General features: G+C 57.7%; 6 protein-coding genes and 1 long non-coding RNA gene across 65 annotated transcripts; 6 read left to right on the plus strand and 1 right to left on the minus strand.

Moving 5' to 3' along the window:
• The first annotated feature begins 18529 nt into the window (after positions 1-18529).
• Positions 18530-83539, plus strand: ACSF3 (acyl-CoA synthetase family member 3). Of its 3 annotated transcripts, XM_050773719.1 has the most exons (10): positions 18530-18658; positions 26965-27669; positions 29039-29194; positions 40032-40186; positions 42379-42527; positions 48534-48646; positions 61507-61633; positions 74056-74190; positions 74714-74825; positions 82684-83539. In XM_050773719.1, exons 2-10 carry the CDS (start codon positions 26989-26991, stop codon positions 82799-82801), a joined length of 1746 nt encoding a protein of 581 aa, XP_050629676.1. In that variant the 5' UTR covers positions 18530-18658; positions 26965-26988; the 3' UTR covers positions 82802-83539. The 3 variants fall into 3 exon arrangements, 1 of the variants encoding a protein (XP_050629676.1); XR_007722007.1 differs by lacking the exons at positions 74056-74190; positions 74714-74825; positions 82684-83539 and adding exons at positions 67108-67273; positions 67408-68346 and having other exon boundaries at positions 18530-18662; XR_007722006.1 differs by lacking the exons at positions 74056-74190; positions 74714-74825; positions 82684-83539 and adding exons at positions 67108-67273; positions 67408-68346.
• On the plus strand, positions 37420-40023 carry LOC126944369 (uncharacterized). The gene is made up of 3 exons (XR_007722033.1): positions 37420-39335; positions 39486-39535; positions 39886-40023. It is a non-coding gene; the product is annotated as an uncharacterized LOC126944369 (long non-coding RNA).
• Positions 68392-71043, plus strand: LOC126944305 (uncharacterized). Of its 50 annotated transcripts, XM_050773691.1 has the most exons (7): positions 68392-68961; positions 69038-69072; positions 69335-69408; positions 69483-69631; positions 69705-69741; positions 69778-69925; positions 69963-71043. In XM_050773691.1, exons 1-7 carry the CDS (start codon positions 68597-68599, stop codon positions 70568-70570), a joined length of 1416 nt encoding a protein of 471 aa, XP_050629648.1. In that variant the 5' UTR covers positions 68392-68596; the 3' UTR covers positions 70571-71043. The 50 variants fall into 50 exon arrangements, with proteins under 50 accessions (XP_050629648.1, XP_050629638.1, XP_050629630.1 ...); XM_050773681.1 differs by having other exon boundaries at positions 69038-69110; positions 69372-69444; positions 69558-69631; positions 69667-69925; XM_050773673.1 differs by having other exon boundaries at positions 69038-69110; positions 69372-69408; positions 69483-69666; positions 69705-69925.
• On the plus strand, positions 71063-73936 carry LOC126944319 (prestalk protein-like). Of its 2 annotated transcripts, none has more exons than XM_050773736.1 (2): positions 71063-72388; positions 72533-73936. In XM_050773736.1, the coding sequence occupies exons 1-2, from the start codon at positions 71943-71945 to the stop codon at positions 73146-73148; spliced, it is 1062 nt and encodes a 353-aa protein (XP_050629693.1). In that variant the 5' UTR covers positions 71063-71942; the 3' UTR covers positions 73149-73936. The 2 variants fall into 2 exon arrangements, with proteins under 2 accessions (XP_050629693.1, XP_050629692.1); XM_050773735.1 differs by having other exon boundaries at positions 71065-72478.
• LOC126944294 (uncharacterized) lies at positions 83022-92396 on the plus strand. 6 transcript variants are annotated; one of them, XR_007722001.1, is made up of 4 exons: positions 83022-83095; positions 83188-84381; positions 84419-88672; positions 90970-92396. XR_007722001.1 is itself a non-coding variant. In XM_050773651.1 (4 exons), exons 1-4 carry the CDS (start codon positions 83022-83024, stop codon positions 84887-84889), a joined length of 1569 nt encoding a protein of 522 aa, XP_050629608.1. In that variant the 3' UTR covers positions 84890-90350. The 6 variants fall into 6 exon arrangements, 4 of the variants coding, with proteins under 4 accessions (XP_050629608.1, XP_050629607.1, XP_050629609.1 ...); XR_007722002.1 differs by lacking the exon at positions 90970-92396 and having other exon boundaries at positions 84419-86502; positions 87052-90350; XM_050773651.1 differs by lacking the exon at positions 90970-92396 and having other exon boundaries at positions 84419-84714; positions 84885-90350.
• An 8680-nt stretch (positions 92397-101076) lies between these two features.
• CDH15 (cadherin 15) lies at positions 101077-124111 on the plus strand. Of its 2 annotated transcripts, XM_050773181.1 has the most exons (14): positions 101077-101200; positions 109156-109314; positions 109939-110094; positions 114303-114447; positions 115817-115977; positions 116780-116908; positions 117388-117573; positions 119506-119759; positions 120596-120738; positions 120926-121165; positions 121460-121699; positions 122128-122264; positions 122413-122571; positions 123503-124111. In XM_050773181.1, the coding sequence occupies exons 1-14, from the start codon at positions 101159-101161 to the stop codon at positions 123701-123703; spliced, it is 2352 nt and encodes a 783-aa protein (XP_050629138.1). In that variant the 5' UTR covers positions 101077-101158; the 3' UTR covers positions 123704-124111. The 2 variants fall into 2 exon arrangements, with proteins under 2 accessions (XP_050629138.1, XP_050629139.1); XM_050773182.1 differs by lacking the exons at positions 122413-122571; positions 123503-124111 and having other exon boundaries at positions 122069-122150.
• Positions 124112-124396: 285 nt separating this feature from the next.
• SLC22A31 (solute carrier family 22 member 31) lies at positions 124397-130135 on the minus strand. The gene is made up of 9 exons (XM_050773183.1): positions 129720-130135; positions 128151-128254; positions 127851-128005; positions 127458-127626; positions 127102-127247; positions 126892-127000; positions 126571-126785; positions 125747-125858; positions 124397-124942 (listed from the first exon to the last, which is right to left on the minus strand). The coding sequence occupies exons 1-9, from the start codon at positions 130119-130121 to the stop codon at positions 124636-124638; spliced, it is 1719 nt and encodes a 572-aa protein (XP_050629140.1). The 5' UTR covers positions 130122-130135; the 3' UTR covers positions 124397-124635.
• Positions 130136-136355: the final 6220 nt, after the last annotated feature.

Below are 136355 nucleotides of genomic sequence, written 5' to 3' on the forward strand. Positions count from 1 at the left end.
GGGTCTGTCTTTGGGGCTCAGCGGCACCCCAGGCCGTGAGAGCAGAGGCGCTGTCCCCAGCCATCCCCCGATGCCAGAAGCTGGGCCCTCGCCAGGCTCCTTGGACTCTGAGGGGCTCAGGCTCCCAGAGGCCGCCCTGCCCAGCTGCCCCGAACGGAAGTGTGCAGTGTGTGGGCGTTGGAACATTCCACCCACCATGCCTGCTGCCACCCACCCTGGGGACTGGGAAGTGAAATTGCTTGGTCTGTGCCGGGCGTGGCAGGTGAGGGCCGTGTGGGCACACCAGGCAAATTTCTCAAGGGTGGCATGGGAACCCGTCTTCTTCCAGGCGGTGGTGTCCAAGGTGGTGGTGGTGTCCAGGCACCTGGGGTGGGTGCTGACTGTCCACAGCAGAGGAGAGATGGGCTAGACCCCAGGGGGTGAGGGAGACCACCACCCTGTCCACAGGCTGCCTGCCCACAGGGAGGAAGCGACTCTGCGGCCAATCAGAGGGAGCGTTGGGCCGGCCCAAGGGATGGGTTTCCACGTGGGCTTCTGCGTCTTTCCTCCCCCGAGGCCTCTCGGGGACGTGGCTGCTCTAGGTGGGGTCTGGTGACCAGGGCCCCTGTTCTCAGCCCTCAGCGAGTCTTCCCTCAGCACCCTGAGAGGCAGCTGTCCTTTTTACTAACCCCTCCCCTTTTCAGGAGAGGAAACTGAGGCCCAGAGGCAGGGCCAGCTGTGTCATCTGTAGGGCCCATAGAAAATGAAAATGTGCGGGCACGTGGTGGAGCGTCTGTCATCCCAGCACCTCGGGAGGCCGAGGCGGGAGGATCACGAGGTCAGAAGTTCAAGACCAGTCTGGGCAACATAGTGAAACCCCATCTCTAATAAAAATACAAAAATAAAAAATAAAAATAGCCAGGCGTGGTGGAGCCTCTGTAATCCCAGCTACTCGGGAGGCGGAGGTGGGAGAATCGCTTGAGCCTGGGGGTCGGAGGTTGCAGTGAGCCAAGATCATGCCATTGCACTCCAGCCTGAGTGACACAGTGAGATCCTGTCTCAAACAAACAAAAAAAAGAAGACAATGAGAATGTGTGCCCTTCTTTAAGAAGTATTAAGCATTTCAGGATGGTGGCAGCAGAGCATTGGCTCAGCAGGGGCCCCGCACGCAGTTTCGGGAGGGTAGTGAGCACGCGTGGCTTGCAGGGAGAGGGAGAGCCGGGTCCAGAGGGGCCACAGTGGAGGCAAGAAGGGGACAGAGTGAGGGGGGCCCTGGATCCAAGAGCTTGGTGGCCTCCACTGCCTCGGTCTGTGGTCTGCACAAAGGGCTCAAGTCAGACGCGCCCAGGAATCTGGGTCAAACACAGTGACGGGTTTCCGTCCACGGGACTCGTCCAAACACATGACAGACCCCCAAGGGGATGGGAGGGGAGGTTACAGCGTTCAGTGTTCCCCAAACCTCCCGACATGGAACGCTGTTTTTCTTGGGACTTCTCCCAGGGCTGGCGGTCTGTGAAACGCACGTTGGGAAGGAGAGTTAAGGCCTCGGCCCCAGTGCAGCTGAGGGACTAAGCGCCATGGTGTCCTGACTGAGCAGCCGGGCAGGCCCTCTGGACACGGGTGCAAAGCAGCAGCCCCCGCCCTGTTCTCTCCGAGTGCTCCGGTCAGCCGCATTCAGCGTTTGGTGGTCCCTCCTGGTCCCTCTGATCCTGGCTGGACGGGCTGTGAGCCGTGTCCCTCCTGGTCCCTCTGATCCTGGCTGGACGGGCTGTGAGCCGTGTCCCTCCTGGTCCCTCTGATCCTGGCTGGACAGGCTGTGAGCTGTGTCCCTCCTGGTCCCTCTGATCCTGGCTGGACGGGCTGTGAGCCGTGTCCCTCCTGGTCCCTCTGATCCTGGCTGGAGGCTGTGAGCCACATCCCTCCTGGTCCCTCTGATCCTGGCTGGACGGGCCATGAGCCGTGTCCCTCCTGGTCCCCCGACCCTGGCTGGACAGGCCGAGAGCCAGTTTCCCCGTCAGCTGGAAGTTCCTCCAGAATTGCCTCTCCAGGCCTGCCTTTCGGGGAGCCACTTGCATCTGGCTTCTGCCTCTGCAGGCGACTGTGGATTGCTGTCCCCGCCCACCTAAGCCCCTGTGTCGTTTTCTCTCGAGGTACTTGTCACTCAGGTGAGCAGGAAATGTTTGTGGAACTCACCATGAATCCGGGAGGGGAGGTGGTGGGGAGGCCAGGAGCGGGTGCAGCCTGGCCTGGCCCCAAGACCTGTGGCCCTTCTCCCACTACATGCAGTGTGGACACAGACCTGCTGCCTCATCGCCACCTTCCAGAAACATTTGCAGAGCCATGTTATGTGGCTGCCCGAGTTCTGGACGGACACACCAGGAGCAGAGGCTGGCCCTTTCCCGATGAGTGCTTGCTGTGTGGCCCTGGGCAAGCTGCTAGACCTCTCTGAGCCTCAGTGTCCCCTTCTGTAGAGTGGAGGTAACACAGCCAGCGAGGACACGGAGAAATAGTGGCCCAGGGAGGCTCATTTACTGAGAATTGTTTCTAGTTTTTTGCAGCGGGGTCACCTGGTGAGTGTTGTGGCTAAAACAAGATGTCGGGAAGGGAAGAGCCACTTTTCCCAGGGGCTGGCTGGGCCAGACCTGTGACACCACAGCAGTGCCACACCCTGCAACCTCGCTGCCCAGTGGTACCCATCCCCGTGTGCGTCACGTCTGTGCACCAACTCACATGTCCTGTTCCCAGACTCTTGCTTGCAAAATGTATTGCCCAGAGCAGTCGGGCCCGGTGCCAGCAGCCCTGCCCCTAATCTACCTGCCTGGGGGGCCTGAGGGAGCCACCTCCTCCCCAGGGCTGGAGGCTGGACTTCAGCAGGGTGCACTGCAGCCCTTACCCCCTTTTCCCTGCTGTGCTGTCAGGACCCCTTCCCACAGGAGCCACTGGCCCAGGCTTTGGCTAGTCATGACAGTTCCCCAGTGCCAGGCACCACAGGAGGCCCTGAGAAGGGTCAGTGGCCCCTGTCTCAACTCAGCTCACTCAGGGGCCCTGGGAAGCTGGGGGAGGTTCTGGAGCCAAGCTCCAGCCAGACCCATCCCAACAGCACGCATGTGGCTCCCCAGGGGCTCTGCCTCATGCGTGGAAGTGAAAATTGCTGATGGGGGACGCAAGTGGGTCCCACAAGAAGAGAGTCAGGAAGAGACACGGAGTCTGGCCACAGGTGGTTCTGGGCATTCTCCAAGCTCCTCCACTGACTGCTGTGAGGCCTTGGCAGAATCCTGCATTACCCAAGCCTGTTTCCCCGTCTGTAAAATAGGGATAAGAATACTTCCACCCCCCAGGTCCTTGAGGAGACAAAATGAGGTGACACTCTGTGCATGTTCCTGGCACAAAGAAGTGACTACCCACGTGCACTGTCATATCAGGGGCACAGGTTAGCCACGTTCATCCTCAAAGGTATCTGGGAGTGGAAGCATTGTTACCTCCACTCACAGAGGAGGCGAGTGAAAGGTTCACTAGCCCACCTGAAGCCATGCAGCTAGTAGAGAAGGAGCTGGAAGTTCAACCGCAATGGTGATGGTGATGATGGTGGTGGTGAAGATGATGGTGATGGCGATGATGGTGATGGTGATGGTGACAGTGATTATGATGATGGCAATGATTATGGTGGTGATGGTGATAATGGTGATGATGATGGTGATAATGGTGATGATGGTGGTGATGATGATGATGGTGGTGGTGATGATGCTGATGATGGTGGTGATGGTGGTGATGGTGGTGATGGTGATGATGGTGGTGATGGGGATGATGGGGATCATGGGGATGATGGTGGGGATGGTGATGATGGTGGTGATGGTGATGATGGTGGTGATGATGATGATGGTGGTGATGATGGTGGTGATGATGATGATGATGGTGGTGGTGATGATGGTGATGATGGTGATGATGGTGGTGATGGTGGTGATGGTGATGATGGTGGTGATGGGGATGATGGGGATGATGGGGATGATGGTGATGATGGTGGTGATGGTGATGATGGTGGTAATGGTGATGATGATGATGATGGTGATGATGATGATGATGGTGATAATGGTGGTGATGATGGTGAGGATGGTGATAGTGATTATGATGATGGCAATAATTATGGTGGTGATGGTGGTGGTGGTGATAATGATGGCAATGATATGGTGATGATGATGGTGGTGATAGTGATGGTGATGATTGTGGTGGCATTGTTCTTGGCAGTTTATACATATGAACTCATTTAATTCTCACAATAAGCCAATGACCATGTCTATTTTGCGTGTGAGGACAGTGAAGCAGAGAGAGTAACTCGCTTAAGACCCCACAGCCAGTAAGTGGCAGAGCAGGGACTTGGGGCTACACATTCTGGTTGGAGCCCGTGTCCAGAGCCCATGTCCAGATCCCATGTCCACAGCCCATGTCCAGAGCCCATGTCCAGAGCCCATGTCCAGAGCTGCTTCACTGTCCTGTCCCATGAAGCCATGCTGCTTCACAAAGTATCTCATGAAATTGGGGGAAGAGGCTGAGTTCAGAGCACAGGGTGTGACCCCACTGGGAGGAGCTGGAATTGTGCAGGAGGTGCAGTGGACTGAATGTTTCTGTCCTCCCCAAATTCATATATTGAAATCTTTATCCCGGCTGGGTGCAGTGGCTCATGCCTGTAATCCCAGCACTTTGGGAGGCCGAGACGGGCGGATCACGAGGTCAGGAGATAGAGACCATCCTGGCTAACACGGTGAAACCCCGTCTCTACTAAAAATACAAAAAATTAGCCAGGCATGGTGGTGGGTGCCTGTAGTCCCAGCTACTTGGGAGACTGAGGCAGGAGAATGGCGTGAACCCAGAAGGCGGAGCTTCCAGTGAGCGGAGATCGCACCACTGTACTCCAGCCTGGGCGACAGAGCAAGACTGTGCCTCAAAAAAAAAAAAAAAGAAAGAAAGAGCCGGGCGCGGTGGCTCAAGCCTGTAATCCCAGCACTTTGGGAGGCCGAGACGGGCGGATCACGAGGTCAGGAGATCGAGACCATCCTGGCTGACACGGTGAAACCCCGTCTCTACTTTAAAAATACAAAAAACTAGCCGGGCGAGGTGGCGGGCGCCTGTAGTCCCAGCTACTCGGGAGGCTGAGGCAGGAGAATGGCGTGAACCCGGGAGGCGGAGCTTGCAGTGAGCTGAGATCCGGCCACTGCACTCCAGCCTGGGCGGCAGAGCGAGACTCCGTCTCAAAAAAAAAAAAAAAAAAAAAAAAAAAAAAAAAGAAAGAAAGAAAGAAAGAAAGAAAAAAAGAAATCGTTATTCCTAGAGTGATGGTATTAGGTGGGGCCTTTGGTGATTAAGTCATGAGGGTGGACCCTCATGAATCAGACTGCTCCCCTCATGAATGGGAACCCAGAGAGCTACCAGCCCTCTTTTTGTCATGTGAGGACACAGTGAGAAGCCGGCCATCTGCAGCTTGGAAATGGGTCCTCACCAGAATCCAACCACGCCAGCACCTTGATCTTGGACTCCAGCCTCCAGAACTGTGAGAGAGAAAGGTCTGTTGTGTATAAGCCCTCAAGCCCGTGGTCCTTTCTTATAGCAGCCCGAGCTGTCTGATGCAGGAGGTGAGATTTAAGCTGTACCTTGAAGGACATCTATAAGTGGGCCAGGGTGGGAGGGTCTGCCCGGGAATGGAGCAAGGTCTCAGGGGGTGACTCTCACCAACTGGAATCTGGCTCTGGGGAGTGTGAACTACAGCTGCAGCAGTGGGTCCTGCCTGTAGCCTATGTCTGCCAGCCACACATCCCACCCACCAGCCACACATCCCACCCACCAGCCACACATCCCACCCACCAGATAGGCTGTCTCCCCATGAGGGCAGTTTGGGGGCGTCTTTGCCCGGACCCCTCCCTGTCTATCATGAGTTCGTCCCCCAGGCTGAGCAGAGCCACATGTGGCCCCAATGGGCCAAAGTCTGCAGGATTCAAGCAGGGACAGCCGGGCACCCTAGGGGTGCTGCTGGCTGGTGAGAGGGAAGCCCTCCAAGGTATGCCAGGGACCCTCAGTGCAGCAAGGGGCACGGCCCTCACCCCCACCCCTGACCGCCCCCCAACTGCCACCCTTACCCCCCGCTGCCACCCTCACCCCTGCTGCCCTCACCCCCTGCCACTGCCCTCACTCCCCATTGCTCTCACTCACCGCCGCCCTCACCCCCTACTGCCATCACTCCTCACTGCCACCCTCACCCCCCACCGCCACCCTCACTCCCCGCTGCCACCCTCACCCCTCAACGCCACCCTCACACCCCCACCACCGCCCTCACCCCCTGCTGCCCTCGCCCCCCACCAGCACCCTTGCCTCGCCTGCTCCCTCTGCCTCAAAGCAGAAAAATTTTGCCTTGGGGTAAAAAGCCTGGATTTGAGCTATGTTGCCCACCACTCTGCCTCAGTTTGCTTTTCTGGATAACATGCTGCTTGCCTGCTGTGGCACCAGTGGCTGCCCACCTAACATCACATCTCTTCTCCTCCACCACTGGAGTCCAGTCTGCCCTACTGGGGTACCAGCCCAGCTCAGAGGCAAACCTACCTGGTCTCGGGGGCTGTGACTGAGGGGTATGGCCGAGGCTTCGGGTGTCCACTGGGAGCTTCTGCAGGGGAACTGGCCTGGTAGGAACGGCTGCTCTGGGGAAGGCAGAACCATCGGGAACCAGCCTCGGGGCTGCAGGCTTCCAGGCCAGCGCTCACTCTGGGCAGAGCCACCACCACATTGGTTAGTTGTCCCCACAAATGGGCAAATGGGACAGGAATCAGGTCACCTGTTGTCCTCCAGGAAATGCTCCTGGAAGTCAGGTGAGCCAGGCGAGCACTGGGTCCTCCGGGAAATGCTCCTGGAGGTCAGGTGAGCCGGGCGAGCAGTGGGTCCTCCGGGAAATGCTCCTGGAGGTCAGGTGAGCCGGGCGAGCACTGGGTCCTCCGGGAAATGCTCCTGGAGGTCAGGTGAGCCGGGTGAGCACTGGGTCCAGCTGCTCTCCCCAGCTTCTCTTCTCCTGTTGGCGAACCCAGCATCCGAGAGAAACAGAGGAAAGACAGACACGGCGTTGGCCACGTAGGGCTTGCATCTCCCGACCTTCTCATTTGATCCTCCCACCCTAATCGGTTGGTGCCAGCATTCATCCCATCTTACAGATGAGTAAACTCAGCTTCAGGGAGGCCAGGGGCCTTCCTGGAGATCACAGAGCAGGTGGTGGAACCCAGGCCTCAATACCTGTCTCCCCTCCACACCTCTGCCACTCCCTCCCGATTCCTTTCCCAACTCTGGACCCCACGGGTGTCCTGGGCTCTGCTGCGTGGTTCCTGGCTCCGCTCCCTTCCCGCCTCCGAGGCCAGCGGGGGAAAGTGCTCCCAGCTGGGGTCCCCAAACCCTGACCTGCCCATTCCACTTTCCTCAGCTGTAAAGCAGGGAAGTCAGGGTCCCTCTTTATGGGCTTGTGGAGTTGAATGGGATTATGTTGTGTAAATCCCTAAGCCCAGCGCTGGCTCAGAATAAGACCTCAGTTCCGGGTTTTTTTTTTTTTTTTTTTTTTTGAAACGGAGTCTCGCTCTGTTGCCCAGGCTGGAGTGCAATGGCGTAATCTCAGCTCACTGCAAACTCCGCCTCCCGGGTTCACGCCATTCTCCTGCCTCAGCCTCCCGAGTAGCTGGGACTACAGGCGCCGCCACCACGCCCGGCTAATTTTTTTTTTTTGTATGTTTAGTAGAGACGGGGTTTCACCATGTTAGCCAGGATGGTCTCGATCTCCTGACCTCGTGATCCACCTGCCTCGGCCTCCCAAAGTGCTGGGATTACAGGCTTGAGCCACCGCGCGCGGCCTGAAATAGTTTTTAAAGGAGGAAGAGGAAAGGAAACACTGCAGGTGACCACGTGAGCTTGGCTCCTCTCAGCTGGACTCTTGTCCCTGTTCCCTAAACAAACCAAGAGGAAGTCGCCTTCCAGCAGATGCTTGTCATGGAGAAGAACAAGATGACTCTCCATGGGCCAAGCCTAATCATCGTGCCACCAGCTGCTACTGTCTAATACCAGGCACAGGGCACCCCCACGGCCTCTCCTGGCCTCCTGCCTTTCAGGAGACTCGCTGGCAGGAGTGTCTGTGCAGGTGGGAATGTGCCTTCAGGCACGTTCCCAGCACCAGGGTACAGGTGGGAGGAGAAACATGTGCCATGTGGCGATAAGCACGAGACTGCTGCAGAGCGCACGGCCAGGACTTCAGACACGAGCGCTTCTTCCCTCGTACTCTGTGGTCTGCAAAGGCGGGAGGTGCTGGGGGCTGGCTGGCTCCTCGGGGACATTGGGGAGCCGTGTAGGAAGGGACACCGAGGCACCGAGGGCCCAGCAGTACCTGGGGAGGTGACACAAGGACGGCGTGCTGCACACAGACTGGCTGGCTCCACGCCCACTCTGGAATGGCCGGGGCGAGACGCCCGGCTGTCGTTTTGATTGAATCCAGAGGCCCCTCGTACTCGAGACAAATATGCTCTAGGGAGCATTTAAATAAAAACACAAGGATCAGAGGTGTTCCCAGGGCCTGGTTTCGTGGGGAGCCAGGGAGACGGAGGAGCGGCCCCTGTCCCCGCACCAATGGCAGGTGGCCCAGTCCCGGGCCAGGCCCAGCTCCCCTCCACCCACCAGCCACCTGGCCATCTGCTGGGGCCCCCCACGAGGCCATGAATCTCCCTGAATCTGTTTCCCCACCATGTCACTGGGCACCCAGGAGAGCTGCACCTGCAAGTGACCAGGTGCTTGGCCCAGGGGTGGGTGCTGGTGGGTAAGAGTGGTCCCCGTCACTATCATAGATGATAATTGACGTCTGTCACGCCGGGAGCCTGGGCCGGGCGACCTGGCACCAGATCTTCATTTCCTCTCCTGGAAGTGGAGGCCCTGAGGCTTCTGAGCTCACAGGACTGCTGGGAGGACGAGTAAGAAAAGCAGGTGAAGCACAGAGCCCAAGGCTCTGTGTGGCGCCCCCAGTCAGCTGAAGTTGTGGCCCTCACTGCAGCCTCCACCCCACACCAGGTCTGCCCATGGTGGCTTTCGACAGGTGTCCTTCCGGCCTCAGGGGTTCCTGCAGCAGGAGGTGAGGTGCAGGACAATGCTGGCACAGGCTGGCTCAGAGGCACAGCAGAGCCGGGTCCTGCAGGGCCAGGGGCATCGGGAGTGGCCTCCCCTGGCTGTCAAGATGTCAGGCAGCTGCCTTTGTGCAGGACACTTTTTTTTTTTTTTTTGAGACGGAGTCTCGCTCTGTTGCCCGGGCTGGAGTGCAGTGGCGGGATCTCGGCTCACTGCAAGCTCCGCCTCCCAGGTTCACACCATTCTCCTGCCTCAGCCTCCCGAGTAGCTGGGACTACAGGCACCCACCACCGCACCCGGCTAGTTTTTTTGTATTTTTAGTAGAGACGGGGTTTCACCGTGTTAGCCAGGATGGTCTCGATCTCCTGACCTTGTGATCCGCCCGCCTCAGCCTCCCAAAGTGCTGGGAATACAGGCGTGAGCCACCACGCCCGGCCTGTGCAGGACACTTATCTGAAGTGCTGTGGCCCGGAGGAATCTCTTGCATAGTTCCATTTTCTTTTTTGAGACAGTCTCACTCTGTCGCCCTGGCTTCAGTGCAGTGGCACAATCTCAGCTCACTACAGCCTCTGTCTCCTGGGCTTAAGCAATCCTCCCACCTCAGCCTTCTGAGTAGCTGGTACTACAGGTGGGCACCACCACGCCCACCTAATTTTTAAATTTTTTTATAGGGATGGGGTCTTGACCGGGACCAACCCAGGCTGGTCTCGAACTCCTGGGCTCAAGCAATCCTCTTGCCTCAGCCTCCCGAAGTGCCGGGATAACAGGCGTGAGCCGCTGTACCCAGCCTCTCGCGTGGTTCTTCTCACGGGCACACCCCGCGCGTGCGGGCCCCTCCTTCATGGCCTCCAGCTCCTGTTTAGTGAGGGTGTGACACACTGAGAACTTTCACTTGGGTGGTGACGGGACTGAATCGAGTTGCAGGATGCCAGCGGGTGTGAGAGTTGCTGCTGTGGAGAACGGCGGCACCATTTCCACGCCCACGTGTGGCGCTTGGTCATGGCGCATGCGGGAAACAACTACACCCGCCAATTTCCCTCCCAGAAAACCTACATTTTTCTTCCCAAGACAGACCCTGTATGCTCACAGCACCCTGTTGCTGCCTTTCCTGAGTGGTGTGTGTGCAGGAATCCGCACTGCAGCCACGTCGCAGAGAGCAGGGGCCACAGCCTTGGAAGTCAGCACAGTCAGCGAAATTCTGCAGGGAGCTGGAACTGACACGGCCCAGTCATGTCATGGATGTGCCATGTAATGAACAACTCAAGCATGCACCAGTCATGTGTGGACCTGTCACATGTGAACCTGTCACATGTGAACCTGTCACATGTGGACCTGTCACTTGTGGGCCAGTCATGTGTGGACCTGTCATGCATGCCCCAGTCAAGTGTGGACCTGTCACATGTGAACCTGTCATGTGTGGACCTGTCATGTGTGGACCAGGCTGAAGGCAGGATGCCTCAGCCAATCCCATGCCTGGGCAGGGCGGGGGATGCCTCTGCATTTTCTGAGCCCCAGGTACCTGCAGTGCTGCTGAGTGGCCCTCACAGACCCAGGCCAGCCCCTCCTCCCAGGCAGGCAGCTGGAGCTGCAGGGGAGGGTGTCACGGCCAGCGCAAGAGGCCTCATTCCTGCTACTGGGCACCTGCCCTCGCTGTGTCTAGCCCAGGTCACTGAGTGCGTAAACGCACCTCACGTCTGCGTTGAGAAGGCGTGACCAGTGCCTGCTGAACAAAGAAGGTCTGGCCCAGTGTGGCTGCAGCCAGGAGACCAAGGAGACCAGTGAGAGCACTGCCCTTGCACTGACGCTCTTGCTAGGCTCATTGTTGTGCTGGGCCCAGATGAGCAAAAGACAGGCCTCCAACCTGGGCACCTTGCAACAACTCTGCACCCTTGATCGAAATGCAATGTCTGCGGCTGACGGCCACGTGACTGCAGCCGTCCTCCCGGCTGCCGATTAATTTTACCTTTTGTGCTGCCAGCTGCACGGGCTCACAGTGAGAGCTGAGTTCATGCACGCGAGTGCGAGGGTGTGTGTTCATGTGTGCACATGTGTGACTGTGTGAGGGTGTATATGTGTGTGTGCATACCTTGTGTATGTGCATGCATGTGAGTGTGTGCACTGTGAGCACATCTGCGAATGTATGTTGGTGTGTCTACATGAGCGTGTGTATACATGTGTGTACATGTGGCATGTGTGACTGTCAGCAGATGCGTGAGTGCATGTGAGTGCCTACATGTGTTAGTGTGTGGCTTTGCCCATTGTGAGCATGTGTACTCATGTGTACACAGGTGTGTGAACACAGGCATACAAGTGTATATGGTGTGCGTTCACTGTGCCTGCGAATGTGTGTGTGTGTACGTGTGTGTGGGCATGTGGCTGTGCGCACACGTGTCTGTCCACTGTGTCTGCGTGTGCTTATGCATGTCTGTGTGTGGGCATGTGGTGTCATATGTGGATGTGTGAGTGTGTGCACGTGTGGAATATGGGTGTCTGGCTATATCCGTGTGTGAGTGTTTGCATGCGTCTGTGTGTGAGCCTTTGATTGTGTGGACATGTGCACACTCACACAAGCACAGGTGTGGACCGTGGCCCCGGGGCCTCTGCTTGTGCTACCTGTGAGCAGGGGGAGACATCCTGAGGAGCCTCCACTCCCAGCCCAGCCCCTGGAGGGACACCCACGGCCCAGGTCTCCAAGGTCCCGACAAGCTGTCGGCCAACTCAGTCCCCAAAGCAAAGCTCCAGTTGGCAATTGAGGAGCCCAGAGTGACTTGTCTGGGGTCTGGCGGCCCGGAGAGGAAGGCCCAGGAAACCCGGGAGACCCCACGGGGAGCCCAGCCTCCTGTCGGCCAAGGAACAGCAGAAACAGGATGGAGCCCACAGGGGCTCCCACCTACTATCCCCAAGTCACTTGTCACCAATAATAACGTCCATGCTTGCCAATAAACTACGTTTAAAAATTACAAAATTCAACATTGCCCTTGTGTGGCATCACTTGGCTTCCCTGGGGTTCTCCAGGAGGAGAGAGGCCCCAGGACTCGGTGACGTTGAGATGGGCGCCCCCAGTGTGTCTGCACATCCCGCAGGACGTCCTGGAGCCTCCATCAGCACCACTCATTCACGGAGTCAGGCCCCGGACCCCAGGCAAGGCAGCCAGAAATGACTCTGTAGGTGGCCCCCGTGCAGCCAGCCCAGCTCCTGCCTTGAGGACGCATCGCAGGGCTGGGCCCAGGTGGTTGCTGGGCTGCAATCCCAGGCCCCACCTTCATCACTGTGACCACAGCACCTCTTGGATCCTCATCTGGAAATTGAAAGAGGGTGCAGCCATTGGCAAGACCACTGTGGGGGTGGGAGCTCTATAAGCTACACTCATTGGCGGGGGGCCTCTATAAGCTACACCCAGCAAACTCCATTGTCGGGGGGCCTCCATAAACTGCCCCCGGCAAACTCCAGGGCTCGCCTCAGGTCGGATCGAGCCCCCTCTGGGCCTTCACTGAAATCTCCAGCATTTTCAGAGATCCCAGGAGCCCTGGATGAAAAGAAGACTGGCACGCTTGGTAGGAAGGACCCTCCCCTGATTCTGGAACAGAAAAGGCACAACCCCTCCTGAAGGCTGGCACCTGCCCCTTTCTGGCTACCCCGCAGCAGGGTGAGCCCAGAAGGTGAGCCTTCAGCAGGGTGAGCTCAGAAGGTGAGCGCTGAGGCCAAGGTTGTCAGGAAGGGAGGGGCAACTTGGTCAACACTGCCAGGAAGCTCCAACGGCATCTCCAAGGGCATGAAGGTCTGAAAAACAAACAGGAAAATGCAGACATCCCTGCTTAGCCAGGGTTTCCTTTTTTCTTTTCTTTTTTTTTTTTGAGATGGAGTCTTGCTCTGTTGCCCAGGTTGGAGTGTAATGGTGCAGTCTCAGCCTCCTGGGTTCAAGTCATTCTCCTGCCTCAGCCTCCCGAGCAGCTGGGATCACAGGCGTACACCACCATGCCCAGCTAATTTTTTTTTTACTTTTAGTAGAGATGGCGTTTCTCCACGTTGGCCAGGCTGGTTTTGAACTCCTGACCTCAGGTGATCCACCTGCCTTGGCCTCCCACAGTGCTGGGATGATAGGCGTGAGCCACTGTGCCCGGCCCAGGGTTTCCCTTTTCCTGCAGTTTCAGTTATCCATGGTCAACAGAGCTCCAAAATTATTAAATGGAAAATTCTAAAACTAAACAATTCGTAAGTTTTAAATTGTACACGGCTTGACGAACTCTGACGCCCCCGCCCTGTCCACCAGGGACGGGATCCTCCGTTTGTCCAGTAGATTCACACAGTGGACGCTCTGCACCCGTGAGTCCCCCAGGAGCTGCCTCTGCTGTCAGATCAAAAACACATAGGACCTGTGGGGTTTAGGCATCCCCAGGGGTCTGGGAACGTGACCCCCTTGTATAAGAGATGGCTGTGTGGTTTTTCTCCTCCCTAGTGTCATTTTTATGTTATTTTTATGTTATGTTTATTTTTTATGTTATTTTGTGTTATTTTATTTATTTATTTATTTATTTTTTGAGACAGAGTCTCGCTCTGTCGCCCAGGCTGGAGTGCAGTGGCCGGATCTCAGCTCACTGCAAGCTCCGCCTCCCGGGTTTAGCCATTCTCCTGCCTCAGCCTCCCAAGTAGCTGGGACTACAGGCACCCGCCACTTCGCCCGGCTAGTTTTTTGTATTTTTTAGTAGAGACGGGGTTTCACCGTGTTAGCCAGGATGGTCTCGATCTCCTGACCTCGTGATTCACCCGTCTCGGCCTCCCAAAGTGCTGGGATTACAGGCTTGAGCCACCACGCCCGGCCTATTTTGTGTTATTTTTAAAAAGCCACCTGGTTTTATTTCCAGGGCTTCACGTCACTCCACCAAATGGATTCTGTCCCCCTCAGTGGCTCAGTCCTGTCGTCTGGGCTCCCAGCCCTGGGAACCTAGGACCTGTGGAAACCCAGCCTCCCCTGGGGGTGGCTCCTCCTGGACCCGTGGCTGGGGCACCCCGAGAATGTTCTGTGGTGAGATGGTTTCAAGGCCTGCCCGCTTGTGGGCCCACCCCACCCCCCATTTTCACCCTGTTTTCATCTTCATCCTCACCACCTTGCTCCCCCAAAACCCTAAATCTGTCCCATCCGGGCCCTGGACTCTGGCTCCTAAAATGCCACCACTGCAGCCAGATAGGCCAGGTGCTCCCCGGCGCCCCTCCTCCACCCTTCCGCGGAGCCCGGCAATGCCCGTGTGGGAGATTCAGGCAATGACGGTGCGGGAGATCTGTGCCAGCTACAGGACGTCTGGGAGGTGGTGCAAAAACCCAACAGGGCCAAGCGCAGAGGGACGTGCGTGTGACTTCCTCAGGCCAGCGGGCCCGTCTGCTGGAATACAGCGCGACTTCGCAGGAACTCCATTAGCTGGGGGCGTCTGTGTTTTCTGCTGTTCAAGGCCAGGCGTTCCCTGGCTCACGTGGGGCCTCACCGTGTCCCAGGGTTCTCTCCCGTGGGAGCTGTTGCAGCTCGGACACGGGCGTCCAGCCTCTGGGTTTCTCAGAATCTCTGGGTCCCTCCTGCTGGTGGCACCAGCTGGCTCACTCTCTGGGGTAAAAACAGAGGCTTGGAGACCCGCAAACTATGCGGCCAACAGGACCTCGGCCCACACACCCACAGACAACGCTGGGTCTGCCCTGATTTGGCACAAACCGTGGGGACAGGCCACTGCTCTGATGGTGCAGGTGGTGCCTCGGGCCTGGCGCTGAGTGATGAGAGGACCCTGCGGGGCTCAGGGCTGCTGGAGAAGGCAGAGGGAGGAGGGAGGCCTGAGGAGGAGGAGTGTGGCAGGAGGAGGGAGGATCTGGAAAGGTTTCCAGGCTCCAGGAAAAGCGTCCCCGCCACAGGTCCCAGAAGGCGGCAGCCAGGCCTCCCCTCGCAGCCGCTGTGCAGAGCTGGCAGCTGTGCCCACCGCTCCACATGTAGAAGCCAGACCCTGGGAGCCGGGCCTGTGCCAAGCCAGGGTCAGCTGCCGGCACACGTGTTTGGCACTTGGACAGCTTCGCCCGGTGAGGCCTGTGTGTCTCTTCCTTGTGGGGAAAGCGTGTCATGTCCAGGGCTGAGGTCACTACGTGCCCGTGCCTGGCGTTCCTTCCACCTGGGCCTGCCCCCATCGTGCCCATGTCCAACGCGTGGCCCCAGCAGTCAGCTTTGGTGACATCACCTTCTGGGAGGGAGGTCGGCCTCAGGGCCAATGGCCCAGGGCTTGTGTGTATGACTCTGGGTGTGTGTGCAATGGACTCAGCATCTAAGCTATGTTTAGGTCCTCTGGAGGCTCCTGCAAACTTTAAGGGCCTGCCCAGAACTCTTTCCAAGCCCAGGTGGGGCAAATGCTTCCAGGTCAAATGCCAAAATTCCCATCCCCGTGACATGGGCCTTAGGCAGTAAAGGAAGAAGCAGGGGTGGAAGGGAGTGCAAAGATGCACACGAACATCGTGACCTGCACAAATACACGCCATGCTCACGGACATGCACACACGTGTCAGGGAGCACGACTGGGGCAAGGCAAGCGTTCTGGGTGGTTTGGGGGCTTGACTGTTTATGTTTATCTGGGGTTTTCCATCTGTCTTCTTTACGGTGAGTATATTACTTGTAATAATTTAAAGTTTTAAAAATGCAATTGTCCAAAATGAGGACTGTGGAGGAGCAGGTGGGAGGGCAGCCTCCTGCCCATGAAGCACTGGCTGGGATCCAGCCTCCTAGGGACGAGGGAAAATGAAGCCACAAGGAACTTCTCTGGGCTTTGGGGGATCAGCAGCTGTTTTCTGGCCCCATGGGGCACAGATGTGGTCAGAGGAGCACACGGGCGAGGCACAGATGTGGTCAGAGGGGCCACATGGTGAGGTGTGGACATGGCCAGTGGATGGGGGCCTTGGCGTGAGCTCCTGGAGTTAGGGGGCTTCAGTTGGACCCCACTTACTTTCACAGCAAGCCCCTGGGCACTGGAAGGTGTGCTCCCTACCCATGACTTTGAGTGGCCCAATGTGCAGAGCCTGGTCTCCTCCAGAGGGTGCCCTCTGACCTCCTGCCGGCCCTTCGCTATCTCTGCCACTGACCCTTCTTTTCTTTTTTGAGACGGAGTCTTGCTCTGTCACCCAGGCTGGAGTACAGTGGCGCTATCTCGGCTCACTACAAGCTCCGCCTCCCGGGTTCATGCCATTCTCCTGGCCCAGCCTCCCATTTAGCTGGGACTACAGGCACCTGCCACCTCACCCGGCTAATTTTTGGTACTTTCAGTAGAGACGGGGTTTCACTGTGTTAGCCAGGATGGTCTCGATCTCCTGACCTCGTGATCCGCCTGTCTTGGCCTCCCAAAGTGCTGGGACTACAGGCTTGAGCCACCGTGCCTCCGGTGGAAAGTTCTTTCTCAGGGTATCTCGCCCCCCGCCCCCCTTTATGTTACTGGAACGTTCTTTCTCAGGGTATCTCGACCCCCGCCCCCATTTATGTTACTGGAATGTTCTTTTTCGGGACATCTTGCCCCCCCGGTCCCCCCTTTATGTTACCGGAACGCTCTTTCTTGGGACATCTCGCTCTGGACTCACAGGGGCTGTCGCTTCTCTTGTTTCTCTGAGGGTATTAACAGGGGGTGGTTTGGGGATCTCTTCACTCTGCACAGCCTGGCTGCCTGCAGTTGTTCTACGGGTTTTCAGCCCCATCTCTCTGGCTAGAAGCTGTCCTCCAATGTCTGCTAATTCCTGACTGCTCCTGCTTCCCACCTGCCACTATGATGCTGACCAGAGCCGAGGCACGGCTGGGACCCCGCTCATAGGATGACTGGGCCATTTCTCGGAGACTGCACCCTCCCCCACTGCCACCCTCACAGAGCCACGGCCAAGGACCACGGGAGGTGTCACCCTGACCCAAGTCCTGTCCCCAGGTGGGCGACCCGGCCTGAGCTCTGCAACTTCCCAGGGATAGAAATTTGCACACACACAGCCTGGGGCTGAATCCCGATGTTAGACGCCCTCCTTACTCTTCCTACTGCCCTCGTTGGAAACACCATTCAGCCTGCTGAGTCCTGGAAGCAGACAGAATTCTGACACCAGATCAAGTCTGTCCCAGTGGCAGAGGATTGGACTTGCTTTTTCTGTATGATACCTAGCAGGGTGGCAACCAGAGGCACTAGAAGTTTGGGTTTGTTCTCCCACACTCTGTATTACAAACTTCCCCCAGATCCAGCTCCTTCCTCCCAGGAAAACCACCCTCGGGCTTCTGAAATGCCCTTTCCTGAGCTTTCCAAGGACACAGCTGCTGCCCCAACAATCATCACCAGAGAGGAAGATGGACAGAGAAAATAATATACTTACAGAAAAACAGTGTGCAAGGTTCTGCAGATAATTTTTTATTTTTATTTATTTTTTGAGACAGTCTCACTCTGTTGCCCAGGCTGGAATGCAGTGGTGTAATCTCAGCTTACTGCAATCTCCACCTCCTCCCAGGCTCAAGAGATTCTCCTGCCTCGGCCTTCCAAGTAACTGGGATTCCAGGCGCCCATCACCAAGCCCAGCTAATTTCTGTAGTTTTAGGAGAGACAGGGTTTCACCATGTTGGTCAGGCTGGTCTTGAACTCCTGACCTCGTGATCTGCCCACCTCAGCCTCCCAAAGTGCTGGGATTACAGGCGTGAGCCACCACACCCGGACGGTTCTGCAGATAATTTGTACTACTGTTTGCCAGTACATGTCTTTGTGTTATTTGTATTTATTTTAGGGGAAAAAAAACCCTCACATTTCAGCCAACTGGACTTTGTGTCTGGCTTTAAATGTTTCCCGCCACTGCCCTCCAACAGTCTAGCTTCATATCCGTGTCCTGATTCCCAAGTCCCTTCGAGGAGAGATTCTCAAATGCGGTCCGTTTAAAATCACCCAAGAAATACAAAAATTAGGCAGGCATGATGGCGGGCGCCTGTTATCCCAGCGACTCGGGAGGCTGAGGCAGGAGAATCACTTGAACCTGGGAGGCGGAGGTTGCGGTGAGCCGAGATCGCACCACTGCACTCCAGCCTTGGGTGACAGAGCGAGACTCCATCTCAAAATAATAATAATAATAATAATAATAATAATAATAATAATAAATAAGGCAGGAGCTCGGCGCGCAGACCCCCAGCCCGAGAGCCCAGGGACCCCCTTTTGGGAGGACGGGGCGAGGCCCAGCAATCCGCGTTCGGAGCGGTCCCGCCCGGCGTTCTGATCGGGGCAGCCTGGGGCTGGCGGAGACCACGGCGCCTGCCTCGGCCACGGTTCACGAAAAGCCCGCGGCCCCGACCCGGCCACAACGGGACAGGCGGGAGAGGGGAACGCGCGCGCCCGGAACCCGCCGCCACGGGGACGCGCCGGGGGGACGCGCTTGGGCGACGGACGCGCCGCGCCGGGGACGCTGTTGGGCGCCGGAAGCGGTTCCGGCCCGACTCACGACCGGGGAGGACCCGGCCCGACTCCGGCGCGCGCGCGGCGGAGGACGAGGAAGAGCTGGGGCGAGGCCGGTCTTGCCCCGCGACCGCGGCCGTCTTGTAGGTGCGGGCGGCGGGGCCCACGGGACCGAGGCGGGGTCGGCCGGGCGCAGAGCTCTCGGGGGCGCGGGTTCCGGCGCCCGCACCTGGGCCGCAAGCTGGGCTTGAGCCGTGGCCCGTGGCGCGGCCGCTTCCCCGCGAGCCGCCTGGGGCCGGGCGTCGGCCTTCCCGGGCCGCCGAGCCTCTAGTGTCCGGTGGGGAGCGGGGCCCCCCGCGCGGGGTCGGGGGAGAGAATCCGTGCTGACGCCGGGCCCGGTGAGACGGTCGAGCCGGCGGGGTCCGTGTGCAGGCATCCTCAGAGTACCGTGTTCGGTTGTGTCTGGAATACGTTCACTTCCATTTCTCATTGGGCCTCAGAAGTCACCCTTGAAGTACTCCCCGTTTGAGTTGTTTGCTGCGTGCACCTTGCTGGGCGCGTGGGGCACAGCTTCATAGCCGGCCTGGCTCCTGAGGGCAGGTAGATCCGTGAGCAAACGATGGCGACGTGCGGCCGTGAAGTATTTGGAAGGCCCTGCAGGGGAGCCCATTCCCTGGAGAGAGGGAAGGTTTACAGGGCTGAGGCCGGTGCGGTCAGGAGTTGATGTTGCCGTCCTAAGTCTAAATTCCAGCAGGCAGGCCAGGTGCAGTGGCTTCTGGCTGCAATCCCAGCCCTCGGGGCAGCAAAGTCAGGAGGATCACTTCTGGCCGGGAGTTCAAGAGCAGCCTGGGCAACATGGTGAGAACCCTGTCTCTACAAAAAATGTAAAAATTAGCCGGGTGTGGTGGTGTACACCTGCAGTTCCAGCTACTCAGGAGGCTGAGGCAGGAGGATCACTCGAGCCCAGGAATCGGAGGCTGCAGTGACCCACGACAGTACCATTGCACTCCAGCGTGGGCGGTAGAGCAAGACACCATCTCAATAAATAATAAAACTAAAAAAGACGAGGTGATATTTGAACTGGGCTTGGAAGAATGTTTAGGAATTTGCCAGAAAGGGAACGCGTTTAGAGATGGGAACACGAATTGTTGTTGCTTTCCCAGCCTGCGAGGACAGACATTCGTGATAGGGCCCAGGGCTGAGACCTTGTTGAGGAGGGGGTTCACATGGTGGGCCCAGGAGCACAGGTGTTCAGGCGTTACTACCGCTGGACCCTGGGAGCTTCGTGGCGTGAAGCCTGGCTCAGGCCAGTGTTCTTTCCGCAGGTGTTTGGGGACATAAGATGAGGCTTCCCTTGCTCTCACTCCTTTGGCTCTGAACCGTCCTCTCAAGGCAGACACAAATGGTGGATTAAACTGTGGGCTTGGGATTGTTGCGTCACCTTTCCAGATGGCATTTTTTAAATAATATTTTTCTTCCTAAAATCGATATGAGTTTCAAGTGTATTTTTCCCTTTTGGTTTTTTTGATTTGAATGTCCTGTTCATGAATGCAATGTGAATGTCTGCTACTTAAAAATGTAATTTTGAAAACAACCCCCCAAACCACAGGCGTGATGCTGAAATGCATCCTGCCCTGCAGGCCAAGCACAGCCCTCCCCTGCCCCACACCCTCCCCTGCCCCACACCCTCCCCTGCCCCACACCGTCATCGGGGCAGCCACAGGAGGAAGTGCTGGCATCCACTTCAAACACAAGGTCTGGGGTGGGGGGCCAGGTGTGGTGGTGAACAGGTCAGGTGCCACTTTATTCATGTTGAAACCAGCCCCTTCATTTGAATGCCAGTGTCGTTCTGATCTAGTAATTTTTGTTGTGAGGCTCCATGGGGAGCACCCTGCTGAGCATGGCGCTGCCACTTGTCTTCTGCCTGGCCTGTGCCGGACCATTCGTACATTCTCACGTGGAGCCTGTGAGGCAGATCTTGTTACTGTCCCATCTTAGTGGTGGGAAGTGAAGGGCTAGGCCAGTGAGGAAATGAGGACAAAGAGAACGGCCATTCAAGTCGAAGCGTGTGGCAACTCTAAACTCTGCTGTTAACCAGCACTCTGGTGAAGACGGAAACGATGCCTCCCGCTGGCGCTGCATGTGTGTTCCCGAAAAGCCCCAGTGCCTGAGTGGTCTGATCTCAGAACCTGATGGCTAGAATACCGAGAGGGCCTGCCTCCCTCCGCGAGGGCTGGAGAGCAGCTGTGTTCAGTGGCTCAGTGGTTCCAGCACGCCTTCACCAAGGAGGTTGTCCTGGCTCATGCACCTTTCAGCTTCTGACTAGAGTCCTCTCCCAGCCACGTGGTGACGCCGCTGACCTTGGGTTATCAGGGTGCCACGTAGCAGGGGTGTGAAGCTGGCTGATGAGGGTGGAGATCCCTGGCTGAGCTCCCTTCGTTTGGTGGGCAGTGTCCCTCCAACACTTCGGTCCTGGTGGTGATGGGGAGCCCCACGGTAGAAGGGGTCCCGGTGGTTGAAAGGTGGGGTTCTCTCTGAGGGAGCTGCGGTGCCTCTGGACCGGGAGGTGTGCAGGAACACCGCTCATGGCCATCTGCCCTGAGTAGACTCTGCTTGTTCAAGGCAGGACTCTGATCCGATGACTGAGGATTTGACCTCTGTGCTGAAAAGAATTGATGATTGAGTGCTTGTTGGTGTCAAGCCTGAGGGACTTAAACGCTGGTTTGATGGGGCTGGTTCCGTTTTCCACATGCTTGGTGGGAGAATAAATCAGCACCTTGTTGGAGGGGACTTTGTCAGTATTTCTCAAAATTAAAGATGACCCAGCAATGTCACTTCCTGGCATCTGTGCCCTAGACACCCCGAGTGAACGCGGCCGTAGGTGCCAGGACTCTCCCCTTCCCCCGGCAGACGCTGGCTGGGCCGGGCCCTTCTCAGCCTCCGTAGGAAGCTTCCCCACCAGGCCCTCCTCTGTCCCTCCTGCCCGTGGCCTCTCCTCATAGCACATGGGCTCTGTGGGAGCTGGGACCATCTCACATGGGGCCAGTCACGTCTGTCACCTCCCAGGGGTTGGTGGCAGGAGTGCCCAGCCACAGGCAGGGCTCTGGATTCCGCCCAGGAGAACAGCAGTTTCTTCTCAGCCAGCACTTTGAGTTTGCCCAGCCCAGCTGTGCACATCTGCATCGCCAGCTCTGCTGACCTCTGGGTTTTGTGGGGAATCCACTCTGACTCTTGCATGGCTTCACGCTGCAGGGTGACCCAGGAATTTGTAAAAATGCCAAAGTGGGGGCTGTGCTCTGGTGGTGTGTGCTCAGCGTGTGGTTAGCGTGCTCTGGTGGTGTGTGCTGTGTGTGCCCAGCGTGTGGTTAGCGTGCTCTGGTGGTGTGTGCTGTGTGTGCCCAGCGTGTGGTTAGTGTGCTCTGGTGGTGTGTGCTGTGTGTGCCCAGCGTGTGGTTAGCGTGCTCTGGTGGTGTGTGCTGTGTGTGCCCAGCGTGTGGTTAGCGTGCTCTGGTGGTGTGTGCTGTGTGTGCGCAGCGTGTGGTTAGCGTGCTCTGGTGGTGTGTGCTGTGTGTGCCCAGCGTGTGGTGGTTAGCGTGCTCTGGTGGTGTGTGCTGTGTGTGCCCAGCGTGTGGTTAGCGTGCTCTGGTGGTGTGTGCTGTGTGTGCCCAGCGTGTGGTTAGCGTGCTCTGGTGGTGTGTGCTGTGTGTGCCCAGCGTGTGGTTAGCGTGCTCTGGTGGTGTGTGCTGTGTGTGCCCAGCGTGTGGTTAGCGTGCTCTGGTGGTGTGTGCTGTGTGTGCCCAGCGTGTGGTTAGCGTGCTCTGGTGGTGTGTGCTGTGTGTGCTCAGCGTGTGGTTAGCGTGCTCTGGTGGTGTGTGCTGTGTGTGCTCAGCGTGTGGTTAGCGTGTGCACAGCACAAGCATGAACTCGCTTTGTCGGAACTCGGTTCTTTGTGGTCTGCAGAAACCTTTTCTGAGCAGCAGCTTTAGTTAGAGGAAAGCTGTCATCCCCCTTTCACGTGCTTCTGTCATATTGAGAAACAGCTACAGACAATGACAGGCACCTTCTATATCCACTCGTGAGTATCGCCGGCCGCCCTAGTGCTCCACTCCTTGGCACCCCAGAAAGCACCGTCCCCTGCACCACGCACCCCAGACACTCCCTGTGGCTCTCGGCAGCGGAATTCTGGCCTCGGGGCTGTGACCCAGAACACCCAGTGCCTGGTTGGTTTTCTGTGTGTGGATTCTCCTTGTTTCCGTGCCCTCACACCTGTAAAGCAGTGCAGGATTGGTTGGAAGTGAGGAAGGAAGCGTGGTGAGGCCGCCCTGGTTTGCTGCTTTCTGAAGCTGGCACAGCCCACGTGCTGATCTTGTGTCTTGTGTCTGGTCAAGCCCAGTTGTTTCCTTGACATTCTCTGGGTTTCTCTATGGTAGCAGAGTGCGGGTGTGTGGGCGGACCAGCCATGGCCCTGCCTCTGAACAGATGTGGAGGGCAGAACATGGGTGCCTCACGTCAGGAGATGATGTGGCCTACAGGGCTGACCGTTTGGTAGAATTCAGAGAAGACTCACACAGGACGTCCAGGCAGCCCAAGGAGCCGTGCTGCCCTGCATGGCTCGTTTTCTTCTGGCCTGGGCCAGAGGCAGGAGATCCCTCTGCTGGCTGGGACAGGGGCTTCATTAAGAGCCCCAGGCTAGCAGAGGAGGCAGACACCCAAATCAAACAAGCAGAAACCAAGGGCAGTAGTTGAGGGTCTCAAGCACAAAACATACTTTGGTTCTGACAGTTTTCACTGTCATGAGATTTGTTTTGTTAGGTGACGATGAAGTGTTGTATACGGTTTCAGACTAAGAGCAGAGAATAAAACTGTTTAGTCCAAACCGCAGGCAGTGACACGGTAGCTTTCCCCTCGCTAGTTAACGAAAGAGCTGTGCTGGAGAGAAGCGAGCCTGCGGAAGGTGGGCGCAGATCCCGCAGAGGGGACGTGGTGTGCGGGAGGAGACGCGACAGGGTCGTGGGGTCACTGCTGCCCCTTGGTTTTATTTTATAATGTCGTCTTTAGCTCGGAAATGAACATGCTTCCCTTCCCCCATTGAGTGTTGAGTGTTGTGCCTGTGAGAAGCGTTAGACGCACAGCCTGGGTCCTCAGCACAGATGCCCGTTGGCAGGTGTCCTCGCCGGCCTTCCGGGTTACAGCGCCAGTCCTGGTGCCCGCCCCAGGAGGATGAGCATGGGCAGGCCTTCGCCTTGTTGTGCCCCTCCACCTGCTGAAGCAGCTGTGCCCGCTGCTCCTGTGAACTGCCAGCTTTCCCTTACCTCTCTCTGGCTCGGGAGCTGGGTGACTTTGAACTTGGCCTCCTTTGCTTTTCTGTGTGTGAACAAGTGGTTGCCTTGTTTGTTTACTGAACAGAGTGTGGTTGAGGCAAAATGCTGAGATGAAACCTAATCTAATATGTGTGTGTTAGATGGTAGCATCATTGTCAAAATAATACTCATTCAGAGTCCCTGAGAACCACATGGACAACTTGACTACGCGTGGGCCACAGGCCTGGGACGCTGTCAGAGGCCCCTGAGTGCCCAGTGGGTGCTTCCCCCAGGAAGGGAGGCAGACCAGCCTATTCTTACTTCAGAGGCTGAGGTAGGGACAGCGCAGTACCTGAAGGAGCTATGAAGCTGGGGGCTTGAAACCAGAGTGAGTGACTGTTGTTCACCCCAGCAGGCCGCATCAGCGCAGGGAAGGAAACATAGTCAGTTCTGCTGGTCATAAAGAGTCTGAGAAAGCAGATTGTCCCGTGCCCTCGTGAGTTGAGCAAAGCTTCGATTATAAAAGGCCAGGGATGCAGGAGCCTTGTGGAAAGTGCCACCCCTTCTCTTCGCTCTGGAATGCGGGGGCTCTGCCCTGGCCTGTGTCCGCGTCCTGGGGCGGTGTCCCGTGGGCAGTGTCCTCTGGCTGCACAATGCATGTTGCAGAGTTGGACCAGCCCTCACGTGTCAGGAGCGTTGTGCCCTGGCTTGTTCTCGGTCTCCTTTCTCTGAATGAAGAATTCCAGCGGACAGCGGGCCCGCACAGCTCCTCCCAGCGAGCCCTTGCTTCCTGCTGATTTATTAGTCATTTAGTAAAGTTTTTTGGGGGAAAGGGGAGAATTATAGTTCAACCTAAAACACATTCTCTAGCCCTGTGAATTGCCTGGTTTAAAGCTTGGCTTGGCTGGGCGCAGTGGCTCACGCCTGTAATTTCAACACTTTGGGAGGCCGAGGTGAGTGGATCACCGGAGGTTGGGAGTTGGAGACCAGTCTGGTCAACACGGTGAACCCCTCATTTCTACTAACAATACAAAAATTAACCAGGCATGGTGGCACGCACCTATAATCCCAGCTATTCAGGAGGCTGAGGCAGGAGAATCACTTGAACCCAGGAGACAGAGGTTGCAGTGAGCCCAGATCATGCCATTGCACTCCAGCCTGGGTGACAGACCAAGACTGCATCATAGATAGGTAGGTAGGTAGGTAGGTAGATAGATAGATAGATAGATAGATAGAGTGAGACTCCATCTCACATAGATAGGAAAGAGAGAAATAAAACATAGTGAGAGAGAGAAAGAAAAGAAAAGAAGGAAAAAAGCATGGTTTACACCTACCATAACCCCAGGACTTTGGACCAGGCTGGGCAACACAGTGAGACCTTGTCTCTACCAAAAAAAAAAAAAAAAAGCTGGGTGTGGTATCACATGCCTGTGGGCCCAGCTACTCGAGAGGCTGAGGGTGGAGGATGGCTTGAGCCCAGGAAGTCGAGACTACAGTGAGCCATGATTGCATCACTACACCAGCCTGGGCAACACAGCAAGACCCTGTCTCAAAAAAAAAAAAAAAAAAAAAACCTTGGCACCTCACCACATTTCCACTGTGCACCTGTGTGGGAAGGGTCTGAGAGAGGCAGCACTGTGTCTGCCCCGGGGGCGGGGTCTCCAGGCCATGCCTGTTGTGAGCGGGAACAGTGTCTGCCCCAGGGGCGAGGTCTCCAGGCCATGCCTGTTGTGAGTAGGAACAGTGTCTGCCCCGGGGGCGAGGTCTCCAGGCCATGCCTGTTGTGAGCAGAGGCTGTGTCTGCCCCAGGGGCGAGGTCTCCAGGCCATGCCTGTTGTGAGCAGAGGCCATGTCTGCCCCAGGGGTGAGGTCTCCAGGCCATGCCTATTGTGAGCGGGGACCGTGTCTGCCCCAGGGGTGGGGTCTCCAGGCCATGCCTGTTGTGAGCAGAGGCCATGTCTGCCCCAGGGGCGGGGTCTCCAGGCCATGCCTGTTGTGAGCAGAGGCCATGTCTGCCCCAGGGGCGAGGTCTCCAGGCCATGCCTGTTGTGAGCAGGGACAGTGTCTGCCCCGGGGGCAAGGTCTCCAGGCCATGCCTGTTGTGAGCAGGGACAGTGTCTGCCCCGGGGGCGAGGTCTCCAGGCCATGCCTGTTGTGAGCAGGGACAGTGTCTGCCCCGGGGGCGAGGTCTCCAGGCCATGCCTGTTGTGAGCGGGGGGCCGTGTCTGCCCCGGGGGTGGGGTCTCCAGGCCATGCCTGTTGTGAGCAGAGGCTGTGTTTGCCCCAGGGGCGAGGTCTCCAGGCCATGCCTGTTGTGAGCGGGGGCCGTGTCTGCCCCAGGGGTGGGGTCTCCAGGCCATGCCTGTTGTGAGCAGGGACAGTGTCTGCCCCGGGGGCAAGGTCTCCAGGCCATGCCTGTTGTGAGCAGGGACAGTGTCTGCCCCGGGGGCGAGGTCTCCAGGCCATGCCTGTTGTGAGCAGGGACAGTGTCTGCCCCGGGGGCGAGGTCTCCAGGCCATGCCTGTTGTGAGCGGGGGGCCGTGTCTGCCCCGGGGGTGGGGTCTCCAGGCCATGCCTGTTGTGAGCAGAGGCTGTGTTTGCCCCAGGGGCGAGGTCTCCAGGCCATGCCTGTTGTGAGCGGGGGCCGTGTCTGCCCCAGGGGTGGGGTCTCCAGGCCATGCCTGTTGTGAGCAGGGACAGTGTCTGCCCCGGGGGCGAGGTCTCCAGGCCATGCCTGTTGTGAGCAGGGGCTGTACTGAGCTCTTCTCCACACTTCCTCCTCTCATGGGTGGTTTTCCAGGTTCAAGATTCTAAAACCCATTATTCAGATGTACCTTAAGTGTATTGAATTTTATATGCTTCTCCTTGAAATAAACTTACCTAGTTTATTTCATTGTTCAGAATCTTGTGTGATTTGGGAATCCTTAAACTAGTGAAGTGAAATAGAAAGCTGAGATGCTGGGCGCGTACGGAATGTTCCAGTGGCGTGGGCGAGGAAGGCTGGATGTGACCTGTCTGATGTGCTGCCTCCTGACTGAAGGTGCAGCAGGCGTACCTGGCTGGGTACTGGGAGGTGTTTTAGATCCTGTCGTGGCTACGTTCGGATGGGACGGTTGGGCACTCACGTGCTGTGCCTTGCCTTTCTCCAGGTTGGCCCCAGGAGGCTCCCGGGAATGCCTGTCCGTGCGATGCTGCCCCATGTGATGCTCACCTTCTGGCGCCTGGGCTGTGCCTCGGCCTCCTGCCGGCTGGCTCCAGTGAGACACAGAGGAAGTGGCCTTCTCCACACAGCCCCAGTGGCCCGCTCGGACAGGAGCGCCCCTGTGTTCACCCGCGCCCTGGCCTTTGGGGACAGAACCGCCCTGGTTGACCAGCATGGCCACCACACGTACAGGGAGCTTTATTCCCGCAGCCTTCGCCTGTCCCAGGAGATCTGCAGACTCCGCGGGTGTGTCGGCGGGGACCTCCGGGGGGAGAGGGTCTCCTTCCTCTGCGCTAACGACGCCTCCTACGTGGTGGCCCAGTGGGCCTCGTGGATGAGTGGCGGTGTGGCAGTCCCCCTCTACAGGAAGCACCCCGCCGCCCAGCTGGAGTATGTCATCTGCGACTCCCAGAGCTCTGTGGTCCTTGCCGGCCAGGAGTACCTGGAGCTCCTGAGCCCGGTGGTCAGGAAGCTGGGGGTCCCGCTGCTGCCGCTCATGCCAGCCGTCTACACTGGAGCAGTAGAGGAACCAGCAGAGGTCCCCGTCCCAGAGCAGGGGTGGAGGGACCAGGGCGCCATGATCATCTACACCAGTGGGACCACAGGGAGGCCCAAGGGCGTGCTGAGCACGCACCAAAACATCAGGGCTGTGGTGAGTGCCGCCCCTCGCCGCGATGGCACCGGTCACGGCACGGCACTCCGGGTGGGCTCCGGGCCCCTCGCTGCGATGGCACCGGTCATGGTGTGGCACTCTGGGTGGGCTCCGGGCCCCTCGCTGCGATGGCATCGGTCATGGTGTGGCACTCTGGGTGGGCTCCAGGCCAGAAGCACATCTGTTCATTTGCTTCTCTGTGGAGTCGTTCACGGTTGTCACCGTCCTGCAAACCCGTGTGAGATACACGGACGCAGGCCTGCAGGGTGTAGCCACTGGCCACGCAGGACGGCTCAGGCAGGGGCGAAGCCTTCAGGTGTAGAGAGATTGAGGGGCCGCCGAGTGACCCCGCCAGGACCACGTGGCATGAGGTCAGAAGGGGCCACTCACTGCCTGTGATGCTGAGGGGCTTTTCCGAGGCCAGCCACATGTTAGGATGCCTGGTCGGGACCCCACGTACACCTGCGTCTTACTCGTTATTTTTGTGTCCTGTGACCTCAGTCATATCTTCACAGAACTCTCCACTTACTTGTCATTTGTATAGTGTCATAAAGTCTCCTATGCGGTTGAAGCAATAAAGTAAAAATGAAAGCCGAAAGCCACGAAGGGGAAGGCAGGAAGTGGACCCCACGGAGTCGTGGGTTGATGGAGGCACCATGAACACGCTGCAGGCTAGGCCCTGCGTGGCCTGCGCCGTCACTCCTGGAAGCAGCGCGCCTGTCGGGAGGGACGGGCTCCTCTGTCCTTGCTGAGGGGAGTGGCACTCACACGTGCTTGTCCCTGGAGCCTGTGCAGGCAGCAGGCAGTGTCCTCCGTGAGACTGGACGGTGGATTCAGTGGGCCGTGCCTCACGCTGCTTCTCAGTAAGAGCTGAGGATGCGCTCAGGAGCCTGGCCCTGGGTTCTGTCCTGGCTGAGCAGGTAACAATAATTCATAAATCGGCAGAGCTCTGCAAGGGCAGTGCTGTCAGCTGAACCAGTGGTTGGGCTAGGAGTCGATTCCAGCCTGAATGGTGCTGGATCCCTGAGTCCAGGCTTGGGCAGGGGCGGAGCTGGGGATGGCGATGCTGAGTCACAGCTCTGTCTGCCTGGTGTCTGCAGAGCCACTCCCCCACTGTCTAAATTCCCTAAAGCCCCTGGCTGTGTGTGGTGCTGTCCTCTGTCCCCAGGGTAAGTGAGTGACCCAGCAGATCTGCTGTGGTTTCGTCATCATCTTGAGAGGCTGCTAGAGGGGAGCAACAAAGAGCCAGCCTTCTTCCCCTGCCTCAGCTGAGAGGCCCAGAGCTCCTGTCCCTGAGCCCCAGGTCTGTGTATGCTGCTGCGGACCACAGTCTCGCTCCTGCTCTCAGCTGCGCTCTTGTCCCCTGCAGGTGACCGGGCTGGTCCGCAAGTGGGCATGGACCAAAGACGACGTGATCCTCCACGTGCTTCCACTGCACCACGTCCACGGTGTGGTCAATGCGCTGCTCTGTCCTCTCTGGGTGGGAGCCACCTGTGTGATGATGCCTGAATTCAGCGCCCAGCAGGTGAGTCAGGGTCAGGGCTCCTGGCCGCACCCTCAGACCAGCTGCCTTTCCCTGGTTGGGGTCAGGGCTTCTGGCCACACCCTCAGACCAGGTGCCTTTCCCTGGTGTGCAGTCGCCCCATCCACAGGGGACACGCCAATGCCGAGACCCTGGGTAGCATGGAACCCTGTACTTACAATGCTTTTTGCTATACATACGCACCTATGATAAAGCTGAATCAGTAAGTCAGGCACAGTAAGAGATTAACAGTAACAGAACAGCTATAACCACGTACTGTAATAAAGTTATGGGAAAGTGCTCTCCTCTCTCCAGAATACGTTCCGGCACCGTGCTGGTCTGTTGCGAGACTGCAGTGGGCCGCACGTCACTGAAACCGTGAATAGTGAGACTGTGGATGGGCTCCTGGGGCTGCAGCAGACGCTCACACACTTGGTTTAAAATACTGCGAGTTTGTTCTGACATGCTTGGAGGCCAGGATTCTGAGACGAGTCTTGCGGAGCTGACGCTGGGTATGGTGGGGCTGCTCCGACAGGAGGCTCCAGGACAAAGTCCGTTCCTGCGTCTTCCAGCTTCTAGAGGCCGCTTGTGCCCTTGGCTCCAGCTGCTTCATGTCCGGCTCTGCTTCTGTAGGCACACGGCCTCCTTCTCTCCATAGTCAGGGCTCCTTCGGCTTCTCTATGTACAGCCTATGCGGATATTCCAAGATAATCTCCCATCCTGAGGTCCTTCGCTTCACCCACCTGCAGTTCCCACCACTGCGTGAGGTGACACATTCGGGGTACAGGGTACAGGGCGTGGCCCCTTGAGCTACGATGTGGCCACTGTGGCAGCTCTTGGTTACTCCAGAGTACTGGCCCGGCTGGAGAGCTGCTGGCTGGGAGGGTTACTTTGGAGTATTGGCCCAGCTGGAGGGCTGCTGCAGAGTCTCTGTTTCCCCGCTCTGCGTCGCTTCCTCTGTAGTGTCTCCCTTGGAGCAGGCAGGGAGGGGAGGACGTGGCACTGGCCACACACAGCCCTGGGGTGGAAGTAGTCGTCGCCAAGCTGCCACGCGCAGCCTTGCCTGTGCAGAGCTGTCTCCAGGGCAGATGAGGATGCTGCTTTAGAGGGAAAGGACCTGGGCTCGAGGTGGGACCCTGTGTGCAGCATCAGGCCTCTCCTGTCAGTTGGGGATGGTGGTGGCTTTTAGGAGTTGCTGTGGCCCTGTGTGCATTCCAGCTGACTGCAGGCGAGAGCCACTCACCAGGCTGCAGAGGGCATGAGGCGCAGGCCTTGAGCCCACAGGAAGGACAAGGTGTGCGTATGTCACAGGTGTAGTGAAGCGGAGCCCTCCGGTGAGGCCACGGATGTTTTCCAACCTCTGCCCATATAATGAATACGCCTTTTATTCACAGGAAAAAAAGTTTAAAAAGTGAATGTAGGGAAAAGCCCTTAGGATTTGGGTCGTATCATGATCGTTCTCAGCACAGAAGAGCCCATCTCTGAGGCCAGATGCCTGGGGTTGGGCTCCTGGTCTGTGCAGGGCTGTCCTACAGGGCAGACGTCCCGGCCAGCAGAGGCACAGTCCTAAAGCCCAGAGCACAGCAGCCACTAGTGGCTGGTCCCACACTCACTGCTCTTGCCAGGACTCTTCCTGTCTGAAGTCTTTCCGGCCCCCTTGAAAGCTGTGTGGAACTCTGAGGCCTCTGACCCGGAGCTCAGGACTCAAACCCTAGTCCGGTGTGAATTTCTCCAGGAAGGGGGCCCTGTGAGCGGTCGGCCCCGCCCACCTCGCTTCTGCTTCTGCTGCAGCTGAGAGGCCCCGCCCACCCCCCGCTGCAGCTGAGAGGCCCCGCACACCTCCCCTCTGCTGCAGCTGAGAGGCCCCGCCCACCCCCCCGCTGCAGCTGAGAGGCCCCGCACACCTCCCCTCTGCTGCTTCTGCTGCAGCTGAGAGGCCCCGCCCACCTTCCCATTGCTTCTGAGGCAGCTGGGAGGCCCCGCCCACCTCCCCATTGCCTCTGAGACAGCTGGGAGGCCCCGCCCACCTGCTGCTTCTGCTGCAGCTGAGAGGCCCCGCCCACCTCCCCATTGCCTCTGAGACAGCTGGGAGGCCCCGCCCACCTCCCTTCTGCTGCTTCTGCTGCAGCTGAGAGGCCCCGCCCACCTTCCCATTGCTTCTGAGGCAGCTGGGAGGCCCCACCCACCTCCCCATTGCTTCTGAGGCAGCTGGGAGGCCCCGCCCACCTCCTTGCTGCTGCCGCTGAGGCCCGTCCTCTTCACTGTGGGGCACCCGACCCCACACAGTGGCTGGAGGTGGAGAGAAGGCCTCTCATCTGGCCCTCCACCTCTCTGACCTTTAGTCTCATCCCCGGAAAATAAGGGGTCCTGGCCACATAAGCCCGAGGGGCGTGTAGGAGGGTCTGGCCTGGTCTGGAGCCTGGCTCACAGTGGGCACAAACTTCAAAAAGAGAAGGGGGCTCTTCTCCAGCCTCCACTGGAGGGAAGGTCTCGAAAGAGAAGCCAGTATGTAGAACAGCTTTCTAAGAGCAAGTGAGCCAGTTTCTTCACAGATGATAACACTGGGCTTTAGAGAACGACCTCTTTAAAATCTAGCAGTTACTGCCGTGCCAACGAGAGGTGGCTGCCAACACACTTGCGTCATTAGCCGTGAGCTCCCTCCACTGCTTGCCAGGGCGCCTGTAGCCACAGAGCCTCCCGAGGGCCCCGTCACCAGGGTCACCTCCTGAAGAGCCTCCCCAGGACCCCGTCTCCCTGACACACTCCACATTCTTGTTGGCTTCAGCCCTTATTTTTCATGGACATCTCAGCACTGACCACAGCTGCGACACAGCACTCTGGTTAAGATGGCAGACACTGAGGTTGCCTCATCTGTGTGGTCCATCCTGGAGACATCTGCCTGGTGCTCTGCTCCAGACCTGTCCTGGCTCCCCCGGTAGGGATCTGGCTTAGTGGCCCGACCCTCCCTATGGCTGTCTCTGGGGTGAGCCCTAAATGGACACAGCTGTCCTTGGTGAACACAAAGGTGGTTTTGTTGCAGTGAGTTCCCTGTGTGTGTGCTGTGTGGGTGGTGCAGCGCCTGGTGTGTGGGGACCTTCGGTGCCTTTGCTGTGTCTCTGGGGGCTCCTCTGGGGCTGTTCCCTCCTCTCCACCTTGAGCCCCCTCCTTTCCTTTGGCTGTCAGCTCTGTCGAGGGTGTCGGTTTCTGTGCCTGTGACTGGGCCTCCTCAACCTGCCCCACCTCAGCCCCTGCTCCTTGGCAGCCTGGCCCTGAACCTCTGTTGGGGGCTGCCCGGGCGCTGACGGTGGCTGGTCTGCCATGGTCACTTGGGCAGAGGCAGCAACGGCCTTTGTCGTGGACCGTGCCAGGGTGAGATGCAGCTGCAGGGGCAGAGGCAGAGCATCTCCCAGGGAGCCAAGGGCAGGTTGGTTCCGTCCTCCTGGAGGGCAGGTTGGTTCCGTCCTCCCCAGTAAAGAGTGTGTTACTCTCAGGGTGAGAGGCAGGTGGGTGCAGGTGCTGGCACAGACCAGCTGTCAAGGATCTGGACTTTCTCAGCTTGCTTCTTCTCCAGCACTGTGTGAATGACACCACCTGGCTCTTTCTGGTGCCCACACACAGCTTGGGAGCTGCTGCTGTGGCGTCTCTGCCCGGGGCATCAGCCATGGGGGTCCCTGCCCTGGGGTCTGTGTCACAAGGGCGTCTGCCCAGGGGTCTCTGCTCTGAGAGTGTCTGCCCTGGGGTCTCTGCCTGGGGATCTGCTGTCATATTCCAGACACTGCAGACTGGCTCATTAATGGACACGGGAAAGCCTCAGACCTTCAGTGGACACAGGAAAACCTCAGACCTTTAATGGACACGGGAAAGCCTCAGACCTGCACTGTTTTTGACGCTTACTTCAGATTTTTCTCTAAACTATGCTGTGAAAACTTAATTTTTTTTTTTTTTTTTTTTGAGATGGAGTCTCGCACTGTCAGCCAGGCTGGAGTGCAGTGGCGCGATCTTGGCTCACTGCAACCTCTGCCTCCTGGGTTCAAGCGATTCTCCTGTCTCAGCCTCTTGAGTAGCTGGGATTACAGGCACGCGCCACCACACCCGGCTAATTTTTTGTATTTTTAGTAGAGACAGGTTTTCACTATGTTGGCCAGGCTGGTCTAGAACTCCTGACCTCGTGATCCGCCTGCCTCAGCCTCCCAAAGTGCTGGGATTACAGGCGTGAGCCACTATGCCCAGCCAAAAATTTAATATTTAAACAAATTCGATGCTGTGGCTACAAAAGATTGCAGCTCTTTTCCATCAATTCCCAAGTTTCAGGGTTTCTGACTTTAGAAATTTCTATGTGTAAAATCCAGCTGTCAGCGTTATTGAATATTGGGGTTCTGTCTAAGATTGTATTGAAGAATGTGTAGGATACAAGTGTGGGGTGACCAGACACCTGCGGTGGTATCCGACAATCTTAGACGCGGTGTCTTCAAGTCATCCTGCATAGAGGGCTGTGGGTGTCAGTGCCTGCAGGTGACGGATGGGGTTGGGGGACAGGAGGAGGATGCCGGAAGATGGATGTGCAGCCACAGCCTCTAGAGATCAAAGTCGCCAGAGGCTCAGATCAGTCACTTGTCTCCGACAGCGCTGCCCTGGCCGACATCCTCAGGATCGCAGCATGGACTCAGGAGGGCAGGGCAGCAAATCAGGGCGGCTGGGGGTGACTCCTCGGAGCAGCCTGCGTGGGAACTGCCATCTGGCGGGGTCTGTGCTGTGGCAGCTCGGGTTAGAGCAACAGGCCTGCTCCTGCCGCCTCAGAAGCACCTGCTAGTTAGTCAAACGTTAAGGCGCCCTTCAGGGGCCTCCAGGTCCTACAGGTCTTGGAAGTGTGGCAACACATTGGGATGTGCTGGAGGAAGGAGGTCGCGCTCGGCTCTCAGTGCCCTTCTTTAGGGCGGCAGCTGCCATCTGAAGATTTGGATGACTTCCAAGAAATGCCATCCTTTGTGTCTTTCACCTCTGTGCCTGCTCCCCGCCCCCCAGCCTTGTCCCGCTGTGTGTGTGCTCTCCCCTCCTCAGCACCATCCTGTCACACGCGTGCTCTCCCCGCCTCAGCCTTGTCCCGCTGTGTGTGTGCTCTCCCCTCCTCAGCACCATCCTATCACACGCGTGCTCTCCCCGCCTCAGCACCATCCTGTCACACGCGTGCTCTCCCCTCCTCAGCACCATCCTATCACACGCGTGCTCTCCCGCCTCAGCGCTGTCCCTCTACACGTGTGCTCCGTTTTCCGTGCCTCAGTGTCACGTTTGTGTTCTGGTTCACTGTACTGCTTGACAGTTGATCTGTGTGTTGCATCAAATGCAGTTTGTTCTTTTTGCATTGCCGTGTTGTATTTCATAGTGTGCAGAAGCCACAGTATGCTTATCCATTCTGCTCTTGAAAGATTTGGGATTGTTTTCAGTTTGTGGCTATTAGAAGTCACGGTTGCTATGAACATTCTCACACAGATGTCCCTGTGGACATTTCTCTTGGATCTGCACCTCCTGGTGCCGGCTCACAGGCTAGACATATGTTTCATTTGAGTGGAAACTGCGGAAGAGTTCTCAAACGTGGCTGCATGTTTCATCCACCCCCAGCCCCATTCTTCTGGTACCAATTTACTGTATTAGTCCATGTGCACGCTGCTGATAAAGACATACCCAAGACTGGGAAGAAAAAGAGGTTTAATTGGACTCACAGTTCCACATGGCTGGGGAGGCCTCAGAATCATGGCAGAAGGCAAAAGGCACTTCTTACATGGCGGCAGCAAGATAAAATGAGGAAGAAACAAAAGCAGAAACCTTGATAAACCCATCAGATCTTGTGAGACTTATTCACTATCATGAGAATAGCACAGGAAAGACTGGCCCCCATAATTCAATTACCTCCCCCTGGGTGCCTCCCACGACATGTGGGAATTCTGGGAGAAACAGTTCAAGCTGAGATTTGGGTGGGGACACAGTCAAACCATATCAGGAGTCCTTAAATTTGTTAAATTACCCACACGTCTCCTCTTCTGGTACCTTCATTTGTCCCTGCAGAGGTTCTCCAGGAAGGACCATGCTTCCCCGTAACTCATTTCCCTTCAGCCTGGAGAACTTCTTTTCAGTAGTTCTTGTAGTGCAGCTTTGCTGACATATCCCTCAATTTTGTTTCACTGAAAATGTTTTTATTTTCAAAAACAGTTCTATCGAGATACAATTCACACACCGTAAAATTCACTATTGTGAATTATGAATTATGTAGCCATTCCCTCAAACCAGTGTCCATTTCCCCCCAATTCCCAGCCCCTGGCAACCGCGAATCTGCTTTCTGCCTCTAGACTTTCCTTGTTTTAGATGGCAGTGCGTGCAAATGGGTTGCGTCACACTCAGTCTTTTATTCCAGCTTCTTTCACTTGCAGGATGGTTCTGAGTTTCGTCCATATTCTATTGTGTGCATTAGTAGCTTGTTCCTGAGTAGTACTTCATCGTGTGGACTCATCCATTCACCATCTGATGGGCATTTGGAATGTTTCAGTTTGGGGCTATGATGAATAATGCTGCTGTGAACATTTACATATAAATCTCTGTAGACACGCTTTCACTGATCTTACATAGACACAGAGGGATAGAATTGATGGGTTGTATGGTGACTTTCTGTTTAATGTTTTTTTTTTTTTTTTTTTTTTTTTTTTTGAGACGAAGTCTCGCTCTGTCGCCCAGGCTGGAGTGCAGTGGCCGGATCTCAGCTCACTGCAAGCTCCGCCTCCCGGGTTCCCGCCATTCTCCTGCCTCAGCCTCCCGAGTAGCTGGGACTACAGGCGCCCGCCACCTCGCCCAGCTAGTTTTTTGTATTTTTTAGTAGAGACGGGGTTTCGCCATGTTAGCCAGGGTGGTCTCAGTCTCCTGACCTCGTGATCCTCCTGTCTCAGCCTCCCAAAGTGCTGGGATTACAGGCTTGAGCCACTGTGCCCGGCCTCTGTTTAATGTTTTAAGAAACTGGCAAACTGGCTGGGCATGGTGGCTCACACCTGAAATCCCAGCCCTTTGGGAGGCTGAGGCAGGTGGATCCCTTGAGGTCAGGAGTTCGAGACCAGCCTGACCAACACGGTGAAACTGTCTGTTCTAAAAATACAAAATTAGCCGGGCACAGTGGTTCACACCTGTAATCCCAGCTAGTCAGGAGGCTGAGGTAGGAGAATCGCTCGAACCCAGGGGGCGGCAATTGCAGTGAGCCAAGATCGCACCACTGCACTCCAGCCTGGGTAACAGCAAGACTCTGTCTCAAAAAAAAAAAAAAAAAAAGAAAGACAAGAAACTGGCGAACTGTTTTCCAAAACGGCTGTGTTGCTGTATGTTCTCACCAGCAGCGTATGAGAGTTTTCATTTCTTTACGTCCTGCCAGCACTTGTCACTGGCTTCAGTTTGTGTTTCCCTAATGACTACTGATGTTGAGCTTTTTTTTTTTCTTTTTTTTTGAGACTGAGTCTCGCTCTGTCTCTCAGGCTGGAGTGCAGTGACTCAGTCTCGGCTCACTGCAATCTCCACCTCCTGGGTTCAAGCACTTCTCCTGCCTCAGCCATCTCAGCAACTGGGATTACAGGTTCACAGCTCCAGGCCCAGCTAATTTTTTGTATTTTTATAGAGATGGGGTGTCACCATGTTGGCCAGGCTGGTCTTGAACTCCTGACCTCAACTAATCTGCCTGCCTCAGCCTCCCAAAGTGCTGTGATTATAGGTGTGAGCCACCACACCCTGCCAGATGTTGAACATTTTTTATGTTTATTTTTACTTTTTTCCTTTTGAATTATTTTTGTAGAGACAGAGCCTCCCTATGTTGCCCAGGCTGGTCTCACACTCCTGAGCTCAAGGGATCCTCCCACCTCAGCCTCCCAAAGTGCCGGGATTACAGGCGTGAGCGCCGTGCCCAGTGCTGTTTTTTATGTTCTTGTTTGCATCCATATGTAATCTTTGGTGAACTGTCTAATGAAATCTTTTGACCATTTTTAAATTGGGCTATTTGTCTTCTTATTGAGTTGTAAGAGTTCTCTGTGTATTCTGGATACAAGTCTCTTTTCAGATGTATGGTTTGCAAATATTCCCTTTAACTGCAGCTTGTCTTTTTATTTTCTTAATGTGTCTTTTGAAGCACACATTACTTTGATGAAATTCATTTTATAAAAAATTTTTAAAAATAAATTCATTTTATCAATTTTTAAACTTTATAGATTGTGCTGTATCTCATCAGAGAAGTCTTTGCCAAACCACAGGTCATGTCATGAAGATATTCCCTTTCGTTTTTTCTTAGAAGTTTTCTAATTTTAGCTCATACATGGAGGTTTCTGACCCACTTTGGGTTAAGTTTGCATATGGTGTGAGGTAGGGTCTAGGATTCACCTTCTTCGTGGAGATATTCAGTGTGTCGTTGCCATTTGTGAGAAAGATTTGTCCTTTTGTCCTTTCCCCCGTTGGGGACTTGGCTTCTTTGCCAAGAATCACGTGACCAGATATCTGTGCGTTGGTTTGTTTCTGGACTCTCAAGTGTGTTCTGTGGGTCTCTTGTCTGATCTTACACAGCATCACACTGTGTTCATTACTTCTGGTTTATGTCAGTTTTGGAGTTGGGAACCGTGTGTTCTCACCTTTAATCTGCCTTTTGAAATTTATTTTGGATCTTCTGGGTCCTTTGCCTTTTCATGTAAAACGTAGGATAAGTGTATCAATTTCTGCAAAATGAAGCTTACTGGAATTTTGGGAAGATTGCTTTGAAGCTGGAGCTCAGTGTGGGAAGAACTGCCGTCTTCACAATGTGGAGTGTTCCCGTCCACGAGCGTGTCCTCTCTCTGCCTGCTTGTCTGTTCCCCCACCCTCCCTCGATGGCAGTGTTGTGGGCGCTGCTCCGCGGGTGCTGCCGTCTCCCGCACTCTGGTCGCCTGTGTCTTTGCTTTGCCGTCTGCACATCAGCGTAGATCACGCCCGTTGACTGTGTCTGACTTTTTTCCTCTTTTCTGCTGTGTCTTGTTTGTTATTTGGTCTTTTGAATGAATTCATTTCAGATCTCATGTTTTTCAGTTTTACAATTTTTTGCAGTTCCACTTCTCTTTGCAATTCTCCATTTTCCCCACGTTGTTCATCTTTTCTTCTAAATTCCTTAATCTGCTTGTTGCAGTTATTTGAAGGGCTTTGTCTGGTGGTCCTGATATTTGGATTTCCTGAGACTTCTTCAATTTGGGGTCACATCTTTGTTTCCTTACATGCTTTGTAACTTTGAAGAGTCCAATCTTTGTCTTTGAAAGAATTATACTGTTTCTTCTCTGGAGATTCCTGCCTTTCTCTGCCAGGCAGCTGTGGTGAGGTACTCGTCACTGCCAGAGTCCAGTGAGGAGATGAGATGGGCTAGGGCTGGACTGTGGCATCAGCATCCATCGACCCCAGTTTCAATGCCCTGTGGGCAAGATCTGTCCTGTATGTCATGAGCCTCCCTTAGGTGCTGACCCCACAGCACGAAGAGTGCTCTCTGCCACACTGTTCGGGGCTCCGTGTGGAACACTGGGGGTAGAGAGGGCCGTGGAACGAGCGTGGCTCACCAGGTCTTCCTGAAGCTTTATGGGCAACGCGAGAAACCACTAACAATTGAGGAACTTAAAACGTACTTATATGTAAGCAAGAAATGTTTATTATGGAGTAAAATATAAAATTCACATGACTCTTTTAAATAAAAGACTTCACCGTTCACTAGTCAATGCATGCCTTTGCATACTGGGAAGTGTGCTGACTTCGGGTCTGCGGGCGGGCGGCCGCCGGGGCCTCCTGTCAGCTTCCCCAAGGTGCACATCCGCCCTCCTCTGTGTACCTGGAAGAGCCTGGCCACTCACGTCTGTCCAGGCTGCAGATCCCGAAGGCCTTTCCCAGCTCTACTCATGATTGCTCTTCCCCCCACCGGCCAAATGCAGTTGTCCCGCGCAACATGGCTTCTGTGGAAAGGGGTCAGAGTCTGAGGCACCCCTTTTAGACGGGAGGCACTGCAGACTCTTGAATGTAAACCATGAGAACGTGAGAACTCTGTGCCTGGAGCCAGGAGCCTCTGCCACAGCCTCAGTGCCTGCTCATCTTCCTACCGAGCGCTTCCTTTCCTCCGCCGCAGGTCTCCGCCTGCTCATCTTCCTACCGAGCGCTTCCTTTCCCCCGCCGCCGGTCTCCGCCTGCTCATCTTCCTACCGAGCGCTTCCTTTCCCCCGCCGCAGGTCTCCGCCTGCTCATCTTCCTACCGAGCGCTTCCTTTCCCCCGCCGCAGGTCTCCGCCTGCTCATCTTCCTACCGAGCGCTTCCTTTCCTCCGCCGCAGGTCTCCGCCTGCTCATCTTCCTACCGAGCGCTTCCTTTACCCCCCCGCAGGTCTCCGCCTGCTCATCTTCCTACCGAGCGCTTCCTTTCCCCCGCCGCAGGTCTCCGCCTGCTCATCTTCCTACCGAGCGCTTCCTTTCCCCCGCCGCAGGTCTCCGCCTGCTCATCTTCCTACCGAGCGCTTCCTTTCCCCCGCCGCAGGTCTCCGCCTGCTCATCTTCCTACCGAGCGCTTCCTTTCCCCCGCCGCAGGTCTCCGCCTGCTCATCTTCCTACCGAGCGCTTCCTTTCCCCCGCCGCAGGTCTCCGCCTGCTCATCTTCCTACCGAGCGCTTCCTTTCCCCCGCCGCAGGTCTCCGCCTGCTCATCTTCCTACCGAGCGCTTCCTTTCCTCCGCCGCAGGTCTCCGCCTGCTCATCTTCCTACCGAGCGTTTCCTTTCCTCCGCCGCAGGTCTCTGCCTGCTCATCTTCCTACCGAGCTTTCCTTTCCTCCGTAGGTTTGGGAAAAGTTCTTAAGTTCTGAAACGCCGCGGATCAGTGTCTTCATGGCAGTGCCTACAATATACACCAAGCTGATGGAGTACTATGACAGGCATTTTACCCAGCCGCACGCCCAGGATTTCTTGCGTGCAGTTTGTGAAGAAAAAATTAGGTAAGTGAAGAGTCCACTTTCCCGCTCAGAAAGTCTTAAAGATCAACAGATGCCGCTTATTTCTAATAAATCACTTCTACTGAGTCCTGGGAAGCACGGCTTTCCGTTTCCTTTCGATGTTCCCTCGCTCTCTCCCCATCCCTCTCTCCCTGTCTCTTTCTCTCCCCATCTCTCTCTCTCTGCCCGTCTGTATGTATATCTATAATCTCATCCACGTCGATAGCTGCTTGGATTCTGTATCGCTCTCTCTGTCATTCTCTGTCTATCTCTCTCTGTCTCTCTTTGTCTTTCTCTGTCTCTCTCTCTCCATCTATCTCTCTGTCTTCTGTCTCTCCGTCTGTCTCTCCGTCTGTCTCTCCGTCTGTCTCTCTGTCTGTCTCTCCGTCTGTCTCTCCGTCTGTCTCTCCGTCTGTCTCTCTGTCTTCTCTCTCTATCTCTCCTGGCTCTCCATCTGTCTCTCTCTCCATCTCTCTTTGTCTCCATCTATCTGTCTTCTCTCTTTCCGGTCCGTCTCTCTCTCTGTCATGGAGTCTGAAGGACAAGGGTGAGGACGCTAAGCTGACTCGCTCACGCATGCCTCGTCTGCCCACATGTCCCACGGCTCCTGCCTCTACTATGCAATGCCTTCGTGGGCAGCCCTGTGACGCCTCCTGCCTGGGGCATGTTCTGCTGCTCTTCCTCTCAGCCCTGCTCCTCCCCTCCCAGCTCCCTGGATAAACCCCTCCCTCCCAGGACGAGCTGGTCTTTTGGGCCACTCAGGGGCGTGTTTGCTTTGCACTCCTGCATGAACCTGCAGGCGTGGGAACGTTTCTTTTCCCTCGTGGCTGTTGGAGTGCGGTTCACTAACTGGAAATGCACACGCGTGGCTCAGTGAGTCTTCACACGCATCCCAGGCCCTCATCTCCAGCAGAGTCGTGGGTGGGGTACTTTTTCTTTTTGTGAGAGGGAGGGGTGGTGTGGCGGGCGCACTGCAGGAACTGAAGGCTTGACTGTCATCCAGTTTCCAGTGGGTTGTGTGCGTGTCTGTGGCTGCCGCGCACTCCTCCCAGTCCCCAGGAAGTGCACAGGGAAGTGGCACCTTCGTTCCTGGAGAGAACTCCGGGTTGTGCAAGGCACATGTCTGATCCCACTTTGCTCTCTTTGCCGTTCCTTTGCCCCTTTTTTGTGAGGCCACCGGAGCCCATGGTTTTGCTGCTGCTACTGCTGAGATGCCTTGGGGCTGGGAAGACCCCGAGCTGAGCAAGATGAGCAGCATGTTTTACCAAATCTAAGGAACAGAGGGCAAGAACGAGGTCAGTGAAGGAGAGGATCAGGTGATTTCCGGGATGACAGAGATAATGAGACCTCAGCCGTCTGGATCTCCCAGCGAGGGTCCTGTCAGTGGTGCCTCCTCGTAAAGCAGGGGCAGCAGCAGGGACCACTCTGCTCAAACCGCAAACAAAAGCACCTTCCCTACTGCCCATGAGGCTGCAGGAAATGCTGTGTGAGCAGCGCGGGCACTCAGGGTTCTCAGGACCCGTGTTCTCCTGCCAAGCCTGAGCCAAGCGTGTGAGCCAAGACGGCTCCAACTCTGTGGGTGGTTCTGAGCCCCTTGGGTGTGCCCGGCCCCACCCCTTGGGTGCTGCAGCCATTCATCCATGTCCACGTTCTCCTGTGGAGCCCTGCAAGCTGAGCTGGCTCTAGTCCCCAGATGTGCCTGGCTGCGGCCCACAGCACCGTGGCTGTTCATCTGTGATCAGCTGTGTGGTGAGCAGCTGCACGGTCACTGTTGTTCTTGAGCGTGGTTGTGAACAGCGCAGGAACTTTGCAGGGGACACCACGGACCCTAAGCACATTGTTTACCCTCATTAGCTGTTGGACCTGCTTCCTTCTAAAATAAACCCAACAAATCATTTTCAAAAAACAAAGTAACGCCCTAGTGCAGAGTGCAGCATCGGTCCCAGGTGTCGCACGGTGGTGCCAGACCCACACCTGGGGCTCCTGCTCTCATGAAGGAGCTGCCGCCTTTGCACGCGACGGCCGCGTCCCGAGGGGCTAAACCTGCCACGTTTGCATGCGAGGGCCACGTCCCCAGGGGCTAAACCTGCCACCTTTGCACACGAGGGCCGCGTCCCGAGGGGCTAAACCTGCCACCTTTGCACGTGAGGGCCGCGTCCCGAGGGGCTAAACCTGCCTTTGATTGTGCCGCGTAGGCTCATGGTCTCAGGCTCAGCTGCCCTGCCCATCCCGGTGCTGGAGAAGTGGAAGAACATCACGGGCCACACCCTGTTGGAGCGGTATGGCATGACTGAGATCGGCATGGCTCTGTCCGGGCCCCTGACCGCCACAGGACGCCTGCCAGGTACGAGCATTTCCCACAGCTGTGTTCCTCTCCCACTTTGCCCTGAGCCCCCCAAGGTGGGCCAGTCTCGAACCACCCACATTTGGAATGAAAGGCGGTGTGAAGGATGCTGCCCTGTGGGACAGGCCACCAGGCCAGGAGAGCACTCAGGCTGCACGGTGACCTGTCCCCTCTGGGCCAATCAGCCTTCTCCCAAGTCTCAGTCAGGGGTGGGTGGGGGGTGTCTGTGCTGGCCCCTGGCTGGATGACTGGGGAGACAATGGGAAGAGCAGCAACACCTGGAACACAGGCATCGGTGCACGTCTCAGAGGAAGGCCGGGGGCCATGCTGCTGGCTCCAGACCACATCTGTGGTGGGAGCCTCCATCTGTCTGGAGTCCGGGTGCCACGCAGTGCCAGCAGCAGTGCCAGGGCAGGTGGGTGTGGTGGGCAGGGTGGGATGAGTCAGGCACCTGTCTTCCTTCTCTAGACGTGGGCTCCTGGTACTGGGCCCCTCTTGTCCAGCCCTCCCTAACACATCCCATTCTGACTTTCATCTGACCCAAGCCTTCGAGCCCCAGGTCCTCCACAGGGACTTCTGGGAGCGGAGCCCACTGCTGGGGGGCCGCCCTGCTTGTTTCTGTGTGGCCCGTTCAGTCTGTCCAGAGCGGAAGAGAGAGCTCAGTGCAGACATAAAAGTGAGACCATCCCGCACGTCTGTCTGTGCAGCTGCTTACCTGCGACACAGTAAAATTCACCCCTCGGGTGTGCAGCTCTGAGAGTCTTAAGAAACATCATCACAGTCAAGATAGAGGTAGAGAAGGGTTCCTCACCTCAGAAACTTCCTTCCTAGTGCTTAGCACCCCCTCCACCCCCGAGTCCCAGCCCCTCGTTTCTGTTTCTCTTCCTGTGGTGTTGCTTCTTCTGGGAGGTCACGTGGCTGAATCCTGCAGGACGTGGCCTCTGAGCCTGTCTGCTTCCGCCCGCAGTCGCCTGTGCTGTGTGCATCAGAGTCTGCGCCTTTCACTGCTGAGTGGCATCCGTGGTGCTTCCGCCCGCAGTCGCCTGTGCTGTGTGCATCAGGGTTTGCGCCTTTCACTGCTGAGTGGCATCGTCGCGTGGATGTGCCACCACTTGTGACCCTGTTTTAAGCAATGACACGTAAGATGTTATAAACATTTGTGTGCAGATTTCTGTGTGAACGTGGGTTTTTATTTCACTTGGGCAGATACCTAGGAGAGAGATTGCTGTGTTGTCTGAAGCTGCCGAGCTGTTCCCCAGGGCGGCTGCGCCCTCCCCTTCCCCCTGCGATGGGCGGGAGGTCAGGAGCACCCGTGCTCCAGTGGGCAGTGGGGGTGTCTTGTTGCGTTCATGATTCTCTCATGACGGTGGCGTTGAGCACCTCTTCCTGTTCTTGTCATTCCATTTTCAATTGGGGCATTTGTTTTCTTGAGTTTTGAGAGCTTTTTAAAATTCTGGACGCAAGTGTCAGCCGTGTGATTTTAAATATCGTCTTCCAGCTTGTGGTTGGTCTTCCCATTCACCTAACAGCATCTTTAAAATCAGGAGTTTTAGATTTTGGCCCAGTTTATCAATTTGTTTTACGAATTGTCTATATGAGGTCCTATCTAATAAATCCTTGCCTAGCCCAAAGTCACAGAGAATAGTTTCAGCTCTTACATTTAGGATGGTAATCCACTTTGAGTTCATTTTTATACTCAGTGCAAGATACGGGCCACAGATACTCAGTGCAAGATACGGGCCACAGTTCCTCTTTGGTGTGGACGTCTAGCTTTTGAGCACTGTTTGTTGAAAAGACTCCTTTCTCTATGGAACGGGTGATCTTTGTTGAAAGTCCGTTGACTCCTCAGGGGCCGGCTCCTGGACTCTGCTCTGTCCCGTTGCTCTTCCCGCGTGCCCTTTGGCTCATTCCATGCCTGCCTGATTCCTGGGCTCTAGGGGAAGCCTGGACATGGGGGTCCAGGCCCAGGCGGGGACCAGCTGGTGCCAGGCAGCGATATGGTGCTGGGGCCTGCAGGGTGAGTGTGAGGGCTGCTGGCTGCTGGCTGGGAGGAGGAGAGGCTGTAGGCTTAGGGCCCTTTGCTGGGCCTGGGGAGCCGTGGGGGCTGCTGGGAGCCGTGGGGGCTGCTGGGAGCCGTGGGGGCTGCTGGGTGTGTTCTGAGTGTAAAGGGAGGTTTCTGTTTGCCTGGGTCATCGTGAGCAGAATGACAGGGCCATGACAGTGAGATCCTCGGCTGCCGTGCAGAGCTGCCAGCGGGGTGGCCACATGGAGTGCAGAGCCTGCTGCGACAGGGCCCAGGGTAGTGGGCAGGTGGGGGCGTGTTGTGAAAAGAAGTCAATGCGAGTGGTGAGAAATAGATCCTAGTCTCAGACCCCAGGAAACCACCATCAGTGCCCGTGGCCCCTGCCGTGGGCTGGCTCGTGCTTTAGTCTCAGACCCCAGGAAACCACCATCAGTGGCGGTGGCCCCTGCCATGGGCCGGCTCGTGCTTTAGTCTCAGACCCCAGGAAACCATCAGTTTGGTGCTGGTGGCCCCTGCCCTGGGCTGACTCACACATCCCCACGGTGGCTATGGCACCAACTCTTTCTTTGGTGGCTAGAGCTCCCTGGTGGAAATAAGATGGGGACCTTGAAATCAAATGTGAGCAGTCCCTCGAGTCTCTGTCCTCATCGTCGTCCTTAGTAGGATGTGCTGGTTTTGTCCAGTGCCACCGGCCACAGTCACCACGTAATATGGACAGAATGAACAGAGCTCAGCTCGCTGAGGGCTGCAGGCTGCAGGCAAGTGAGAACTGAAAGGGTAACGGGCTCCAGGCTTTGTCCTCTCTTTGTTCCAGACGTGTGAGCAGGACAGGTTCTGTGTATTCAGAATCTGTCTACACAGAGAGTTTGCAGTTGACGATGACTGTTTACATAGAACTGCTTTGTGGGCGTCCTCATTTGATCTTCTCAAAACAGCCCCTGCTGTGGGGTCATTTTTTCCATTCACACACAAGAACCCATGGAGCCTGCCAGGGGTCATGCGGCTAGTGAGTGACGCAGACGCACACACACACTTCCCGGGCAGTCACGCTGCCAGGAGCACGGTGGCCTCTTCAATGGTTTCAGGAGCAGCCCAGGGACCGCTGTCCACACCGAGGGCGCCAGGAGCAGCCCAGGGACCGCTGTCCACACCGAGGGTGCCAGGAGCAGCCCAGGGACCGCTGTCCACACCGAGGGCGTCAGGAGCAGCCCAGGGACCGCTGTCCATCACCGAGGGCATCAGGAGCAGACAGGAACCCAGAGGCCTGGGGGAGGCTCACCCTCCCCGCACTGGAATCAGAACTCCCAGGCGAACAGGAAGGAGCCCCAGACAGATGGTACAGGGAGAGGGGTCCCCGGTTGAGAAAGGGGATCCAGAGACCCTGAAGCTTCAGGGTCATTGGGCAAGAAATGCGAGAGCACCAGTCCCCGAGTCTTCAGCTACCGACTGCAGGTTTCCTCAGGTGCCAAAGACAAAGCCTGGGCACTGGGGACATTCCCTCTTCTCTAAAACAGAATCAAGTATCTGATTTTGTCCTTGCCTCTAAATCACCAGCAGTGTCAGTTCTTTGGTTTGGGAAAAAAGTAAAGTCGCCTCAGCATTAAATCCAACAGGCCCCACAGAAACTCCAAAATGCAGCCTCCTGAGCCGCGTTTCCGGAGGACACAGTGGAGAAGAGTATTCCTCACTCTCAGGCTCTCACCCCCACCCCGGTGGCCGTGGCTTTGGCACTCGGGTCGGCTCCAGCCGCAGGCTCTGGGCTCGCTTGGCCTCACTGCGCAGTGCCCCCTCCGTGCTTGGGGGAGAGAGAGAAGCCGGGTGGAGGGTGAGCTCTGTCGCAGTTACGGTTACGGCGGGCATGCCCTGTGCGGTTCCTGTGGAGGGAGATGAATAATTCATGGCCGACGACTGCTGGGCCTAATCACACTCTAATTGGAGGTTGAGTTCAGAGGCGCTCACAGCTCCTGGGCCGCTCTGTGGTGTTGACAGGGGGCTCCAGGACCTCACTGGTGGTTTCCCTTCCCTGAGTCCCAGGCACGCAGAGCACCAGGGCGTCCCAGACACCAGGACAGGGGCCGCAGGCCAGTCAGAGTTATCAGGGAGGGGCTGGCTGACAGAGATTTTAGAGGTGGGCTGTGGCAGGAAGGCAGTGCCCCCCACCTGCCTGCGGCCGCGCCCATCCACATTGGCCCTTGCAGGGCCGGCCTTTGTTCACTCCCTTGAGCTCTCACATCTACACCGTCACATGCCCGGGGCACAGCCAACGGCACCTGGAGGGCGGGGGCCCCTCCCTCAATATCTCATGAATGGCACCTGGAGTGTGGGGGCCCCCCTCAGTCTCTCACGGGCAGTGCCACTGCTCATCTTCTGCAGAATCCCAACACCATCCCAGAGCCTCTTCAGCCTCTGCAGACGGTGTGGGCACGGCCTCCCCACCTGCGGCCCCGCCCCAACCCCAACTGTGCCATGTCCTGGTGCTGCATCCCCACCCCAGTGGAGGCATCCCCACCCCAGTAGAGGCATCACCAGGAAGAGGCGAGAGGCCGCCTGTGTTATTCCTGTTCCTGTGAAACGCCCAGAACAGAAAACCCACGGACGCGGACAGCTGACGTGGGGCCAGGTCTGGGGAGGGAGGGTGTGGCGGTCGTGGGCCATGCGGGAGTTCTGACTGGTGCGAGCAGGGGGCTGTGCAGTGTGCGCGGAACACCGCCATGCCGCGCGCTGTGAAATGGCAAGTCGTGTTACGCGGGTTTCACCTCCATTTTAAAATCTTCAGAAGCAAAACATAAAGGAGGAGAAAGAATGGGAGAAAGGGGGCTGAAGCCGGCCCTGCCACACCCCCCCATGGTGGTGACACGGTTTTCTGACCAGAGTGGAGATTCGGGACGTCTGCACACCTGGAACCACAGACAACTCCCTAGGTGACGCTCTGTGCACCACGCTAGCCCGGCTTTGCCTGCGGGACCAGCAAGAGCGAGCCAGGCACCAACAGCCCTTCACCAAGCGTCTGGAGGCCGGGACGGCCCGTGGATTACAGAGTTGGCTGCACTGACCCTCGATGTTGACCTTGAAGTGCCTCAGATCTCAGCGTGGACTCTCACACGTGATAAGCGTTCAGGCACTTCCCTGACGCAGGCCAGGGCAAAGGCTTCACACCCCGGGGTAGACGGGAAGTCCCACCTCTGCTCTGCCCCCAGGTCGTGCCCATGCTGATGCCACATCGCCAGGGCCGCGCTCCATGAGCAGCCTCTGCCGTCCCATCAGCACCCTAAACCACAGGCAGAGCGAGGCTGCGGCAGCCTGTGTGGGCCAGTGGGACACGTCTTGCCACCTGGGCTCTGCCCCCACCTTGGCCAGTGTAAGGTCTGATTTTAGCCACGTTGGAACTGTGCAGGGGGGGTGGATACACTGAGCAAATCATGGGTGTCTAATAAATGAGCTACTACAAAGTGTGGTCCCCCTGCCATGCAGAGTTCAGGACAGCCCTTCCTGGAGACATAGGGCAGGTCCTGCCTTAGCCCGCCCGTGTCCCAGGCACGCACAGGTCCCCTCATCATGGACAGCCCCAGGGCCGTCAGGGCGAGGCGCCAGTGCTCCCTGGCCAGCAAGTATATAAAAGTGGAAATGACACCAGAGTCCGTGGGCAGCTGTGAGGCTTCGGGAGATAACTGGGAAAGTGATATCTGAAGGGCCTGGGGCAGGGCAGGCGCAGTGTGCCACGTGAGCGTCTGCTGTGCTGCGTGGCCATCGCTGTGGCATCGACTGGGCCTGAGCACACCATGCTCGCCAGCCACATATTGTGTGGTTCTTCACCCGCTGGTTCCTAGGCCATGTTCTCTCGGGGCCACAGGGCACATCTCTCCCTCCACACAGACTCCTGCACGTGGCACACAGGAGCCCAGTGGAATCCGAGCACAGGGCGCACTTCTCTCCTCCAGGCTCCTCACTCCAGCCTCCCTTTCAGTGTTTCTCCTCTCTTGTAGGTTCTGTGGGGACCCCGCTGCCCGGAGTACAGGTGCGCATTATCTCAGAAAAGCCACAAAAGGAAGGCTGCTCCTACACCGTGCACGCAGAGGGAGACGAGAGGGGGACCAAGGTAAGCCACTCTGCTCTCGGCAGGCTGGTGGCCGTGTGTCCAGACTGGGCTCCCCCCAGGGTGGTTACACTGGTGTGTCTTTCCGCTGGAGGCAGCCTCCCCTCCATGCAGGGGACTGGCCTCCTGGACATTGCAGGTGCCGGCTGGTGTCCTGGGCCCTGCCTGCTGCGGGTTCGTCTGTGCGCTCACAGAGCAGTGGGCAGAGGGAGCCCAGGGCAGAACACCAAAGGGACTCACACCCAGACACACAGCTCCTCCCAGGGGCCCCGTCCATGGGGACAGGCTGATGTGGACCACGATGGCCTTGGCTGAGGGGAAGAGAGAAAGCAGCAGAGGCCATTGTCGTTGATGGGAGTCTGGTTAGAAATATGAACTGGCCTGACCCTGGCACCCATCCTGAGGGGACGCTGACCCCAGGCCCCCAGAGTAGGTGTGGGGAGATTCACAGAGCCCTGCACGCTGAGGTGGGCGCCCATGCAGTACTCTGTGGTGGCCTCCTCATCTAGTACATTATTCTAAAACTGACAAGGGTGAACGAGAAGAAAGGACATTGTCTCATTTCTGTGAGGATTTTAACATGAGAATCTGCTTGTCACAAGTGAATTCACGTCACAGAGAAAGTTCTAGGGATTATGGGGAAGTGGAATCTTGATTTAAAAGGAAATTTTTTTCTCTAAAGCCAGTATCCACACCTGATACCACACATGATTGACTGTTGCCCTGAGGTTTTCAAAGATTGAGGGATCCTGAGTCTCATCTCAGCACATTTCCTTCTCTGTGGCGCCGTCTCAGCCCTCACGGGGCATGACTGAGCTCCCCACACAGAGGCTGAGGGGCTGTGCGTCCTGTTCTCATGAGGGAACAGCCACACGCCCTCCCTGGACCTTGCTTTCCACACCTGACCACGTGAGGGTTGGAGCGATGGTCGTGGTTGGACGTTTTAGCTCCAGCAAACAAGTAGGACGTGGGTGGCTTTCAGTGTCATTAAATGACACTGAAAGGTGCAGTGGCCGCATCTTGTGTGGAGGGCCGCACGGTGTGTCCTGCCTGGTCTGGGCCACCAGCAGTGGGCTGTTATCCCCTGTGGCCCCCACTGTGGCCCCCACAGAGCCGTGGGGCACCTTCCTGAAACCCACCTGGGTGGCTGCCCCTTGCTGGATACCCGCCTCCCCTGCCCTCTGTAGGGCAGCCTCAGGCCCCAGCCCGTGCTGTTGTCCTGACACCCCTCTCCTAGGATTCATGCCTCTGCCCTGCTAGTACTAGGCTGCTGGCCACACCCCGCATATCGGGTTCCTGAATACACCTGCCCTTCCTGGGTCTCAACTCTGTGCCCTGTGGTACCGCTGCCCCCACCTCAAAGACCCCCCAGCTCAGCCAGTCCAGCCCTGTCTGCAGGGACGGGGCTCAGTCTGTGCCTGGGTTGGGGACACCATCTAGTCAGGAATGTCCCAGCAGAGAGCAGAGCATGAGTGGTGTGTGGAGGAGTGCGACGCCCCGTGGCTGTGCAGCCCTCTCCAGGTGTCAGTCAGCTGACGCTTCTGCCTCTCAGCACCTGCTCTGCCAGAAATGGCAGAGATGTTGCCACGGAAAGGGGCGGAGCGGGGGTGGGGAGCGTTTCTGTCTTAAATTAAAACTTAACAGCTTCACACCTGCATTGGCTGCGGCGTCACCTGACTGCTCCTGCCCGAGTTTCTTTAATTGTTTCTGTCTGCAGCTTTCTTCCCTGAAACAGGCTTGAAATAGAAGCAGCAGACTCAGCTACCTGGGCACCCTGACAGAGATGCCGCACAGCGGCCTCTGCGACAGGCGTGCAGGGAGACCCTGCAAGGTGAAGCCGCACAGATGCTCTGGGGCTGCTTAAATCTTAGCGTACGGGGGGTTTGCATCTGCTGGCAGCAGGCCCTGGAACATTTCCTGTTCAGCCAAGGAGTCCGTGCAGCAGGCGGGGTACAGCTGCCCTGCAGGGCCTGGCTCCACCAGGGGCCGAGACCCTTACTGGGGAGGAGCACAGCCTGAGGGCCTCAGGGTTTGTGCCCTCTGACACCTGAGATTCAGGGTTCCCGGAGGGATGGGTGGGCGCCCCAGGACGACCAGGTGACAGCATGGGCGCTGTGAACTCTGAAAAGCCCCAGCATCAGGATCCTGCTGCTCTCTCCTGGGGGCTCATGCGAAGCAACTCCCCACCCCATGCTCACACTTACTATTTTCATCTGAGCCCCACACAGTGGCCCTTCTCTCCACAGCATCCCAAAGCCCAAGGGTGCCCCCAGTGCTGCGGTCCCAGATCCACATGGCTCAGGTGAGGCTGTGGCGGTCAGCTGGGCCGTCCAGTCCACTCTTGTCTGGGCCAAGGTGTGGGTCCCAGCTGGCATCGCTCCCCAGAAGGGCTCCCTCAGGACCAGTTTGTCTCTAGTCGTGAGAACAGCTGTCCTTAGGCCTCTGGGATGACTCATGACTCTTTCTGGGCAGATGATCAACCAGGCCTTCGGACCTGAATTATGAGGCTTGGTGTCATATTTGTTAGGAAACAAAGTACCCGCAGGAAGGAATGTGCCGTGTGGGGATGGGAGAACACCTTTCCAGGATCATCCCTGGGTCCAGAGTATCTGGACCCTCCCCAGCTGGCAGCTGGCCTGCCAGACCCAGGGCTCAGCCCCCTCCATCACCTTGTCGAGTGGCTGGCTCGTAGCACTCCCTCATGTCCTGTGATGTATCACAGGTATCACACATGCAGTGAACACATGGGTATCACACATACACGCAGTATGCACACAGGTACCACACACATGCAGTGTACACACAGGTATCACACACATGCAGTGCATACACGGGTATCACACACAGTATGCACATGGGTATCACACATGCAGCACGCACATGGGTATCACTGCGTGCACAGGTATCACACATACACAGTGTGTGCACAGCTATTCCACACGTAGATACACACAGAAAAAACCTGAAGGAAACACCAAAAGTCAAAATGGCTAAGCTCCAGGCTGAACTGTCTGACAGTGTCATAGGACGTGAGGCGCGTGTGCACACTGTGTGTACTGGTGTATGATACCCGTGTGCACACTGCATGTGTGTGTGATACCCGTGTGCACACTGCGTATGCGTGTGATACCTGTGCGTGCACTGTGTGATATCCATGCACACACTGCATGTATGTGTGATACCTGTGTGTGCACCGCATGTGTGTGATACCCATGTGCACACTGCATGTATGTGTGATACCCATGTGCACACTGCGCATATGTGTGTGATGCCTGTGCATGCAGTGTGTGTGTGTGATACCTGTGTACGCACTGAGCATATGTGTTATCTGTGCACGCTGCATGTATGTGTTACTTGTGTGCGCACTGTGTCTATATATGTGAGATACTCATGTGCACACTGCATGTGTGAGACACCCATGCATGCACTGCGTGTTACCCATGCGCGCACTGTGTGTATGTGTGTGATACCTGTGCATGCACTGCGTGTTACCCATGCGCGCACTGTGTGTATGTGTGTGATACCCGTGCATGCACTGCGTGTTACCCATGCACGCACTGTGTGTGTGTGATACCCGTGCATGCACTGCGTGTGTATGTGATAGCCATGCGCGCACTGCATGTGTGTGTGACATTTGTTGAAAGCCTACTCTTTCTGCATTACATTGCCATTGCCCCTTTGCTAAAAAATAATTGGACATATTTGAGACGGTGTACATATAGGTTATCTGTTCTGTTCCCTTGATCTATGTCTATGTTTCCATTCTTTTGCCAACACCACATTGTCTTGACTGTTGTGGTTTTATAGTAGGTCTTAACAATTGTTATGTGATTTCACCAGCTTAATTCTTCTTTTTCAGAGTTGTTTCAGTGCACATATTAATTTTAGAATTAGCTTGTCTAGCCAGGTGTGGTGGTTTACTCCTATAATCCCAACACTTTGATAGGCCAAGGTGGGCAGATCACCTGAGGTCAGGAGTTCAAGACCAGCCTGACCAATATGAAACCCCATCTCTACTAAAAATACAAGAATTAGCCAGGCATGGTTGTGGGTGCTTGTAATCCCAGCTACTCGGGAGGCTGAGGCAAGAGAATCACTTGAAACTGGAAAGTGGAGTTTGCAGTTAGCCAAGATCACACCACTGCACTCCAGCCTGGACAATAAGATCAAAACTCCATCTCAAAAAAAAAAATAAATAAAGGATTAGCTCATCTATATCTACAAAAAGTCCTTTTGAGATCTTGATTGGAAAGCCAGGTGTGGTAGCTCATGCCTGTAATCCCAGCATTTTGGGAGGCCAAGGCAGGCAAATCAACGTGAGACCAGGAGCTCAAGACCAGCCCAGCCAATGTGGTGAAACCCTGTCTCTTCTGAAAATACGAAAAATTAGCCAGGTGTGGTGGCACATGCCTGTAATCCCAGCTACTCAGGAGGCTGAGGCACAAGAATTGTTTGAGCTTGGGAGGTTTAAGTGAGCCAGGATTCTGCCACTGCACTCCAGCCTGGACAACAGAGCGAGACTGTCTAAAAAAAAAAAAAGAGAGAGAGAGATGTTGATTGGAATTTAGCCATTCTGATAGGGGAGATCACTTTGGGGAGAATTAACAATTACTATGCTGTCTTCCAATCCATGAACATGGTATGTCTCTCCACTTAGATCCGTGAACATGGTATGTCTCTCCACTTACTTAGATCCATGAACATGGTATGTCTCTCCACTTACTTAGATCCGTGAACATGGTATGTCTCTCCACTTACTTAGATCCGTGAACATGGTATGTCTCTCCACTTACTTAGATCCGTGAACATGGTATGTCTCTCCACTTACTTAGATCCGTGAACATGGTATGTCTCTCCATTTACTTAGATCTACTTTGGTTTCTTTTTTTTTTTTTTTTTTTTTTGAGACGGAGTCTAGCTCTGTCGCCCAGGCTGGAGTGCAGTGGCCAGATCTCAGCTCACTGCAAGCTCCACCTCCCGAGTTTATGCCATTCTCCTGCCTCAGCCTCCAGCGCATCTGGGACTACAGGCGCCCGCCACCTCGCCCAGCTAGTTTTTTGTATTTTTTAGTAGAGACGGGGTTTCACTGTGTTAGCCAGGATGGTCTCGATCTCCTGCCCTCGTGATCCGCCCGTCTCGGCCTCCCAAAGTGCTGGGATTACAGGCTTGAGCCACCGCGCCCGGCCTACTTTGGTTTCTTTTGTGTTGTATTCAGCATATAGATGCTGTACTTGTGTTAGATTTATACGTAAACGTTTCTTCTTTTCTTTACTCCTCTTTCTATTCCTTCTCCTCCTTTTCCTCTCCTTTTTAAACTATTGTAAGTATGGCAGGTGGGTGGCCGGGAGAGGGTTGTTTGTTTTTTGAGACAGAGTCTTGCCCTGTCGCCCAGGCCGGAGTGTAGTGGTGGAATCTCAACTCACTGCAACCTCTACTTCCTGGGTCCAAGTGATTCTCATGCCTCAGCCTCCCAGGTAGCTGGGTTTACAGATGTGTACCACATCTGGCTAATTTTTGTATTTTTAATAGAGGCAGGGTTTCACCATGTTGGCCAGGCTGATCTCAAACTCCTGGCCTCAAGTGCTCTACCTGCCTCGACCTCCCAAGGTGCTGAGATTACAGGTGTGAGCCACTGTGCACGGTCAGGTTTTTGTTGCTGTTGTTAGTTTGCAATTGTTCATTGCTAGTAGGTAGAAATAGAATTGATTTTTTTGTGTTAGCCTCAAATACTTTAGTTGTTACCTTGCTGAATTAACTTACTAGTTTTAGGAGATTTTTGTAGACCTCTTGGGAATTTCTACAAAAACAATCATGTTCTCTGCAAATACGAACAGTTTTATTTCTTTCTTTCCAATCTGTATGACCAAAGCCCTGACTAGGACTTCCATGTGATATTGAACAGCAGCAGGCAGAGTGGACCTTCTTATTTCTGATCTTAGGGAAAGGATCCAGTCTTTCAGCAAGTGTGTTAGTTACTGGCTTTTGCAGATTCCATTCTATCTACAATATGCTGAGAGTTTTTATCACTATATGTATGTTGAATGTTTTCAAAAACTTTTTCTGTATTGATTGATTTTTCTTTATTAGGCTGTTAATATGGTAGATTACGTCGAACCAAGCTTTCCTTCCCAGGACAAACCCCACTTGGTCCTGGCGGGTCATTTTTTTTATATGTAGTACTGGATTTGATTTGCTAGCGTATTGCTGAGTATTTTTGCGTCTCTATTCGTGATAAATTTTGGTCTGTAGTTTCCCATTTTTATACTTGGGTTGTGTTTGAGGGTGATGCTGGCCTCATTAAATGAGTTGAGAAGTGTTCCCTCCTTCTCTATTTTTTTCTGGAAGAGATTGCGTAGAATTGGTATTATTTCTTCTTTCAATGTTGGTGGAATTCACCAATGAAATCTTCTGGGCCTAGAGGTTTTCTTTTCTATTATTACTTTGTGTGTGGGGGACAAGGTCTCGTTCTGTCATGCAGGCTGGAGTGCAGTGGTACAATCATAGCTCACTGGAGCCTTGAACTCCTGGGCTCAAGTGATCCTCCTGCCTCAGCCTCCCAAGTAGCTGGGACCACAGGCATGTGCCACCATGCCCAGCTAATTTTTTTTTTTTAATTTTTGTAGAGTTGGGGTCTCGCTGTATTGCCCAGGCTGATCTTGAACTCCTGGCCTCAAGTGACTCTCCCTCCTCGCCTCCCAAAGTGCAGGGATTACAGGTGTGAGCCACTGTGCCCTACCAATATTTCTTTTTTGAAAGAAAAAGAACTATGAATTCAATTTCTTTAGTGCTTATAGGACTGTTCAGGTTATCTGTTGCATCTTGGGTGACTTTTGGTACATAGAATGTTTGAGGAATTGGTTCATTTAATCTGTTAAATTTCTTTGTGTAGAGTTTCCCTTCAGGCCATGAAACCATTAAAAGGTTAATAAGGGAATTCCCATCTTAACCTTTTCGTGGTTTCAGGGCCTGGGTTATAAATGGCCCCGTTCCTCATGTTGGTCATTGGTGTCTTCTGTTTCTTTTTTCTTTGTTATCCTTGTTGGAGGTTTATCTGTTTTATGGCTCTTTTTTCAAAGAAGTCACTTTTGGATACATTGATTTTTCTTTATTTTTCTGTTTTTAATTTCACCAATTTTGTTCTTGTTTTCTTCTACTTGCCTCTGGCTTTTCTCTTTTTCTAGTTGCTTAAGGTAAGGCTTTAGATTATTGATTTGAGACCTTTCCTCTTTATAAGGTGTACATTTAATGATATACGTTGCCCTTAAGCATTGCTTTAGCTGCATCCCCAAGTTTTTATATGTGTGTATATATATATGTAGTTGTTGTTTTGAGACAGAGTTTCACTCTTGTTGCCCAGGCTGGAGTGCAATGGCACGATCTTGGCTCACTGCAACCTCCACCTCCCAGGTTCAACCAATTCTCCTGCCTCAGCCTCCCGAGTAGCTGGGAGTACAGGTATGCACCACCATGCCCAGCTAATTTTTTGTTTTTAGTAGAGACGGGGTTTCACCATGTTGGTCAGGTTGATCTCGAACTCCTGACCTCAAGTGTTCTGCCCGCCTCGGCTTCCCAAAGTGCTGGGATTACAGGCGTGAGCCACCACACCCAGCCTAAATTTTGATATATTTTTATTTTCATTTAGTTCAGGATATTTTTAATGTTCCTTAAGACTTCCTCTTTGGCTTGCAGATTATTTAGAAGTACAGCACATATTTTTGAAATATTTGGATATTTTTCCATTATCTTTCTATTATTGACTTCTAGTTTAAGTCCATTGCAGTCAAAAGACATGCTTGGTATATTTCAATTCTTTTAAATTTGTTAAGTTGTGTTTTATGGCCCACAATGTGGTTTCTTTTCAAGAATGTTCTGGTGTACTTGAAAAGAGTATATATTCTGCCCAGGCGCCATGGCTCATACCTGTAACCCCAACACTTTGGGAGGCCAAGGCAGGAGAATCACTGCCCAGGAGTTTGAGCCCAGCCTGAGCAACATAGTGAGACCCCATCTCTACAAAAAGTTTAAAAAAAAAAAATTAGCTGGGCATGGTGTTACATGCCTTTTGTCCCAGCTACTCAGGAGGCCGAGGTGGGAGGATCACCTGAACCTGGGAGTTTGAGGCTGCAGTGAGCTCTGGATTGTGCCACTGCACTCCAGCCTGGGTGACCGAGCGAGAGTGTGTGTCCTGCTTGTTTTAGTAAATGTCTGTTCTGTAAATTAGGTGAAGATGTTTGATCTTGGTGTTCAGTTCTTCTATATCCTTGCTGGTTTTCTCACCACTTCTTCTGTTACTAAAGAAGGGGTTGAATTTTCCATCTATAACTGCCTGTTTCCACTTTCAGTTTTTGCTTCATATATTTTGAAAGTCTGTTGTTTAGTACATTCACATTTATAATGATTGTGTCTTATTGGTGAATTGACTCTTATTAACATTTAATGCTCTGGTAATACTCTTTGCTCTTAAGTTTAGTTTGATATTAATATAGCTATTTTAATTTCTTTTGATTGGCGTTTGCGTGTATAATTGTATTTGAGGGAAGTTTCTTATGGACAGCATGCAGTTGGATTATGTGTGTTTACTCCAGCCTGACAAGCTTTGTAATTGGTATGTTTAGACCATTTACATTTAATGTAATTATTGATATGCTTGAATTTAAGGCTACCATTTTACTATTTGTTTACTCTTGTTCCCTGAGGGTTTTATTGCTTAACTTTACTGCCTTCTTTGAGGTTATTTTTTCGTATTCCATTTTAATTTGTCTCAAGTTTTTTAGTGTAAATCTTTGCATAGTTTTTTCAGTAATAGTTCCAGAGACTACAATGTACATACTTCCTTTTTACAGTCTCCTTAGAGTCAACATTTCAACACTTCCAGAAGAATGTAGAGCCGCATCCCTGCCTCCATGTCGGTTCCTTACCCTCTGCCGTTAGGGCGTGGTTAGCGTAATACCTGTATTTGTTGTCAACTCCATTAGACAAAATGGTAATTTTTGCTTTCAACAGTCAAAAATATTTTAGAGAACTTCAGAAGAAAGGAACTCAACTTCATTCATCCAACTGTTGGCCGCTTCTGTTCCTTTTCCTGTATTCCCAGTGTGCCAAGTCTCCTTCTGATACCAGTTTCTTTCTGTCTGAAGGACATTCTACAGGAACTATTTTAGATCAGATCTGATTGCAACAAATTATCTTATTTTTCTTCATCTAAGAATGTCTTTATTTTATTTTCCTTCCTGAAGGATATTTTCATTGGATTAGGAATTCTGGGTTGACAATTATTTTCTTTTAGCACTTTAAAAATATGATTCTTGCCTGGATGTGGTGGCTCATGCCTGGAATCCCAGCACTTTGGGAGGCCAAGAGGGGTGGATCATCTGAGGTCAAGAATTTGAGCTGGGCACGGTGGCTCATGCCTGTAATCTCCGCACTTTGGGAGGCCGAGGCGGGCGGATCATGAGGTCAGGAGATCGAGACCACGGTGAAACCCCGTCTCTACTGAAAAAAAAATACAAAAAATTAGCCAGACCTGGTGGTGGGCACCTGTAGTCCCAGCTACTGGGGAGGCTGAGGCAGGAGAATGGCATGAACCTGGGAGGCGGAGCTTGCAGTGAGCCAAGATTGCACCACTGCACTCCAGCCTGGGCGACAGAGCAAGACTCTGTCTCAAAAAAAAAAAATCAAATAGAATTTGAGACCAGCCTGGCCCATATAGGGAAATCCCATCTCTACTAATACAAAAATTAGCCAGGCGTGGTGGTGCACACCTGTAATCCCAGCTACTTGGGAGGCTGAGGCAGGAGAATTGTTTTAACCTGGGAGGTGGAGCTTGCAGTGAGCCGAGGTCATGCCATTGCACTCCAGCCTGGATGACAGAGTGTGACTCTGTCTCAAAAATAATAATAACAATAATAATAATAATAATAATAATAATACAACTCCACTTCTTTCTGGCCTCCATTGTTTCCGTGGAGAAATCAGTGGTCGTGGGAACCCTTGCTCCTCTCTGTGTGTCAGTGATTGGATTATGATCTGTCTGGGCTTGGACATCTTTTGGTTTGTCTTGTCTGTGATTCTCTCAGCTTCTTTAATTTATAGGCTTATGTTTTCACCAAATTTTGAGTTTTTAGCCAAATTTTATCAAACGTCTTTCTGCACCTAAGTCTTTTCTTCTGTCACTGCAGTAACATGAACGTTGTTAGCCCTTTGTGTGTTTTGTGTTTACTTTTCCTGGCTATTTTTCTTTCTGTTCAGATTTTGGGTCATTTCTGTTGCTCTTTCTTCAAGTTGTCAGATTCATTTCTTCATCGTCCTTCTGCTCTTGAGCCAATCCGTGACATTTTTTATTTCTGTATTTTTCACTTTTAAAATTTTTGTTTGATTCTGCTTTATATCTGTTATTTCTTTGTTGAGACTTTCTATTTTTCCATTTATTTCCAAGTGTTTGCCCTTTCTTTTTTATTTGTTCTTTTTTTAATTTTTTATTATTTATTCATTTATTTTTGAGACAGGGTCTCACTCTGTCAGCCAGGCTGGAGTGCAGTGCTGCAGTCTCAGCTCACTGCAACCTCCACTTCAAGTGATCCTCCCACCTCCGCCTCCCAAGTAGCTGGGACTACAGGCACGCACCACCACACCTTGCTAATTTTTGTCTTTTTTGTAGAGACAGGGTTTTGCCATGTTGCCCAGGCTGTTCTCAAACACCTGAGCTCAAGCAGTCTGCCCGCCTCAGCCTTCCAAGCTCGAGCAGTCTGCCCGCCTCAGCCTTCCAAAGTGTGCCCTTAGGTTTTGGAGCATTTTTATAATAGTGCTTTAAAGTCTTTTTCAGATAATTCCAATAACTATGTCGTCTCAGTGCTGTCGTATTCTTTTTCTATATGAGTTGCTATTTTTCTCGTTTTTTCCTGTGTTGAGTAACTTTGTATTGTACCCTGGACATTTTTTTTTTTTTTTTTTTTTTTGAGATGGAGTCTCGCGCTGTGTCACCCAGGCTGGAGTGCAGTGGCGCGATCTCGGCTCACTGCAAGCTCCGCCTCCCAGGTTCATGCCATTCTCCTGCCTCAGCCTCCGAGTAGCTGGGACTACAGGCGCCCGCCACCACGCCCAGCTAGTTTTTTGTATTTTTAGTAGAGACGGGGTTTCACCATGTTAGCCAGGATGGTCTCGATCTCCTGACCTCGTGATCCACCCGCCTCGGCCTCCCAAAGTGCTGGGATTACAGGCTTGAGCCACCGCGCCCAGCCTAACCCTGGACATTTTTAATGTTAGGGATGAGATTCTTGGTCTTGTTGACATTCTATAAAGATGTTGAAGTGTTTGTTTTACTGTAACCTAGTTGGCTTAACTCTGCAAAGTCTGACCTTCTTTCCCTGGGATTGGTCTCAATGTCATTTTATTTTTAGGGCCTTTGCCTTGCTGTCTGTACATGTCCCACAAGCATACTGACCAGTGGCCAGTCTGACCATGGCAGTGGAGCAGATAAAGGACAGCAGTGAAAACATTCACCGAATCAGACAAAGTCCATGGTTTCATTTGAAAAAACAAACGCAAGGCTCTGAGCAGCAGGAGTTAGGCCGGGCACTGTGCGGACAGCCCTGTCACCATGGGGGGCAGATGTTCCACCCCTGTGGGTGGCGTCAGCCCCTCCTGGAGGAGCCCAGGCTGGCAGGTTGGCAGCAGGACGACGCACTGGGCGGAGTCTGCCGTGGGGCAATGTTGGCCCCAGGACGTGTCAGCGTCCTTTCTCCACGTCAGATAAATAGGTTCTCCTCTTTCGCTGTCCACTTCCCTGGCCCCTGGTTTTTTGAAGTCCATTCCAGATGGCAGGTGATGAGCCTGGGTGAGACTCTGTACACATCCCTTGACCTCCTGGGTCACAGCCAGACGCTTTCACAGCCCTGCAGAGGGCACTGCCCACTTTCACAGTTGAGAAGGGTGAGGGTCGTGGAGCTGGCAGCTGCTCACCTGAAGCCCCTGCTCCTTCTCTGCCCTCCCCAGACCCTCCTGACCTATGAGCCGAGGGCTCGGCCGGTGTCTTCACAGACCCGCCATGTCCGGGGCCTCCCACGTGCTCACGCCATCTGCTCCTGGTGCTGCTGGGACCCCCAGCCCAGGCTCACATAACCCAGCCTCCCTCCCGCCCTCTCCACGGTCACAGTAGAAGAACGGTGAGGCTGTGCTTCCTGGGGCCACGGCAGTGCCCGCGTGCGTAACGGGCCTCCAGGAACCCCCCACCCTTGGGCCCCACCTTCCCTTCCCACGGAGTCTTCCCTCTTGTGATTGGTCACTCAGCCCTGCGGAGGGCACGGCCGGCTCCGAGCTGCCACAGCCCCTGCAGGCGAGGTGTGGACAGATGCCCGCTGCTGTGTTCCCTGGTTTGAGAAACACCCCGAAGGTGGGATTTGGGCACAGGTTTTAGACGTGGACAGGCTGCCTGGATCCAGCTCAGGCCCTGAGTGCTGAGGCCTGGGCCGGTTATGCTTGAGTCTAGAGGATGGGGTAGGAGCACCTGCTTCTGTGGCTGTTCTGGGAGGAATGAAAGGACACCCAGCTCCTGGCCAGGGCACCAGGGCCCACAGAGGACAGCGGGGACACCCAGCTCCCGGCCAGGGCACCAGGGCCCACAGAGGACAGCGGGGACACCCAGCTCCCGGCCGGGGCACCAGGGCCCGCAGAGGACAGTGGGAACGCTTAGCTCAGCATGGTTGGCTTCCACCTGCCGAAACCTGCCTTTTCCAAACATTCCAACAAAGTGCTCAGTTTCAGAAAGCACGCGGCCCTGGATGGGCTGGAAGCGGCCCACAAAGTGAAAGGGCCAATCCCAAGAGGGTGTGCCCGGCTCTGACCTCCATCTTCTTCATCCTCCACAGGTGACCCCAGGGCTTGAAGAGAAGGAGGGGGAGCTGCTGGTGAGGGGACCGTCTGTGTTTCGAGAGTACTGGAATAAACCAGAAGAAACTAAAAGTGCATTCACCCTGGATGGCTGGTTTAAGACAGGTAGGACCCAGCCCCGTGGGAGTGGAGAAGACCCCGAGGGGAACAGGCAAGAACTCAACTCGCTGCCCAGGTTGAGTGACACCGAGGCTGGGAATTCCCAGAATTTTCAGCCAAAGGCGGAAGATGGGGTGGGGTGGGGCTGGGGGCTGCTGTTACGGTGCTGCCTCCTGAGCACCCAGCCTCCCCACTGGCCTCTAGAGCAGGCTCCTTGGCCCTGTCCCTGAGTGCCAGGGGCCCCGGTGCCCCGTGACAAGGCTTCCACGCTGTCCTCAGCACGACAGCCGCTCTGGCACGCACGTACCCTGACCACAGACACTGGGCCCCACGCAGCCTGTCCTGGTGGCCCCTGCTGCCCCTCGTGGGCTGGGGCACCCTCCACCTCCGAGGTGCACCCCTGCACCCTGCACCCTGCACCCAGAGACCTCACCACGCCCATGCTCAGCCACACTTGTGCCCTCCACATCCTTCTCCCCCCCCGGGTCAGAAGTCAGTGGCCACAGTGTGGTTGGTTTGCAGTGTGGCTGTTCGTTTACTGTTCCACAAATCAGCACATTCTCTCTGCCTGCCAGAACAGGCCTGTGGGTGAGTGGGAACCTGCCTGCCTGACTGAGGTGGCCCAGGAAGCCTGTGGCGGTCAGGAGAGACGGCAGCACCCCTGGAGCCGTCCAGACGGCAGCACCCCTGGAGCTACCACTGCCACCCTTCTGCTCTCCCTGAGCCTGCCCTGAGCCACTGCTGCCTGGCCCCTCCTTTGTGAGAAGCTGGCTTGGTCCCAGGATCCCGCGTCCCGCCCCATGGGGCATATTTGGACGGTGGATATTTGGACATTTGGATAGTGGGCATATGTTGATGGACATCTGGATAGTGGACATATGTGGATGGACATTTGGATAGTGGACGTATGTGGATGTGTTACTAAGGGGTCCTTGCTCCCAGAGCTCCCAAGATGGTGGCGGGCCGCTTCCAAGATGGTGGCAAGCCTCGTGTTCTCTGACCTGGGGTTCTTGGCCTCACGGATTCCAAGGAATGGAATCTTGGGCCATGCGGTGAGTGTCATAGCTCTATTAGAAGCTGTGGGTCATGGAAGAGAACCGTGGAACCCAGTGACTAGTGTTCAGCTCGATTAGGACGAACCTGGGCACTTAGCCATGCAGGAACGGTGGCGAGCCTTTAGCCCGATCAGGAGCGGCAATGGGCGCCTCGCTGGATCAGGAGCACAGCGGACACCCTGCCGTATCCGCAGGGATAGAAGTCAGCGGCGGGTCTGTGACGGCGGCCGGCAGCAGTGGTGGATGGCGAGCGAAAGCTCAGCTCGAGCCATAATAAACACGGACCAGAAGAGAGCGCAGTTGCAAGATTTAATGGAGTGAAAACAGAGCTCCCATACCAAGGGAGGGGACCCAAAGAGGGTAGCCGTTCCGGGCTCCAATGCCTGGGTTTATATCCCGACCATTGTCCCTCCCACTGCGCTCTCAGGCGATAGATGATTGGCTATTTCTTTACCTCCTGTTTTAGCCTAATTAGCATTTTAGTGAGCTCTCTTTACTACCTGACTGGTCGGTGTGAGCAAGCCCCATGCTTAAAGGCGGACGCGGTCACCTTCCCAGCTTGGCTTAGGCATTCTTAGTTGGCCCAGGAAGTCCAGCTGGTCCTCTCAGATGGACATTTGGATGGTGGACGTATTGGATGGATATTTGGATAGTGGACGCGCGTGGGTGGACGTTCGGAGAGCGGACCGCGTGGGTGGACGTTCGGAGAGTGGGACCGCGTGGGTGGACGTTCGGAGAGCAGACCGCATGAGTGGGCGTTCGGAGAGTGGGACCGCGTGGGTGGACGTTCGGAGAGCGGACCGCGTGGGTGGACGTTCGGAGAGTGGGACCGCGTGGGTGGACGTTCGGAGAGTGGGACCCCGGTGGGTGGGCGTTCGGAGAGTGGGACCCCGGTGGGTGGGCGTTCGGAGAGCGGACCGCGTGGGTGGGCGTTCGGAGAGTGGGACCCCGGTGGGTGGGCGTTCGGAGAGTGGGACCCCGGTGGGTGGGCGTTCGGAGAGCGGGACCGCGTGAGTGGGCGTTTGGAGAGTGGGACCCCGGTGGGTGGGCGTTCGGAGAGTGGGACCCCGGTGGGTGGGCGTTCGGAGAGCGGACCGCGTGAGTGGGCGTTTGGAGAGTGGGACCCCGGTGGGTGGGCGTTCGGAGAGTGGTACCCCGGTGGGTGGGCGTTCGGAGAGTGGGACCCCGGTGGGTGTGGCTGCAGGTACTCACTGTGGTGTGTTTATCCTGAAGATGTGCGCGCTGCTCCTGACCCCTAGGCAGTGAGATTGTGGTGGTTTTTCTTTTCTTTTCTTTTTTTTTTTTTTTGGTCTGTCTATATTTTATGCTGAACATCATTATTTTATAATAACCTTTAAGTAATATTTTCCAAAAAGAGAGGCTCATTATCACGCATCAGAATTTGTTGACCCGAAATCAGAAACACGTCTGCCCTGTGCCTTTCCACAGGGAGCAGAGCTGGGGGATGCAGCGTGCAGGCGGGACGGGCTCCTTGAGGGGTGCTGGAAGGGGCCATGTTGGCCCGCAGCCTCGCCGCCTCATGGCCTGATCCTGTGGGTCCCAGAGGCCCTGGAGCATGTGCTGCCGTGAGGCGGGTGTGCTAGGTGTGTGGTCATTCCGCACGTTTGCAAAGCGAAGGTTCCATGAGCTCCTAGAGCAGAGGCCAGTGCCCCACGCAGCGTCTCACAGGCTTCCCAAGGCATCCTGGGAGGCACCTCCATGGGCCGGACATCAGCAGAGGACCCAGGGCTGGGGCCCTAGAAGCCTCTCTGCGACAGGACATGGTCAGCACATCAAACACTCCCAGTTTATCTTTTTTATACATCCCCATTAGTGCACACTGAGCTGGGGGAACAAGCCTGTCCATGACTTCCCTTCAAGTGCAGAATTACAGGAACCTGACTAGAGCGGGTCCTGCTCGGAGCCTCCCTCCAGCGCCCTCTGAATGCCCCGACCCCAACCTGACTCATGCTGCGGTTCTTTTATTTCCTTATTTGTGTATGTATTTATTTATTTATTTTTGAGATGGAGTCTTGCTCTGTCACCCAGGCTGGAGCGCAGTGGTGCAATCTCGGCTCACTGCAACCTCTGCCTCCCGGGTTTAAGTGATTCTCCTGCCTCAGCCTCCCAAGTAGCTGGGATTACAGGCACCCGCCACCAAGCCAGCTAATTTTTGTATTTTTAGTACAGATGGGTTTCACCATGTTGGCCAGGCTGGTCTCAAACTCCTGACCTCAGGTGATCCGTCCGCCTCAGCCTCCCAAAGTGCTGGGATTACAGGTGTGAGCTACCGCTCCTGGTCAGTTCTTTTATTTTTAAATTCAGATAAAAAGCTGAAGGTGTTTTTTTCTTTGAAAGCACAGGAACCACAGCCCTGTGGATTTTGCGAGTCGCGGGGCTCCCTGAGCCGTGGGAGGGCAGCCGTGTGAGATGTGGGGCTGTGAGTGCGGAAACACTCGTAGTCACCAGTGCCGATGCGTATTTCAGCCGGGGCGGAATTGCATGCATTAATTATTGTAAAGAGATGTCTTTAGGAGAAAATGATTTTGAAATTCAGTTTAATTTCATTGTAACGTGCTGCAAACAGGAAGGGAGTATGTGTGTTTAATTGGCTCTCGGGGGTAAGGCCTGGAAGCCGCATGCCTTTGTCACAGGCCATTAGCGATGCCGCCTGCATAATGAGAGCCTGCAATCAGCTCACAGCTGCCGCCCCTGCCGGGAGAGCATGATATTAAATAGAAATCAGGAGAAATTAAACTTAACCCTTTCCCTGGCCAGCCCCTCCTGCCACACAGATTCTGGCATAAGCTGGCGGGCACAGGGGATGGCCGGGGATGGCTGGACACAGCCGAGGATGGCCAGGATGGCCGAGGCCGGCCTACAGCTCCTCAGCAGTCTCCTCCAGGTCAGGATGAGAGGAGAGGTTGCCAGCTTTGATGCCGGCCGCTCCTGCCCCCTGACCTGCCTCCGTGCCTACAGCCTGCTTGTGCCTCAAGATCACACAGGGGGTTTGCGAGGCCAGGGGTCTCTGCCGCTGCTCCAGGAGATGTCAAAGGTCTGTCTCAAGTAACCGCTCTGACAACCAAAATGATCTCTCCAGATGCTCTGACTCCACGTGCCCTCGCTCAAAGACACGTAGGCACATTTGCCGCCTGGGCGAGTAGAAGGTGACACGGAGGTGGGCAGCTCTGCTGGGCAGGTGCGGGAGCAGCAGCAGCCCCTCCTGGGGGTATCTGGGGATCAGGAGAGGGGCGGTGGGGCAGGCCGGAGTCCCTGCAGGGGTGAATGGGGTCTTAGGCTCCAGCCGGGAGAGGAAACCTGTTGAAGGAGCTCCTTAGAGAAGAGCCAGGGATCTCGGGGAGGACCACCAGGAGCTTGTGGGGAAGAATTGAGGGGAAGAGCCCCAGGTCCCGGGAGGACCACCAGGAGCTCACAGGGAAGGATGGGGAGAGGCGAGTGGCTGGAGAACCCCCAGACTGAGAAGTCCTGCTTAGGGAGGGAGAAGAGAGCTGGGCCCGAGTGGCCCCATCCCCCAAGATTGAGCATCAGCCCAGTCACCTGGGCCCTCCACGTGGTCACAGGCACCACCACTGGGCACTAGCCTAGTTGTCACCCTGTCTGAAGCATGTTAGGGGCAGCAGCAAGGGCCCACTGCTTCCAGGGCCCGGCTGGGGCTCCATGCGTCCCTGGGCATCCCCAGAACCTTCTGTGTCTCAGCCGTTGGGTGCTTACATCTGGGCCAGTGGCAAAGGGTTAAAGAGACCTTGTGATTTAGTTGGGACTCATTGGCCTCAAGAAGCAGAAAATCAGAGGGACAGCAGCCCCAGCCACCACGGTTTCCCCTGTGGAGCCAGAGCTCCCCGGCAGGCACTGTGGAGGCCACGTGGGGACTGGCAGTGCCATGGTCCTGGCCCAAGGCCTAGCAGCCTCCCACAGCCTCCCACTGTGGGCACGAGGTGGACGCTGAGCCCCCAGGCCTGATGGCACATTTGAGGTCAGATGGGGACACCTGGGCTGTTCCTGCAGCTGTCCCCTCGTCCAGAGGAGGGACCTTCTCAGAAGCCCTAGGGCCTTTGTCTCATGGACTAAAACTCTCTCCTGGCCATCCTGCCTTCACAGGACACTGGGCGCCTCTGTGGGGCAAGGGAAGGAACACAGGCATCCTGGTGGGGCCCCAAGACCCAACCAAGGCTCGTCTGGCTGGTGCCAGCCCCTGCGCCAAGGGTGCCGACCAAGGTCAGAGCCGATTGTGGGGATGACAGGTGCCGAAATGGCCATGCCCGCCCCAGCCCCTTCCATCCAGCAGAGGGACCTCGCTGGGCCTCCCGCACTCGGCCGGCTGTGCTGTGAAGCCCCCTCTTCCCTTCTCAGAGCCATCCGTCCACGCGACAGCTCCTGAGAGGGACCCTGTTTTGCTGCCTGCAGGTGCCAAGCTGACTGACGGGCCATGCTGAGGAGGGGTGGCCCCAGCCCTCCTGCAAGATGCCCTTCAGTGCAGCCTGCAGGGCCACCAGGCCCACGAGACGGGCATGGCCTTCAGATGTATCTTAGCCTGGGTTCCCTAGAAACACACGCGGACTCTGGGCAGAGGGTGAGTGTTTTGACGGTTTTTTTAAAAGCCAAAGTTACACACCCGTGGCTTAAAGACCCAAATGGTTTTAGCAGTTTGAGAAGAACCACAGCCGTGCCCCTTCCCCAGACTCACCAGCTGCTGCTTCTGTGCAGACTCTTCATCCTGAGGGCTGCCAGTGCCGCCACCTCTGGACTCCTTTTTACTGCTGTGACTTGACTCCCGCAGAGGAGGCCCCTCCTCGGGCGTGGCCCGGCTCAGGCCCTACAGCATCTGCACTGTTGAGACCATGGAGTCGCCGATGAGAACTGAGCCCAGGAGACACTGAGATTTTTCCTCTTTGTTTCTTTTCCAGAGTCAGGAAAGTCTTGGTTTTCTTGGTCTTCTGGTGCCAATTCCTGGTGGGCTGGGCTGGTCTCCCCACGGCGCCTCCTTCCCCGTCACCACCACCCCTTCCCTCCTGGCGAGTGAGGACTTCCGCTCCCAGCCCACAGCATCCTCCTCTTCTCACTTCCGCCCCCAGCTTTGGGGACTGCTTTCCCCGGGGCTTCGTGAGGCAGGGTGTGTAGGGTCAATACTTGGAGACTCGCGTGTCTCTCCGTGTCTTCGTTCTGCCCTCAGCCGTGCTTGCTGGTTTGGCTGGGTATAGGTTCTGGGTTAGAAGTCAGTTCTGTGTCATTTTCTGGCCTTCAGATTTGCTGATGCCCCAGCCGTGCTGAATCCTGGCACTTGGTGACTCCCTCTTTTCTTTTTTTTGAGATAGAGTCTCGCTCTGTTGCCAGGCTGGAGTGCGGTGGCGCCATCTCGGCTCACTGCAACCTCTGCCTCCCAGGTTCAAGCAATTCTCCTGCTTCAGCCTCCCAAGAGTAGTTTGGATTACAGGCACCCGCCACCATGCCTGGCTAATTTTTGTATTTTTAGTAAAGACGGGGTTTCACCATGTTGGCCAGATGGTCTCAATCTCCTGATCTCGTGATCTCCCCACCTCGGCCTGCCAAAGTGCCGGAATTACAGGCATGAGCCACTGCGCCCAGCCGTGACCACCTCTTTTTAATGTACAGGGTCTCCTCTGTCCCCAGACCCCTGAGCCCAGGTTGAGGAGTCACCAGGTGAGGACTGACCAAGGTCAGGGAGCCGCCGGGTGAGCGCTGAGCCCAGGTCAGGGAGCTGGGTCTCAGGCCATCTCTGGGACTCCCTCTGCCTTCAAGAAGCCTCTCCCACGCTTGGCCCACAGAGGAGACCTGGCTGGCACTGGGGTCCAGGTGCAGAAGCCTCCAGTGTGCACAGCCACCTGAGCTTCCAGCACCTTCCCTCCTGCTGGGCGGTGGCCTCTGCCTGGCCGCGATGGAGGCCGCCTGCCCTGCTGCCCCTTTGAGCCTCAGTCTGTCCTCCCTGCAGCCACCTCCCCTAGCAAGGTGCCCAGGGGCAACCAACTGGTGGTACCTTTCATGTAACTTGGTTTCCAGCTGCCTCTGCACACACATGGAGCACCTGTTCCAGCTGCCTCTCTCTCTGCACACACAAGCACCTGTTCCAGCTGCCTCTCTCTCTACACACACGGGCACCTGTTCCAGCTGCCTCTCTCTGTACACACGGGGCACCTGTTCCAGCTGCCTCTCTCTGCACACACGAGCACCTGTTCCAGCTGCCTCTCTCTCTACACACACGAGCACCTGTTCCAGCTGCCTCTCTCTACACACACGGGGCACCTGTTCCAGCTGCCTCTCTCTGCACACACATGGAGCACCTGTTCCAGCTGCCTCTCTCTCTACACACACGGGGCACCTGTTCCAGCTGCCTCTCTCTACACACACGGGCACCTGTTCCAGCTGCCTCTCTCTCTACACACACGGGGCACCTGTTCCAGCTGCCTCTCTCTCTACACACACGGGGCACCTGTTCCAGCTGCCTCTCTCTACACACACGGGCACCTGTTCCAGCTGCCTCTCTCTCTACACACACGGGGCACCTGTTCCAGCTGCCTCTCTCTGCACACACGGGGGCACCTGTTCCAGCTGCCTCTCTCTCTACACACACGGGGCACCTGTTCCAGCTGCCTCTCTCTCTACACACACGGGGCACCTGTTCCAGCTGCCTCTCTCTCTACACACACGAGCACCTGTTCCAGCTGCCTCTCTCTCTACACACACGAGCACCTGTTCCAGCTGCCTCTCTCTACACACACGGGGCACCTGTTCCAGCTGCCTCTCTCTGCACACACATGGAGCACCTGTTCCAGCTGCCTCTCTCTCTACACACACGGGGCACCTGTTCCAGCTGCCTCTCTCTCTACACACACGAGCACCTGTTCCAGCTGCCTCTCTCTCTACACACACGAGCACCTGTTCCAGCTGCCTCTCTCTCTACACACACGAGCACCTGTTCCAGCTGCCTCTCTCTGTACACACGAGCACCTGTTCCAGCTGCCTCTCTCTCTACACACACGGGGCACCTGTTCCAGCTGCCTCTCTCTCTACACACACGAGCACCTGTTCCAGCTGCCTCTCTCTACACACACGGGGCACCTGTTCCAGCTGCCTCTCTCTCTACACACACGGGGCACCTGTTCCAGCTGCCTCTCTCTCTACACACACGGGGCACCTGTTCCAGCTGCCTCTCTCTACACACACGGGGCACCTGTTCCAGCTGCCTCTCTCTGCACACACGGGGCACCTGTTCCAGCTGCCTCTCTCTGCACACACAGGGGCACCTGTTCCAGGCTTGGAGGCCAGGGACTCGGGGGCAGAGGTCTCAGGGCAGGGGCTTGGGCTTCCCTCGGTGCTTTCCTCAATGACCAGGGGACAAGCTTCACATTCTGTTGCTGGCATCAGTGCCATTTGGGAGCAAAAGTCCGACAGACTAGTTCTGTGCCTCTCTTCACCCTGTTTCCTGGGATCGGGTTTTGGGGGCTGGTGTCACTCCAGATCCAGGCTCAAGAACCGGATCTGCACAGCAGAACAGGCGTTGTTCTTATCTTGCGTGCTGGTCAGGCCATCCCCCCGGCCGGGAGTGCTTCCTCCAAGGCCCACAGACAAGGTCTCGCTGGGGGACTGGGGACTGCAGCACCTCTCTCCACCCACACTTCCAGAGAATTCAAATCTGAGTATTGGGAGATTTATTTTCAATTACAGTGGAAGGCAGAGACATGAAATAGCACCGAATTCAAAGCAGCTCATAAATCCAGGTAATAGGAGTTTATTGATTGCTACATTGTATCTGTCAGAACAAAACTCCTTTAATGCACACATCAGGCCGAGGAGATACACAGCCCATTGGCAGCCAACTCCAATTCCAGAATCAATGCATTTTGATAAATAGGTTGTTATAAAAAGTAAAGGTTATTTAACTTGACGTGCATTTTACAATGATTGCGAGTTGCCCTGGAGCCTCTGAACCTTCTGAGTCGCCCTCGCTGCCGCAGGACCTCCTCCCGCGGTGTCCAACCCACTCTTGCTTGGCTGAGACTTTGTTTAAACCCTGGCTCCGATGCCCCTGAGCCCTTGATAGCAGCGTCCCAGACTGGAAGAACAAAACCAGCCACTCTTCCCCTTGGCAAAGGCACAGCAAGGCGGGTGAGGCGGGCGCTGGACAGTCTGGGAATGGGCAGGGAGGTGTGACCCTCGGAGCTGAGGTTGCTCCGCACTGGGAGAAACTCGAACAAAGCCTGACACGTTCCAAAGGGCAAGCTCAGGGCTAAGAGGGAAGCAGCGGGGCAGCCCCTTTGGGTGGCGGTGCCCAGGCCTTGCAGACAAGATACTGGCCAGGGGAGGTGGACCAGGGGCACCAGGGCAGAGGGGCCCTGTGTGTGCAGCAGGAGGGACCCTGAAGGGCCCCGGCCTAGAGGGGGCCTTTGCAAGGAGGATTGCCAGGAACGTCCAGGCCAAGGCATCCGGGCAAAGGCGGCCGGGCCCAGGAGATGCACGTGTGACTTGGGCTTTCTTCTGTGGGCGGTGGGAAGTCTCCCTACACCCAGAAGGAGCTCCAGGCAGCAGTGAGGATGGGGATTCCGAGCTGGAGGGTGGAGCTGGGGGTGCTGGCTGGGCTGACAGCAGCACCACCCTCTGATGCCCGGGGTGGGACGGACACACGACTGCCACCATCCACTGAGGGTCCCCGCACGCCAAGCACGCGCTCTGAGCACTGAGGGTCCCCGCATGCCACACATGCGTTCTGAGCACAAAAGCACCTTTCAGAATCCTCCCCGAGACAGGTATCTGTCACAGAGAGACAGGTCTCAGTCCTGCACTGATTGGCTCCGCCCAGTGCTGCTGGGGGAGTCTCAGACACAGCCTTTTTCCGACAGGTGTAGCTGCCACTTTCTCCAGCACAGAAGCCTGGGGCCCTGAGAATGGCACCATGCTGCACGCTGACCCTTGGGGTTCTTCCCTCCGCATGGCTCAGTGGAAACCCTGCATGTAGCACAGCGGGCAGGCTGGGGCCTGTGATGACCCTGGGATTGGAGGCCAGGCAGGGCTTCACTGAGAAGCGGGGATCTGGGGCCTGGCGCCCAGGGAATGGACGACTCCGCAAGCTGCCCCCACCAGTCCTTCCTGAGCACTGGCTTCAGGAGAAGCATCTCAGGGCAGAGGCAGCCAGGCCCAGGCAGGGAGTGACCCCTGAACAAGGCCTGCAGCAGGGTCTCGGGGCCTGACTGTGCCAGAAACAGCCCCGAGCCAGAAAGGATGGGCAGATGCTGACTGCCACCACTCCTGGGATATCTCAGCACCAGGGCTTCGACCCCTGGGGATACACACCCATGCCTGCAAACACACCCACACCTGCAGACACGCCCACGCCTGCAGAGACACCCACGTCTGCAGACACGCCCACGCCTGCAGACACACCCACGCCTGCAGACACACCCACGCCTGCACACACACCCACGCCTGCACACACACCCACACCTGCACACACACCCACACCTGCAGAGACACCCACGCCTGCACACACACCCACGCCAGCACACACACCCACTCCTGCACACACCCGCGCCTGCACACACACCCGCGCCTGCGCACACACCCACGCCTGCACACACACCCACGCCTGCAGAGACACCCACGCCTGCACACACACCCACGCCTGCACACACACCCACGCCTGCAGAGACACCCACGCCTGCACACACACCCACGCCTGCACACACACCCGCGCCTGCGCACACACCCGCGCCTGCGCACACACCCACGCCTGCAGAGACACCCACGCCTGCACACACACCCGCGCCTGCACACACACCCACGCCAGCACACACACCCACTCCTGCACACACACCCACACCTGCAGAGACACCCACGCCTGCACACACACCCACGCCAGCACACACACCCGCGCCTGCGCACACACCCACGCCTGCGCACACACCCGCGCCTGCAGAGACACCCACGCCTGCACACACACCCGCGCCTGCACACACACCCACGCCAGCACACACACCCACTCCTGCAGAGACACCCACGCCTGCACACACACCCACGCCAGCACACACACCCGCGCCTGCGCACACACCCGCGCCTGCGCACACACCCGCGCCTGCACACACACCCACGCCTGCACACACACCCACACCTGCAGAGACACCCACGCCTGCACACACACCCACGCCAGCACACACACCCACTCCTGCACACACCCACGCCAGCACACACACCCACTCCTGCACACACCCACGCCAGCACACACACCCACTCCTGCACACACCCGCGCCTGCACACACACCCGCGCCTGCGCACACACCCACGCCAGCACACACACCCACTCCTGCACACACCCGCGCCTGCACACACACCCGCGCCTGCGCACACACCCACGCCAGCACACACACCCACGCCTGCACACACACCCACGCCTGCACACACACTCGCGGGCATGCGCACCATGGGCCCATTGGTCATGAGACATCTTCGGGCTGGGAGTGCAGGTTCTGAGGCTGCAGCCTGCTCTCCTGGACTTCTCACCCTCAGTGGCTGGTGGTGTCTGTGTTGAGCTACTCGAGAAAGAAAGAAATGGGGGAAGCTCAGTGCCCACAGGAGGGCTCCAGGAAGGAAAGTGTGGGGCAGCCCCGGCCATTGTTCTAGGACCAGCATGGTCAGGTGCGGAGGGCAAAAGACGGACACCAGCAGGAGGTTCCAGGCACCCAGGAAAGGCCCTGTCCTCAGCCACCAGTGGCGCCTCTCCCATCCAGAGGGGCTAGACAGTCACTGCTGGACCCCACCGTGGTACATGTTGTAAGGTGTCTGGTTCACTTGTTTTATGAGTATTTGGTCTGGATTCTCTTGTGGGCCTGAGAGACGGCAGGACAGGGCCTGGTGGGTCTTGGCGCCTCCCCGAGAGCCTACCTGCGTGAGGGGCGCTGCAGTCCCAGGGGTGCCGTCTGGGGGCCTTTGCAGCGGCAGCAGCACAGCCAGGAGGCCCAGCACACCCTGGCATCCATCCTGAGGGAGGGTCAAAGCATCAGACCCTGTGCTTGTTGCTTAGAAAAGGCCATGTGTCCCACCATGACCAGTGGTTATCAATCACTGTGACAGAAACAGGTCCTGAGCCGGCTTACTAATGCAGGGTGTCTGCAGACCATGGGCCCAGCAGGGCTCCTGGCACCTCTGGGTCCTTGCAGGCTCTGGGCCCACTGCTGACCTGACCTGGAAGAACTGCATACAGCTGAGCGTGGGGATGGGACCCCACCTCATGGGCACAGTCCCACCTTGGGATGCGCGTCACGACCACCAGGGATGTGGGCTTACCTGGCATAGCTGCTTCCGCATTGGAGTTGCCACAGGGTAGTAACCAGAGCCCCCTTTCCTCAGGGGACACCGTGGTGTTTAAGGACGGCCAGTACTGGATACGAGGCCGGACCTCAGTGGACATCATCAAGACTGGAGGCTACAAGGTCAGCGCCCTGGAGGTGGAGTGGCACCTGCTGGCCCACCCCAGCATCACAGGTGTGTGGCTGGACTTGCGCCAGGGAAGCCAGGCGAGACGGGTGCTGCCTTCCATGTTTGAGTTTTAGATGATCACGGATGAGGCGACGCTGTCCCAGCTGCCTGCAGGAGTCCCTGTGACACTCACCTCTGCTCCCTGCCCTGGCCAGGGCACATGGGGCTAGTGGGGGTGCAGCCTGCTCAGTGTTGGAGCCACTGACCCCATGCCCACTGGAGCTCCCAGGCCTGACTGGGCGCAGCTCCCATCTGCATGATGCCTGTGCAGGGAGAGTGCAGAGAGCCAAGGGGTGGGAAGGCAGAGCCCCTGTGGGTGCCCAGCCACCAGATCCACCGTGGGGAGCCCATCCTTACTCCCTCCCCACAGGACCAGCCAGCACCAGGATGGGTGATCGGAGTGGGGCCTCCCCAAGGACAGGCTCCAGGGCTGGGCCAGACTGCGCGCTTCCTGTGCGTCCAGGCACTCTCCGGCCTGTGAGAGTCACTGAGGCATTCCCATGTCCTCAAACTGTTCTTCTGTCCACAGATGTGGCGGTGATTGGAGTTCCGGATATGACATGGGGCCAGCGGGTCACTGCTGTGGTGACCCTCCGAGAAGGACATTCACTGTCCCACAGGGAGCTCAAAGAGTGGGCCAGGTAGGGCTGGGCGGGGTGGGCAGGGGGCTCTCATGGGGTCTTGGGGCCCGGGGGTGAGGGCCACCCTAGGTCTTGGCATCGTCCATCGTAGAGGTGGAGGTGAGGGATCAAGAAAGACCAGCAGTGAGGGTCCTTAGAGACCTGAAGGCCACACACAGGGGGCAGAGATGAGGGCAGGGGGCAGGAGCCGTGCTCAGATTTGACTTGGTGGCAACATTCTGAGGGGGCAGAAACTCACATTCTTGGGACAGGGCCCCGTGAGGCCTGTGGTGGGTTCCGTCCTAGTCCCAGGAGAGATCCCGAATGAGCCAGGCCAGGCCCATGCAGGAGGTGCATGGAGCTGAGATCCAGGGTTGACACCACCTGACCGCACACACTGAGCCCTTCCCCACCAGGCCACGGACAGCCTGTCCACTCGCTGCCCCAAAGCCAGTGCTGGGCCCCAGCAGAACCGCAAGGCCCACCCATTCTCCGCTGGCACCTGCACGGCCTCTCCCTCTCCTGCCCTGGGGGTTGGTCTTCAAGGTGCCTCACACACCTCCAGTCAGTTCCATGGAGACCCCAGCACCATCCCCTCACTCATTTCACTTTCCCCTCACACCCAGGGCAGGGCCCGTTCCTCAACAGCGGCCACCACCCAGTCTGTAAACTCACCTGCGTTTTTTGTTCTGCCTTTACCTTACCCAGAACCTTTCCCCAAGGGCTTTCTCTCACCCGTCTCACACCTGGTGGTTTCTGATGCATGGGACCCACAGACCCATCCCCTTTGCCAGCAGCACTGGTGGTCACACCCAGGGCTGAACCTAAGCTGTGGCCTCGTCAAAGGCCGTCAGGACAGAACCAGGCTGAGCTCAGAAAGGAAGCTTTTAGTTTCACCTAAAGCAAATTCTTTTTTTTTTTTTTTAATTTATAAAGAAAGGTGGTATAATTGGCTCATGGTTCCACAGGCTGTACGGGAAGCATGGCTGGGGAGCCTCAGGAAACTTACAGTCATGGCGGAAGGCAAAGGGGAAGCAGGCACATCCTACATGGCTGGAGCAGGAGAGAACAAGCGAGGGAGAAGGGAGGGTCCACAGAGTGAGCAAAGGAGGAGGGAGGGGCCACAGGGCAAGCGAGTAGGGAGTGAGGAGCCACAGAACGAGGGGGGAAGGAGGGGCCACAGAGCGAGGGGGGGAGGGAGGGGCCGCAGAGCGAGGGGGGGAGGGAGGGGCCGCAGAGCGAGGGGGGAGGGAGGGGCCGCAGAGTGAGGGGGGGAGGGAGGGGCCACAGACAGGGGGGGGAGGGAGGGGCCACAGACCGAGCGAGGGGGGAGTGAGGGCCCCCAGAGCAGGGTGGGGAGGTAGGGGTCACAGAGCGAGGGGAGAGGGAGGGGTCACAGAGTGAGGGAGAGGGGAGGGGCCACGCACTCTCAAATACCCAGTTCTTGTGAGAACTCACTCACTATCACGAGAACAGCAAGGGGAAAATCCACCCCTGTGATCCAGTCACCTCCCACCAGGTCCCTCTTCCAACAGTGGGGATCACAATTCAACAGGAGATTTGGGTGGGGACGCAAATCCAAATCCTCCCTGGCCCCTCCCAAATCTTATGTCCTTTTTACATTGCAAAATACAATCCTACCTTCCCAACAGTCCCCCAAGTCTTAACTCATTGCAGCATTAATTTAGAAGTCCACAGTCCAAAGTCTCGTCTGAGACAAGGCAAGTTCTTTTCACCTATGAGCCTGTAAAACCAAAGACAAGTTGCTTCCCAGATACAGTGGGAGTGCAGGCATTGGGTAAATACACTAGTGCCAAAAGAGAGATGTCAGCCAAAACAAAGGAACTGTGAGCCCCAGGCAGGTCCAAAACCTAGCAAGGCAGTCACCGAATCGTTTTTTGTTTTCTTTTTTGGTTTTTTTTTTTTTTTTTTTGAGACGGGGTCTTGCTCTGATGCCCAGGCTGGAGTCCAGTGGCGTGATATCAGCTTACTATAGCCTCTGCCTGCAAGCAATTCTCCTACCTCAGCCTCCCCAAGTAGCTGGAACTATAGGCATGCACCACCACACCCAGATAATTTTTGTATTTTTTAGTAGAGATAGGATTTTGCCATGTTGTCAAGGGTGCTTTCGAACTCCTGACCTTAAGTGATCCACCTGCCTCAGATTCCCAAAATGCTGGAATTACAGGCGTGAGCAACCCCATCCGGCCCAATAAATCTTAAAGCCCCAAAATCTCCTTAGACCCATGTCTCACATCCAGGCTACACCGATGCAAGGAGGTGGCTCCCAAGGCCATGGGTGTCCACCCCTGTGCCTCCACAGGGTACAGCCACCATGCTGCTTTCATGGGCTGCTGTTGTGTGCCTGCAGCTTTTCTAGGTGCCCCACATGGTGCAAGCTGTCGGTGGGTCATTCTGGGGTCTGGAGGACAGTGGCCCTCTTCTCACAGCTGCAGTAGCCAGGGCCCCAGTGGGGACTCTGTGTGGGGGCTCCAGCCCCATCTTTCTCTTCTTCACTGCCCTGGAGCAGTGGCCTGAGCTGTATCTGGAGCCCTTTTAGCCCCAGAGCAACAGGGATGCAGGGGCCAGTGTCCCTCAGAGCAGTGGCCCACAGAACCATTCTTCCCTCCAAGGCCTCTAGGCCTGTGATGGGAGGGGCTTCCATGAAGGTCTCTGACATGCCTGGAGATATTTTCTTCATTGTCTTGGCAGTTAACATTCGGCTCCTCTTTACTTACTCACATTTCTGCAGCCGCCTTGAATTCCTCCCCAGAAAATTGGGGGGTTTTTTTTCTACCACATGGTCAGGCTGCAAATTTTTCAAACTTTTATGCTCTGCTTCCCTTTTAAATCTAAGTTCCAGTTTTAGGTCATCTCTTTGCTCATGCTTAACAAAAGCGATCTTTGCTCCAGTTCCCAATAAGTTCCTCATCTCCATCTGAGTCTACCTCAGCCTGGACTTCATTGTCCGTATTACTATTAGCATTTTGGTCACAACAATTTAACAAGTTTCTAGGAAGTTCCAAACTTTCCCTCATCTTCCTGTCTTCTTCTGAGCTCTCCAAATCATTCCAACCTCTGCCTGTTACCCAGTTCCAAAGCTGCTTCCACATTTTCAGCTGTCTTAACAGCAATTCCTCACTTCCCAGTACCAATTTTCTGTATTAGTCCAGTCTCACATTGCTATAAATGATGCTGGATATTTCTCAGCCACTTTGCCAGCAGGGGACCTCCATGGCCGGTAATGCCCCCAACCCGGGCCTGCCACAGAGGCACCCACCCACTCAACCAACTGGGCGATGCTTGGCTTATGCACTGGCTCAGCCCACCTGTGTTATAGCTTATACCTGCATTCATTGGTTCCCAAGTTCGTGTCCCATGTCCAAGAAGAATGAGGTTACACTGACAATTCAAAGCGTGAGGAGAGTGGAGAAGAATTTTATTGAGCAATGAAATAGCTCTCAGTGGAGAGGGGATGCAAGGGTGCTCAACCACCTAGAGTTGGGTGTGGCTGGGTCCAGGGCTTTTTTGGGCACAGAATGGGGAGGGGCAAGCTGTAGGTAGCGCTGGAAAAGGTAACCTTTGGTTGGCTAAAAAGCATTATTCAGAAAGAACCAGTCAGAAAGAGTGGGCAAACAGGAATAGAAATTCTCACTCCGGGCTGCCGGTTTCAGGCTGTGTTTTGGCTTGAAGGTGGGGTTTCACCGGGGACCCACCCCTGTCTATCTGGGCATTTGACTGCTTCCTGTTGCTATCATAAGGAACTACCTGAGAAGGTAATTTATAAAGAAAAGAGGTTTAATTGGCTCGCAGTTCCACAGGCTGTAAGGAAGCATGGCTGGGGAGGCCTCAGGAAACTTACAGTCATGGCAGAAGGGGAAGGGGAGGCAGCATGTCCCACGTGGTGGAGGAGGAGGAAGAGCTCACCTACCGCAAATTATTTAAGACCAAGCATTTGTCTCTGTTCTGTTCCTTCTCTGGACGCACCCTCCCTGCCTCCACCCTGACTTGCCTTCTCCTGAGCACTGAAGGTATTTTTGGCTCGTCCGTTGTGATTCCACAGACAACAGGAACGCTTGCTTCATCAGGGCAGCATCAGGGCACCACACATGCCTGGGTTTGCACAACACAGCTGGAGCACTGCCGCTCAGCAGCGGCTGCTGCTTTCATTAAACCTTGAGAAGAAAAGATAGGTGTCGGGTGCTGAGAGAGTGCTAGAGAGTTTCAGGGTCCGAGTTTGCAGGAACCGAAGTCCCGATGCTCCTCAGCCCTTGGCTTTCCTCAGACAGGGCTGCCCTCTGCTCAGGGACACCAGGCCGCTCGCTCCTGCTCTGTGCATCTCTCTGAAGTCAGGCTCCTCATCCAGCATCGTTTGGGCTATGACAGTGGCTGTGAGAAGACCCTGAGACAGGAAGCTGTGTGCAGGGCACTTGAGGGCCCGCTGGTGAGAAGCCGCCTGTGAGGGGCAGGACCGGGCAGGGAAGGCCACCAGCCGTGCAGTCACAGCCCAGGACTCCGTCAGTCCTGCGGGAGCCCTGGAGCCAGGCCCTTGCTCTCCAGGCCACTTGCTGTACTTGGCCCACAGCTACCTCCCCTGCAGCCCTGAGTCGTCCTTGCTGTGCCTGGCTTAGGCTGACACTGCAGTGCTTGTCCATTCACCATGAAAGAAAAAAGAACAGGAAGGGAGGCAGGAGGAAGTAAATTAGAGGATTAATTCAGACATTCCAACTGTCTAATGGGAGTTCCAAAAAGAAGATATTCAGGGAAGAAATTAACAGTCAAATTTCCCCAAACCAAAGGTCATGAGTTTTCAGATTGAAAGAAGACCCCAGGAAAGAAGAGAGAAAACAGCATTGTAAATATCAGGAAGGAAGCGAAACCTCAGCTCAGGCCTGCGGTCTCTGCTGGGCAGTGTGGCGGCATGGAAGGCTGCAGGCTGCTTAATCCAGTGAAGCCAGCAGGTCAGACGAAACAGATAACTTCCTTAAAAGACACAAATTTCCAAGACTGACGCAAACACCAAAGCAGACTGAACAGTTCTGAGTTCTCAATTTAAAACTGCAAAGCAAATACCAGGCCCAAAAAGTTTCACTGGTAAATTCTCTCAAACGTTGAAGGCAAAAAATAAAACCAGACGCAACAAAATAAGTCTCTGACGAAACAGCAGAGAGGAACAATTCCTAACTCCCTTTATGGGACCAGCACTACCCTGAAATCCAAACCGTGCAAGAAAACGAGAGAACAGTGTTCCCGATGGGCAGACACACAAAATCCTTAACAAACCATTAGCCAGTTAAATCCAATTAATGCACAAAAAGACAACACGTCATGATCAAGCAGTATTTAAGCCAGGAATAGAGGGTTACTTTCATTTTCAAAAATCAGTCCATGTAATTCACCTTTATTTTAAGACGGACTCTCGCTCTGTCACCCAGGCTGGAGTGCAGTGACGCAATCTCCACTCACTGCAGACTTTGCCTCCGGGGTTCAAGCGATTCTCCCGCCTCAGCCTCCTGAGCAGCTGGGATTACAGGTGTGCGCCACCATGCACAGCCAATTTTTGTATTTTTAGTAGAGATGGGGTTTCGCCATGTTGGCCAGGCTGGTCTCAAACTCCCGACCTCAAGTGATTCACCCGCCTCAGCCTCCCAAAGTCCTGGGATTACAAGTGTGAGCCACTGGTAATTCACCATATTTACAGAATGAAGAAAAATCATATTATTTCAATAGATACAGAAAAAGCATTTGCAAATGCCAAAGCCCTTTTATAACAAAAACTCTTCACAAACTAGGAGAAGAAGGAAAATACCTGAACCTGATGAGGGAGCCTCTGAAAAGCCACCAGGTGACATCCTGCTCAATGGCGAGCTGCTGGGCGTTTTCCTCCTGTGACCAGGAAGGAGCGTCCGCCCTCGCCACTGCCAGCCAGTCTCATTCAACACAGAGTTTGTCCGCTCTTAGAAGTCAAGACATTGGTTACACGTGGAGGCTGGGAGTGGCTCAGACAGGCAGAGGGGCTTCTGGGAACCTGGCCATGTTCCCTTTCAGTCTGGGCGCTACTTAGATGGGGGCAGTTGCTTCAGTAAAACTTTAGAAATTCCTACACAGGCCAGGCGCGGTGCTCACACCTGTAATCCCAGCACTTTGGGATGCCGAGGCGGGCAGATCACCTGAGGTCAGGAGTTGGAGACCATCCTGCCCAACATGTTGAAACCCTGTCTCTATTAAAAATATTAAAAAGACAAAAATTAGCCAGGCGTGGTGGCGGACGCCTGTAATCCCAGCTACTCGGGAGGCTGAGGCAGGAGAATCACTTGAACCCAGGAAGCGGAGGTGCAGTGAGCCGAGATTGCACCACTGCAGTCCAGCCTGGGGGACAAGAGCAAGACTCTGTCTCAAAACAAAATTCTACACATCCCTCACCACACTGTACACAGGACAGCTGGGTGTAAATTACACCTCCATTTAAATACCTATAATAGTTTTATATAACTATAAAATATGTACGTGCCAAAATAAATTTGATAGGAAAATTGGAGCCGGGCGTGGTGACACATGTCTGTAGCACTTTGGGAGGATCCTCTGAGCCCAGGAAGTCCAGGCTTTGGTGAGCTGTGACTGCACCACTGCACTCCGGCCCAGGCAACAGTGAGATCCTGTCCCAGAGAGAAAAGAGAAAAAAAGAAAAAAGCAATTTGGAAATGTGGAGGTCGAGGTTGACAGCGACACCAACGTCAAACCACTTGCCCCTGGGGAGGGAGGGACTGGGCTGGGCCGACTCGCACCTCCGCCCCGAGAGGCCTACGGGCAGGGGCAGGTGGGCAGGGGTCTGTGCTGGGTCTCTGGCCACGTCTGGATGGCAGGCGACGCTTTCTCCACAAAAAGCGTCAAGAAACCACGACACTTGGTTTCTGGACTTTTCCGCTGGACAGTAACCTGAACAATCGCCATCAAGTTCGTTTCTGACACGTCTCAGTGTCAGCCTGGACGCCCTGAACCAGCCCTTCCTGCAACTGGAGTGTGGCCGCTGCCTTCAGGGTATTGCTGGGTGGGTGGAGGCCACACAGCTGTCCCCCCTTTTGGGGGTTAATCTCATTCCTTCCTTCCTTTCCTTCTTTCTTTAATGGTGAATGGAGGAGCACTGAGCACCACTGCAGTCTCAGCTTCCGATCCCAGCGCCTTGTCCCTGCCCACTGCCCTCGGCCGCTCATCTGCATTGGCACCGCCCTGGCCCCACCCACCTGCATCAGCCCCGCCCACTGCCCTGGCACCACCCACCGAGTTCTGGCCATGGGCACAGGGGACCCTGAGTGGAGGTGTCAAGCCTTAGGGGCTGTCCCTGCTGTGTGGGGGTCTGTGAGGCCTCTTGCCACGCGGGCTTGTGTCTGCAGGACTGTGGGGCATTTGTTCCCATCTCAAATACCCCATGTAGGGCAGGCTGCCCCTGCCCCACCTGCCCACCCACTCCCCAGCCCCTTCCACATGCCTCCTCTGGAAGGGGAACCGGCCACAGAATGACATGGGGCGTTCCAGCTCCAGTGCGGGGTCTTGGAATGCCTGGCCCAGTGTGGGGGTCCCTCTGCCCTACAGGCCACTCTGTGCAGGCCTGTCCTCAGGTGCCCTCGCCCAAGGCCTGCATGCACCATGACTTCTGTGGTACCAGTGATAATGGCATGCTGGGCACCTCCTGCAGTCACCACCCTGGGCTGCTAGGGCAGAGACAGCTGCGGTTGCCCAGGACGCATGCCAGGCCTCAGGATGGCCGAGGCGCCTGGCCAGGCTGCAGCATCCAAGGGGCACCTGTCCACACTGCTGGGCACCTGAGCTACCACTGGGCAGTGTTGGGACAACGCATCTCAGGCTGTGCTTGTCTCTGCAGAGATGTCCTGGCCCCATACGCCGTGCCCTCGGAGCTCGTGCTGGTGGAGGAGATCCCGCGGAACCAGATGGGCAAGATTGACAAGAAGGCACTCATCAGACGCTTCCACCCCTCGTGACCCGCGCACCAGGGGCTGGGCACTTGGACTGCGGGTCTGGCGGGGAGCAGCAGACGTCTCCCTCACACCGAGCACCGCGGGGGCCTGTCTGAGACCTGGCCTCCCTTAAGCCTGAATGCCCCAAATCAGGTCACATAGAACAAAAACTGTTTGGGATGAAATCACCACGTGAGATCCCCAGCCTTGGGCCAGTTGTTGCAGCTCAAGGAGACCGTCCCTGATGTCACCTCTGCCTGGTCACCGCCGACCTCGCAGCCCGCCCCACGTGCCCACGTCTGCCTGGTCACCACCGACCTCGCGGCCGGCCCCACATGCCCACGTCTGCCTGGTCACCACCGACCTCGCGGCCGGCCCCACGTGCCCACGTCTGCCTGGTCACCACCGACCTCGCGGCCGGCCCCACGTGCCCACGTCTGCCTGGTCACCACCGACCTCGCGGCCGGCCCCACGTGCCCACGTCTGCCTGGTCACCACCGACCTCGCGGCCGGCCCCACGTGCCCACGTCTGCCTGGTCACCACCGACCTCGCGGCCGGCCCCACGTGCCCACGTCTGCCTGGTCACCACCGACCTCGCGGCCGGCCCCACGTGCCCACGTCTGCCTGGTCACCACCGACCTCGCGGCCGGCCCCACGTGCTCAGGCACCTCCCGCCCCACAGTGCCCTGCAGTTACCAGGCTCTCCAGGGTGGGTCCCGGAGGTGTCCCCCAAAAAAGAAATAAAGACTCCACTGGAGGAACGAGGGCCGTCCCACACTGTGCCCAGGCCTGTGACTGCGGCAGACTCATCCGCCCGTGCCTGTACCTCACCCGTGAGCCAGTGTCTCCCAGTCCACATAGGTCTGGGCAGCCGCCCGGAGGGCCTCCTGGGAGGAGCTGAGGGTTCACAAACCTCCCAGAACCAGCCCTGTCCCATGGGTCCTGGGCATCTCCTGGTGCCACTCTCGGAGGAGGGCAGCTCCCGCTGTGGGGACACTTGCCACCCTGCTCACTACTGTGTGTCCGTCAGCGTGCGTCACAGAAAGCGTGTGGACGGACGGCCGTGGAGCGGCTCTGCGGTGACCCTGCCTCACCCCTCCATCGCACAGACCTTCCAGGTCATCTCCACACCGGCCCCTCAGCCAGTGAACCCTCCCTCCCATCACCGTCTCTACCCAGACCCCCACCTGCCCCATGGCCCCCGTCTCATGTCTGTGGCTCGCCAGCTTTTCCCCAGACCCAGGTCCAGAGCCCACAGGCGTGGCCGATGCAGAAACCTCAGGAACGTGTGCTGTCAGTGTTGGGCGCACCCACGTTGCATTTACTTAGCGGGGTCAATTCAGATGCACGGGGGCCACATGCAGAATCCAGAAGTTTCTGGACAATTTTCAGAAGAACAGGCTGCCTCTTCCCCACAGCCTCTGGGAAGTAACAGCCCAGCAATGTCTGGCCTCAACTTACCCAGAACATTCTGCCCCTGGAATGCATGTCTGAAAGGGTGGCCAGAAGCGAGTGTGCCAGGCAGGAGACCAGCCCCATCTCAGGCTCACGTGCCTTGGGCAGGAGACCAGCCCCATCTCAGGCTCACGTGCCCGGGCAGGAGGCCAGCGCCATCTCGGGCTCACGTGCCCGGGCAGGAGGCCAGCGCCATCTCGGGCTCACGTGCCTCCGGGACAGGTGGACGTGGCCTGGGGCCCTTGCCCACTTAAGCATGTTGCCCACCAAGCTTGTCTGAGGCATCCCAGACAGCGGCATTCCAGCCCTGTTTTCCAGGACGGGTGGGCACCCCAGTCCACAGCCCTGTCCCACCCGAACTCCTGCCTCACCGTGTGGCCTTGTGCATCCCCTTGGCCTGACCCTGGGAACAGTCAAAGCAAGGGGCCTTGCCCTCCCGCCGGAGGCCTGGACTCAAGGGAACAGCACTCAGAGACCACAGGTCAGACGTTTGTGTCTAGGCCTTGCTAGTAGCTAAGGAAATGCCTTCTGTTGGGGAAAGGGTCAAATTTAACATAGCAAGATTTTTACTTAATTCCACTAATTTTACATTTGCATCTCTCTCCTTTAATCCTGAAACTTGATTCCATAATCATTTGCTTTATCCAATAGTATAGATCATATGCTTTCAAAATAATGAGGATGACTTTCTCCTGACAATACCACAAGCTACAGAAAGCCTGGAGCTCGCTGACCAGCTTGTTGACCAGAATATGGTGCTCCAAGGATGTGCGGTTGAATGCCGTGTTCTAAAGTCACGAGTGACTCTCCAGCCGGTTCCTGTGCCAGGTCGGTCGGCCTTCGTGCACACAGTCTGCCAGCACCCATCCAGGCCGTTTCCCCTCCGCTGCACCAGCCGAGAAGAAGCTCATCCTTCGTGCTCACAGTCCGCCAGCATCCAGCCAGCCCCCGTTTCCCCTCCGCTCCACCAGCCGAGAACAAGCTCATCCTGGAGGGAACTCATCCGCTCCTCCCTCCCCATTAAAGCCCAGTTTATTCCCCGTCTTGGTCTCTGGTGCTGACCTGGCCTCTGGAGACACAGGCAGGGGGCCCTGTTTGCCAAGTCACCGTGACTGAGCCCCACAAGGATACCTAAGTTGCACATGGCTGGCAGCACCTGCCCCGCACACCCTGCCCCTTGCTGGGCGGCCCACGCCACACAAGTTAGACCCAGGAGCGGGTGCCCTGGGAGCAGGGCTGCCACCCGCCAGGTCCGAAGCCGCGTCTGCGTGCCTGCTGCCTTTGACCTCCTGGGGAGGCTGGCTTGAATCTGAAAAGTCAGCCAGCTCTGACCCCAGCCAGACACGGAGGTGCTGCCAGGAGCTGCTCCCAGGCGAGTGGCCCAGCTTCTCTCAGGCACCAGGGGATGGCGGGACTCCTGGTGACCAGCTGGTCCCCAAAGCTGTGGCACCGTGCCTGCTGCTGCCAGCAAAGTCCCACATGCGGCCTGTGGTAGCTGCCACCCTGTCCTTCCTGCCCCTCCCTCATCAGGGGCCAGGGTGAAACCCCTGCCACCCTCTGCCTTCCCTCCACCTGCGGCTTCCCGGACAGGGAGACCATGGGCCCAGCTCCTGCTTCCTCCATTCATTCTACAGATAGGGCCCGGGCCAGCAGCCCAGGCATTAGGCTGGTGGGTCCACTGAGGCGTAGACGCCCCCCGGGACAGGACAGGCCTGAGGCAGCTGAGCAGTGCCAAGCCGGGCCCATGTTCCCGCCCAGCAGCAGCCCTTGAGGCTGCTTTCCTCCCAGGTGTCCAGGCCCAACACAGAAGGCCTGAGCCTGCTCTGCCTCAGTTTCCCTACTCTGTAAACTGAGGCTGCTGCTCTCTCTGGGCCCTTCTGGCCCTGACCAAGGAGTGGGGCTTTGTTCCCTCAGGAGTCCTGTCCATGGGGACTGGCTACACACATGCCCCACACCGCCCTTCCACCTGGACTCTGGCCCGGTGGCACCAGGGTTGGGAGCAGGAGCCTTAGGACACATGCAGCGCCAGGCACAGCATGGAGCGAGACAGTGGGCGGCGTGGTAAGTGCTGTGGGCACCACTGACCTGGAGGAGCCATGACTCCCAGACCCTCGTGTCAAAGCTTCTGGCCTCGTTTGCTGGGAGGCTGGGAGGAGGCCCTCGTGCAGAACAGCAGCTTGTTGCCGGCCTTGGTGAGAAGGTGGTGAGTGCGCCGGCCACTGAGTTAACCGTCAGTAACGGGATGTGTGCAGACGGGCGTGGACCACAGGTATGTATGTCTCACACACACGCCTGCATGTATCATATGTACGTGTGTCTCACACATGCACCTGCATACCCCACAGGTATGTCTGTCTCACACACACGCCTGCACATATCACATGTATGTATCTCACACGTCTGCATACACCACATGTATGTCTCACATGCCTGCATATATCACATGTATGTGTCTCACACACGCCTGCATGTCACATGTATGTGTCTCTCACACACACGCCTGCATACATACATGCACATGGACACCTATGTACACACCAGTCCCTCCCTCCCTCCCCCGTCCTCATCTTCAGGCTCAGCCGGGCCTGTGATCACTGTCGCCCGAGGCAGCTGCACTGGGGCCCCGGCTCCCCTCACACTGTGTCTGATCAGGTTGGGACTCACTCGGCTGCTCTCACCGCGAGGTCCTTGGTGCGGCTGCTCTTGGTGGCCCTTCTAGAGCCTTCCTGAGTGAGAGGACGCCCATTCCCCCCAGGCCCACAGAGCCTGTCTCCACGGGCCCTGGGGGCCAATTCTGTCCCCTCCTCCCTGGCCACAGAGCAGTCAGTGCAGCCGCTCTCCTGCCTGGAAGCGTAAAGTGGACCCTGTGTGAAAACATGGACGACGTGGAGAATGAGCAGCTCACCAAACGGATCAATACGAACGATCACACCCCACGTGCATCTCCTCCGCAGCCACAGGAGAGACCAGGTCACTGGAGGATAAACATCCGTGACTGCACCTCCTGATCCATCACCCACGACGGCCACGGCATCCCCTGCCAGCCGCCGGCACAGCCACGAGCACAGCCATGGGCACGGCTTGGGAGCATGTGGTTGTCACAGGATGGACGACCATGGATCTGCCTCTCTCTGAGCAGAAAGCAGGTCCCCACAGGCGGGTGCGGGGAAGGGGCGGGTCCCGGGTCCGACAGGCACCCCCTGAGCACCAGCCCCTCTGAGGGTGGCCGGAGGGCGCTGCCGCAGGTCCCCACACACCCAGCGCACACTGTCCCACACACTGGAGGCACCTGCCAGGTTCTGACACCCTTCAAGTGCCTTCCCAGGGTTCTCGCACCCGCTGAAGTCAGCGTGCTCAGCCTGCTTTGCACGTGAGCAGCTGAGGCAGGTGAGTTGAGGGCAGGGGTGTGACTCACAGGCTTGGGGCCAAAGCCCAAGGTCGTCTCCTCTGGCCTGCAAGCTCAGGCTCACACGGGGAGCAGCCAGGCTGGACTGGGTGCAGCTTACGGACATAGCACGTGCTGTGGGCGTCGGCCGCGGCTCCTCCATGCAACGCTGACACTGCTGTCTGCAGATCGCGCCCGGTCAGGAGGGAATGGCCCAGGCAGGTGGGCAAGGCCATGGCTCGGCCAGGTAAGGCTGGGAGGGCCCAGGATGGACGTGCATTGAGCCAGGCAGGAGATCTGGAGAGGCGGAGGGATGGGGAGGGAGCGCCATGCAGAGGCCGCTCGGTCCTCAGGAGCTAAGCCTCACCCTGGGAGTCTCAAGGAGGGTGTCCCCTGGCCTTAGCCAGCAGCCAGGGCCAGCATGTGATCTGTGGCAGCCGGTCTCGGGGTGGCCTCGTTCGTAGTCTTGCTGGATGGAGACCCCCAGCTCCTAGGGCAAGCTCAGGCGGGGCAGGGCCGTCCCGGTCAGCTGACCTGCAGGAACTGAGCTGAGAAGGCTGCAAGCCGCCGAGTCGCCCTAACAGCAGGGTGGTCCTGCGGGCAGTACTGAGCCCGCCCTGCTGGGCACCCCACAGCCCCTGCAGCTCCCCAGCTGCCACTGAGGCCCGATGCCCTGTGAGGAGGCTCCCACCTGTGAGCGGCAGAATGACGGCCCCGAAGACCCCCGCTTCCTCACCCTGGGACCTGTGAGTTCACACAGCAGTGGGGACCTGCAGCTGTGGACGGTCCATCAGCTCCCTCAACAGGGAGGCTGCCCTGGGTGACCCGCGAGGGCACAGGGTACCCCCATCCTGCTAAGTGGAAGAGGGAAGCTGTGGCAGAGGTGAGCGTGAGGGGACTGGCCGGCCACTGCTGGCTTTGTGAGGGGCCCCCAGCCAAGGAAACGCCTCCGGAAGCCCAAAGAGGCGGAAAATGGATTTTCCCAGGAGCCTGCGAAGGAACCTTGGTGTTGGTGGAATCGGATGTGAGAGGACACGCGGGCGACCTGTCTTGGGTCACGCTGGTTCCCAGTCCCCACACCAGCCTGCCTGGGCGGGAACCCTAAGAGTAAGGGAGGGGCCAGCGCCGGGCTCTCCTGGAAACCGGCCCGGGTGCCTCGGTCCCTGCGTCAGTGTGGGGTCTTGGTGGCCGCCCTGCTGGCTCTAGGCACTCCCTCCGCCTTCCTGCTGTGTGGCTGGTCCTCCCTGGGCTGGGCTGAGGCACCCTCCATGCCCACCCGTCACACCGGGCAAGAGCTGGGGACGTGAAGCCAGGCCCACGAGGACTTGGAGGCGGAGGGGTCTCCAGGGCAGGACAGGGCAGGGCCAGTTCCCTGGGGCCATCTGCTGTGTCCAGGAGCCTGGTGCTGCCACTGGCCTTGCCCCAAGGTCCAGCTCTGCCTTTCATCCCCTCATCCCCTCAGCACCTCCCCCTACCTTCCCTCCATGTGTCCCAAGCTATGGCAAGTCCTCAAGCTGGGACGGCTGGCACCAGCTCTGCCCCCAACAGGTCACTCGGCGGCTCAGAGCCCATGTCCTCATTGGTGACACAGGAACAAGGTGCAGTCATGCAAGGGCATGAGAGGGTCCCGTGGAAGGCATGTTCCAGAAGGTTCCTAGCCCAGCTCCAGGGATGGGGAGGGAGCGCCACGCAGAGGCCGCTCATCATGAGAGGCTCAGCAGAGGGGTCCCCTCAGTCCCTGACCAGTGGGCTCCCCAGGGCCCTGTCCAGGCTGGGACGGGTGGAGCTTGGTGCCTGCAGGCCAGTGAGCGCATCCTCAGAACCCAGGGTGCTCCCAGGCTGGCCCAGGGCCTTAGGAGCACAGGGTGGGCACAGGACCCCAAGCTGTGCCAGCCAGGCCCTGACCGTCCTGGGCCGGCCGCTGCCTCCGTTCTGTGTCCACCCCTGTGCGATTCGGCCTCTCTGGTGGTGCCCATCCCAGCTTCGTTCCCCTGTGGGCCCTGCCCCCATCTCCCTGGGACACAGGGGTGTGTGTGAGTCCACATCAGCAAGCGTGTGTGCAGCCGTCACATACACATAGACACACATGGGTGCACCTGCACACCCTGGCATCGCAGAGGAGGGAGACGCCACACCCTCAGTCCTCTCTGTGCCCACCCAGGCAGCCCATAGTCATTGGCTCGCAGGGCATGCCCCCCATTGACAGTCTGACCAGACACAACCATTCAGTTACTGTAACCACGGAGTCATCAGTCTCCTTCATTACCACCTGCCAGCCCTGCCCTGCCGCGCAGCGAAGCCCATTAAGACAGCGGCAACGCCAGCAGCACGTGGTGCCTTTAATGCATCAGCCGCGTGCCCATATTCCCATCCCGATGGGGAAGAGCCGCGTCTTAGCTAGAAAAAAGACGACACCCCACACCAGCTGAATGGGCTGCCCGCTGGGCACACACACACACGCTGACGGGTGTGCACATATGCTCACAGCACACACAAACAACACAAATCTGGCCTCAGAGCCACACTCCAGGTGCGGCCGCCCTGGGCCCAGCATCTGTGACAGCCACAGCAGGATCAGAGCAGCCTCAAGGGCCGGTCGGGAGCCGGCAGAGCTGGCCCCAGGCTGAGCTTGGGGAGGTGGGCCCAGGCCCGGGACCCACGCTTTCTAATCGGCGGGCGGAGTCCACACAGCTCCTCCCCGTCTTCACGGAAGCCCATGGGTCTCCCTCCCTCTTCTGTCTTCTACGGATTAAGCCCATGGAGACGGAGTCTCCTCTGTCGCCCAGGCTGGAGTGCAGTGGCCAGATCTCAGCTCACTGCTGTCCCCCTCAGGAGTAGCTGGGACCACAGGCGCCGCCACCTCGCCCGGCTAGTGTTTTTAGTAAGACGGGGTCTACTAATGTCTCGATCTCCTGACCTTGTGATCCGCCCGTCTCGGCTCTCCCAAAGTGCTGGGATTAAGAACATTTTTTAAATAAAAAAACATTTTAAATATTGAGGACAGAAGACAGAAGATTACGGCCAACCAACCCCATGCACTTCCTGGCCCAGGTTCATGGAGTCTGAGCCCTCTGGCCTCCTAAGCCTCTGGGCTCTGTTACCAGGTGGACGCCTTCCCCAGCCCCGATGCCTGAGTGATGTCGTGGGTTTAGGTTTCAGTACTGGCATGTGTGGCCCACAGAGCGCAGGCTCCTCCGTGAGGACGTTTTTGGCTCATGTAGGGCTTTGCTGTCCCCTGTGTTGACTGCCTTGCTCTGGTTGTCCTCAGGTCACTCTGTGGGGCGTGCACTGACCCCAGCCATTGGACCCTCCCCTCCAAGAGCAAAGCTGCAAGTGCAGCCTCTTTTGCAGGGTGGAAGAATTTCTCCAGGAGATATTCCTGCGAGCGGAATCACTGGATCGTAGGCCCAGATGTCTCCCACTTCCTCGATTTTGCCTGATGCCTTCCAAGGAGGCTGTGCACCGCGGGTGTGAGACACCCCATCTCACCAACGGGCCAACATCCCAATGGGAGACATTGAGTTTTCACCACGGTGCTGAGTGTGATGTGGAATCTTCTTATTGTAATTTGCATTTCCCTGATTACGAGTTAGGTGGAACATCTCGAATATGTTTCTGGGCCATTTGATTTTCCTGCAAGTCGCCTGTTTCAGTTCTTTGCCCATTTCCTGTTGGGCTGCTGGGTATTTTTTGTGATTATACATTGGTTACGTGAGTGGCCTTTGGCTTCATTTGTTAAAGCATGTGCAGAATTGTTAAATTTTAATGTATTCAAATGCATTAATCTCTTCTTTCTTATAGTTTGAGTTTTTTGGGGTCTTGTCCTTAAAAACCCTTTCTTACTCAAAGCTCTTCAATATGTTTTCACATATGCTCTTCTAAAAGTTACAAAGCTTTGCTTTTCTCACTGAAGCCATTAATTCATTGGAAATGCATTTGTGTGTGGTGGGAAGTACAGCCCTGATTTTTCCCATGTGGAATTACTGATTTTCCCAGCACCGCTCACGGAGCCACCCACCTCTCCCCACCACAGGTGGGACTACAGGTATGAGTGCCACTGCCCCTGTGGCCCCGGCGCTCCCTGCTCCAGACTCTGCCTGGCCCAAGACCCCGTCTCCAGGCTGCACTGGGCTCCATCCCACCTCCCGTAGCTTCCCCCGAGGCCTGGATGTTCGGCAGGAGGGGGCACCCACTCCTGCCTCCTCCACAGCACGGTCTGAGCTGTTCCCGGCCATTTACTCTCTCTTTTTTTGTTTTTGTTTGTTTGTTTGTTTTGAGACTGAGTCTTGCTGTCGCCCAGGCCAGAGTGCGGTGACACCATCTCGGCTCACTGCAACCTCCACCTCCCCAGTTCAGGCAATCTTCCTGCCTCAGCTTCCTGAGTAGCTGGGACCATAGGCGTGTGCCACCATGCCTGGCTAATTTTCTTTTCTTTTTCTTTTTTTTTTCTTTTTTTTTTTTTTCTTTTTTTTTTTTTTTTTTTTGAGACGGAGTCTCGCTCTGCGGCCCAGGCTGGAGTGCAGTGGCACCATCTCGACTCACTGCAACCTCCATCTCCCAAGTTCATGCCATTCTCCTGCCTCAGCCTCCCGAGTACCTGGGACTACAGGCGCCGGCCACCACGCCTGGCTAGCTTTTTTCTGTATTTTTAGTAGAGACGGTGTTTCACCGTGTTAGCCAGGATGGTCTCGATCTCCCGACCTCGTGATCCGCCCGCCTCGGCCTCCCAAAGTGCTGGGATTACAGGCGTGAGCCACCGCACGCGGCCCCCAACTAATTTTCTTGTCTTTTTCTTTTTTTTTTTTTTTTTTTTTTTTTTTTTTTTTTTTTTTTTTTTTTTGAGACGGAGTCTCTCTCTGTCCCCCTTGCTGGAGTGCAGTGGCCGGATCTCAGCTCACTGCAAGCTCCGCCTCCCGGGTTCAGGCCATTCTCCTGCCTCAGCCTCCCGAGTAGCTGGGACTATAGGCGCCCGCCACCTCGCCCGGCTAATTTTTTTGTATTTTTTAGTAGAGACGGGGTTTCACTGTGTTAGCCAGGATGGTCTCGATCTCCTGACCTCGTGATCCACCCGTCTCGGCCTCCCAAAGTGCTGGGATTACAGGCTTGAGCCACCGCGCCCGGCCTAATTTTCTTTAAAAAATGTTGTAGCAATGTAGCCCGGGCTCAAGCCATCCTCCCACCTCAGCCTGCCACACAGCTGGGACCACAGACACGTGCCACCGCCGCACCCAGCTGGCCTTTAATGTTTTTAAATGCTATAAGATCTGCAGGGGTTTTTTCCAACCAAGTTTATAGCTTTTCACCCCATGGATCCCCCAAGGCCGTGACAGGCAGTGACCTCCTCCGGGCACCCGCAGAGTCCTCCCCGCCATCTTGGGAGGGGAGGCTTTCCGATTTCAGTTTTGTTTGTTTACTAGGCTTTGTTTTATAGTCATTAGTTAAATTTACTAACATTTTTCAACTTCTTGTCTCAAGGGACTTCATTTTAATAAACAGTGCCTCAGTATCTTTTTTCTTTTCTTTCTTTCTTTCTTTTGGTTTTTTTTTTTTTTTTTTTTTTTGACGGAGTTTCACTCTTGTTGCCCAGGCTGGAGTGCAATGGTGTGATCTCGGCTCACCACAGTCTCTGCCTCCTGGGTTCAAGCGATTCTCCTGCCTCAGCCCGCCGAGTAGCTGGGACTACAGGCGCCCGCCACCACACCCGGCTAATTTTTTGTATTTTTTTAGTAGAGATGGGGTTTCTCCATGTTGGTCAGGATGGTCTTGAACTCCCGACGTCAGGTGATCCGCCTGCCTCGGCCTCCCACAGTGTTAGGAATACAGGCGTGAGCCACCACGCCCGGCCAACAGTATCTTTTAGTTGTTGCCTTAGTCAGTGTCTGTGTGTGTGATGAGCTCTCACAGCGTTTGTGTTATGAAAAGTCTGTACTTGGCCGAGGCGGGCAGATCACCTGAGGTCAGGAGTTCGAGACCATCCTGGCCAACATGGCAAAACCGCCGTCTCTACTAAAAATTCGAAAAAAAAATTAGCTGGGCGTGGTGGTGGGCACCTGTAATCCCAGCTACTCGGGAGGCTGCAGCAGGAGAATCCGGGAGGCGGAGGTTGTGGTGAGCTGAGATCACACACTGCACTCCAGCCTGGGCAACGAAGAGTGACTTCGTCTTAAACAAAAGAAAAAAAAAAAGAGAGAGAGAGAGAGGCGCCGGCCCCAGGACAGGTGTGCATCTGGCCCAACATTCAGAGAGAGATCCAGGTTGAGGCTGGAAGAGTGAGGGCCTCTGCAGGGAGTGAGAAGGCCAGAAGCTGCTGTCAGGGAGCCTGGCTCTATGTTCAGGCCCAGCCTCTCGGACAGCCCTGTGTCCAGCCGGGTCTCCTGCCTGATGCCAACGCCCTGGACGTTATCCAGCTGCTCCTGGACTTGTGGCCGCTACCCAGACTTGAGTCCCGCCTGGGGCATGGCTGCTCAGCCTGGAATCCTGGCCCTGGGGGAGGCTTCGGATCTGTCCGATGGTTTTTGAGCCGTCCTGGGTGCAGGCCTCTTTCTGGGCCTCCCCTGGTCCACGTCCACTCTGGGGAAAAAGGATAACAGGAATGGCTGGGTCCCGGAGCCCTGATCCCCGTAGCTTCCCCAAGATGGCCCAGCCTTTCTTCCCAGCGTGATGGCCGCAGAGCCCTGCCTGTGGGCCAGGCCTGGAGGGTCACCGGAGGGCTTGCTGGACAGCCCCTTTCCCATCAGCAGCTGGAGACGGAGATTAAACGTGGGGAGACCCGCGGCATCAGCTAAATTGATTCTATTACAGCGACTGATTTAATCTGAATGGTCATGACTGTGATTTATGTGGCTGCTTGGGATTCTTTGCTCCCAAATTTATCTCCCGTCCACTTGATATTGATTGAAAGACGATGGAGGAGGTGGGGAGGGGTGGGGCTGCCTGGGCTGACTCAGTGACCCCTAACCCCTCCCTCTCTGCCCTGATTGCAGGGGTGCCAAGCACAGCTGTGCTGGGAAGAGCAGGGAGGCAGTGGAGAGGACTCGGTGCCCTCAGTGTCCAGCACACGCCCCCTGACCTCTGCCCTCCCTCCCACCCAGCTCTGGCCCAGAAGCGCCTGCTGCCAGGCGGCCCATCCTTCCAGAAGCTTCTGGATGTTGGGACCATCCTCTCCTGGCTGGTGCCCCCAAAGGGCAGGGTGTGGAATGACCCAGGGCAATGCTGGGCTCTTCCGATGATGAGACTGGAAGCTCAAAGGGCCTCTCTGAGAACTGGGGGCCTTATCCCAAGTTTCTTCATGTCCGGGAATCAGAACTGAGAGTTGCTAACTCCTGAGGCAGCCCTGCCCTCCACGCAGGAGATGGGATGGTAGGAACAGTAAGATGGTGGTCAGGAGCCACCCACCCGGCCTCCTCCAGTCTGGGCACCACCCAGCTCCAAAAGCCAGGCTAGGTGGCCAGGGGCTGCCACTGCCCCATGGCACAGGCCACCTTCGGGGACATTGGGGATGAGACAGAGACCTGGAGTGCGGCCAGGCAGCAGCCCCCTGGGCTACAGATGCAGCCAGAGTCCCTCTAACTCCCATCCCTACCCCGTACCCTTCTCCTTACCCAGGAGCTCCTGTCCTTGCAAAGGGCAGCACCCCTGCCCACCCTCCCTGGCGTGGTCAGTGCCTGTGGCTGAGTGGGGAGGACGGGTTTTGGGGGGCCTGCTCCATGTTGCCCATGCCCACCCCTACCACGGGCCCAGTGTGCTTAAGAGGACCCCATCACACGACCTTCCTTCCAGGGCCCCAGAGCACACGGGGCCCCTCCTCCCCTCTGCGGCCCCTTCCTGCTCCCTCTTCCCCCCTCCTCCACCCTCCCTCCTGTCACAGTGTTGGGTTATGGGGATGAAGGACAGAGACAGAGGCCTGGGGCACTGAGGAAGGGACAGAGGCACCCACGCAGCGGGGGAGAGGTCAGACGTCGGGAACTGGGTAGAGATGGACCTGCCATGGGTGGCATTTGCTGGGGACAGAGACACCCACGCAGCGGGGGAGAGGACAGACGTCCGGAACTGGGTAGAGATGAGTCTGCCTTGGGTGGATTTGCTGGGGCGGGGGCTTTTGCATGGTGTGGGGGGCTGGACAGCCACTCTCTCCGGGACCACAGCTTTCTGGGCTGGGGCAGGACAAGGCCACTCATGCCCCACTTGCCCTTCTGGGGTTCAGCCAAATGAGGCCCCCACCCCCATGACTCGCAAGGCGGCTGGGAGCTCTGGCACTGCCCGTGGGGATAGTCAGGCTTCACCACACCCAGCTGCTGTGGACTCTAGGGGCCTTGGGGGGTGTGGGTTGCTCCGCCATCAGCTCCAGCCCCAGCCCCGGCCGCAGCCTGTCTTTGGAGGGTGCTGACTGGGGGCCGTTACAGCTTATGGATCCCTGTGAAAGCCTGAGCATCGGGAGGAGCCTGGTGACGTCCGCTGTCTGGCGGTGCTGTCCCAGGTCCCCATCTCTGTGGCCAGCCCTGCCCACTCAGCCTCAGCCTTGCTGGGGCCTGGGCTGACCTCAGGAGCCCCTGCTGGCCCTGCCGCCCTTGAACCTTTGCCTCAGTCATCGGGGAGGCTGGGGTGGCCTCGGGGCCAATGCCAGGTGAGACCTCAGGTGAGCTGCACCCCCCTTCCCAGTGCTCGGGGCCAGGGGAAGGGAGGTGGGTGTGGAGCATGCTCTGCAGCCCTCCCCTGGGGCATGCCTGGCCGCTGGCCTTCCTGATCCCTGCCCGGGTTGGGGCTCCAGCGTGGAAGTCAAGGCGTCCACGCTGGGTGACGGTGCTGGGCTGGCCTGGAGGGGGCAGGCCTGTCCAGCTTGGACACAGAAGCAGGGAAGGTCCCATCGTTCCCTCCCTGCTCTGCCCTGAAGACCCTCTGGCAATCGGAGGAGCCAGCTGCCCCTCCCCCACCCGCCTCCGCTGGCGTCCCTGGAGCCACACTGCCCCCTGCTGGGGCTGGCGGGTGTGACGGGCCACCGAGTCACCCGCCCGCCCTGAGCCCGCCAGCCCTGTGTTCGGCCGAGCTGCACCTTGAGCCACTGTCTGGTCGGCTCCTCTGTCACTGTGGGGGATGGGACGCAAGATCAGTGTCAGGGTGGCAGGGTAGGATAAGACACCACCTCCTCAGCTCAGGGACGGGCCTGAGGGATGCCTGGCCAGGCCTGCCACCCCCTGACCCCTTCGTGCCCAACTCCCTGTAGGGCCAGGACTGACCATCAGGCTCCAGGGACCTGCCGTCCCCAGGTCCTCAGGAGGGCCAGCACCACCCCGCCGACCAGCAGCCCCTCCTGTCCAGCATGTCCGTCTGTCTATCCGTGTGTGATTTTTTGTTTTTTTTGTTTTTTTTTTTGTTTTTTCAGATGCAGTCTCACTCTGTCACCCAGGCTGGAGTGCAGTGGCACTATCTTGCCTCACTGCAAGCTCCGCCTCCCGGGTTCACGCCATTCTCCTGCCTCACCCTCCTAAGTAGCTGGGACTACAGGCGCCGCCACCACGCCTGGCTAATTTTTTTTTTGTATTTTTAGTAGAGACAGGGTTTCACCATGTTAGCCAGGATGGTCTCGATCTCCTGACCTCATGATCCGCCTGTCTTGGCCTCCCAAAGTGCTGGGATTACAGGCGTGAGCCACCGCGCCCAGCCGGTTATCTGTGTGTTTTGAATGCCCAAGATGTTTTAAACACACTTGTCGAATATTCTTTTCATGTGTGTTGCAGGGGGGGTCAGGGGCTTCTGAACAAAAACAGCACACCCATACCTGATGGGGGCTCCTCTGAGCCCACCTGGACTGACCGTCTGTGGCCGCCAGGGACAGGTGGTGGCCTGAACGTGCGGGCAGAGTCACCCGTGAGCCCAGACAGCCCTAGCACAGCGGAGTCCAGGATCGCCCCAGCTACAGACACTGCCTGGCTTCCTCCACTCCCCAAGATCCAGCCACGTCTCCCCTGTCCCAGGGGAAGCTTACAGGAAACTTATGGGCAGAAGCCCCTCTGTAGGGCCCACTACCCAGAGCCAGCCACAGGTACTCAGGCCAGGGCTCAGGGCCCGTGGGGGCTCAGGGGCCGTGGGGTTCAGGGCCCGTGGGGTTCAGGGGCCGTGGGGGCTCAGGGGCCGTGGGGTTCAGGGGCCGTGGGGGCTCAGGGGCCGTGGGGGCTCAGGTTCCATGGGGGCTGGTGGCCCTAGCCCTTCCAGATCCACTCGCCACCCCTCACTCACTCCGTGGGGACCTTCATCTGCCTAGATGGGTTGGTCTGTGCTCTTGATAGTCCCAGGACTGGGTGTCGGCCTCACCCCAGCACCCTGGCAGCCTCCAGGCCAGAGTAGAATGTTGGAAGGGCATGGCCCATGGCCAATACCAGGCTCCCGGCCAGGCGCCACCTGTGTCTGCCTCCTCACCCCAGCCTCCTCCAGCCTCAGGCCCTGCCTGTCAGACGGGGGCACCTGTCCAGGGGGTCCTCAGGGAGCACTTGCTGCCTGCAGAGCGAGCCCCCAGAGCCCCTCCCCGTCACTCCAGAATGGACACAGCTGCCAGACCAAGACCAGGGCCTCCTCACACCAGGGTCCCCTCCCTTGGTGTCCGGTGCCACCCAGATTCCCTGGACGTCTCCCCTCTGCCCTCCACACCCCGCACCATGGGTAGGACCCGCCTTCACACCAGCTAACCCCTGCCCTCCAGCCCCCACTGCCTCTCTGGTAACGGAGCTGCACCTGGCCTAAGCCTGGGGCCTCCATAGGGCCCCTGTCAGGCACACCTTGCTCAACCCCAGCGTCCTGCATCACGCCTGCCCCTTAGTGGCTGGGGTGTGCGTGTATATTTATATTTATACACTGTAATTACATAAATACAATTTAATAATCGAGGGCCAAGCACCGTTATTGCACTGTGCGATTACAGAATCACTCCAGAGCAGACACCAAGGCGTCTCAGCTGAAAACTGGCAGCTGCCTGCATCTGTCGTGAGAAAGTTGGAAATTCCTCAGCCCACTCTGGATCACTGCCTGTGGCGTCGGGAGGGGTGGCCCAGGGCTGGGGGGTGGGGGCACCTCTGGGACATCCAAGGCAGCAGGGCTCCTGGGGAGTCCGGGGCCCTGTTTGTTGTCCCCCAGTTCCTCATACTGGGGAAAGGAAATAGGGAACTGAGGCTGTGGACCAGGGAGCCCCCTCTACACCTCGGCTGGCCCTGCCCCCACCCCATGCCCATGAGGCATGTCCCCCGAGCTGGAGAGTTGAGGTGGGCAAGGCAGAGGGCAGGAGTGATGGGGGTGAGTCCTGAAGGCCCAGGACTGCAGACTCTGGAAAAAGGAGGGGAATGCCCAGAGTCGGGTCCCCGCTGGAGGCTTGGGGTGCAGAGGGAGGGTTGGGCATCTCCAGGTCCACTAGGAAAGAGGAGGGCTCTTCTAGGGCTGATGGTCCTGCAGCCGAAAATGGAGCCCTGCCCCTCACTGTACAGGACTTCCAGACTCAGGGTACCCAGCCCTTCCCTGCCACCTTCCTCTGACACAAGGGGAAACTGAGGCCCGGGGGGAGAACCTCCAGCCCAAGGCTCCGAGGTGGGACTGGACCCAGGCTCCTGTTTCCTGGCCTTCCTGCTGCCCTGGGAGCACGTGGAGCGGGGTCCCTCGCTGGGGCACCTGCCCCTGGAGGGTGACCAGCCAACCAGGGAGCACACCCTCCCACAGTGGCCAAGCCTGCTGCCTCCCTGGCCCTGCCCTGCATTTGGGGCTCACCCAGGACTTGGCCCAGCTTAGCCTTTCGCTTAGAAACCCCCACATCCCATGGAGGAGGTGTTTGGCCTCCATTTCTTCCCGAGGTGGGTGGGAGGCAGGTGGTTGAAGCAGGGTGGGTGCAGGGTGGAAGAGAGCAGCTGGGGGTGGCAGACGGCAGCCTCCCCAGGCCTCTTTCTGGGGGGAGGGCGAACACTTCTACCTCACCCCTGCACTAGTCCCGTGAGGCTGAACACCAAAAGCATTCAGAGGGCTTCTCCACCCCTAGTTTGAAGTCCCTGACCACCGAGGTGGGACGGTGGTCCCTAACAGGCTACACCCTAGCCCCAGAGGCCTCCCAGTCTGGAGATGGACTCCCTGCCCTCTCTCATCTTGGAACAGTGAGCGCCAGGGACAGTCCTGGCCTGAGCCTCCTGGGCAGCCTGGCCTCCTTCCAAGCAGGCCAAGTGCACAGATGGTGCCTGCACCTGCACAGCCACCCACAGTCGAGAGGAGAGCAGAGGCACCGGGCCTGCTCCAACCACAGAGAGGAACGGGCTTCCCAGCCTGGCTCTGGGCTGGTCAGCAACCCCCACTCCTCACCCTGCCTACTCAAAAGAAAGGGTCCTTCTCCTTCCAGCCCCCTCCACCCTCCCTCCAGGACCTCCCTGACCATGCACGAGGCCTGTGCAGGTGTTGAGCCACACCCACGCCCTCCCAGGGGGCGGGGCCTCGAAGGGGAGAGCAGGTGCCACAGTCAACAGGAGGGCGGGCTTCTGGCCAGGTGGCAAGGAGGCGCCAGGAGGGGGCGGCGTTGATCTTGGGCGTTGAGGGATGAGAAGGAGTTCGGTAGGAAGGAAGGTGCTCCAGGCAGGGGGCCTCGGGGAACAAGGGGCTGCTGGAGGAGGCGCGTGGACGGGAGGAATTGGGGGTGTCCTACGAGCTGCGCTGGTATCAGAGGCGTGTGAACCAGAGCCGCTCCATATTGAATAGAAGCTGGGTAAAATGAGGCTGCGAAGAGGTGCGTGGAGGGTGGGCCTAGTGTTCACTGGAATGCGGGGAGGCGCAGGAGACGCAGCCAGAGCGGCGAGGGGCCCAAGGAAGTGCTCAGGAGGCGTCCCCCGCAGAGACTGCAGTGCAGACGCCCCGGAGCAGGGGCGAGCCGGGGCCCAAGGAGCAGGAAATGAAGAAGCAAGGAATCCCAGCTAGTGCCTGACCCGGCCCCACCCACCCTGCCTTCCCCACCCACCCTGGCTTCCCCACAGCCCGACGCAGCAAGCCGAGGCATCTCCGACCCAGCCCCGGCCCTGGTCCTGCCCGCCAGAGCCCGGCACGCGGGGTCACTCAGCCCTCGGCCCCGCCCCGGCTCCGCCCCGCACGCTCACAAGGTGTCACTCAGCCCTCGGCCCCGCCCCACACGCCCCATCCTCCTCTGGCTCCGCCCCACCAGCCACGTGCGGTCACCGCCCCGCAGGCGCACCTGCGCTGTCACTCAGCCCTCGGCCCCAGCCCCGCCCCTTCTGCCCCACTCGCACAGGCGCTGTCATTCAGCCTTCGGCCCCGCCCTGGCCCACCAGAGGCTCCGCCCCACCCGCCTGCCCACATGCTGTCACTCAGCCTTAGGCTTGCCCAGGCCGGCCCTCGGCCCGTCAGAGGCCTCCTTCGTGCTGTCACTCAGCCCTCGCCCCGCCCCTCCCCGCCCCGCTCACACGTGCTGTCTCTGGCCCTGGCCCGCCCCGAGCACTTGCGCTGTCACTCAGCCGGGACTCGCTCCTTCGGGTCGCGGGTGCACTCCGGCCCCGCTCCCGCCTCGGCCCCGATGGACGCCGCTCTCCTCCTCGTCCTCGGGCTGCTGGCCCAGGTAAGGCATCCGCACCTGCGCGGGTCCCCGCTGCCTCCCCAGGCCCTGCGGGACAGTGTCGTCAACTGCAGCCGCACAGGTCTCCCCCAGAACCACTGGCCCTGGCCGCCTTTGGGGACCTGTGAGCTGAGTGGCCCCGGGTGGGTCCCTGGGCTGGGGGCGCACTCCCGGGGTTGTGGGGAGTGAGTGCAACCAAACCCTCCACCTGGTGGATTCACCCCCAGGACTGCAGAGTCCTGCTGGGGTCAGGCAGGGACTATCCAGCAGGCCGTGCCTTGTCTTTGGAGGGACCCCTGCCGGGGTCGGGGGATTGCCAGTCTTGAGTGGAGCAGAGAGAGGCGGGAGCGACAGGAGCGCCCCTGTCTGGGGGCCCTGGTGGCCAGGTTTCCATAGGGACTCCCTGCGGCGGGCACATGATCCCTGGCTAGTCTTGGGTGGTGTCCAAACCCCCCACCCCAAGTTCCCGTCTAGCAGGGGTGGCTGCAGGCCCTGCCCCCAGGAACTCACACTCAGGGCTATTTCTCGATTGGAAGGGCCCAGCCTGAGCCAGGTCCCCACACACAGGACCTTGCCGAGTGGTGTGTGGCAGCCCTGGGTTCCTGGGCTTCACCTGGGCCCCTGCAGCAGCTGCCTGGGGTGATCAGGCCTGGGGGCCCGGCCCCCAGAGGTTGCTGGACTCTGCCTCTAAAAATCTTCTCTGGACTACTGGCACTGTGTTCTCTCCAACATGGGAGAAAGCCAGCGTGGAAGGAAGCCCAGGCCTCGGCCCCCCACACCCGCCATGGGTCCTGCCTAGCTGGAGCCACGTCTCCTCACCCCCTAGGGGGGCCTGGACATGGAGGATGTGGCCTCAGTGGCTTCAGCCCCCAGGGACTGGGCTGGGGCACAGCTGGCTGTGGTTGGGACGTCACTGGGTATAAGAGGGCAGCCTCTTGCCAGTTTAAGAGAATGCACATATAAAGGGCTTAGCGGCACTCACAGCACGCGTTGCTCTTGTGGTCCCAGGGTGGTGAGGGAGTGCTGGACACAGTGAGTAAGGGAAGCCACTCGTTTCCCAGCCCCCACTGAAGGGGCTTCCTGAGTCCCCTCATTCCCACAGGCCTCCTGGCTCCAGCTGGCTCCAATTTCAGCCCTTGGCAGCTGACCAGGCGCCTGGCCAGCCAGACCCTCCAGCAGCTGTCCCTGAGGGGCACCACGGCTCCTGCCACCCCCCCACTCCCCCAACTGGAGACAGTGGTGGGGGGAGAGAGTGGTTCAGCATGCGTGCTCACCGCCAGGCTCACCACCCCTCAGCCCTCTGCCGGGGAGCACAGCCTGGGGGGCTCCATGCCTCCAGGGCCCTTCTCCACCTGCCCTGGGGACAGCGTTTCTTCCCTGGCACCCCAACCCGGGGCATGGTGGTGGGGAGGCTGGCGCCTGTGAAAACATTCCTTGAGACCTCTTCCTTTGGATTTGGGAGTGTTTGCCTTTCAACAGGCCCTGGGGGGCTCTGTGGCAGGTGGGGAGGCAGGCAGGACCTCTCCCTCCCCAGAAGCCTCCCCTCTCACTATCCCTTCTTCTCTCCCCCAGGGCTGGGGGACGATAGCCCCCTCCGCCGACAGCTGGAGGCTGGAGGAGTTGGTGGAGGTGGGGGCCAGCTGGCAAGGGGTCTATAGCCAAAGCTCAAATTCACTCCACTGTGAGGCAAAATATGTCCATGGCAGGACCCTGCCTGCGCCTCCCCCACCGGCTCAGCTTTCAGGACTGTGTGCTCTCCTGGGCAGCCTAGGGGTCCCAGGCCGCCTCCTGGTGAGCCCCCAGGCAGGCAGCGTGGTCCCATCAGGGCCTTCTCCAAGTGAGGAGTTGCTCCCCTGCTCGGGCCACCTCTGATTTTTGAGCTCACTCAGCCCCACCTGGAGGGAGGTAGGGAGGTTCTGTGTCTTCAGACCTGGCCCGTCAAGCCTGCTGCACCCACACCATCCCTAGTTGCTGGTTCTACACCTGGGACCTCACGCCAGCTGGGAGGCAGCTGAGGTCTGGGGCAGCACTGCGGACTCACAGAGAGCCCCAGCCTGCTGGGAAGGGCCCCACTTCTGCATCTGGGTTTTGGGAGCCCCTTGGTCTCTGGGAGAGAGTCAGCAGCACCCTGTGGGCCAGGCGGAGACTGTTAGCTCAGGTGACTGTGACCAAGGCCAAGAAGGGGAGTGGCTCCCAGGCCACTGTTCTTCCCACAGCGGCAGGACAGCCCCAGACACTGTGCTTTGGAGGGGACAGCTGCCTCCACGCCTCTTCTTCCACATCCCTTCTCTGAAGCCTGCAGCAGCTAGAGAGGGTGGGGCCCAGAGAAGATGCTCCAGCTGCTCTGGGCCAGGCCGACAGCTGGGGCCATTCCTGGCATGCCTGGCCATCCAGGAACGGGGTGGCCCCAGATTCCAGCCTGGGGGAGGGGTTGAAGCCTGAGAAACTTGAGGGGCCTTCACACACCCTTCCCAGGCAAACCCACCCACGTGCCCACCAAGGGTGTTCCTAGAATCTCACAGCGCCCTTCCTTGGAAAATCGGGTGAGCAGGAGTGTGAGGTCGGCCCCAGAACTTCTCCCCAGTCCCACCTCGCAGTGGTGTCCGTAAACCCCGTTCCCACCCGGCAGTGGTGTCCGTAAACCCCGTTCCCACCCGGCAGTGGTGTCCGTAAACCCCGTTCCCACCCGGCAGTGGTGTCCGTAAACCCCGTTCCCACCCGGCAGTGGTGTCCGTAAACCCCGTTCCCACCCGGCAGTGGTGTCCGTAAACCCCGTTCCCACCCCGGCAGTGGTGTCCGTAAACCCCGTTCCCACCCGGCAGTGGTGTCCGTAAACCCCGTTCCCACCCGGCAGTGGTGTCCGTAAACCCCGTTCCCGCCCGGCAGTGGTGTCCGTAAACCCCGTTCCCGCCCGGCAGTGGTGTCCGTAAACCCCGTTCCCGCCCGGCAGTGGTGTCCGTAAACCCCGTTCCCGCCCGGCAGTGGTGTCCGTAAACCCCGTTCCCGCCCGGCAGTGGTGTCCGTAAACCCCGTTCCCGCCCGGCAGTGGTGTCCGTAAACCCCGTTCCCGCCCGGCAGTGGTGTTTGTAACTAGCGAGCGCTCAGTGCATGCGGGGGCCTTTCTCACGCAGCAGCCCCTTGGGGTTGAGTGTCGGGCGAGCAGCAGACCCTAAGAGAGGCGTGAAGTCCCAGGCGCTCGGCTCCAGCGCGGTGGCCCCAGACGTCTCAAGGGCTTCAAGATGTTTCCCTCCAGGTTCTTGGCTAAGGGCCCAGTCAAGGATGAGCTTGGGGGTGTCACTGGGGAACCACTGTGGGGAAGCAAGTCACTAATGTCCATTGGTCTTGCTTGGCTTGGGTGGGAGACAGAGAGAAGTGGACAGGTGTCCACAAATTCCACCTCCCAGGGTGCTCGCGTCCCCTAGCCCAGGTGCAGGGTTGTGGGCTGGCCGTGTTGATGTGGCTTTGTCCTGGGCACCGGATGTCCCGATCTCCCCAAGACAGCTCCCAGGCCCTCCCTCCCCTGGCCACGTCTTCTGGGACAGGGGTGGGGTGGGAAGACAAAGAGCCAGCTTTGAGAACTGGAGAGCCGGAAGTGGGCCGCGGCCTGCCTGCCCACCCACACCCACACCGGCTGTGATCTGGGCAAGTGGGCCCTGCCAAGGCACTGCGGCCGCTGTGACCTGGTGAACTCAGGCTGTGGACAGGCCTGGGCCCAGGAGTCCCAGCCTCTGCCTTGACCACACCCGGCCCAGTGTGACTGGAAGGTCTCCAATGGAGGCAGCTGGAGGGTGGGGGAACAGGGCCGGCCCAGGTTTGGTGGCAGCTGGGCAGGGAGCAGATGGAAACTTCTGCCCTGGTGGGGGTGGCCCCTTCCCCTCAGCCATGTGGGGTTCTTATAGCCTGGGGTCTCCCTGCCTCATGCCCAGGCCTAGCCCAAGGCAGGCGTGGCTCTGTGGCTGGGTTTCCTTCAGAGCATGTGGTTCAGAGCCTGGCTTGGGTCTCAGACCCCATGTGGCTCCTGGCTCTGTGTGGCTTCGGGCAAACGCCTCAGGCTCTGCCCAGAGCTGGGAGATGAGGGGACCACCACAGGCTCCCGGGGGTTGGGAGGACCAAGGGAAAGGGGGAGAGGCAAGGCCCAGCGCAAAGCTGCACAGCCAGGGCCGGAAACAGACCCTGTGCCCACCGAGGCTGATGAAGGCCCCATGCTGGGCAGGCAGGTTTCCACTTGGCAGGACCTGCCCTGCCCTGGAAGTGGCTTGTGCTCTGTGGGCGCTGGCAGGCTCTGAGGCCAGGGCCGCCATCTGTCAGCTGGCAGAGAGCTTCCCCGGCAGGGTCCCCCGCCTGGGAGACTGAGGAGCCCCCACCCGTCCTCTCCCTGCTTCCTGCCCAAGTGTGTGCTACTCTCTGGACTCCCAGGAGACCATGGAGGGGCCCAGGTCCTGCTGGCCGAGGGCCAGGAACCCCGTGGACGTTGGCCTTGGTTTGGACGCTGCTGCCACTGCCTGTGGGGACCTCTGTGTACTGGGCCAGCCTTGGGGACAGGACACAGAGTGAGAGGCCCCAATGCCTCATCTCAGGGTGGGCAGATGGGCAGCCTGGGCCTTGCTCGTCCACACGGGGTAAGCTGCCAGTGGTGGAGGACAGAGGCCAAGCCTAATGGAGGTTCAGCCTAACAGGCTTCTTGGCCATGCCAACATCTCCTTCCCGGCCCCTGCCCACTCAGACGTACCAGCCCCTAGCCGCTGCCTCCTCTCTTTTTTTTTTTTTTTTTTTTTTTTTTTTTTTTTTTTTTTTTGAGAGACGGAGTCTCGCTCTGTCGCCCACTGGAGTGCAGTACCAGCCCCTAGCCGCTCCGCTCCCGGGTCTCAAGGCCACCTGCCCCCACGTCCCAGCCCCTGCCTAGATGAAGTTTCACTGTGTTAGCAAAGCCAGCAGGAGAGCCACCGCGGCGGGCCACACTGGAGGGTGAGGCATTGGCGGCGGGGGTGAGGCATCGGCGCGGGGCTGAGGAGAGCGGGCAGCCTCAGAGCCAGCAGTGGCGTGGTGGCCAGAGTAGCCGTGGAGGTCTGTGGTTCTGCGGGGGAGGGGTGGCCTGGCTTGCCCAGCTCTGACATCCCCAGTTCTCAGTGCTCCATTTCCAGGGGGGAGCTGGGTGAGGCCTCCCGTGCAGGGTCCCACTTACCAGGGCTGACTCAGCGCTCCCTCCACTTGCACAATGTGGGGAGCTGTTCTAGGTGTTGGCGTGGCGTGACCAGCACACCCCTGTGGTAGGCACAGGACCTGGTGCCAGCTGGGGAGTCCCATGAGCCTCCCTAGACCCCAGCCCACCTGCTGTCCAGAGGAAGGAGCTCAGGAGCAGGCCGTGAAGATGGTGGTGTTGAGATGGGGGCCCTGTCTGAAAGGGGAGCTGAGGAGTTTGTGTGTGGTGGGTGGTGTTTGGGGCCTGCTCTGCCCCCAGACTCCCCATCGCCTGCCCAGGACCCCCCGCACCTCCCAGCCATCCCCCTGCCCCCATGGCAACCCAGCAGCCTGAGGGCTTGTCCTGGATAGGGGTGCCCCAGAGAGCACAGCATGGGGCAGGGGGTCTCTGTCCCCCTCCCCAGCCGGGTGGTGCAGGAGGCTGCCCTGTCTCTGCATTAGGGTCTGTGCCTTGGGGAGCTGCTGCCACCCCCACCACAACCCTGGCCACAGGGTCCTGGAAGCTTCCCACCCTGCCCACCCCAACTCAGCACCTTCCTCTGTAGCCTCCATTTCTGGGACGATGCAGATGCCACGCCCTCGTTACACGCGGTGAGCGGGGGTCTCAGGTGTCTCACCCACACAGCCCTGCAGTGAGGGGCTGGGAAGGTCGGGAGACCCTCGCCAAGGCTGATTGAGGCTGTGAGCACTGGCGTGTGGGGCTGGGTGCTGGCCACACATGGGCCTTAGCCGCAGCGAGACGAAAGGGGACGCAGCTCCTCGCTTTTGCACATTTCAAGGGCTCAGCAGTCCCCTGTGGCCTGTGGGTCTTGGATGATGCAGATCTAGAACATTCTGGCAGCTAGGAGAGCACTGTTGGGTGGGAGGGGGCCTCCGGGGAGGAGGGTCAGCCAAGAGAAGGGCCGGGAGCCTGGAGACCCCCAGGACTGGGGGGTGCACAGACAGCTCCTAGCCAGGCCCAGGGCACAGGGGATGGGGAGGGGGCAGCCGTGTTTCCTCCTCCCTCACGTCCCTCTCCCCTGCCTCTCCCCCAGCCCCGGCCCCTCCTGCCCTCACCGAGTCCAGGCGGACTCTGTGCCCCCATGAGCTGCACCAGGCATCAGCCTGACCCGGGAGCTCAGGGGTGACCCCCATGTCTGTGCCGAGCCAAGTGGGGTCAGCCCAGAGCCACGTCCTGTCAGTTGTGGCAGCTTCTGCCAGGCTGTGCTTCAGGGTCGGGGTCTTTCAGGAAGAAGCCATGCAGCCCATCCAGCAACACTAACTCCCCAGGCTCAGGGGGTCCCAAGCACAGGTGTCCTGGGGGTCCCAGCACAGGCAGAACCCTAAGCTTCCCTTTGACCAAGGTGGGGCCAGGCACCCTGGGAGGCCAGGGCTCAGGCCCAAGGCCCAAGGCTCAGGCTAGGAGCTGGGTATGGTGACCGCATTTTTAAAACAGGAAAATTCAGGATGTGCTTTTGGGGTCACTACGAGTGCCCCTCCCCACCCGGCTCTTTGACTTGGGTCCCTTCTTAGGCCTCAGTTTCCCCATCTGAGGGGTGGGTGTGGGGCCATCTGTGGTCACAAAAGTTGCTGACCGTCAGGACCTCGGGAGAATTTGGGGGCAGCTGCCTCCACTTTGGGGTCTTGACTGGCCCAAGGGTCGTCCCAGCCCTGGAGTAGGGTGGGGTGCACGGCATCTCCCTCTGCAGCCCCACGCTCTGCCCAGGCCTCATCCCCGAGCACTGGGGCTTCCTGTGTGCATTACAAACAGTGCACTCCAGCCCCCGATGTGGGAGAGGAGGAGATGGGCACACCAGGGAGGGTCCCAGCAGCTGAAGTATTGGGGTGAAGAGGTGAAGACTGCACCGAGGTACCCCATTCTGGGAGAAAGCAGCAAGGCTGGGGGTGGGGCTGCCCCCTGTCCCCAGCCATGTCCCTCTTAGCTGTGCAGCCACAACAAGCCCCACCGAGGCAGCCCTGGCCCCGGCCCAGCCGGTCTCAGGAACCCACACCACCAGCGTTGACTGCCCAGCCCTGACCTAGTGGGTCCTGACAGACCAGCGCGGTCCAGATGGGGGCCACTGTACAAACTGGGGATACATTTCTAGCTGCTCTGGATGGACTGGAGCTGAACTCTCGCATCCTGGGAGTCCGTTCCTACAAAGTGCCTGAAGAGGTGGAGGGCGATGGGCACTTTCCCGCAGGCACCTCCCCTGCCACTCCCCGGGACCCTCCACAGCCAGCCCACCGTGCCCACGGGCACCGCCACTGGTTTCTTAGGGTCACTCGGAGTCAGGACCCCCACGCTCTCCCCAGCCCTGGCTGGCCCAGGGGCTTGCTGTGTGCACGGCTACCCTGGCACCTGGGGTGAGGCTGTGCTCCCGCTGGGTGAATCTCAGGTGTCCCTCTCAGCCAGACGCCTGGAACCCTAGCACTGCCTCCCAGCGGCCACATGCACTCGCCAGGGGCTGCAGAGAGCCTGGCTGCTGCGTGGGCCCCGTGGGAAACTCGGGGGCAGCTGGATCGGGGCTTTGAGGGCCAGTACTTGGGGTGTGGCCACCAAGGCCCCAGCTCAGCCTGATGGGGGTGGGGCCCACGTGCCTTTGCCGTCGTGTGACGCAGCCCTGTGTGTGGAAGCCGCAGCGCGCCAATGTGCACTGACTCGCCGGCCGAGGGAAGCTGTGCCCTGTGGCCTCCTCACCAGCCACAGCTCCCAGCTGCACACTGCCGCCCAGGGCTCCGGGAGACAGTGCTGTGGGACGCATCTGTCTTTGTTGCAGAGCCTCTGCCTGTCTTTGGGGGTTCCTGGACAGAGGAGGCCCACCACCCTGTACCCCTGGCGCCGGGCGCCTGCCCCGAGCCGCGTGCGGAGGGCCTGGGTCATCCCACCGATCAGTGTATCCGAGAACCACAAGCGTCTCCCCTACCCCCTGGTTCAGGTGAGCGGGTGGAGGGGGCGGGAGGGGAGGAAGGGGTGGGCTGGTCCCCAGTGGGCCTCCCTCATTCCCTAAAGGTCTCCAGGGAGCCAGCGGGGCCCCATTTCAGGGCAGAGCTGGGGCAGGACTCACCCACCTTGCCAGGGCTCTGGGCTTCCAACCTGGGTCTACAGCAGGGCTCAAACCTTTCCCTTTGCCCCAGGTCTCAGGGGAGTCCAGAGCTGCTCCCACCCCACGTGCACCTCTGGTGGACACATTCCACGTTAGGCTGCACGCTCGGGCGTGATTTTTGTCTGCGTGTTTGCCGACGCTGAGCAGATGGAGGTGAAGGTGAACTGCCTTGCGGGGTGTCAGCTTCACACACCCAAAATCGCCCCAGAGACCAGGGCCCTGAGGACACCAGGGGCTGAGCCTGAAATGAGGCTGCAGGACGGGGCACCCTTGGGGCCACAAGCTGAGCTGTCCCCAGCCCAGCACAGCTCCTCACTGGGTACCAGGCTCCGTCCTCCAGTCCTAGGAGGGTTCGACCTGCCCTGCTGTCAGCCAGGGAGGGGCCTGAGGGGCTGCAGAGAGGGCAGAGGCCCCCGCCCGCAGCAGCTCTCCCCAACCCCATTTCCTGCCCCACAGATCAAGTCAGACAAGCAGCAGCTGGGCAGCGTCATCTACAGCATCCAGGGGCCCGGCGTGGACGAGGAGCCCCGGGGCGTCTTCTCTATCGACAAGTTCACGGGGAAGGTGTTCCTCAACGCCATGCTGGACCGTGAGAAGACCGACCGCTTCAGGGTACGGATCTGTGCGGTCCGGCCTGTGCCCGTCAAGCAGGCCTGGTGGGAATCCAGTACTCCTCCTCCCCATCAGACTTCTCCTCCAGCTCGGTGGGCTTCAGGCCAGATCCAGGCACCCTTAAGTGAGGGGCCAGGTACAGGGGTCTGGGACCAAGGCCCTGCAGCCTGAGGAGGCAGCTGTTTAGGGTGATGTTCCCGTTTAACTGGAGGGCAGACAGAGGTCCCGTGGAGGAGCGGCGTGGTTCTGCCCGGGAGGAGCGCGCTGCAGCCGCTGTAGCTTTGTGGCTCCACCACAGCCAGCTCCGCACTGGTCCTGGGAGCTCAGGAACGTCGTGAAGAATCTCTAAATAGTGTTTTTTGGGGTTTTTTTGTGAGTTGGAGCTTCACTCTGTCACCCAGGCTGGAGTGCAGTGGCACAATCTCAACAGACTGCAATCTCTACCTCCCGGGTTTAAGCGATTGTCCTGCCTCAGCCTCCTGAGTATCTGGGATTACAGGCGCCCACCACCATGCCTAGTTAATTTTTGTATTTTTAGTGTTGGCCTCCCAAAGTGCTGGGATTACAGGCATGAGTCACCGTGCCTGGCCTCCCAGAGTGCTGGGATCACAGGCGGGAGCCACCACGCCTGGCCCCAAAATAATGTTGATCCCAGTGGCCGCCACTGTTCTCGGGAGTGGGATTAGTCAGGGAAGAAACCACTGATGCCCCTGGGATTCTGAGGTCTGAGAGAAGGGGCAGTGAGTGCTGGGCGCAGTGGTTCATACGTGGAATCCCAGCACTTCGGGAGGCCGAGGCAGGAGGATTGCTTGAAGCCAATAGTTTGAGACCAGGCTGGGCATCAAAGTGAGGCCTTATCTCTACAAAAATTTTAAAAAACGGTAAAATTGCCAGCAGTGTTGCTGCATGCCTGTGGTCCCAGCTACTTGGAAGGCTGAGGTGCCAGGATCCCCCCGGAGATCGATGCTGCGTAAGTTGTGATTGCGCCGCTGTGCTCAGCCTAGGTGACAGAGGAAGACCCTCTCTCAAAAAACAAAAGAAGAAGAAGAAGAAGAAGAAGCCGGGCACGGTGGCTCACGCCTGTAATCCCAGCACTTTGGGAGGCTGAGGCGGGTGGATCATGAGGTCAGGAGATCAAGACCCTCCTGGCTAACACGGTGAAACCCCATCTGTACTAAAAATACAAAAAATTAGCCGGGCATGGTGGCGGCGCCTGTAGTCCCAGCTACTCGGGAGGCTGAGGCAGGAGAATGGCGTGAGCCCGGTTGGCAGAGTTTGCAGTGAGCCGAGATCGCGCCACTGCACTCCAGCCTGGGTGACAGAGCGAGACTCCGTTTCAAAAAAAAAAGAAAGAAAAAGAAAAGAGGATTGGGCGCGGTGGCTCATGCCCATAATCCCAGCAGTTTGGGAGGCTGAGGCAGGCAGATCTCAAGGTCAATAGATCAAGACCATCTTGGCTAACATGGTGAAACCCTGTCTCTACTAAAAAGTACAAAAGTTAGCTGGGCATTCTGGCATGCACCTGTAGTCCCAGCTACTCAGGAGGCTGAGACAGGAGAGTCACTTGAACCCAGGAGGCAGAGGTTGAAGTTAGCTGAGATCTTGCCACTGCACTCCAGCCTGGTGGCAGAGAGAGACTCTGTCTCAAAAAAAAAAAAAAAAAAAAGAAGAAGAAGAAGACAGGGCAGTGGGAGCAAGAGGAGGGAGCCCTGGAGCCCAGAACCCCATCTATACTCCCTGCAGGCACCTGCCCTCCCCCAGCCTGCCCTCCCCCAGCCTGCCCAGCCCCAGCCTGCCCTCCCCCAGCCTGCCCTCCCCCAGCCTGCCCTCCCCCAGCCTGCCCAGCCCCAGCCTGCCCTCCCCCAGCCTGCCCTCCCCCAGCCTGCCCTCCCCCAGCCTGCCCAGCCCCAGCCTGCCCACCCCCAGCCTGCCCAGCCCCAGCCTGCCCTCCCCCAGCCTGCCCAGCCCCCAGCCTGCCCAGCCCCAGCCTGCCCTCCCCCAGCCTGCCCTCCCCCAGCCTGCCCAGCCCCAGCCTGCCCTCCCCCAGCCTGCCCACCCCCAGCCTGCCCTCCCCCAGCCTGCCCACCCCCAGCCTGCCCACCCCCAGCCTGCCCTCCCCCAGCCTGCCCACCCCCAGCCTGCCCTCCCCCAGCCTGCCCAGCCCCAGCCTGCCCAGCCCCAGCCTGCCCACCCCCAGCCTGCCCAGCCCCAGCCTGCCCACCCCCAGCCTGCCCAGCCCCAGCCTGCCCTCCCCCAGCCTGCCCACCCCCAGCCTGCCCTCCCCCAGCCTGCCCAGCCCCAGCCTGCCCACCCCCAGCCTGCCCCCCCCCAGCCTGCCCACCCCCAGCCTGCCCTCCCCCAGTCTGCCCACCCCCAGTCTGCCCTCTCCAAAATGTCATTTTGGGCTGGGCGCAGTGTCTCATGCTTGTAATCCTGGCATTTTGGGAGGCCGAGGCGGGGGGATCACCTGAGGTCCGGAGTTCAAGACCAGCCTGGCCAACATGGCAAAACTCTGTCTTTACTAAAAATACAAAAAATTAGTCAGGTGTGGCATGCACCTGTAATCCCAACTACTGGGGAGGCTGAGGCAGGAGAATCACTTGAACCCAGGAAGTGGAGGTTGCAGTGAGCTGAGATCACACCACTGCACTCCAGCCTGGGCAACAGAGCGAGACGCCATCTCAAAAAGAAAAAAAAAAAAGTCCAGGCATGGTGGTGGCTCACGCCTGTAATCCCAGCACTCTGGGAGGCTGAGGCGGGCAGATCACGAGATCAGGAGATCGAGACCATCCTGGCTAACACGGTGAAACCCCATCTCTACTAAAAAATACAAAAAATTAACCGGGCGTGGTGGCGGCGCCTGTAGTCCCAGCTACTCGGGAGGCTGAGGCAGGAGAATGACATGAACCCAGGAGGTGGAGCTTGCAGTGAGCCGAGATCGCGCCACCGCACTCCAGCCTGGGTGACAGAGCGAGACTTTGTCTTAAAAAAAAAAAAAGAAAAAGTAATTTCGTACCTGATGTGGGGAAAGGATGCTTCCTGCCTTTGCCTTTGCAGGAAGCAAAATTTCCTTTCATTTGCCCCGAATCTTCCTTTAGACTTCGAGAACCAGTCCTTTGATCCCTTACATCAAATGTTATTAGAGAGTATTTTTCACTTGGAAACTGTAATTGTGCCCATTCTCCAAAAGGATGGGAGGCCTTTAAAATGTCATGTGCACAGGGGAATTAAACTTTAGGAGGAGGCTGGGCGTGGTGGCTCACGCCTGTAATCCCAGCACTTTGGGAGACCGAGGTGTATCACCTGAGGTCAGGAGTTCGAGACCAGCCTGGCTAACATGATGAAACCTCATTTCTACTAAAAATACAAACAATTAGCTGGGCATGGTGGAGTGTGCCTGTAATCCCAGCTACTCGGGAGGCTGAGGCAGGAGAATCGCTTGAACCTGGCAGGCGGAGGTTGCAGTGAGCTGAGATCACGCCATTGCACTCCAGCCTGGGCAATAAGAGCGAAACTCCATCTAAAAATAAAACAACAACAACAACAAAAAAAACTTCAGGAGGAACCAAGACCATAGAGAGAAAGGGAGAGAGATTAGGAACCCTGCCGGGCGTGGTGGCTCAAGCCTGTAATCCCAGCACTTTGGGAGGCTGAGACGGGCGGATCACGAGGTCAGGAGATCGAGACCATCCTGGCTAACACGGTGAAACCCCGTCTCTACTAAAAAATACAAAAAACTAGCCGGGCGAGGTGGTGGGTGCCTGTAGTCCCAGCTACTCGGGAGGCTGAGGCAGGAGAATGGCGTAAACCCAGGAGGCGGAGCTTGCAATGAGCTGAGATCCGGCCACTGCACTCCAGCCTGGGCAACAGAGCCAGACTCTGTCTCAAAAAAAAAAAAAAAAAAAAAAAAAAAAGAACCCTTTGAGAGCCTTACTTTAGTCACACATGAAGCATCTGTGAGCTTCCTGGCAGCCAAGGCAAGCAGGGAAAATGGCACCTGCTCTGTCTGCTAAGGGAAGGTGGCTCCCGTTCAGGGACATTCTCAGCCACTGTGACAGACACCCCACGCTGTGCTGTTTCTCTCCTGTTTAAGCTGGTGTTTCCAGCTGGAGACAAAGTCTGAACATGCTGTCTCTTTCACATGGCCCTAATGGGAGCCACAGAAATTTGGGGCCCACAGAGCCAGCCCTTGCTCTGTGTTTGAACAGCTAAGAGCGTTTGCCCTGGACCTGGGAGGATCCACCCTGGAGGACCCCACGGACCTGGAGATTGTAGTTGTGGATCAGAACGACAACCGGCCAGCGTTCCTGCAGGAGGCGTTCACCGGCCACGTGCTGGAGGGCGCAGCCCCAGGTGAGACAGGACGGCGGCCCCGGGCCGGGAGGGGCTGCAGGGAAGGGCTCTGCGAAGCCAGAAATCCAGGATGTCCCTCGAGCAAGAATTTCAGAGGCCCCTCGGAGAGTCTAAAAATAAGTAAGCAGGTCTCTGAGGAAGGTCCGTTTCCACAGGTCGACTCAAGCCACTTCCCATTTCAATATAAATTTCAGACCCAAAAATCTGCGCCTGGGAGTGGAGGGTTTTCAGGGGTCCTGTTCTCCCCAAAAGCAAATGACTTCTCCCTCCTGCTGAGGGGGCATCTGGAGCCAAGCACACCCCATGCTCACCCTGCACTCAGGCAGGGTCCGAAGCACCCACAGGCATCCCTTGGTTGTGATTCACCCCAAACCCGGGTTGGCCTGCAAGCCCCAGTCACGGGCTCGTTCCCACCTCCCTGGGGGCCCATGGTAAAGACCTGGCGGAAGGACACAGGCCCCCTCGTGTCTGGGGCTACCAGGGACTGTGGCCAGGCCTGGCCCAGGCTCCAGCTTGGAGGCTCATAGCCTGCCTCAGTTTCCTTCCTGTGTCTGTGGCACGGCCTCCGCGCCTCGTTCTGTCCCAGGTGACAGACAGCACGTCCTGGTTCCAGCTGTCCCGGGTGGGGGGTCACAGCCGTCCAGGAGCTGCTCCCCAGTGTGGTCCGAAGCCTGTGCTTCCCACCCACCTCGGTGGCTCAGTCCCCCTGAGCTGCCAGAGGAGTCAGATCTAAATCTCAGGAGAGGGAAATGGGGGGGAGGTGAAGCATAGCCCTACCACATGTGGCCTCCTCTAGCAGCACCTTCCCGGGTGCTGCTTCCCACAGCAGGTGGGGCTGGGGCTCTGGCCTACACAGACGCGGCGTGCGTCCTCCGCTCAACTGCCGTGTGTCCTCTTGTTTTATCCTGCCCGTGCATCCTCTGTTCAGCCTGCCCATGAGTCCTCTGTCACCCTGGATGCCAGCAGCTCCTGGAGGCCCCCCGCTAGCTAGCCCAGTCTGACCCTCAGACTGGGCTCAGCCCCTGCACCGGCCAGGCACAGGAGCCAGCACCTGTCCCAGGAGCATCCTATGTTCCTGTGCTGCGACCCCATAAACAGTACAAGCCGGGCAAAAGGCTTCCACCACATCGGTGGCCTGGACACGGCGTGGTGAACTTCAGGGGCAGCGGGAAGCATCTGGACTTGGGGGTTGCCGCGTGTAGGCCGCCTTGGTGATGCGAACAGCAGCATGGACTGACTGCCCCATCTGGGGTCAAGCCGTGCTGGAACCAGGGAGCCTGTGCACACGAGGTGCCCCCGTGCCCCTCACGATGCCCCCAGCCCATCGGCCCTGTGGACGCTGACCCTCATGCCTCCCTGTGCTTCCCAGGCACCTATGTGACCAGGGCGGAGGCCACAGATGCCGACGACCCCGAGACAGACAACGCGGCACTGCGGTTCTCCATCCTGCAGCAGGGCGGCCCCGAGCTCTTCAGCATCGACGAGCTCACAGGCGAGATCCGCACCGTGCAAGTGGGGCTGGACCGTGAGGTGAGGTGGCACCCCGGCAGCTCCACCCCGCACAGCCAGAGCAGCCCATCTCCTGTGGGTCCCTCTGCCCCCAGCCTGCCCACCCCAGACACTCCTGTCCCTACCGTCACTGCAGAGCTGGCAGTGGCCCTGGCTCCCAAGGAGATGGCGTGGGGTGAACCCACTGATGCACAGACAGGAGCCGCACTGGCCCAGGTGGGAGGGATCTGGTCCACGTAGAGCGTGAGGGGCCCGGCACAGGGCAGGGCTCCCCAAGCAGCCCCTTCCCTCTCAGCCTCATGGCAACAGCTCCCCGCTAGTAAGTAACTAGCTCCTTCTGTCAGGGCCCCCGCTGCCCCTTGCTTTCGGACTTCTGTGCTCCCCAAAGACCCCCCTTGAGTCAGCCCCGCTGGGAAGCCCTCCTGGTTACACTGTATTATGTGGTCTTTGTCCATTTCTGTCCCTGCCACTAACCACGGCTCCCCAGGGCAGGGTCCCAAGCTCACTGGTATGCTAGGCACTGAACACACAGTAGGTGCTCTGTAAACGCTTACCCAGCGCACAGTAGGTGCTCTGTAAACGCTTACCCAGCGCACAGTAGGTGCTCTGTAAATGCTTATCCAGCGCCATAGGCTGGGGCAGCACCACAGCCGCATGCACTTAGGATCAGGGCAGGATTCTCAGGGCCATTTGGGGTCTTCAACACCCACTGGGCGCTCCCGTAGGAACTGAGCTGGCCAGGTGGCCTGGCTCCCGCCCCTGACCAGTCCCCATGTGGCCCACCTGGGCCCTCATCTTCTGACCCTGTACCCCACATCCCCAGGTGGTCGCGGTGTACAATCTGACCCTGCAGGTGGCAGACATGTCCGGAGATGGCCTCACAGCCACTGCCTCAGCCATCATCACCCTTGATGACATCAATGACAATGCCCCCGAGTTCACCAGGGACGAGGTGCTGCTGCTGTCCCTCCCTCAAAAGTAGCCCCTGCTTAGAGCTGCCTTCCCTTCTTGGGCTCCTGCAGAAGGCAGGGGGCTTCATGATGGGCCCGGGGGTGGTGCGTGGCAGCATGTGAATGGAGTCAGAGCTGGGAGAGAGGCCCTTGGGGAGAAGCAGCCCGTAGGGCCCTCTGGGACCATCTAGCATCGGGGAGCAAGTCTCCCTCCGGCCCTTGCTGTATGGGAAGGGAGCATGAAGCTGAGCCCACAGAGGAGGACCATGGAGGCCCCTGGGGGGCAGTGACTCACACAGACAGACCTGAGGACCATGGGGGCCCCTGGGGGGCAGCTTTGGCAGGAGCAAGGGAGGGCGTTCCTGCTGGGAGGCAGGAGGGAGGGTGGGAGGGGTGGGTGAGCTGAGGGCCCTGAGGGCCCCACCCATGCTTTCCCCCCAGCCCTGCTGGTAACTGGGGCTGGGATCCCCCCCACCACCAGTTCTTCTTGGAGGCCACAGAGGCCATCAGCGGAGTGGATGTGGGACGCCTGGAGGTGGAGGACAGGGACCTGCCAGGCTCCCCCAACTGGGTGGCCAGGTTTACCATCCTGGAAGGCGACCCCGATGGGCAGTTCACCATCCGCACGGACCCCAAGACCAATGAGGGTGTTCTGTCCATTGTGAAGGTGAGCGGCCCCCAGCTGGCACACACAGATGCTCCCACTGGGGTCCGAGCCCCTTCCCGGCAGGGTCACATTCCCTGGGCAGCTGGGGCCTTGTGTTCGTCCTTGGGTGAGAGAGAGTGGGGGAGGGCAGCCGGGTGCAGTGGCTTAGGCCTGTAATCCCAGCACTTTGGGAGGCCAAGGCGGGTGGATCACGAGGTCAGGAGATCAAGACCATCCTGGCTAACACGGTGAAACCCCGTCTGTACTAAAAATACAAAAATTAGCCGGGCGTGGTGGCGGGCACCTGTAGTCCCAGCTACTCAGGAGGCTGAGGCAGGAGAATGGTGTGAACCCAGGAGGTGGAGCTTGCAGAGAGCTGAGATAGCACCACTGCACTCCAGCCTGGGTGACAGAGCGGGACTCTGTCTCAAAAAAAAAAAAAAAAAAAAAAAAGAGTGTGGAAGGGCATGGGGCCCCCCAGCCTGAGGACTGGGTCCCACGCCATGCTACCCATGGGGCTTGAGGGCCAGAGGCAGGGGACGCCCTACACCGGTCTGTTCTGTCCGGCCTTCCTCCCTTTCCTATGAAATCCATGTACAAAAACATAGCGGTGCTCAAGCCTGTAATCCCAGCACTTTGAGGCCGAGACGGGCGGATCACGAGGTCAGGAGGAGACCATCCTGGATAACACGCAAAATGTATGCACGTGTAAGAAATGCAAAAAATAGCCAGCAAGGTGGCGATGCGCCTGTAAGTCCCAGCTACTCGGGCTCATGAGGCAGGCTGAATGGCGTAAACCCGGGGGCGGAGCTTGCGGTGAGCTGGTGCAGACTGCACTCCAGGCCTGGGCTACAGAGCGAGACTCCGTTTCTCAAAAAAAAAAAAAAAAAAAAAAAAAAAAAAAAAAGTTTTCCTGTACAAAAACATAGCTGCACACCTGTGTCAGTCTTGGTTCTACCAGAGAAACAGAGGCCATAGGAGACACATGCACAGATATGTATGCACGTGTAGATGTGGATGTATTTAGATACTGACACAGCAAGAGATGGACTGCAAGAAACGGGCTCATGAGATGCTGAGGTCTGGCTGGGCAGGTCTAAGGTGCAGACCACAGGCCGGAGCTGACGCAGCAGTTTCCAGGCAGAGAAAATGCAGTTTTGCTCTCAAAGCCTTCACCTGAGTGGAGAAAGCCAAACCACATCACCCAGGATGATCTCCTTTATTTATGTAGTTTTTTTTTGTTTTTTTTTTTTTTTTTTTGTAAACGGGGTTTCACCGTGTTAGCCAGGATGGTCTCGATCTCCTGACGCCCCCAAAGTGCTGGGATTACAGGCTTGAGCCACCGCGCCCGGCCGTTTTTTGTTTTTTTTTTGAAACGGAGTCTCACTCTGTCGCCCAGGCTGGAGTGCAGTGGCCGGATCTCGGCTCGCTGCAAGCTCCGCCTCCCAGGTTCACGCCATTCTCCTGCCTCAGCCTCCAGAGTAGCTGGGACTACAGGCGCCCGCCACCTCGCCCGGCTAGTTTTTTGTATTTTTAGTAGAGACAGGGTTTCACCGTGGTCTCGATCTCCTGACCTTGTGATCCGCCCGCCTCGGCCTCCCAAAGTGCTGGGATTACAGGCGTGAGCCACCGCGCCCAGCCTAATCTCCTTTATTTAAAATCAAGTGACTGCAGGGGTTGGCGACATCCCCCCCACGACCCTCGCTGAAACCCCTGCAGAGCGTGTGCTTGGACCTTGGGCTTCTCCCCAACCACCACCACACACAACCAGCATTTTAATAATATTATTTGTGCTTTCTCGTCCTGCATAATTTGTTTTTTCAAGGTTAAAAAGGGGCAGAAGGAAAGTACAGGCGCTCTGGACAGACCCAAGGAGTGGCTCCCCCATGGCACCCACCCTCGGGTGCCCACACTTGCATTGGGTGAGTGACGGGCTGTGCTTCCTTCCCTCAGGCCTTGGACTATGAGAGCTGTGAACACTACGAGCTCAAAGTGTTGGTGCAGAATGAGGCCCCGCTGCAGGCAGCTGCCCCCAGGGCCGAGCGGAGCCAGGCCAAGGTCCGCGTGCATGTGCAGGACACCAACGAGCCCCCCGTGTTCCAGGAGAACCCACTTCGGACCAGTCTAGCAGAGGGGGCACCCCCAGGCACTCTGGTGGCCATCTTCTCTGCCTGGGACCCTGACACAGAGCAGCTGCAGAGGCTCAGGTGGGGATCCTGAGGCACCGGTGGAGGCAGAGGAGGCTAATGGCCCCATTCCTGCTTCGGGTGCCCCTGACCCCTGGGCTCTGAGGGTCAGAGGGTGTAGCGGCCATTTGCTGGTGTGGGTTCCTGAAGGTCTGGAGGGTCTCGAGTCCCAAGCATCCCCCTGTGTGCATGTTGGGGTAACCTCACCCCCTAGGGCAGGCCCGGCTCCAGCCTGTGCATGCCACAGTCTGTCCCTGCCAGCCGTGTCCATCCCCGGAGGCCCCTGCTCCCAAGAGACTGGCCGTTCACATCTCATTTCACCCCAAGCCTGGCCCTGTGAATCCCTGTCTGTGTCCGTGGTGCCCAGGAAGGGCGAGCACCGACTGGGGCTTAACTAGGTTGCCACACTCTGTCTCAGGGCCCTGGACAGCTTGCCTGCCCTCCCTGAGCCTCAGTTTCCTCACCTCACAGGTGCCAGTGACTGCAGCTCCCATCATATGCACATGGGTTGTGTGTACATGTGTGTGTGCATACGTGTGTGCACATGTGTGGTACATACGTGTGGTGTATAGGTGTGGGGGAGGGTTGTGCAAGGTGTGAGAGTGTCTATGGGTATATATGTGCATGTGTGTGTGCTGTGCATACGCATGTATGTGTATGTGGTATATACATGTGTGTGCATGCGTGTGCATGGAAGGGTGTGTGTGTACACGTGTAGTGTGTGCATGTGTGCATGCATGTGGTAGGTGTGTGTGTGCCTGTGTGTGTGTGCAGTGCATGTCATGCACCCATACCTGACCACACCTGTGGGGCCCAGGGATAAACTCAGATCCCACTCTTCCCCTCCCCTGTGTCAGCTACTCCAAGGACTACGACCCGGAAGACTGGTTGCAAGTGGACGCAGCCACTGGCCGGATCCAGACCCAGCGGGTGCTAAGCCCGGCGTCCCCCTTCCTCAAGGGCGGCTGGTACAGAGCCATTGTCCTGGCCCAGGATGACGGTGAGCGGTGCGGCTGGCTTGGGGCTCCCTGACCCGGCCTTGTCCCGGCTGAGCACCCCTGCCGGTGTCCAAGGGCTCTGCCCATTGCTGCCCGGGGGTTCAGAGCTGCGCACCCCTCTGAGCCGACTGGTGGGGCGGGCTGGGGTGTTGGGGTGGGGTCACCGAGCCACAGCCCTCTCGCCTGCAGCCCCCCAGCCCCGCACCGCCACCGGCACCCTGTCCATTGAGATCCTGGAGGTGAACGACCACGCACCCGTACTGGCCCTGCCGCCGCCAGGCAGCCTGTGCAGCGAACCGCACCAGGGTCCCGGCCTCCTCCTGGGCGCCACGGATGAGGACCTGCCCCCCCACGGGGCCCCCTTCCACTTCCAGCTGAGCCCCAGGCTCCCAGAGCTCGGCCGGAACTGGAGCCTCAGCCAGGTCAACGGTGCGCTCTCCCCCACCGTCGCGCTCCCCGGATCCCACACTCCGGCCTGGTACCAGGGGCAGGAGGCCGAGGGGCGTGCAACCCCGTGGTCCTGCAATAGGGTCCCCCCCCCCCCGCCACCCGCTGCATCCTCGTGCGGGGCAGGGTTACTTATCGCGCCCAGAGGACAGAGGAGGGTGGGGGGAACCCAGGCCCGGGATCTCGGGATTCCCCACCCTGTCTCGGCGCGAGGAGGACAGGCGAGGTAGGGGCGGCCTCCGGGGGGCCCTCGCTCACCACGGGCGCCCTCCGCAGTGAGCCATGCGCGCCTGCGGCCGCGAAACCAGGTCCCCGAAGGCCTGCACCGCCTCAGCCTGCTGCTCCGGGACTCGGGGCAGCCGCCCCAGCAGCGCGAGCAGCCGCTGAACGTGACCGTGTGCCGCTGCGGCCAGGACGGCGTCTGCCTGCCGGGGGCCTCCGCGCTGCTGGCGGGTGGCACAGGCCTCAGCCTGGGCGCACTGGTCATCGTGCTGGCCAGCGCCCTCCTGCTGCTGGGTGAGTGAGCGCCCACCTCCACCTGGACCCTCAGACCCTCGGACCCTCCTCCCCAGGCCGCCCGCTGCTAACCAGCCACGCCCCTTCCTCCCCAGTTCGGGCTCCTTCTCCCTAACCCCGCCCTCCTCACTACAAGACACGCCCCTTCCTCCCCGGCCCCGCCTCCTCCCCGACCCCACCCTCATTACCAGCCACGCCCCTTCCACTCAACCCCGCCCAGTCTTTGCCAGCCACGCCCCCTCCTCCCCAACCCGGCTCCTCCATGCCAGACACGCCCTTTCCCAAGCTCCGCCCCCTCAACACCTTCCCTGGTCACCAGCCATGCCCCCTTTTGCCCCGCCCCGCCCCCTCTTCCCACCTCCCTCGCAGCCCGGCCCCTGAAGTCGCGTCCTGTTCCTGGCCCCAGCCTGCGTCCCCTCATTCCCCAGTGCTAGTCCTGCTCGTGGCACTCCGGGCACGGTTCCGGCAGCAGTCGCGGGGCAAGGGGCTGCTGCACGGCCCCCAGGACGACCTTCGAGACAATGTCCTCAACTACGATGAGCAGGGAGGCGGGGAGGAGGACCAGGTGAGGGGGCAGGCGTGGGTGGGGAGGGGTCCCCAAGGAAACCAGGTCGCGGGCCTTCATACAACAAGCTGGCCAGGAGCCTCTACCTGAGACCTCCACCAGGGCCACCCGAGGGATGCCTGGCTCTGTTCCACGTCCTCGCCCACAGGACGCCTACGACATCAGCCAGCTGCGTCACCCGACAGCGCTGAGCCTGCCTCTGGGGCCGCCGCCGCTTCGCAGAGATGCCCCACAGAGCCGCCTGCACCCCCAGCCACCCCGAGCGCTGCCCACCAGCCCCCTGGACATCGCCGACTTCATCAGTGATGTAGGTGCTCCTGGGGACACCCCAGTCACACTGGCACGCACAGGTGCACACACATATGCACATTTACACACCTGCACATGCATGCACTTATGCGACACCCAAGGACACCGCAGGGCAAGATGATGTGCGGGCGGGAGTGTGGAAGCCCCACTACCACCATCCGAACTGGGCCTCAGCTTCCACCCACCATGCAGGTCTTTGCATGGATGGAGTGGCGGTGGCCACAGACCCATCCACTGCCCTGTGTCCACCGTGGAGCGGGTGGGGGAGCCCCGGGAGCACCCCTTGGGCTTTAGTGGCTCTCAGCGGAATCAAGGCCTCCCTAGGAGCCCCTCTGGATGCAGTGTTAATGATTCCCTGAGGTCCACAGGGTGAACATGAACATGGGAAATCTGGGGTGGGGGGGTGCACAGGGAACCCTCCTCTGCACCTGTAGCACCTGACTTGGAGAAAGCCCTCAGCGAAGGTGTACACCCCCAGTTAGGAGCTTGCGTGTCCCCATGAGCTGAGAGGACAGATGTGCAGACAGAGCCTCCAAAAGGCAGGCGGGCCGTCCTGCGGATGGAGGTGTCCGGGAGGTTCAGGTTCTGCCTTGAGTGGACAGGGGCCGCTGGGATGAGGAGACCAGGGTGATGGGGAGCAACCCCTTCCCACCTTGCTGGGGCGGGGCAGAGCCCTGGGGGACGGGCTGGCTGCTGGCCTAATCCTGAGGAAGGGGCAGTCCACGGCCCCCTCTTCACGATCCTGCGGCTGTGCCCTCAGGACGCTTTGCCCTCAGGTCTGCTGTGCCCCTCAGACCTCGCCCCGGACATAGGCAGCTTCCCCTTCCTGAGCCTCTGCTTTGAGCTGACTTTGCCCTGGGCTGTGGCCATGGCGGTGGGGCACCTGCTGGCCCCTCCGTGCATCCTGACCTCTCCGGGCCTCTTTGCAGGGTTTGGAGGCTGCAGATAGTGACCCCAGTGTGCCGCCTTACGACACAGCCCTCATCTATGACTACGAGGGTGATGGCTCGGTGGCGGGGACCCTGAGCTCCATCTTGTCCAGCCAGGGCGATGAGGACCAAGACTACGACTACCTCAGGGACTGGGGGCCCCGCTTCGCCCGGCTGGCAGACATGTACGGGCACCCATGAGGGTCGGAGCGAGGGGCCAGATGGGACCACTGGGCCAGGGAGGGTCTTTCTCCCAGGGCACCTCTACCCAGACACAGAGGCCGGACAGCCTGACCCTGGGGCGCAACTGGACATGCCACTCCCCAGCCGCGTGGCAGCATTGGCCCCTGCAGAGGCAGCCTGAGGTCACCGGGCCTGACCCCCACGGGCCTGGGGCAGCCTCCTTCCTGCAGGCGAGGGCCCAAGTCTGGGGGCAGAACCTGAGTGTGGATGGGGCAGCCAGGAAGAGGACCCTTCCTACCGGGGTGGGAAGAGTTTCTCTCCTTCGGCCCCATGGGGGTCACCCCCCTAGTCCCACCTTTGCCTCCTACCAGTGGATCTCATCTTTGTACGAAAGACAGAAACCTCCTGGGTAAATCTGAATGAAAACCATGCTAGTCTCTCTCATGTGGGGCGGGCGCCCAGTGCCACACTGACCATGAAGGGGATGGGGCCAGTGAGGCCTGGCCTGGCAGGGACCTGAGAGCTGGGCCCCCATCCCACCCTGCTTGGCTGGGGCAGGGGGCGACCGGGGGCTGCCACTACCTGGACAGGGGCTATGGAGCAGCTGCTGACACCCTGGCTCCTCACTAGTGAGCCCAGAGGTGGGGAGCAGGCACAGGTGAGGCCCCTCCAGGCCCCAGGTGTGGCCGGAGGGAAAAACCAGGGAACCAGTTCCATGGAAGCCTTTATCCTCCACACCTGCTGGGTGTGGCCAGGGAGGAGACCCAGGGCCTCCCAGTGCCTGGGGCCTGGCTGAGGACACCTTCATGCTGTCCCCATGGCTCCACCTGCACTGAGACACGGGCTTCTGAGGCGAATGTGTCTCCCCTGGACCAGATGTCTGGGGTACTCAGTCATGCTCCAGGCCTTGACCTCGGTCCCATTCTGGCTCCCAGGGCCACCAGGCAGGACTAGCGCTGCTGGGGGGTGTGGCCGGCCCAGCAGGAGTCGGAGGGCGACAGCAGGGGCAGGTGGTCCTGGCGGGGGCAGCCCCGCAGGAGTGGGGAGCGACGCAGGCGGTCGGCGTCCTGCAGGGACTGCGGCAGCCCTCGGCCTCGGCTCTCAGGCAGCAGCAGGACACACAGCAGGGCGAGGACAGCAAGGGAGGCGAAGACGACGTGTTGCAGAAAGAAGCCGCGTCGGTCGTGCAGGGCATCCAGGGGGTCAGCTGCCTGGCCCAGGAACCCGGCCCCCAGCACCAGGCCCAGCCCGGCCCCCCTGTGGGAGAGAGTGCGTTGGGGGCAGCTGGTGGGGCAACAGATCTGGGGACATGCACATGACTCCAGAGTGAGCGGCAGGAAGGCCCGGCCTCCGCAGAGCCTAAGGTTTGCTGGCTGAGGATAATTTGAAAAATTGTTTTGGGAAAGCCTCTTTCCCGTCCTGGAGCACTTTTTCCTCTGTTCATTATAAGACTAGAAAGTGGCCAGGCGCGGTGGCTCACGCCTGTAATCCCAGCACTTTGGGAGGCCGAGGTGGGTGGATCACGAGATCAGGAGATCGAGACCATCCTGGCTATCATGGTGAAACCCTATCTCTACTAAAAATACAAAAATTAGCTGCACATGGTGGCGCGTGCCTGTAATCCCAGCTACTCGGGAGGCTGAGGCAGGAGAATCGCTTGGACCAGAGTTGGAGGTTGCAGCACTCCAGCCTGGCGACAGAGCGAGACTCCATCTCAAAAAAAAAAAAAAAGATTGGAAAGTGATGGTTTCCCCTGGAATTCTGCCATTGCTGGAGGCTTCCTCATCTCACGCCCAGGCTGCACACCCCGCTTCAGGCCTGCACGGCCTTCCCTCCCCTTCCCAGTTCCTGAGTCATCTGCCCAGAGCCTTCTGCGGGCAGTGGCCCCCGCCATCCAGGAGCAGGGGGCTCCAGCGCTTCACCCCGAGTCCTTACTGGATGGAGGAATCACAGACAGGAACCTGAGTGGGGTGTGGGGACAGGGCCTCCTGTCCACCTGGGCCCTCCTCCCCAGGGGGAGCCCTGGACCCTGCTGTGTGGCCGGGCAGCCCTGAAGCTCACCTGATCACCGTGGGGAAGACCTCAGCTGCAAAGAGGCTGCTGAGTGCAGACACAGCCCTGGAAGCCAGGAGCCCCAGGACAGAGAGGGACAGCATGGTCCAGCCTGGCAGATCTGAGGACAAAGGATAGGGGTTCCCAGCCTTTCCCCCAAGGCCTTCCACCCTGGCCACTCAAGGCCCCTCCCCAGAAAACCATACTGCTTGTCTGGCGACCCACTTCCCAGGCCTCCTTCTCCAGCCCCTCTGAGAAACCTGGCAGGGGAACCTGTCCTCTGCAGCCTGATTCCAGCCTGGCTTGGATTCTAAGGATATTAGAATCCTGACCTCAAGTCACAGCCACACCGACCACCTCCACCCAAGCCTGCGCTCAGCTACTGCTGTGCTGTCCACTGTCTTCGCAATTTCGAGAACCATCCTAAAATCTTGAATACTTTGGAAGCAAGGCCTGTATTTCATTTTGCACCCAGCTCCACACACCATGTGGCCGGCCCTGAGTATATGGGCCCTCCAACGCCAGCCCATGGCCGGCCTCGGCCACCTGGAACTCTGGGAAGAGCTTTACCCAGCCTGGTCTCCCGACCTCTCATGCCTATGCTGCATTCTGTAGCTGGGGCAGGTGTTTTAGGCTCAGACAGGCTCCTTCCTTTAGACCAGTCACAAAAGATCCTTTTGGACCTTCCAAAAGGATCAGAGGAAAACAAACAGCAGCTGGCCTTGGGCCGCCGCCCCAGCCTGCTCCCCCGTCAGCACTCTGGCCCCCTGGTGGGGCAGACCCTCAGCCCAAACACAATGGCCCCTGTATGGCCTGCGGGGCCCCAAGCTCACACTGGGCCCCGGCGAGGAGCAGCAGGGATGCCAGGCCTGTGGCCATGGTGCCCAGCAGCAGGACGGGGCGGCGTCCACAGCGATCTGCGGTCAGGAGCAGGAAGACCAAGGCTGCCGCCTCCAGGCCAGCCTCCAGGAAGTAGGGCAGGTAGAAGGTCGGCACCTGAGGTGCCAGGCTGCGGCGGAAGCTGGCTCTGATGCCTTCACCAACCAGCCTGGGAGAGAGGGCAAAGCGATGGGCCCAGCCAGAGCTGGGGACTCTGGGGACCACACACCCACCCCCAGGGGAATGTGCAGGACCCCAGCCCTTCCTCAACTCACGAGCTGAAGCCCAAGATAAGTCCATTTCTCCAGGTGACTTGGGTGCGCAGGAGCCCCAGTGGGGATTGGTACTGGGGCTGGGGGCTCCCCGCAGACAGCATGGCCAGCTCTGTAGTCACAGAGACGTGAGGGGAGGGGGGTGAGGAGCAGTGCCTCTCCAAAGCCCTCCTCCAGTACCCGAATCTCCCTCCTCCCTGGTAGGCGCCTGACCTGTAACCAGGGAGCTCTCCTCCAAGGACCTGTCCTCGGGGTCCACGCCGCTGGCTTCTGCAAAGTGCCATAGGATCTTTCTGGCTCGAGCTACCTGATCTGTGGCCAGCAGCCAGCAGGGAGACTCAGGGAACAGGGCCGGGAACCTGCAGGGTTGGTGAGGATGCCCACGGCTCCCTCCACCTCCTCCTGGAAGGAGAGGCAGAGGCCAGGGCCCCCACCCTACCCCTAGGCTTGGGGCAGGACATCACTGTGGTTCTCTGTGACCCTGTGACCCAGCCACTTACCTGGTGTGGGAGGGAAATTACACACTCAGCCCCCATGGGGGCTGCTGTCCCAGCTCCCACCACACTTACCCCCAAAAGAGCAGCAAAAGTCCACTCATCAGGGCGCCCAGCCCCTGCAGAAGACGCCAGTCCTGCACAAGCGCAGCCAGGCCGGGCAGCAGCAGGGTGCCTGCCACCGAGAAAAGGCCAGCCCCCATGGAGAAGGCCAGGCGGTGCGGAGGGTCACACAACTCCAGGCCTGGGCAGACACAGACAGGCCGAGGTGGAGGCCTTGGGGAGGAATGGAACAGTTCCATGGGGAACTGCGGTGACCCTATCGGTGACCTGCCCAGGAGCGGGATGCCCAAGGGGGACTCACTGCTCACTGTCCCTGCAGCTCAGGGCGCTCGGCAAGGGAGCCTCAGAGGCCTGCGGGCCACCCACTGCCCCTCCCCCAGTAACAGCAGCCCCCATGGTACTCACGAGCCAGGTACAGGGCGAGGAGGGCCCCTGCCAATGTGCCCCCGTGGAGTAGGCGCAGGACCAGCAGGGTAGGGAAGCTGGCAGCCAGGGCCTCACTGGCCCCCAGGCCTGTGGCCAGCATCAGGGAGGCCACAAAAACTGTCCGGCGGCCAAACCTGGTGGGCAGTGGGGGACATGCTTGGACAGTGTCAGGATAATCCAGGGTCCAACCTTCATCCTGGCAGCACCAGGTCTAGCTGAACACTGAGAGCAGGTGGAGGGGAGGGCTACTGGGCAGCAGGAAAAGAGAAGGGGCCTCACCGGTCACAGCCTGCTCCCAGGACGACACAGCCCAGCAGCCAGCCCAGGAGGTGGCTCACCTGCTCCAGCGGGACCTTCCAGCCCTCTCCACACACGAGGTTCCACTGTGGGGAACAGCAGCCACGTGGAGGCCAGCTCAGGACCCTCCCCTGTCTCCTCGCCAGGAACAGGTGCAAGGAGTCCCAGAATGGCTACGGGAAGGGGCCCTCCATGTCCTGCTCAATCCGTCCGTGGAGAGAAGGGGAAACTGAGGCATGAGAGGACAAGGGGCTTGGTCCAAGTCACACAGCAGCCTCTCTGGACTCTGGCACTCCCTGCAAAGGGGTCTGGGGGATCTGCCCACCCTAAGTTTTCTGCCTGTCCCTAGATAGGGCCTCCCCACTTCTCCACACCATTGCTCTCGCCCCAACGTGGGGCTGAATCTTGTCCGACCTGTTTCCACCTCCTATTCCGAGGGACCCAAGGGACGGCCATGGTGGCGTCAGAGACACAGCCCCCATTCCACTCGGCCAAGGGTCATAGCCATGACGCAGGCCTAAGAAATGAGCCCCAGCACCTGCGCTGGTGCCCACACCCTCCCTGCCCTGCCCATTTCAAGAGGGACTCGGGCAGCCGCTGGAGAGCTGTGCTCAGCTGCATTTCCCGGTGAGGCCCTTGACCCTTGACCTCAGCTCTGCACCTCCCCCCACCCCTTCCAGTTCCTGGGTCTTCTTGCCAAGCTTAATCTACTGCTGGGGGCTGTGCTATGCCCGAGATTTTACTTTCAAACCTGACGTTTTGTGAAAGCTGATGGGGCATTCCTGGATCCAGGAGCCAAACAGGAGGGCAGGTGGGAGGTGGGAGCGAGCGGGTTGGAGAGAGAAGCCCGGCGGGTTCCAGGGCCCCAGGCAGCCCTTGCGGAGATGTGGCAACCCCGTCCCAGTTTCCACAATGGGGCCAGTCCTCCCAGGTGGGGGGTGGGGGCCGCGGGGTAAAGGCTGCCGCAGCGGTGGGCAGGTCTCAGCCCCAGCGTGGAAAGGGATGAAAGGGGCCTGGGGGTCCCTGCCCCCCGCCTCCCCATCTCTTCTCACGCAGACCGTCAACGTTTCCCTTCAGGCAATGCTGCCTCCAGCCCAGCCTCCGCGCTCCTCGCCGATGGGAAGCCCACCTTTCCTAGTCTGTGCTGAGCACCTCAGTCCCTCCGAGCAGACTCTGCCTTGGCAAGCCAGCCCAAAGCCACGGTCTGCTCCAGACGCTGGTGGTCGTGAGGCAGATTCCAGGCCCTGCTCCCCCACCGGTGCGGGCCGCCCTCGCCGTCAGCTCCAGTCCTCCTGAGCCCCAGGCCGCCCCGCGCCTGGCAGCCCCCAGGCCCAGATTCAGCCCCCTCCCGGCCCCTGGGAGCAGCCTCTCCGCGGGCCTGGCCCGTGCGCGCGCGTCTGCGGCACCGTCGGGCCGCCCCGGAGCGGGGAGCCCAGGAGGACGGCCGGGGGACCGGGGTCAGAGGCGCCAGGGAGGATGGAGAAAGGACACCCAGGGCCTCGGCGGTCTGGGGGCTGGGAGGGCCGCGGGGCAGCAGGGACGGGGGCGCACCTGGGTGACCGGGCTTTGTAGGAGGCCGGCGGCGGGCAGCGCGTAGAGCCAGCCGCGTGTGCAGGGCCGGGTGCCATTGGGCGCGGGCACGGGGCGCGGGCCAGGGCAGGTGCGGGGCGCGGGATCGGGGTAGCGCAGGAGCAGGCAGGGGCTCGGGGTGCGCGTGGGCCCCAGGCGCGGGATGGCGGCGTCCAGCAGCGCGGGTCCGCGCAGGGCGCGCAGCGCGGGGGGCAACAGCGCAGGGTCCGGCCGGCAGTGGTGCCCGGGCTGAGCGGTGAGCAGCGCCTCGGAGCTCAGCGCTAGCCCCAGCACTATGCAGGGTACCCACGAGGCGGCGGCCAGCAGGCGCCGGGCCCGGCCGAAGCCGCCCGCAGCTCTCAGCACCCGCGCCTCCTGCTCCATCGGCCGCGAGCTGCGCTCGGGGCGGGACGGGGCCTGGACCCGGGCGGGCTGCTGGGGCGGGGCTTTGAGGCGAGGCCTTAAGGGGCGGGGCTCGAGTCCTGCGGAGGCGGGGAGTGGGCGGGGTCTGTGAGGGCGGGGCCTAAGGCGTGAATGGGCGGGGGCTGATAGGGGCGGGGCCCGATCTGGGGCGTAGGCGGGGAGGTTGAGGGGGCGGGGAGGTTGAGGGGCGGGGTTTGCGGCCGAACAGTGAGGGGGCGGGGCCCAGTGAGGGAGGCACGTGGGAGCCGGGGGGCGTGGCCGGGGCGTGGCCGGGAGCGCTCAGGTGCGCGCGGGGCGCAGGTGCACGCAGGTTGCTCGCGGGCGCGCGGGGTCCGGCGGGCGTCCCGGGGTGGTCCCCGCGTGGGGCCGGGGGCGTCCGCGCGGGCGGGGCGAGGTCGGAGACGGAAGCCGCCCGCCCTCCTCGGCGCTGGGAGCTTTTGGCTGGTTCTGCGGGAGGAGCTCCCAGGTGACCCGCGGGGTCTGAAACCGCCGCTCGGGAGCTCGGGGCCTGCGCGGCGTCTACGGGGCGAGCGAGGGAGAACTGACGCCTTTCGCCCGGATCCTTCGCCCCTTCCGAGAGCCAGGTGGGTCGCGTTTGTTTTCAAGTCCGATGGTTTTCGCGGAAATTGGCGAGAAGCATCGCGGTGGATCCTGTGGGTCGCTCCTGAGCTTTCTGACTCCGGTTTTGCTGTCAGTGGGCTCTGCGCGCGCGTGAACAGTTCGAACGGGCACGTTCCTGCGGTTCAGGGCGCCGTTCGCGTCCTCACACTCTGATCCAGGTGGAACTCACGCCACAGACACCGCGTCGCAGGGCTCAGCTCGGCGCCGCCCCCGCAGCGCTGCGGGACCTGCACCTTCCCGGGCTCCGGAACAGCCTCTGCCCCTCTCCGCGCCCTCCCGGCCCCGCAGCCCCCGCTCCGCGACCCCGCCCGTGCTGACCTCCGCTCGGTGCAGCCCTGCGTGCTGTGGCTGTTGTGTTCCGGCGTCTTCCGCTTAGAATCGCGTCTTCAAGGTCCGTCCGCGGCGGAGCGGGGGTCAGGCCCGCGGTGCTTTTCAGGAGGGAATAATATTCCGTGGACGGAGCCCGCACGTTTCTGTCTTCCTCTGTTGATGGACGGTGGGTTGTGTCTACTTTTTGCCTTTTGTGTCCAGTGACACGATGAACATTTTCGTGCAAGTATTTGGGTGCCCGTTTCCATTTATCTTTGGTGTATGTCCAGGCGTGGAATAGCCGGGCCATAGGCGGTGAACTGTTGGTGAAACCGCAGAACGGTTTTCCGCAGCGGTGGTTCGATTTCACCACCAGCAATACAGGCGGGTCCCCGTTCCCCGCCATCCTTGCCAATAACCATCTTTCCTTTTGTTGCAGTTATTTTATTGCGGTAAAACACAACAAAACGTATCATCTTAACCATTTTAAGTGTGCAATTCAGTGGTATCAAATACATTCACAGTATGCTGCAGCCATCACCCCCATCCAGCTCCTTAACTCTGTTCACCTGTAAAACAGAAACTCGATGCCCCTTAAATAATAACTCCCCATAGCTCCTCCCCCCGGCCCCGGGGAACCAGCATTCTATGTTCTGTCTGGGATTTTGACTACGCTAAGTCTCTCTTATAATACGGTATTTTTCTTTTGTGAATGGTTTATTTCACTAGGCATAATGTCCTCAAGATTCATTCATATCCTTCCATATGTCAGAATTTCCTTCCTTTTAAAGGCAGAATAATACTCCATTGTATGGGTATGTCACATTCGGCTTACCCATTCATCGTTTCTGTAAACCAGGTTGCTTCCACCTTTGACAGTTGTGAATAATGCTGTTATGAACATGAAATATAAATATCTCCTTGAGACGCTGCTTTGAATTATTTTCAATGTATATACCTAGAAATGGAATTGCTGAATCATAGGGTAGTTCTGTTTTTAACTGTTTCGGGAATCACCATACTGCCTTTTTTTTTTCTTTTTTTTTTTTGAGACGGAGTCTCGCTCTGTCGCCCAGGCTGGAGTGAATGGCGCGATCTCAGCTCACTGCAAGCTCCGCCTCCCGGGTTCCCGCCATTCTCCTGCCTCAGCTTCCCGAGTAGCTGGGACCACAGGCGCCGCCACCTCGCCCGGCTAATTTTTTTTTTGTATTTTTAGTAGAGACGGGGTTTCCCTGTGTTAGCCAGGATGGTCTTGATCTCCTGACCTCGTGATCCGCCCGTCTTGGCCTCCCACAGTGCTGGGACTACAGGCGCCGCCACCTCGCCCGGCTAGTTTTTTGTATTTTTTAGTAGAGACGGGGTTTCACCGTGTTAACCAGGATGGTCTCGATCTCCTGACCTCGTGATCCGCCCGTCTCGGCCTCCCAAAGTGCTGGGATTACAGGCGTGAGCCACCGCGCCCGGCCTACCATACTGCTTCTACAGTGGCTGCACTATTGTGCATTTCTAGCAGCAGGATACCGATTTCTCCCCATCCTCACCCACGCTGTTATTTTCTGGTTTTTTGATAGTAGTCATCCCAATAATAGATGTGGGATGGCATTTCATTGTAGTTTTCGTTTGCTTTTTCCTAATGATTAGCGATGTTGAACATCTTCTCATGTTCTTATTGGTCATTTGCATATCTTCTTTGGAGAAATATCTGTCCAAGTCCTTTGCCCATTTTTGAATTGGGCTGTTCCTTGTTGTTGTCATTATTGAGCATTAGCAGTTCTCTCTTTGTTCTATATATTACTCCGTTATTATATATATGATTTCCAAACATTTTCTCCCATTCTGTGAGTAGCCCTTTTACTGTGTTGCTATTGTCTTTTGATGCACAATTTGTTTTCAGTTTCATTAAGGTCAATCTGTTTTTCCTTTTCTTTTTTTTTTTTTTTTTTTTTTTTTTTTTTTTGAGACGAAGTCTCACTCTGTAGCCCAGGCTGGAGTACAGTGGCCGGATCTCGGCTCAGTGCAAGCTCCGCCTCCCGGGTTTATGCCATTCTCTTGCCTCAGCCTCCCGAGTAGCTGGGACTACAGGCGCCCGCCACCACGCCCGGCTATGTTTTTCCTTTTCTTACATGTGCCTTGGGTGTCATATCCAGGAAATCATTGCCAGGTCTCATGTCATGAAGCTTTTGCCCTATGCTTGCTTCTAAGAGTGTAATAAGTTAAGGTCTTACATTAAGGTATTTGATCCATTTTTAGGTAATTTTTGTATCTGGTGTTAGGTAAGAGTACAGCTGCATTCTTTTGCATGAAGATATTTAGTTTCCCCAGCACCATTTGTTGAAAAACCATTTTCCTTTTTTCATTGACTGGTCTTGGCACCCTTGTCAAAAATCATCCAACCATATTTAGGAGTGTTCATTTCTAGGTTCTCCATTCTATTCCATTGGTCTAGATGGCTGTCTTCATGCCAGTACTACACTGTTTTGATTACTGAAGATTTTCGTTTTGGTTTTTCCTCGTTGTTTCCTTGTTTGTTTTCGAGCCGGAGTTTCGCTCTTGTTGCCCAGGCTGGAGTGCAATGGCGCGATCTCGGCTCGCTGCAACATCTGCCTCCCAGGTTCAAGCAATTCTCCTGCCTCAGCCTCCCAAGTAGCTGGGATTACAGGCATGCACCACCACGCCTGGCTAAATTTTGTATTTTTTTTTTTTTTTTTTTTTTTTTGAGATGGAGTCTTACTGTGTCGCCCAGGCTGGAGTGCAGTGGCCGGATCTCAGCTCACTGCAAGCTCCGCCTCCCGGGTTCGCGCCATTCTCCTGCCTCAGCCTCCCGAGTAGCTGGGACTACAGGCGCCCGCCACCTCACCCAGCTAGTTTTTTGTATTTTTTAGTAGAGACGGGGTTTCACCGTGTTAGCCAGGATGGTCTCGATCTCCTGACCTCGTGATCCACCCGTCTCGGCCTCCCAAAGTGCTGGGATTACAGGCTTGAGCCACCGCGCCCGGCCTAAATTTTGTATTTTTAATAGAGACCGGGTTTCTCCATGTTGGTCAGGCTGGTCTCGAACTCCCCACCTCAGGTAATCCACCTGCCTCGGCCTTCCAAAGTGCTGGGATTACAGGTGTGAGCCACCGCACCCAAACCAATTACTGAAGATTTTAAGTGAGATTTTTCTTTTTTTTTCTTGGAGACAGAGTCTCACTCTGTCCTTCAGGCTGGAGTATAGCAGTGCGATCCTGGCTCACTGCAACCTCCGCCTGCCGGGTTCAAGCGATTCTCCTGCCTCAGCCTCCCGAGTATCCGGGACTACAAGCACGTGCCGCCAAGCCCGGCTAATTTTTTGCATTTTAGTAGAGACGAGGTTTCACTGTGTTGCCCAAGCTGGTCTCAAACTCCTGAGCTCAGACAATCCACCCGCCTCAGCCTCCCAAAGTGCTAGGATTACAGGTGTGAACCACTTTGCCCAGCCTGAAGTAAGTTTTGAAATCAGAAATTGTGAGTCCTCCAGCTTTGTTCTTTTTAAAAAATATTTTGACTATTTGGGGTTCCTCGAGGTTCCATATGAATTTTTAAATGACTTTTTCTGTAAAAACAATGTCACTGGGACTTTGATACGAATTCCCTATCAAAATCTTTTGATAGAAGAATTAATACTGTTTTGAATTAATCAAAACTGATTGCATCGAATCTGTAGATTTATATGGGCAGTGTTGACATTTTTAACAATATTAATTCTTCTAATGCATGAACATGGGATGTGTTTTCATTTGTTTATGCTTTCTTTAATTTTTTTCACCAGCATTTTGTAGATTTTTATTGCACAATTCTTTTTTTCTTTTTTTTTTTTTTTGAGACGGAGTCTCGCTCTGTAGCCCAGGCTAGAGTGCAGTGGCCAGATCTCAGCTCACTGCAAGCTCCGCCTCCCGGGTTCACGCCATTCTCTGGCCTCAGCCTCCCGAGTAGCTGGGACTACAGGCGCCCACCACCTCGCCCGGCTAGTTTTTTGTATTTCTTAGTAGAGACGGGGTTTCACCGTGTTAGCCAGGATGGTCTCGATCTCCTGACCTCGTGATCCGCCTGTCTCGGCCTCCCAAAGTGCTGGGATTACAGGCTTGAGCCACCGCACCTGGCCTATTGCACAATTCTTTTTTTTTTTTTTTTTTTGAGACGGAGTCTCGCTTTGTGGTCCAGGCTGGAGTGCAGTGGCCAGATCTCAGCTCACTGCAAGCTCCGCTTCCCGGGTTTACGCCATTCTCCTGCCTCAGCCTCCCGAGTAGCTGGGACTACAGGCACCCGCCACCTCGCCCGGCTAGTTTTTTGTATTTTTTTTAGTAGAGACGGGGTTTCACCGTGTTCGCCAGGATGGTCTTGATCTCCTGACCTCGTGATCCGCCCGTCTCGGCCTCCCAAAGTGCTGGGATTACAGGCTTGAGCCACCGCGCCCGGCCTGCACAATTCTTTTACCTCCCTGGTTAAGTTAGTTACTAAGTATTTTTTCTTTTTTTTTTGAGACGGAGTCTCGCTCTGTCACCCAGGCTGGAGTGCAGTGGCGTGATCTTGGCTCGCGGCAACCTCTGCCTTCCGGGTTCAAGCAATTCTCCTGCCTTAGCCTCCCGAGTAGCTGGGAGTATAGGTACGTGCCACCACACCCAGCTAATTTTTTATATTTTTACTAGAGATAAGATTTCACTGTGTTAGCCGGGATGGTCTCGATCTCCTGACCTCATGATCCATCCACCAAGGCAGTATTTTATTCTTTTATTTTTTGAGATCGAGTCTTGCTCTGTCACCCAAGCTGGAGTGCAGTGGCATGATCTTGGCTCACTGCCTCCGCCCCCCGGGTTCAAGCAATTCTCCTGCCTCAGCTTCCCAAGTAGCTGAGATTACAGGTGCCTGCCACCATGCCTGGCTACTTTTTCTGTATTCTTAGTAGACATGGGGTTTCACTATGTTGGCCAGGTTTTGAAATCCTGACCTCAGGTGACCCGCCCACCTCGGCCTTCCAAAGTGCTGGGATTACAGGCGTGAGCCATCACACCCAGCCAAGATGCTGTTGTAACTAGAATTATTTTTGTAAATGCTTTTTTAGATTGTTCATTGATAGTATACAGAAATGCACCGGTTTTGCATTTTGACATTGTATCCTGCTACTTTGCTGAGTTCATTTATTGGTTCCAACACATTTTGTCTGTGTGTGTAATCTTCAAGGATTTCCTGTATATAAGATCATATCCTCTGCAAACAGATAATTTTACTTCTTGCTTTCCAATTTGG

This window comes from Macaca thibetana, chromosome 20 (genome assembly GCF_024542745.1).
Source record: "Macaca thibetana thibetana isolate TM-01 chromosome 20, ASM2454274v1, whole genome shotgun sequence".
Classification (NCBI taxonomy): domain Eukaryota; kingdom Metazoa; phylum Chordata; class Mammalia; order Primates; family Cercopithecidae; genus Macaca; species Macaca thibetana.

Excerpts from the sequence above, each read along its gene's own strand:
- ACSF3 (XM_050773719.1), top strand. The coding sequence starts at position 26,989 with ATGCCTGTCCGTGCGATGCTGCCCCATGTGATGCTCACCTTCTGGCGC. Across the intron at positions 29,195-40,031 it reads CTGAATTCAGCGCCCAGCAG|GTTTGGGAAAAGTTCTTAAG; the intron begins GTGAGTCAGGGT and ends TTTCCTCCGTAG. Across the intron at positions 74,191-74,713 it reads GGCCCACCCCAGCATCACAG|ATGTGGCGGTGATTGGAGTT; the intron begins GTGTGTGGCTGG and ends TTCTGTCCACAG.
- LOC126944305 (XM_050773668.1), top strand. The coding sequence starts at position 68,597 with ATGGAGGCCGCCTGCCCTGCTGCCCCTTTGAGCCTCAGTCTGTCCTCC. Across the intron at positions 69,409-69,482 it reads CTCTCTACACACACGAGCAC|CTGTTCCAGCTGCCTCTCTC; the intron begins CTGTTCCAGCTG and ends CACATGGAGCAC. Across the intron at positions 69,926-69,962 it reads TCTCTGCACACACGGGGCAC|CTGTTCCAGGCTTGGAGGCC; the intron begins CTGTTCCAGCTG and ends ACACAGGGGCAC.
- SLC22A31 (XM_050773183.1), bottom strand. The coding sequence starts at position 130,121 with ATGGAGCAGGAGGCGCGGGTGCTGAGAGCTGCGGGCGGCTTCGGCCGG. Across the intron at positions 127,627-127,850 it reads CCTCGCCCTGTACCTGGCTC|GCCTGGAGTTGTGTGACCCT; the intron begins GTGAGTACCATG and ends GTGTCTGCCCAG. Across the intron at positions 124,943-125,746 it reads GTCTTCCCCACGGTGATCAG|GGGGGCCGGGCTGGGCCTGG; the intron begins GTGAGCTTCAGG and ends TCTCTCCCACAG.
- LOC126944319 (XM_050773735.1), top strand. The coding sequence starts at position 71,943 with ATGCTGACTGCCACCACTCCTGGGATATCTCAGCACCAGGGCTTCGAC. Across the intron at positions 72,479-72,532 it reads GCCTGCACACACACCCGCGC|CTGCAGAGACACCCACGCCT; the intron begins CTGCACACACAC and ends ACACACCCACAC.
- CDH15 (XM_050773181.1), top strand. The coding sequence starts at position 101,159 with ATGGACGCCGCTCTCCTCCTCGTCCTCGGGCTGCTGGCCCAG. Across the intron at positions 114,448-115,816 it reads GCTGGAGGGCGCAGCCCCAG|GCACCTATGTGACCAGGGCG; the intron begins GTGAGACAGGAC and ends TGTGCTTCCCAG. Across the intron at positions 122,265-122,412 it reads GAGGCGGGGAGGAGGACCAG|GACGCCTACGACATCAGCCA; the intron begins GTGAGGGGGCAG and ends CCTCGCCCACAG.
- LOC126944294 (XM_050773650.1), top strand. The coding sequence starts at position 83,022 with ATGTCACCTCTGCCTGGTCACCGCCGACCTCGCAGCCCGCCCCACGTG. Across the intron at positions 83,096-83,187 it reads TCTGCCTGGTCACCACCGAC|CTCGCGGCCGGCCCCACGTG; the intron begins CTCGCGGCCGGC and ends GTCACCACCGAC. Across the intron at positions 84,382-84,418 it reads CTCACGTGCCCGGGCAGGAG|GCCAGCGCCATCTCGGGCTC; the intron begins GCCAGCGCCATC and ends CCCGGGCAGGAG.